Consider the following 139,104-nt stretch of genomic DNA (forward strand, 5'->3'; position numbering starts at 1 on the left):
AAGGTGTAAAGAAGTTACACTGGGTGTACCATTGAGGGTACCGTCCCATGACAAGCTGTTGTACTCCTAAAGGTATTTGCAAATGTATTCTGACAGTGTATTTGTTAACATTAGTAAATGCATTAGGTATCATACAATTTGGTTTTTTATGGCATTTGTTTATCTTGGTTAATGTTATTTTATGAAAATACAATTGTTTATTGTCAGTTCATAATACATTAGCTAATGTTAAAATATACAACTTTAAAATTGTATTAAGATTAGTCAATATCAATAAGTGTTGATTTTTTTTTTTTCATTGTTAGTTCATGTTAACTTATGTAGTTAACTAATGGTAATATATATAAATATAATACAAGTTTTAAACAAAGTTGTAAAACTTTTTTAAAAAAGAGCTTTATCTTTATCATTACAGGATATGTGACAGCACTGTCTGATTATCTTTCCATTAAAACATCCTACTTAAAAAAAAATCATAAAGTTAATGGTGCCCCAAATCTTTGAATAAAAGCCCATTAAAACACTGTATTTAACTGCAGTGTGCTTCCTGTGTTTGTCTGACCACTCCACACTGTAAAGACTAATAGTAATCTCAAATTATAAAACTTAATCTTACATTTTTAACTTTCCTTCCTAGTTTTAATTAAGTAGCTGTTACTCTCTAAAATCATAAAGTTGTCATTAATAAAAACATTTTGGTTTTCCTAATTAAACATTACTATAAATGACACATTTTGTGTGGCGCTCAGCAGTTAAGTGGTGGCTCAGCGGTTAAGGCTCTGGGTTACTGACCAAAAGGTTGGGGGTGCAAGCCCCAGCACTGCCAAGATACCACTGTTGGGCCCTTGAGCAAGGCCCTTGACCCTATCTGCTCCAGGGGTGCTGTTTCATGGCTGACCCTGCACTCTGACCCCAGCTTAGTTGGGATATGTGAAAACAACTGCATTTCATTGGCCCTGTACTCTGCACAATGACAATAAAGTTGAATCTTAATCTCAAAATTGCAGCCATGTGCAATACCCATAAACCCTTGTGCTTGAATCAATTATGTTTGTTTGGTCAAAACAAGGGAATTTATGTAGTAAAATAATCTTTATTTTTTTTATTTAAAAATGTATTTAGTTTAGACTAATGTTGTTGTTTTGTTGTAGCTGGTTGATAATTGAGATAGAGATGAAAGTCACTGGTGAACTTGTAACATGTTAAGTTTAACATTTACATTTATGCATTTGGCAGATGCTTTTATCCAAAGTGACTCACAGTGCAATTATTACAGGGACAATCCCCCCTGAGCAACCTGGAGTTAAGTGCCTTGCTCAAGGACACAATGGTGATGGTCGTGGGGATCGAACCAGCGACCTTCTGATTAACAGTTATGTGCTTCAGCCCACTACAGTCTTCTTTACTCAATTGCACTTTACAAAAGTGCATAATTATATGCACTAAGAAGTCCTGAGTAGAGTCCAGAGTGCCATATGGCTGACCTAGAGTCTAGTCATAATTTCCCTCATACTGTAAAATACATGTTCTAACATAATTTAAATAATTAAATCAAAATACTTCAATCATAGATGAGTTAAGATTAATTGTAACTAGTTAACGTTACTTAAACTGAAAATTACATTCAGTTTAATTGAGCCAAATAAGTGTTTACTTAAAAAAAGCATACAAATCGATTACCTTGAGTAAGGTCAACTAATTAAATTTTACAGTGCATTGAGCACTCTATTTTAACTGTCTTAATTTGTAGTAATATTTTTTCAGCATTTTCAATTTTGTTTATTTAGGTTGGTACAGCATATATGTAGAAATTAATCTAAACATATACAAGTAAAATGTTATTCAAATTTTTGCTATCAGTATCCAGTTCAATGCCAATGAAATGAGGGAACACAAAAATGTGTTTTTAAAGAAATGACTTACATTTCATATAGCTATCATACAGCTTCAAATGACTTGAAATATAGTGCAAGTTGAATGGACTATTACTGCAACAAATTCTCCTTTTATGAGAAAAAATAAGAGCACTAAATAAGATGTAATTTCATTTTTGGCAGAACTATTGCTTTAGCATTTATGACCCCAGAGCAAAAATAATTCCACTCACACTGCTCCTCCTTTATGCTACAACCATGGTTTATGACCCAAGATATAACGCCCAAAAATAAACAAGATAAATGAACGTATTATAGTGCTGTTGCTAACACCCACGCCCAACCCTCATCCAAACACATATAAAATGTTCTCCCACGCACTGCCATGATCTACTGTACTCAATGTTTGTGAGTATGCATGATCAGTTAAGTGAGGTTTAGATCATCAGGTAAGCCATCACAGATACCAATGTGAGAATTGAATGGTTTCGGGCTTTGTCACTTCCCTCCAGTACATGAAGCAGTCCCCTGCAGCCTTAATTATAAAGAAAGCTCACAACTTTAGTCTTTCACTGCCACACTGTTCACCGTCTCTCTCTCTCTATCTATCTCTCTTCCACCCTCTCGTCAGTTCAAACACCATCTTTGCTCCAATTACCCTGGCCACTTGCTGTAGTGGCACCGGCCTCAGAAATTGAGTTGTGGCTTCCATGCTGCGGTTTTGGAGCTGAATCTTGGCTAATTCTGTATGCATGGTCAAATTCATCTCTTCTCAGAAGAATATTATTAAGAAGTTAATGTATAAAAGTATAAAAGTGTTCAAGTATGTTTTTCTCCTCGTCCTGTACGGCCTATTAAATGAAAGTGCCTCATTCATTAAACATGACTTAAACTGACACATTCAATTCAATGCAACAATTTACATGAACGATTTTAATAACAAAACTGTTTTTGCTAGTTCTTCATTAATGAGGCCAAAAGTGTGTAATTGGATTTCTGCGCCATTAGCGACACCAAACGGACTTGCAAAAATAATTACTGTAATTACAGGTGTCCTCAACACTCGCCTTGCCTGTTGATAGGTCTATCAAACAGATTGTCCTGCCCTAAACTCATGCCATTGGTTGAGCCAATGTTGCTGTGTCATTTACTCAATCAAACGCCACAGAGCACAGTGTTCAAATATTTGGGGGAATCATCCTCAAATGTAAAAAATTACACTCATCACCATTAATAATCGGCAATTCTTAAAAAGTAAATGCATAATAATTTAATGAATAAATCATTATGTACAGTAACATGTATTATCTTACAATTAACACCATGTATTTATTTGATTGATTACAAGCTGAAAATAATCAAGAAAATGGACAGTCAGATGGTCATTATAAAAAAAAAGATTTTCAGGGAGATTTTATTTTGAGATAATAACCGGGTGACTGTACATTATTCCTTTCAGCATGCTTGACTATGAGCTGTTATTGTCATGCAGACAAAATTTCGAGGACAAAAAGCAGGCCCAGCTTTTCAAGACTCAGTTGGAGATTGATAAAATGATAACAAAGAGCAACAGATTTTTTCGATTAAGGACATATTTCAGGGAAATACGAGAGGAAAAGAATGGAAGCAATATCTCTAAGCTGCTGGATTAAAATCAGCAATGCCACTTTTATTAAAGACTGAAATATTCGGTTGTTCTGCTAATGTTTTTTGATTCCCACAGCAGGGGAGATAAAGCAAATGAATCACATTAGCAGATGTAGAAACCAGAGCAGAACCTGGATATTCCGAAGCAAATTACTCACACTGCTTTTCTCTAATAGATGGATAGAATTTTTGACATTTGTGACTCCATGTGTTCTTTCAAAGATTCATTGACCTGCCACAGGAAATGTTAAAGCATGAAAAAACACAATACTGTGTGTAAGATCAGATACGATTAGTTTGCTTTCTTACAATGCATCATTTGGAATGGCCTTATAAGTGTTGAATAGAAGAATCTGCCTTTGACTGTCAAGATGGCAGATGGACAGATAGACAGACAGACAATGATGGATGGAGAGATGGCTGAATGGTCAGACAGACAGCCAGACAGACAGACAGACAGAAAATGATGGATTGACAGATGGATGAATGGGCAGACCAACAGACAGACAGACAGACAGACAGACCGACAGACAGACAGACCGACAGACAGACAGACGATGGATGGACGGATGGATGAATGGGCAGACAGACAGACAGACGATGGATGGATGGATGTTTTGATGGACTGAGGGGCAGACAGATGGTAGCTAGACAGACAGCCAGACAGACAGACAGACAGAAAATGATGGATTGACAGATGGATGAATGGGCAGACCAACAGACAGACAGACCGACAGACAGACAGACGATGGATGGACGGATGGATGAATGGGCAGACAGACAGACAGACGATGGATGGATGGATGTTTTGATGGACTGAGGGGCAGACAGATGGTAGATAGACAGACAGACAGACAGACAGACAGACAGATAGATAGATAGATAGATAGATAGATAGATAGATAGATAGACAGACAGACAGACAGACAGACAGACAGACAGACAGACAGATAGATAGATAGATAGATAGATAGATAGATAGATAGATAGATAGATAGATAGATAGATCGCATATAAAATGTATCAAACTCTTTATGCATCTACAACAACAGATCTACAAATCCTTTGAGGTTAATCGAATATTGAATTCAGGGAATGATTCACACATTATTTATAATAAATTAAATGAATTAAATATATTAAGCGGCATAATGTTTTATTTTAACACATGTACCTCATTTAACATAATAACAGTTTAATTCTGTTAAGTGTAAAGACTGGTTGGAACATTTGTGACAGCACACACACACACTAATCATTAAATGAATAAACACACGTTAATGTTACATTGTAAAAATCAATGGTGTTTTACCTATAATTCATACTTGTTGCTTAAATTATACATGTAGCAATACAGAGATGCAAATTTTTTTTTTTTTATGTAAATTCTATTGTATTAATTTGTAATACTAAAAAAATTCATTGTAAAAAACATTTACAAAATTGTCCATTATTTATTTTTAACCTGCCATGGGATTTTGAATGTTGATCTGGGTCTTGATTTGCTACCCTCACAAAGGTTCTGGCAATATCTGTTCCGACCACCCTGTGTCTTAAGTTCTTGGTTTGAAATCACTAAAACATTTCTGTTCTTGAAAGAAATTGATGCTTCTGTTCAACAAGGATGCAATAAGTTGATCAAAAATGCTGCCAAAAATATTAGCAATGTTGAAAATGATTATTACTGAATAAAATAGCTGTTAACATTTTACAGAAAGAAAAGGAAACTGGATCTGACCAGGACAGAAAAACAAGTGCCACCCAGAAGCAATGACAACAAGAGGACATCATATTCTCTAGTTTGAGAAACAGACTCCTCACAGATCTTAAACTGACAGCTTCACTGACTAGTACATAACAAACACCAGTTTCATCTGCAAGAGTAAAAAGAAAACTCAGATATAATGGCCTATTTAGAAAGAGCTTTAGAAAAGCCACATCTGACACTGGGAAATAAGAAGAAAGAGGTAGAACAGGCAACATTTGATCTGCTGAGAGGAGTGTCTGATCAGAAGATCTGTGAAACATGTCCAACAAATCAATTACATCTTTTGGAAGTGCTACTGAAAGCGTTGGATAAAACTTAATCTTAATATCTTAATAAACTGACAGCTAGAATGCCTAAGGCGTCATTGCTGCAAGTGGAGGATTCATGGATGAACAAAGTTTGAAGAATGCAGCATTAATTTAAATAGAAAAAGTCATTTGTAACATTAAAAATGTCTTAACTGTATAATTCTTATTCAATTCAAAGCATTCTTGGTAAATACAATGATAATTTGAATGGTGATTTCACAGTTTGTGCGTGAACCTGCAACAACCAAGAACATTTGCCATTACAAATTGAAAGAGAGAGTTTGCCGCAAACCTCCACAGGTGGCAAGCACATGAGAGTGCGTGAGAAGCAATTCATTGCTAAGTGAGATAGACCGCATTCATTTGGAGTGTCACATAATGCACTATAATAACACTGGTAAATGCAACAAAAAAATGCAGTTTTCATGGGTGTATCTAGATTCGCTTAAGATTCTGCCCCATGCATGGTGCAAATGTTAAGGCAATGGAGGGAGGGGGCCTCCATGAAGCTGGTGCCCCAGGGCCTAGCAAGACCATAATCCATTCCTGGGATGGGTACAGTAAACGCAACATCATCTCTAAACATCATCTTCAACACACAAATCTGGATCTTCGCAAACCATTGCAAGAGATTATGATGATGTATACTTTCATAGCCGTGAGCCTTTTCTGTAAAGTGCTGTGAAGTGCTAAAGGCACTATAGCAATCAAAGAACAGTCCTGTGGTTCCAGACATCACCGCCTTGTAGCAGAGCCTGGGTTTTTAGAGGACCAACCTCTCATAGGTCTTCTTGAGGCCTGATGTCAGACAAACATATCTGAAGTCCTTAGAGGTGCAGGGGAGTTTAGCGCAGGAAGCAGATTCTTTTAAAGACTGGCCACCTTCATGAGACACAACAAGAGAGAGAAAATGTGCATCTGTTGAAGATATGATTCATCTCATTAAATCCTCCAAACAAGTTTGGATTGATGTCATGGTAGCAGACATCAGAATGATTCTCGCCTGATGAGAGTGAAAGACAGGTGCTAATTGCTTTGAGCTCTGCTTTGCTCTTCATCTCATTGGTCACATTTGATTTCATCTCAATTAGGAAAGGCATTCTGGAATCTTTTGAATGAAAGAAAGACTCTTTCTTTCTTTCTTTCTTTCTTTCTTTCTTTCTTTCTTTCTTTCTTTCTTTCTTTCTTTCTTTCCTTCCTTCCTTCCTTCCTTCCTTCCTTCCTTCCTTCCTTCCTTCCTTCCTTCCTTCCTTCCTTCCTTCCTTCCTTCCTTCCTTCCTTCCTTCCATCTATCTTCAGTGAACACAAATGGCGAAATGTTTGAAAAATATTTACACAGCTCTTTCCAACATGATTACATAGGAACACAACAAAGTAGTTTCCATAAGTTCATGTACCCTGTAAATCAATTCCATTAATATGAATATCTGTCAATCACCATCCTCCATCAGACATTTTTGCATCAATTCAATCATGATCACATTTCTCTCTATCGATAGCTCATTGTGCAATCAAACGCAGTGACATGGGTTCTGGTCCCATGGGAACCAGGAAGTAATTAATTTAACTTAAGCGTTCATATAAGCAATGTTGAGCGTGATTCGGAGGTTGCATTTTCACTCTAAAATGACATCTTTACTCCACTGACACTTAGGTTTAGGGTTGGAGTTTGGATTATGGTATTTGCATAAAATATGCATTCCTGTAGACTGTGCTTCAAACTAATTGCATGCTGGTTGATACTGTAGAAATTATTTTTTAAGAACATATTATACTGTGAATCACCCAAAATAACACAGATAAATGTGAATATAATAATATAAGTTATGTTTATACATTATTAACAAAAAATATCATATATTTTAATTTCATAAAATGGCTACAACAACAAATGGCTTTCCACACCATGAAGTCCTTTGCATCTATGGCTGAAAAACACAAAATGAATTGTTTGTAGATTACATAACATTTCTGCTTATTAACTTCCTCAAGAGGTATAATGAAGGGAGTAAGGGTAGAGTTTGTTTGTGCACATATGGCTCTGCTGCTTGGCTCTTTTGCAACTTTAGAGAGAGAGAGGGGGAAAGGTGAACACATTCGAGAAAGAGAGAGGGACAGAGCAGAAATAGAGAGAGAGACAGAGAGAGAGAGAGAGAGAGAGAGAGAGAGAGAGAGAGAGAGGAGAGAGCCATCTGGACATGGCCTGCCTCTGGGGACAGGGGGCACCATATTGGGTCTGGCTCTCTCTTCAAGGCACATTTCACAACATTTGCCAAGAGACCCGGATAACAGCAGCGTTGCGACCGAGATCACTGCTTATAATTCATGCAAGCTGTTGGGTTGCATCTCCCAACATCTCAGTGTTAAAGCTGTCAATATGAGCCCTCTTTGAACCCGACGGACATTGATTAGTCATTGGCACATGTGAATTGTATGGGGATTAATGAGAAGATGGGATAATGCCCAAATAGGATCCATGCTTCCTACATGCATGCATGATTAGGTGATCTTGGAATCCAAGTGCCATCTTTGTATGTTGTTGGGGGCTCTTCCCTCTCAGGGATTATATTGGTTTAAAATGATATACACGAAAAGAGCTCAGCTGTTTAGCCACAATATCTGCAAACAATTTACTCTCTGGAGACATTTTGTAAATGGCATTCTTGATTATCCAAGAGACTTAGCATATAAAATAGACTATACAACGTCATAGACTGCACAATGTTTACTTCATATTTCATTATCAGAAAATTAATCTCTTGATAATAACACAACTTTAAAGATGATGCGTGTCATTTTTTCAAAGTTAAAATACTTTCTCTTTTCCCTGTAGGAAATATAAAGCAGAGAGTTGCCTCCATAATTGAGCTATTTATAAGTTAAAACTACCTCAAATTATGCTATTGTGCTATTGCTTTTCTGTGCAATCAGAAAAATCCCATAGACTTGATCTGAGCCAAGAAATATCTTAGAGATGGCAAAAAAATGGTCATGAAAAAATGTAATTTTGAAAAATTAAAAAAAGTGAAAAATGATTGAAAATAATGTTATAATGTATAATGGTGGTATTGACACATGGTACCCTAGGCAAGATCAGACCACTCCCAACCCCAAAAATATATAAATATACAGATGACATAAAATTACATATGTATTTTATGCCAATGATTACAGTTGTGTTAAATATATTATCAACACAGATCACATTTATGCTGTGATTTGACTTACTGTACTAGCTCCTTGCAGACCTAAAGACTACATTAATTGGACTACTATTAAAGGAAGATAATGTTTGTAATAATATAACTCAAATCAAATTATAATTTTTTTTGGTCTATTATAAATGTACTATAAATTCTACACAATTTATTGTCACAAATGACGATTTCAGTTACTGTGACATTAAACAGACAGAATGACAACATTAAATATGAAAATTAATTAATAGGCTATTAAATAAAAACATATACCAAACTGAACACTGAACATGAATCAATTCAGACTAATAAAGCTCATGTGGCAGGGCGGAGGGTTGGGCCGGGTCGTGATTCCGCACACCCGGCTCCTAATCAGGCTAATTAGCCCTAGAGAGGGATAAAGGCTGACCGAAGGCAGCAGTGCGAGAGAGAGAGACATTTACGGACAGCTGTCCGACACCTGTGCGTCTGTGTTTGTCTGTTTGGTTAAGTTTTATAATTAAAATATTATTTATATTGTCAAGCCGGTTCTCGCCACCTCCTTTCCAATAATCCCTTTACAGCACACTAGTATATTGCTGAGTTGTAAGTAAAAAAGAAGACACAATAAACATTAACCAAAGTCTCTATGCAAAGTAAGTGAATCATGAATTATTTATTTGAACTGGTTCATTACAACCGTCCGAACAAACTGATTCACTAAAATGATTTGGACTTCCCAATGCTACATATAAGTGAATTGGTGAATCGTTTGTTTTAACCGGTTTATTTACATGAACCATTCGAACAACTAAGGTCGGTACTAAGATGCATTCTTTCGGTTGGCATTTTGATCTTTAGGGTGTGCAAGTGGTTGTCTCTTCACTGAACCAGGATGGGTGTCAGATGTTTCTGGGGGGGCACAAGGAAAAACTAGGGAGGCTAAGCAACACCCCCACCCCGCTTCCCTTAGACCTGGCAACCATGCAACAACACAGGTCACATTTTATGTTGTGACATAAACATTTACAACATTTAAACAATTATTTCACTACGCAAAGAGTTACAAAATATGTCATGTGCACAACCGTGCAAAGTGGAGCATCGTGAAGGCTAGTCGTCAGCCAAGATGATGCAACTTTCTGCGCTAACCCTCACGAACAAGTGGACCCGTCAAGTATAAACCAGGCTTGATGCGGGGATCCCCCACTGATAATGCATCTAGTGATCAGAGGTCTCTTTGTCTTTGTCATATGAGATCTTTTCCCTTTCCTACACAATGACCTGTTTCTAAATGCTCTGTGACATTTGGTTGCTCTTGCTGTGTGAATAAGTCACAAACAAAAGTGCAGCACACAAAACATGAAGGGTAAATAACAGCACAAACATAGACGATTTCCTATGGAAACCCTGTGCCTGCAGCAAGCCATCTCAAAAATGCTCTTTTCTCCTGAGTAATAAAGGCATGTCTATTTGCAGCTAATTAAATGCAGGCTAGTGGCTGCTTCTCTTGGATGAGTGTGCTGCATGCAGAGGGTTTGTTTGAGGGAAGCGAGTTGGAATTTGCGCATTTATCTTCTCATTGCAGTTAGCTGTGAAGGCCTCGATTCACTCAAGCAGATATTACACATTGTGGATATAGAAGTCGAGGAATCCAAAGCCCTAAAGTGCTGGTACCTGTTAGCGTGTGGAAAAAGAGAATGTATGTTTGTGTGCGTAAGAGTGAACTAGTGGATGGCTCATAGGTTTGAATACAAGAAGCCTAATGTTTGTTTGTGGAAAAAAGACTTCTGAACTCTCTTTTGATGCATCTAGATGTTCCTTAAGGTTTCGTTCGACTACAGATAGGGCTCAACAATTAGATACGTAGGCTACTTGCTCTGCCAAGTATAGCCTTTTTTATGTCAACGTTCCCCCAAAAATATGAATTCTAGCATAATTTACTGAAGCTCATCATGTTTCGAACATTTCTTTCTTCCACAGACAACAAAATTGCTACACTACTTTTTTATGGTGGTTTATTGCCATTTTCGGAGCTTGACAGCTCCTGGTCACTATTCACTTTCACTGCATGGAAAAAAGCAGTGTGGACATTCTGCTAAACTTCTCTTTTTTTGTGCTCATGTAAGAAAGAATATTAATTAGCCTTGGAACGACATAAAAAATCTAGTTGTGGTTAATTTATTAAAGGTACTGTCAGCGATTTTTTTCTTGGAAAAGTATGCAAAACATATTCCTACTCTTTAAAGTTATTAATGAAATAAGTGTCCTGAGATATCTCACTGGTCTCTGTGACAGCTATAGACTAAACAAAATTGTGTCCACGGATTGATGCTGTTCATCTATCAATCATTTTGCTTGTTCTCGTTTGAAGCATATCATTGAGGATATGATTCATAATGTTTGTCAGTTGAGGGTGCTATTGTGCCACTGTTGAATTTGACAGCCACAGGAACAAACAATGCTGCTCTTTTGTGCGGTTTTGGTCTCAAAAGTATATTTGGAATGAGGGGGCGTGGCGACTCAGTCATGTGACAGCTTCAGAACTCTAAAATTGCTTATAGCACCTTTAAGTAGGCAATAATAGCTAGAAACCAGGGTTGGACTGGTAATCTGGCAAACCGGGCATTTTCCCTGTGGGCCGACACACTTTGGGGCCAATGCGAAAGAATGTTTTGCAGAACGGACCACAAAACGGCGCTGCGATATGCAGAAAAGGACAGCGAACAAGCACTGTATACATGTGAAACAGCTCTCTAAAACTGATCATATGTTATCTTATCTAAACTTTCCTCCTGGAGCGGTCCGTCACGCAAGCTGCCTCCTCGAACGGGCGCCATTCTGGCTTCATGCCATTCGAGTTCCATTACAGTTCATCAGTTTACGGTATTCATTCGGGCAATCAGTTTCAAGTGCCTTCTAATTTCATGACAAACCAACTTTAAATGACGTCGTTCATATGCACACGCAAGCATGTTTCCTGACATTGTTTCACATATGTTCCCAACATTTAACCTAGCAAACTATTATGTTTAGGGGCCATACGACAAATTCCCACTACACGGCAAACAGTGCAAACAAGCCTTCCATGAGCCGTAACTGTTAATGTGCCACAACCGTGGCATGTCTTTCAGACCATGCATCTCAGTCTCCATGGCTCTTAAACTGACAACAATCGGGTTGTTTCAGGTCTTCCCTAAACAGTTCACCATAAGCCTGCATTTCAGCATCAATCAAATTAATTCAAACATAGCCTACCATACGTCCTCACATCGAATGCCGTGCTAAACCCATTAGTACCGCAGAGTGAGTTCTTGCTTATTTGCAGCATAAACTTTTCACATGAAATGGGGCCTTCCTGTTAAATGCCATGTGAGTCCATGCTTGAAGATTCGTCCCATTCATTCTACCACAGAATGCCTTGCAGGCCCATGCCTGTGGATCCAGCTGCTCGCAACTACGAGCGAGCTCATTCAAATTCAGCATAAATATTCTCACACGAATCCTACGCTCTTCCATTGAACGCTCTGCGGTCCCACGCTCGAGGATTCAGCCCGTTCATATGCACAAATGCACATGCAAGCACATATCCTGGCATTATCTCACATATGTTCCAGACACCTTAGTGTTTCAACGCAGCCTATCTGGCAGTATCCTTCCCTCTACTCTTTCCCATTCATGGGCCACTACAGCGGATTCCCACGTGAGATGCCTCTGCTGGAGAATCCTGCTCCAGACCCATTCCCCTGTTCACTTTATCCCCCTCCCTTCTAGCATTTTAATCTTTCCTAACCCAGAACCGTGCAAAGACTGCCTCTGCAAGCGAACTTAATCCTACTAACTCGTTGCCTAAACACGTCAACAAAAACCTCAAAAGAAATTTCCACCGTTTACATGGGCCGTTTCCCTCGTTCTACATCGACACCCATTCCAAATGCCTCTGTTTTTTCCAACATAATTCATTCCTTATGCTGACCACCAGAACCAACACTAGGCTATCCCTCAAAATCGACCTGTTCGTCCGATGTCTAAATACCCTCTGCCAGGGCTACATATCTCCAAACACCTCAAAAAACACTAAATGCAATGTTCATCCTTGCCTTCTTTGGATTCCTCTAATGTTCAGGACTTACTACCTCAGCAAATTGGCCCAAGAATCCATCCCACCATTTTGGACAATCAGATATCTTATCAATCAGAGTAAACAGATCAGACCAAAAGAGGGCATCCAGTTTTAATTTTCAACCTGCCCACTCCCATAAAGCCCTTTCAATCAAAGTAAGTGATTCCCTGTCCGAACGCAGAGTTAGCCATTCACGTTCATTTGTATTGTGGGCTTCCTTTGTTCGCGGCTCGGGATGACCCCCCTGTCGAACCCAGTGAGGACCCTTCCCATTAGGCCATGGCTGGGCTTTCCTGCTCGAGCGGCTGCCGAGTCTTTTCCTTAGGGGCTCGCACCTTTTGCCGCATGAGCCCACCCATCGAACAACATGGAGGGAGACTTAAGATCAACCTGGGTGGTTAAGATTCACGCGTCCGTCCGGGGTGACCCTGCCATACAGCAGGGGACACGATCCCTCCAGCACATTTTTCTGCATCAACCTGAATTCACTCTCCAATCTCCTCCTATCCTATACCTCACAATTTCCTATCTCCCAGCACTGACCCTAGCACGAGGCTGCCTCATCTAGTGGCCCCGCTCCATTCTATCTTCTTTGGCACATCTGTCCACCTCACACAAGATAAGCAAGCGAGCCCAGGCCAAGCCTCGAGACCTTTGGCCAGGACAGCAAGCCACAAACATTTACACTATACTCTAAGCAGGATTACATTAATGTGTGAACTACTAAAACATAATTTTAGAAATATGTGTAACCCAAGAAATATACTTAAAAATAATTACCTTAACTGAGAGTCAGTAGCTGTAATCTGATTACAAGAATACAAAATGTGACATGTCACACTACAAGTAATTAGATTGCAGTAACTTTTTAATCAGATAACTCCCAACACTGTCCAAGACTATCAAATAATTGATTCAGCTTCGTCAAAACATCATCATTTGGCCAGCTAGATGACATTACCAAAGATACATATGTATAGCGGAATTCACAACAACAATTTTCAATACATAGAAAATCACAGAAAATTAGATGTTTAAGTTTGTGTGCCATAGAAACACATGAGCATGATCAACAAACGTAAGGTGTCATGACAACGAAACAAAATTGGCACGAAAGGTCTAGTGACATTTCCATCAACTGGCCCGAAATCCTCTCAAACTGGCCTCTAGACATTGGGCCATTCTCATAGTTGAATCCTGCTTATAATAAAATAAAATCTGAGCATATGCATGAGTTTGATCTGAACCATTAAACAAATAAAAGAAATGAGCTGGAAAAAGCTAATTCAAAGATAAACAAAAGTGTTATATGACGATCTTGATGGAACAGGCAGAGCACAGCTGCTTGGTGGTAGATCTCTGAAGTGCTGTTGCCATGGAGGTGCTGTTTCTGCAGCACTAGAGGCATGAGTCATGCTTGTCTCTGGTATATTTTTAAAGAGTTTAAAGGGATCATATCATGAGAAATCGAATTTATTTTGATCTTTTGAAATAAAAGCATTTGATGTACTATGAAAACATACTCAAAACATCCTCCCCAGTCCAAAAAGATCAAACACAACTTATTTTGAGCTTCCAAAATATTCAGACATAAGATTAATTAATCAACACATGACCATTAATGAATGTCAACAATGAATATTCAGTGTTCAAAACCATTAAAACGTTAACAGTAAGGTATTAAATAAGTAGGATAGATCGATTATTCCTAAACACAGTAAGAACTAATGATAACATTAAAATGTTCGCCAAACATTGAGTTATTCCTGGCTGTGTGTGGCATCTACAGCTCTGCATATGCTTCTTAAGAATAACAACGTTAGCAAATAACACTGAAGTTTATTTTTAACAAGTTCCCTTATCATTTCAGTCTGATCTTAAATGTTAGTTGGACACATTTCAGTGTGGATTGTTATGTGAATCTGTCCTAATGTAAAGGGGTGGTAAATGTTCCTTCTTATGGTGAAATTCCTAGGGCAAAATACAGTAATCTCAATGGGAATCTGCACGAGCTGGCATTTTGCATGATGGAATGATGGATGCGGATTTCGCATAGAGTTCAAGTTTCCTGAAATTTGATGTGTGAATTTGCCGCGTTAACCAATAGGAAGTTGTTTGGCAGTGACTTTTGTGTGGGCGGTCGTTCGTGCACTGCTACACTGAATATTCCCAATGGCCAAGGACATCAATTTAGCGACATGTTTTTTCTTTGTTTGTTTCTAAAGTATCAAATGCAGCATTAAAAAGAGGCAGCTTGGCAATGAGCTGATTTGTGCTTCACATCTGCCCACGCCTTCTTCGCTTGTGGATTTTCGTGTGACCACACCTTAATGCTGACTTTGCAAAGAAGCTGTTGTAGGAAGGGGCAGTTAAAAACTATACTTGACCCAATAGCAAACCCACAACCTGTATGTACTAATACTCATTTCACATGCAACAAGGGAGTTCAGTCATCCAAAAGTCACGTTAAATTCTAAGGGTCAAATATAGAGTGAAAAATTTAGTCATGAAAAACTTTTTTCTTTTTGTTGGAACAAAAATGCTTTGACTAATATTGTAATTAGACATCAGTGGGGAAAAACAAACAAAAATTTTTATGATTTGACTCCTTTAAGAGTTACACAGGTGCTCCATCAACTCAGAACTCAGGAATTACCCAGAACTTTTCCATCTTTATCACTGTCCTCAAACATAAGGATTTCTCCATTATCTTTACATAATTAAAATGAGATTTTTCTCTGTAGCAACACCACTTTCTAAATTAGTTTCTGACATTTTGCTGCCTCAACTGGTCCAAACTCAAAATCCCCACCCTGCAAAACACAACTGTGGCAATTCCCCTCTCTGTGGCAGTGCAACGGCGAGATATCAACTAGATAGACACAGTCAATTATACAATATTGATCTCTAAGGCTAAGAGGTTTAAACAATATAGACTAGCCTCAAACTGCTAATAGCCTGTATTACTGTCAGCAAACACGACAGTCTATCCAAACACAAACTCTTTTGCACTTTTACATTAACAGCTTGCTGCTAAAAAGAGGGTTAGGCTGTTTTTTCACAGACAATTGCCTTCGAAAAGGAATATAAATGTATCAAATTTTTGCCAGTTGCAGGTTTTTAAGGCAATTATATCTACTAATGTGTGCCCACCTGTGCCTGTCTTGAGTAAATAAGCACAGTACTGGGAGCAGCATTGTGGTTGAGGGAGGAATTTGCTGTGCACCATTGAACCGCATCTGCTGTTTCAGTTTGATTAACATCTAGTGATCCAGAACGCCTTCTGTCTGACTCTGAGAATTTCAATTCTTTTTTTGTTTACTCCATGGTAAAAGCTAACGAACCAAGGAGGTTAAAATTTGGGAAGAATACAGCAATTATAATTGCAAGTGGCTGATTTTAAGATTTCAGGCTTAGCTGTTTGGCTATTTGATTAAAATGAAACTAAAATGAAGTTTTGTGGTTTTAGTCTATGTGTGTTAGCTTTAAGGTTATCTATATCCTTGTGTACTTCTGAAAGTTGACTGAAGTAATCTTAAGCAATATATATGCATTTAAAATTATGGTTTCTATCTCGACGTTGTGTCGATGAAGTGACACTAGAGTTCGATCTTGAGAGCCCGAAACACCTTCAGATCTTTGAGAAAAGGCCAATGAGAATTGGTGAGTTGAATTTGCATGCCACTCCCAATATGGGAGTATGGGTTTAAAAGGGAGGCCAGCAGGCAAGTTTTTGCACAGAGGAGCCGAGACAAGGTCCCGGCCGTTACAGCTGTCAAGTTCTGTCTGTGGCAGGAGGGACACAACGTCTCGTTCCCTCCATCAGGTAACTGAAACGTTCCTCTTCTGTTACTCACTCAACGTTGTGTTGATGAAGTGACACTAGGGGTCCCATATACGAAACGCCACAATGACTGAACTGGTCACTTGAACTGCCAATGCAGCTGTAGGCAAGCTACTATGGGCATAGAAACAGATGCACTAGGGCTGCATGGAGCCTCCCCAGACACCCAGAGACATAGTGTGCTTCCTCATAACCCTGAGGGGGGGAAGGAGACATACCAAATATGGGAGCAGGCCGTGCCAGCCACAGCCTTTTCTCTCTAATTTGTCTCTCCGTAGAAACATTTATTCAGCTGGGGCCTGAAAAATGCTCATAAAACGCGCCGGGGAAGGTGCTCTTTTCCTTTCCTATTCTTTCAGGGGGAAAAGTCCCCGTGGAGGCCACAACCTGACCTGGAGAAGAGGGGAGGGTAAAGAGTGTCAAATACACCATACAGGCCTAATGGCCGGACATGGGAGAGGCCTGCCCTTCGTAGGGGGAGATTCTATAACACAGCGACTGGGAAGAGAGGGCTCTGCCAAGGGAGAAGCGGGTCTACCACAAGGAAGGTGGAGACCGTGCTGTGGAAGATACATCACAGGAGGTCAACAAGGAAACCAAAAACCTGTGGAGAACTTACCCCAGTGCAGGGCATGTAGCACACTTACTGGGTCTGGCCAAGAATTCCTCCACAGAATTTGTGAGTCAGAGGGCTAGGAGGAAGAACATCCAGGGTTCACAAGTCGTGAACATGCATGGGAGAGAAGAGCGAATGGCTTCACCTTCTTGGAGGGGAAAGGTGCTATGCACAAGCGGTACACCTGGCCAGCTGTCTGTGTAACAAAAAGTACTTACCTGCTCGCATCCCGGAGATTGAAAACCTCGCAAAGGTATTGGGTGACATCTCATCCAGGTCTCGGGCTCCGGGAGAGACATTAGGCTGGCACTGAGGTGAGCTGCCTGTCTCTTCCCAGAGGTAGACAGAGGCCAGCGAGCGTGCTGCGGGGTGGATGGCCCACAGGGAATTACCTGGCGGGATCGTACCAAGTGAAGCCCGCGAAACCTCTCCATCATCAGCCACATTGGCGCCGTACCCGCAGGGACGGCTGAAGAGACGCTCCCTCGGAAGAAGAGAGCAGCACTCGTAGAGTGGCCATGGTCATGTTCTCACAGTGAGGACATGAACCATCCATGAACGCTTCATCAACGTGACACTGGCCCAGACACGTGAGGCAGAGAGGTAACAACCACATCCAGGAACTGCACAGAGACGGAATGGCATCTTTAAAAATATGCATCTTTAAAAAAATTATCAACGTCACTGTGCACACTCTTTTAGAGAAATATATACTCTTTGCACTGTCGAAGCACCCAGGGGTGTAGTCTGAAGTGGAGTGCAGAAGGAGAGAGAGACCACTGGAAAGCACCGTAAATCCAACAGCAATCGCCCTTAGAGAGAGAAGGTGGTGATGAGCAGACGACTTCAGCTAACAGTAGTGTCATCATCATTCGTGTCGCTGAATGATGATGACTAAATGCAGCCGGTGCCAGCCAAACATCACTTCAGTCTATTATGATGGACTTCAGAGGATGAACTGATGCCAACTCCAACCATAAAACATGGGATACTGAATATGTTATTGTCTGAACCTTGGATTTAGGATGGACCACACCGAACCTCACCGGAATTACCGGCCAGGTTGAACTGCGTTTCACATCCCTGATCTCTGCCTGCATCACCTCGGTCTAATGATGGACTACGATCTTGAAATGGAATCCATAGACTAACAATTGCCAACAAAATTCTTCATCAGCCAATTAACAAGGACAATTGCATCTTCTGCAGTTAATACAGGATGGACTTCAAAGACATTGGTCATTAATCTTACAGTTCAAACAAAATTGATGTTTAAACACTGACTCTTAACACTTACTTAGTTTAATAATTTCAAACCATGACTTTAACTGTACATAAGTAATATTTACATTATATTCATGATGTTAGCCAGAGGGGAACTGACCGCCACAGTGAGTGTGGTTTCTCCCAAGGTTATTTTTCTCCTTTAACCAACATCTTATGGAGTTTTGTGTTCCTTGCCACAGTTGCCTTCAGCTTGCTCACTGGGGTTATTAATACAATTATTATTTAATTACTTATTTTTAAACACGATTAACAATAGTTTTTTTATCTAATTACACAATGAGGATTCATCGACATTATAGACATTACAGTTTTATCATCTGTTAATGCCTGATCTTTTGTAAAGCTGCTTTGAAACGATGTGTGTTGTGAAAGGCAAAATACAAATAAAATTGACTTGACTTGACTAGTGTGACCGCTCTGCTCTGAAGAAAAAATCTTAATGAACTTGCCTGCTGGCCTCTAAACTCACTCCCCCCAACCCCTGGTTGGGGGGAGTGGCATGCAGATTCAACTCGCTAATTCTTATTGGCCTTTTCTAAAAGATCTGAAGATGTTTCGGGCTATCAAGATCGACCCCTAGTATCACTTCATCGACACAATGTCGAGTGAGTGACAGAAGGGGAACTAAAAGCTTTTGGCTATTTAAAGTACTATTTTAGGTTCAATACAAGTTATGCTCAATCAACAGCATTTGTGGCATAATATTGATTACCATGAAATTTCTTTTTTTTAAATAAACAAGAAATTTACAGTGAGGTACATACAATAGAAGTGAATGAGGCCAGTTTTATTTATGGTTTAAAGGCAGAAATGTGAAGCTTATTATTTTAAGCAATTGCATTAATTTGTCTGTTAAAACCATTATTTGAGCTGTAAAGTTGTATTTAGGGAGATGAGACGTCATGCAGCGATGATAAGTGATATTTATTATACTAAAATCATGTTAGCATGCATTTGTTTAAGCCTTGTGGCTATACTCTATTTATATATTTAAAAATTGTGCCTGTAAATCAATGTCATGAGGTCTTAGAACTGAAGGCTATATGGAAAATTGTGCCATGCAAATTGTATTCAGAACAGATGTTTTGCCAGTGTTTGCACCATTACCTGATTTATGAAAACATACATTTTATAATGACTGGTAAGGTTGAAAAAATTACCTCAGCTTGCTGCAGTCAATTAGCCTCTTTAGTTTTCAGTTAACTTGGAAAGAGATATAATCACAGATTTTTAAGGGGCCTGGGATTAACGACAGGGCCAAGAACCACCTATGCTATGAAGTATGGAGCAAACATGTTGTTCTGAGTTGCTGTTGTTGTTCTGAGTTGCTGTTGTTGTTTATTCTCGTAAATTCTGTGCATTCTCTTGGCTGTGAGTATTTTTTTATTACCTGCTTTGTTTTCATGGCAAAAATGTCCACATGGGCCCTGGAGCAGAAATATATTTCAGTTTACTTATACAATCTAATCAGGTGACCTTAACCTTATGAACTGCATAAGCGCAGTTACGCAGAGGCGGCCTGCATAAAATGCACAAGTACATAAACTATTACTTATTTGGTCCATAACTTACTTGATGTCCGTTTCTTTGGCTCTGAGTGTTGCAGTGGGAGGTGAAGTGTTAGATTTGCATTTGATGATGGATGTAAATTATGTATGCGTGTATATGCGTGTGCGTGCATGTGCCCTCCAGCCAGCTGCCGGAACCACAGCATACAAACGCACAGATATTTCACACAGCGCGCCAAAATTAATCGATGCAACTCGCCGGCTTTTCTGCAAGGGCTGATTTTTTTCCTTTGCTGTCTTGTTTATCCCTCCCTGATTTTAATCAAACGTCTTGTTCCATATCCACTATCATTGGAAGCTCTTTTGCGTTGCATTTTTTATACTTTGATCATATCCAAACTGATGTTCCTTCTGGAATACCAATGAAGACGTTTGTATTTATGAATTAAAGATTTCTTTTTGGGGATGTTTGTGGGGTATATATATATACAGGGTTGGGAGGGTTACTTTTGAAATGTATTCCACTAAAGATTACAGAATACATGCTGTAAAATGTAATTTTAAACATATTCTGTTAGATTACTCAAGGTCAGTAATGTAATCTAAATACTTTGGATTACTTCTTCAGCACTGGTAGATTTTTTCACTTGTTTTGACTATAAAAACTCTTGCAGTACAGTGAGACAAAATACACATGTTAAATATACATTCTCTGAAAAACCTAAATCTATTATGCAGTTTTGTTTCTAAAACTAGATAAATCAAATTGATCTTGTTTTAAGGATTTTTAGATATTTTTACAAGAAAAAAATACAAAAATTATTATCAAGAATACGATTTTTTCCCTAATATCAAAGGTCTTACTAGAAAAAAAGAAATTATGATCTAACATTAATTTTCTTGATAAAAACAAATATGATCATACCTGGTAACGTGCTAGTAAAATAGCTAGAAAAAGCATTTTAACTAAGCATAAAGCTGACAATTTACACAAGGTTTATTTATATTTCTTCTGCTCCAAACTTACTTCAAACTTACTCTGTCTGCTCGTATGAATGTAACACATCATAAGAAAATGTTTCACTGCTGTTCAAATGCACTCTGGATCACATCATTTATATGTATAAATGTTTTCCATCTGAAAGGACTAAATATGAAATTAAACAAATTACAATAAAATGCAAAGTAATCACTTAAGTAATCAAATTACATTTTGAATGTTACTGTATTCAAATTATCAATAATTTAAATTGTAACTGTAGTGGAATACAGGTACTTATATTTTGTATTTTAAATACGTAATCCCATTACATTTATTCCATTAATCCCTGACCCTGTATATATATATATATGGAATCTTGTTGGCAGAGGCTATTTTGGGTTTATTTGTGTCAACAGCTGATCAAATGAAGGCGGGCATATTTGAATTTTTTGCGATGGGTTAGAGACATTAAACTAGTTAACGGATTAGATATTTAGTAGATTAAGAGTTTAGATAACTAAGCGACTATTTGCGTTCCAATAATCTGGTTGAAACACAGGATTTTACATCAAACTGCGCTTCCATGTGCAGCTGTAGTAGCTCTGGGTGCAACGATGGTATGTGTACGTGTTGTCATGCTGGTGATCTGGATTTGACGCACCTTGACATACTTTATCCCATGTCTCTACTCTTAATATGTCCTATAATACTACTTATAGTAATAAATAAAACTGATTCCTTGCAGTGATTTGGACACAGTGAAGGTCAGGGAATTTTATCTGGATAAAATTAACTATGGTTTTACTGTAGTAATATTGTAGTAACCATGAGTTTTGGTCAAAACTATATAGTTCTGATGCACTAACCATGCGTTACTACAGTAACATGTTGTTAAGAGGAGTTAATATTAACCAAAGAGTTCAAATAGCATCTATCGCTATTTGCATTTAGTGCAAATAACATCTGCCATATATATATATATATATATATATACTGTAAATATACTGTAAAAAACCCTTTAAAATCCCATTGCCAGCTTAATATTTTACACTTACTTAAGCTACCGCATTTGTACCGCTACTGACAAAGGCAAAAACTGTGTTCAAAACACCTTTTTTTCTTTTGTGACCAGAAGAGAAGTTCTGTTTCATCTCTGTCTCTGTGGCTGCTTTAGCACTGACATCAAAACAGTGTTAAAAAAAAGAAAAATAGTCAAGCCACAGCGTACAATCCAATTTGGCATACCAGCACAAAGATGGCAAAGTGCCCCGGAGAAGACAAATAATATTAAACACAGCGTCAATATTTCCAGGAAAATGCATTTTGAGAAATGTTCTGAGGCTATGCAACCCTGTTATTGCACTAAAGTGAAGTTAGGATGCCAAGAGGTGTGTTGACTGTTTTGCAAGGGTAAAATAAGGCTGGAAAAGAACCCCTCTCATTCGCTTATTTTGATATCACTGCTTCTATTTGATGAGGTTGGCGAGAGGGGTGTTTAACGTCAACATGAATTCAAAATTGAACCTATCTGAAATAAACATTACTGGTCTTATTGGGCAAGATTCATAAGTGCGTGTTATTCCAAATAATTTGCTCCGTCTCTGAAATGACTTTCCCTGCTGACCTCACTTAGGCCATGAATCTGGGGAACTTAGCCTAAGATTAAAGGAATTAAAAGTTCATTACAAGTTAAGCACAGTCGACAGCATTTGGGGCATAATGTTGATTGCCACAAAACAAATTTTGACTTGACTTTTTGAAAAAAGAAAAGAAAAATACATGCATAAATAAATAAAAACAAATCTGGGTTGCAGTGCAACACTTGCAATGGAAGTGAATGGGGACAATCCATACACATTTAATTACTCGCTGTTTAAAAAGCATACACAGAAGACATATAAATATGCATGTTAGCATGAATTTAGTGTGATAAAATCACTTACTAACTTTTTCTGTGTAAAGTTATTTTAAATTTTACAACTTTTTTGCCATGACGCCGTAACGCCACAAACCCTGAAACGACTGCAAAAACAACAATTTAAACAACTTTTCAGCTCAAACAACAAGTTTTAATAGAAAAATTAATGTAAGTGCTTTTTATAAAATTATAAGCTTCAAATTTCCTTTAAACCCTCCAAAAATTGGCCCCATTCACTTCCATTGTAAGTGCCTCACTTTAACTTCGATTTTTGCTTCTTTTTTTATTAACTTTTGTGGTAATCAACATTATGCCACAAATGCTGTTGATTGAGCTTACCTTGCATTGAACCTGGAATATTCCTTTTACCAATCGATTGAGCTTACCTTGCATTGAACCCGGAATATTCCTTTTACCAATCGATTGAGCTTATCTTGCATTGAACCCGGAATATTCCTTTTACCAATCGCCAAACAGCACTTTTTTTTAGGCTTCTGTTGTAGATAATGTAGCCCTCCTAAAAACTTGCTAATGGTGAACTTATTAACTTAATGGCTTAGCATTAATGTAATAAAAGTTATGACAATAACAGAAATATAGATAGATATGAAAAAAAGTGTTACTATTGTGATATTCTTAAAGATGAGCCTGACATTCAGACTCCATGTCCCAGTCATAAAGCCTCCTCAACAGTGTTTCAGGAGGGGAGTCGCCTTCCACAATCGACTTCAAACTCCCATTCAATTCTGATGCTATTCTGGAATGCATTGACCACTTTTTACCATCCAATTAATTGCTAAAAGATAAAAAGTCCTGCACGGTTGCCCCACATTATTGTCTCGTTGAAAATCGTGCTGCACTCAAAAATACATCATATTCTGAAAGTAAAATGGGTGGAAAATGCCCAACACAACACTACTCCAGCCTATCAGCAACAAGGGGTGGTACTTGCGTGTGCACGGGATGGGGGGTGAGGGCAGAGCGAGAGGGAAATTCATTGGAAGAGCGATGGCAAATCTGACTGATGCTAACTTTCTAAACTCCAAGGAGGACAAGTGGCTGAGAAACAGACCAAGAGAAAAAGGTCAGACAAATAAAAAGACTAAAAAAGAAGGATTGTGATAAGTCGAGGGCAGAGGTTCCAAAGGAGCACTGAAGGGAGGGGTGTGTTTGTTTTGTCAGTTGAGTTCGAATATCAACAGTGTTTCTCAGGAATCACTGAGTGCACCTTTAAGGGAGAGTGAAGCATGGGAAAATTACTTTTGTAGTATGTGTACCGAGAGCCTGTAGCTGCAGGCAGATGTCGGGTTTCATTCTCTGCACCAGCATGGCTGCATATATGAGCGCATCTGTGAGAGCATGTTTTCCAAGTGAACGCTCAGGGTGAGGTGTGTGAGCAACAGATTTCTGACACTCACGCTACCAGTGGGCCTGCAAGTTCTTTCAGCGGTCAAATATTTCCTTTAGGTTAAACATTTTAAGGGTTTTCCTTAATCTCTGTCTATCCAAAAATGAGCACTCCCATCACCAGAGGCCCGGTCAAGAGGTGCAGCCCTCTCTAAGGGTTGAAAACATTTGTTCTGCAAAACTTTGTAATATTTGACTAACGGCATTAAGCCTGGTGAGCATTACAGCTTATTTACACAGTGCTCTGGAATTGTCAAAAACTGGAATAGTTCTGATTAATCAATGGTGCCATCTAGCGGTCTGATATGTCTGAGTAACAACGCACATTGGGAGATTAAGACGTATCGTACCAGTCATCCTGGTATTGGGTGACATCTTTCCTGCTTCTCTGATCTTTTTTCGATCTCTACAAGTAAGCTAATAAAATACTTCTTACCTCAAATCAATGTTTCTTGTTCATTTATTATTTACTTCGCAAGTAGTCTGAAGTTGCATAATGAGCAGTCTTCAATTGATTACTTCTCACATAATTACATATATTCAACGCAAATCAATATTTATGTCTATTTTATTTATGCCTGTGGTTAGCAGCCATGTAATAAGCAGAATAATGTACAGTCAGCCAGTTGTTGTCACATATAAACCCCATTAGATCACCCTGTCTAGGTTTATTTTGCAATAACAAATGGCTGACTGCACATTTTTCCTTCCTTATTCTAGCCTAAAACCAGCCACTTAGACAGGAAGGGACTGTGTGACACACACACACACACACACACAAAAAAACATGTTTGTTTTGTTTTTATGTGTTGTTTAGGGGCAGGGTTTATCTTAAAGTATATATACCAAATATACCATAATCATAGATTGCAGTCTGGACGGGATGATAAATAACCATGTGTACCCTTAAAGTCAGCCAATCAGATTAGAGCTTGCCAGATCGAGGCTGAGACTAATATGATTCTGGTGGTCATTCTTGCAGATCCTATCAACAAATGCATTCAGGAGTCATGTACATATATCATTTTCCACATTATGATATAACCCAGGTCAGTTTTGTTTAAAAGCACCACATTCTGCAGTCAGTCAGATTCTATCCAACATCTCAAGCTACCATTATGTCCTCTCAGTCAAGAGCAATGCGAAGCAGAAGACCACGTGCAAATACATGCAGCACAGTCAATGGTCAGTAATGGAATTCACAGTCAAGGGCATCTTTGCAATGATATTAATGCATTACTATTAGGGCTGTCAATCGATAACATTTTTTAATCAAATTAATTACATGGTGTCCCGATTAATTAATCGCGATTAATCGCATATACAAATATTTGCTGAGAAAGCCCCTCATATAACAATAACTCAATATATAATGATGAAATAATTATACATAGTTCTCTTTAAATATAAAAATATATATATATATATATATATATATATATATATATATATATATATATATATATATATATATATATATATATATATATAAAATAAACAAATATTCAGATAATTATAATGCATTACATTCTTGTGGCAGAAGAGTTAATAATTGATAAGACAATACAAAAAGTGGCTTTAGAATACAATGTATTGTTTACTACCATATTATTGATCAGAAGTCAATCATTGGCACACAGTTCACAGCAATCCATTTCACAAGTGAATTTGTCAATCAGTTTGAGATTTATTGTGAGGGTTTGTTTAGGGACCTGTCAATTTACACCTGCGTTAGTCATTTTTCTTTCTAGAAACAAGCCATGGGTACACATAGTACACAATACTACAGATATATTTTACAATAATGCCAAGTCATTATATTCATTACATAGTGAAATGGTTTTCAATGCTTTGGAGTTGTTGGAGGTACAAAGAGTATTTAAATAATATTTCAAGTCTTTACAAAAAAGTGCAAATAGGGGCTTTATCTACATAAATTTACACTTATGTATTAAAAACTTGGCAAGAAAAATAAACAGATTAATCAGAAAATATTAACTTAAGTTATCAAATCTGTGAAAACCAAATAAAACGTCTTTATAAAGCAAAGAAAAACTAGTTAAAATAGAGGTACGTACAAACAAAAAAACGTTTCATCTACAGCATTACAGAAGGAGCAAAGTGCATCTATTTCAGGGAGCATGTTTCTTAAATAAAGATTGACTGGGTAAAAACAGTGTAACCAGGGGCGAAAATTTCATCAAAATGTTGGGGGGGACAATAAACATAACAATTCTCAAGAGCAATTTTTGAAGGGGACACCAAGGTTTTTTTTGTTGTTGCCCCATTTACATTTTTATTATTTTATTTCTTAAACAATTATTTTAAGAATATATCATTATATTATTTACAATACACATATTTTAATGATATTTTCCCTCCCGACCCCCCAGCGATTTCCGCCTATGAGTGTAACAGTTTAAAGGACACATCCTTAACCTCGTTGGTAATTACATATTTGTGAGGTAAAGACGACCTGTGTCAGACATGCTTGTGTCGAGTCTCGGGTGTGTTGCGTCATAAAAATAAAATGTTTAGTTCACTGTGTCGAGTTAAATATAGTTTAATACTCAATCTTTAAACACATCTTAAGATCCCTTAAAGATCGCATTTGCGCTCCATCAAGTGTTTTGAACGCAACAAAATGTTTACTTCACTGTATAAACTGTGTGTTGCTCACACAGCTGAAATATCAATTACTGCCCTCTGGAGAAAACAGGTGGTACTACAAGCTTGAATTTTTCAGTTAAGCATTGTGATTAAAGTGCGTTAATTTTTTTAATGCGTTAATAACATGTGATTAATTTGACAAAAATTAACGCGTTAAAATTTTTTTATTAAATCGACAGCCCTAATTACTATTAAAACACAAAGTTATGAAGTCTAAATGGGATGTTTTCGGATCCCAGAGTAAAGTGCAAATTGTTGGTGGTGATTCAGTATTGTAAATATAGTAGTATCGGAACTACCGTAATAGTACCATTGTACAAAGTGTCTCTAGATTTTGAAAGAGGAGTGTATGGAAAAAAAAAACAAAAAAACGGAACTACACACAGAAACAAACAAAAGGTCTTTTGTCAGTTTTTTTTTGGCTAAAATGGTTTTTGCAACTGAAGATATTTCAACAAATTGTACAATCATTTGTTAAACAATAATAATACATTTTACTTCACTTTCACTCATTTATAATTATTATTTTTATTATAAGCATTGTATTGACTATGAAATAATCCAATTTTTAATATGTTAGCAACGAATATATATAGTCTGTAACAGATTCCTATCTGGGGGTACTCCAAAGTTTTGGGGGGGGGGGGGGGAACATTTGTGACCATCCTTATGCACTCAACCAAAACAAAATTCTGAACTTCCGGTATTTTTAAAGAGACAGTACTGTTTTAGCACTCTGTCTACATGACATTGTTAATTCTTGTAAAAAAGTACAAAACGGTGCATGTATTCAATAAACATGCAGGTCTAACAATATAATATACAGTCTATGTATAATGGATGTAAATTAATATTTTGAAATATACCAATTTAGAAGGCCCCCTGTATAATTAACAGCATTAGTTGAGAGTAATACGGCTCATATGGCAACTTCAGCTTTTCATTTTGTACATAAGGGATATTACAACATTAATGATATAGTTAAATGCTTATTAGGCTTTACACTTCTTGTGACTTTGTGACAATGAAGGGGTACTTGAGCCTTACTGATTGTGCTGTACTGGGTACTCACTGCAAAAAAAGTTGGGAAACACTGGCCTATAGTGTAGAATACAATTTTATTGTGTGATTTTTTGCTGGTATCATTACTTAATATGTAATTAAGGTATCAGAACAACTGCAGTAGCACTCACAGCATAGCAACGAAAGTTGGTTGCTTGGTTTCTATTTTCTGAATATTAAACATCTTATACAGGTGAAACTCGAAAAATTAGAATATCGTGCAAAAGTTCATTAATTTCAGTAATTCAACTTAAAAGGTGAAACTAATATATTATATAGACTCATTACAAGCAAAGTAAGATATTTCAAGACTTTATTTGATATAATTTTTATGATTATGGCTTACAGCTTATGAAAACCCCAAATTCAGAATCTCAGAAAATTAGAATATTACATGAAATCAATAAAAAAAGGATTTTAAATACAGAAATGTCGGCCCTCTGAAAAGTATAATCATGCATATGTACTCAGTACTTGGTTTGGGCCCCTTTTGCATTAATTACTGCCTCAATGCGGCGTGGCATGGATGCTATCAGCCTGTGGCACTGCTGAGGTGTTATGGAAGACCTAGATGCTTCAATAGCGGCCTTCAGCTCTTCTGCATTGTTTGGTCTCATGTCTCTCATCTTTCTCTTGGCAATGCCCCATAGATTCTCTATGGGGTTCAGGTCAGGCGAGTTTGCTGGCCAATCAAGCACAGTAATACCATGGTCATTGAACCAGGTTTTGGTACTTTTGGCAGTGTGGGCAGGTGCCAAGTCCTGCTGGAAAATGAAGTCAGCATCTCCATAAAGCTTGTCTGCTGAAGGAAGCATGAAGTGCTCTAAAATGTCCCGGTAGACGGCTGCGTTGACTCTGGACTTAATAAAGCACAGTGGACCAACACCAGCCGATGACATGGCTCCCCAAACCAACACAGACTGTGGAAACTTCACACTGGACTTCAAGCATCTTGGATTGTGTGCCTTTCCATTCTTCCTCCAGACTCTGGGACCTTGGTTTCCAAATGAGATGCAAAATTTGCTCTCATCAGAAAAGAGGACTTTGGACCACTGAGCAACAGACCAGTTCTTTTTTTCTTTAGCCCAGGTAAGACGTTTGACATTTGAAGCCCATGTCCAGGACCCGTCTGTGTGTGGTGGCTCTTGATGCAGTAACTCCAGCCTCAGTCCACTCCTTGTGAAGCTCCCCACACATTTGAATGGCCTTTTCCTGACAATCCTCTCCAGGCTACGGTCATCCCTGCTGCTTGTGCACCTTTTTCTTCCACACTTTTCCTTTCCACTTAACTTTCTATTAATGTGCTTTGATACAGCACTTTGAGAACATCCAACTTCTTTTGCAATTACCTTTTGAGGCTTTCCCTCCTTGTGGATGGTGTCTATGATGGTTTTCTGCACAACTGTCAGGTCAGCAGTCTTCCCCATGATTGTGAATTCAACTGAACCAGACTGAGAGACCATTTAAAGGCTCAGGAACCCTTTTCAGGTGTTTAGCTGATTAGAGTGTGACACTTTGAGCCTACAATACTGAACCTTTTCACAATATTCTAATTTTCTGAGATTCTGAATTTGGGGTTTTCACAAGCTGTAAGCCATAATCATCAAAATTATATCAAATAAAGGCTTGAAATATCTTACTTTGCTTGTAATGAGTCTATATAATATATTAGTTTCACCTTTTAAGTTGAATTACTGAAATTAATGAACTTTTGCACGATATTCTAATTTTTCGAGTTTCATCTGTATGTTCTGATGCTGTGATTGTTTTATGTTGCACAGACACATTGTTGTGGCTGTAAATTTCAAACCTGGCTATGAAATGGTGCAAGATTGCAACACATTTGAATGATCAGAAAATTGATGTTTGCATCTACAAAAGCAATTCCATGTAATTTTGGTATCTGGATTTTAAAGATGATAAAACACATGATAATCACACCCCTGCATGCTTCACTCAGCCTAAAATGATCAGCTGTTTTATATCCACTGGCCCAGACATCTTAAAGCACCATGATATGTTGTGATTAAGTGTAACGATCTCTTAATCCAGGCATAAACCCCAATTAAGCTTGTATTATATAGTCTTAATGACACATGCCTTTGGGTGGATAACGAACAGGGGGGCCCAAGAATTGCGTGACTAAGCAACTCCACGACTCAGCTCCCTCTAACTAGCATTTGAAAATGAGAGGAGCTTTTGGGGGTGTCCCGGACCCATATAAGATTGAAAGGACCCCCCGAATAAAAACAAAAACATACAATTATTCTGTTTCATTAAATTAAAAAAAGAAAAATTAAATAGTAAAAAAAACTCTTATTAGCTAACATTCAAAAATATTTGATGTTGAAATACTTTCTCATATGCCAGATTAATATACAAAGACAACTATAAAGCCATTTTTACCTATGTTGATTTCCTCCCAAATATGTGGTGCTATCAAAACATTGCCTCAGCCAATGGGGTGAATTTGGGGCGGTACTATCTGTTAGTTCAACCAATGGAAGATGGAGCGAGTATTGGGAAAAATAATCATTATTTTTGTAATTCTGTTTGGTGGGACAGAAATTACACACTTCAGCTTTAATTTCTGATTGTTCATACAGTTACATTTCTATGATTATCTCTGTTTACTGCCAAGCATTCACATTAATAACATACTGGCAGACACAATTTGACACCGATGCAATGAAATTCCCAACATCAGCATCTTGCAGAAAAGCATGAGTCCTTGTAAAATATACATGAGAATTATATGCACTCTATTTTTTGCAGGATGAAGCATTAACATGTTTCCTCCATGGTTAGCACTGACAGATAGATCACACGGGTGTACTGGAGCTTGATATAGTGGGGGCCAAAGTAAGAGATATTGCTGTAATAACGCAACCTCATAGGACCGTTCTGCACTCATGATTTCATGTGATAGTGTTATTGATCTCATAACTGCAAGCGCTGCTTATGACGAATAAATATGAACATAAACTTCACCTAGGAATCACAGGAATAGATGCTGATGTCAAAGTAAAATAAAGATTACAGTCTTTCAGGCCATTAATGTGGTTGTTTCGATTGATAAATAATAAATCATAGATACAGTAAAGGCTGTGAGCAGAATCTGTTGGGTCTTGTAGTATCACATTGTGATGTTATCTGAAATTTAAAGAATAATGCTGTCAAAACGACATCAGCCTTTAACAAGAGCACATTACGGATAAAAGCATAGAAAGCAAGGTAGAACGAGAGAGAGATGGTCCTGTTATTTCTGAGTAATTGTATGCCATAATGAATGAACACTGAATCTCCTTGAGTTTCGCAGTAATTGGAAGCGAGTGATGTCGTGCTCTGCATATTTGCCAGAAGCATAACAGACTTTATTAGGAACCATAAAAACACCATTAAAATTCACAACTCAGGGAGCGGGTACAGACCTTGAGACTGATGAATTACTAATGTTCACTGAAAGTGACCATATTCTACCACTCTTTCATCTTCCTGTTCTGTGGTTATCTTTATTTCTGCTCCATGAAGTTATGGCCATAATTTAACTCTTTATGGTTTGATCTTCACTGGATACTGTCAGCGAATGCGGAGGCAAGACCCAAATGTAGAGTTGAAAATAAAAGGGAATTTATTTAATAACATCAAGGGCAAAAACAAAAACCAAAACACCCACAAGGGGGAAAAACAAACATAAACTACCCCGAAGGGGAAAAAGGGGAAAACAGGCTGGGGCAGAGGGTAACAGGATGGACTGGACCAAAATAGGAACCAGGTGGGGGGAAACAGGACCAACATGGAAGACAACACACAAAACTAGAAACAAGAAGAACTTTTACTGGACAGCAAACACTAGGAGACTAAAAAAGGGAGAGAAATCAACAGGTTAATAAGACAGGGCAGGTGTGACTAATAAACTAATAATGGGCAATCAAGGAGGCGGGGTGGGGGGTGGTGACGTAACACAGAGAGACACGCTGTGATACAGAAATAAAACAAAGCCACGAGCTCTCACAAGACAACAAAACACCCGAAAGGCATGATCACATATCTCCAAGACAATAAGGCAATGCCAACTAACAAACAAGATGAGAGAATGCATAGCAATGCAAAAGCAAAACAGGACACCTGTGCGAAAGTTCGGCCACATACCCGACACCTTAGCAAGTGACTGAACCTCAGCACAACATGAAGACATCTCGCAACCCAGGCGCGCAACACATCGCAAGTGCGAAGCGCACCTGTGTTCGTGAGAGACAGTCAAACTATTGGCGCCAGTACATGCTGCCAAGATGATATAAGCACGATGCACCCATATCAATAACAGACTGATATGGAGCACGAATGTCCGGATTCCGATCCCGACTGAAATCGATCCAGAGAGGAAGTTAGAATCCAGACACCGTGCTCCCGACATAAAACAAGACAGACTGAAGAGCGCACAGTAGGTAATACAACCAAAACCGTGCGCTCACACATAGACAGACAAGGAAACCCAAGACAGACATAGTACGATGATGCCACGGTCCTGTCAGACAAAAACTCAGACTGACAGAGTGACGGAACCGTGTTAGCTTCAAGGAGAGCTGTATTAAAGGTGAAGGGTGTCATTTTTTTATTTTTGCTGTTAATAGACGTACAGTATAATATCCAATCTTATATGCAGGGTCAGCTATACATAAGCCATTCATAGGTTGATCTTACTTACAGTTTTCCCATAGGCCTACATTGACGACTGCTCATATGGGCCAAAATTGAAACACCAACTGTCAATAGACTGCAACAATGTACGCACTCTTTTTCAGCTGTCTTGTTCTAGAAATGTAAGTGTAGTTCTAGCAGAAGACTCACAGCTGTACATCATCAAGTCATTATCTAGTTAGCTCCTAGCCAATCATACATCAGCCATTGCTTTAAAAGCCTGCTTTCAATCTACTTTTTTGCGTTTCAGTGTGTCAACACGGCATCCTCCACCTCCCCTCCGCCACCAGTGAAGACCCATCGTGCAAGGGCGTAGGCTCTCTGCCCCTGCCTCCTATCTCCGGCAGGATCTGACGATTTGAGTAGTAATCTCATCGGACCGCCAGACAGGGCTTATGCCAAAAGAGAAAATATATTCTGTGGTTTAATATCATTTCAATAAATTTAATGTCAACTTTACCAAGCCTGCGAGTCATTCTGATTGAAGCATTTTTCCCATTAATTTCTTCCATAAACTTATCATAAAAATCCTTCAGAAAAGAGTTCTAAACCATGAACCAAACCAACTGGCTCCAAGATGAACCTAAACATTACAAATATTGTTTTGAAAGAAAACGTATTTGAAAATCAGACAAAAATAAATAGGTACAGGACTGCGTACTTACCGTCTTTCACAAGGGCATGAACTACAATCCTACGAAGCATTGCAAAGGACGTAATCGAATATAAACCAATGGAAAAATATATTTATTTTAGAATGTTGATTATGAGTATAGAAACGATGTAGTTTACATTTATTATGTTTACATTAAATCTTATTAATATTCCAATATATAAAAATACATAAGTAGTTTGAGGTTGAAGGGAGTCCATCTCGTTTGTCATGGGAGTGGGTGGCGCTTCTGGGCTTGTTTGGTGAGCTTTCTTGGCCGCAGCTCTCTGAATGGTGGATCTTTCTCTGCTGGACCACGGGTAGTAAAGTAGTTCACCAGATACTTTGCTATTAAACATGATTTTGAAACAGTGAAGTTGAAATATCGATGTAGGGATCCCTATAGAAAAATGCCACAACAGCTGAACCTTGCTATGTGAACTTCAGGTGCAAGCAAGCTGTATCATGTAATTCCCCACACCCCTGAGGGGGGGAAGCGATGTAACTAGCATGGGAGCCACGGCCTTTACTCTCTATGTTTTCTCTCCACAGAGCATCACATTTGGCTTGGGCCATCTAATGCTATTATACGCATTGGGGAAGGTGTTCTTTTCCTTTCCTATTCATTCAGGGGGAAAAGAATAGACCCCACGGACACCACATCATGCCCGAAGGGGAGGTAACATGTGGCAATACGACACGTGGGCTCATCTGCTGCAAATGGAAGAGGCATGGTGTTAGGTCCTGCCTCGAAGGGGAGGACCTCTACAAACACAGCAAACAGGGCAGAGAAAGCTCTGCCCACGGGAGATGTGGGCCTGGTGACAGGGAGACTGTACCATGGAAAATACATCACAGGGGGTTACTGGAGTAGTCGGAACCTGTGGAGAACAGAACAGGGCATATTTGTACCCATAGTAGGTTGGGCTGTGAGCTTGATCCACAGGGCTAGGGGGGAAGGCATTCAGGGTTCACAAGCTTGTGAACTCGCATGGGAAAAGAGCGCACGTCTTCGCCTCACAGAGGGGAAAGGCGCTGTACGCAAGCGGTATACCCGACCAGCTGTCCTGTAACCTTACCTGTTCGTACCTGAAAATGCACGGGACGATACTGGCTCAACCCGGATATTGTAAAATCTTTCGAAGGTATTGGGTGTTGCCCAGCCTGCTGCTCTACAGATATCTGCTAGACAGGTCCCATTGGACAGTTCCCACGAGGATACAACACTCCTTGTGGAGTGTGCTCGAACCCGCAAGGGGCGGGGACACGTACTGGGTCTGGTAGGCCAAAATGATGGCATCCACGATCCAGTGGGAAAGCCTCTGTTTGGAGACAGCATTCCTTTTCCGCTGTCCACCAAAGCAGACAAAGAGCTGCTCAGAGCGTCTAAAGCTCTGCATGTGATCCAAGTAGTTGTGCAAAGCATGCACCAGACACAGCAACAATAAGGCTGGGTCTGCCTCCTCTGGGGCAGCTTTGTTTACAGGCTCCCCACCTGAACCCTAAAGGGGTTGTGGGAACCTTGGGCATATAGCCTGGTCAGGGTCTCAGGATCACATATGAAACTACTGGACCGAACTCCAGGCAAGTGTCGCTGAGAGAAAACGCTTGCAGGTCCCCAACCCTCTTGATGGAGGTGAGCACAATCAGGAGGGCCATCTTTAAGGAGAGGGCTTTCAGCTCATCTGACTCTAGCGGCTCAAACAGGGCTCTCAGAATTCCCAGGAGGACCACGGAAAGATCCCATGATGAGAAGAGGCATGGCCAAGGAGCCTCCGGATGTGCTTCCTCAATGACTTACCGTCCACCACATAATGGTGCACCGCTGTAGCGGCCACATACACCTCAGGGTGGACGGGAAACAGCTGCCCCTCCAGCCTCTCCCGCAGGAGGGAAAGCACTGATCATCTGCGCATCTCCCTTGGGAAGAACACCAATTTGTGAACAAAGGCCACTTAAGGTCATTGGCCGCAACCCACTGCCTTTCTTTGGCACGATGGAGTAAGGGCTGTAGAACCCTTTCCTCATCTCGGCTGGAGGGACAGGCTGAATTGCGCCCTTGTGCAGAAGGGTTGAGATCTTGGCACGCAGGATGGCAACGTTCTCATCCTGCACCGAGGTGAAGCGGATGCGCCGAACCGAGGCGGGAGCCTGGCAAACTGAATTGCCTAGCCGAATTGGATGGTCCTGGCCAGCCACCACAATGGGTTGGAGGCGTTAGCCACGCGTCCAAGCTCCAGGTGAGGGGCACTAAGTGGACAATCGTGTCTGACATACCTGGGGGTGGGGCCTTGTGGCGCGGGGAGCAGGAAGCGCCACGTCGAGGAGACTCACTTCGTCCTGAGGTATTTGCAATGAGGGAACCGTCGAAGCGCTTACCTTGCTCCATATACCATCATGCATCTATAAAAAGAAGTTCACGTCAATATGTTTTGCTAATAGAGAAAATATACTCTTTTGTCAGGAATATATACTCTCTTAGCGCTGTTGAGGTGCCCAGGGGCATGTTCTGCACTGATCTTGCAGAAGGAGGGAAAGCCGCTGGAATGCACTATATATCCAACAGCATACGCTTCTTCGTTTAGAGGTGAATGGACTGGCAGTGGGATTCATCTCACTGACACAAAACCTCTTGGCTCCAAAAAATAAAATCTGAACGAGTGGCCACATTCCAGCTCCTTATGTCTGGGGGAGTGGCATGCAAATTCCACTTGCCAATTCTCAATGGCCTTTTCTCAAAGATTGGAGGTGCTTGCGGCTCCCAAGACCGACACCTAGTGTCACTACATCAACACAACGTAGACAAAGAACATATAAAATATCAGCAGTAAAATCTGACTGCACTTGTATCATAAATTGTGTTTCTTTACCTCAGATTACCCTTAAAAATAAAAATGTTCCTTGCTTGTTTAGCTAATGCGCATTTGTTATCTTAACAGATTGGCTCTTTTACCTGAAGGCGGGACTTCCTTTTTACATCCATTGACCGTTGGTGACCGTTGGGTGTTCCAGTTTCTCCCATTCAGTTTAATAGAAGTGACCCATCTCTGCTAAATAGTCTCTGGTTACAATCAATTATTCAATGGAAAAAATTATTGGCTTTTTTACTTCCAGAACTGTTGTGCTCTATTCTGTCAAGTGTCAACTGTCAAAAAATATTCACAAGGCCTTTCTTTCTTTCTTTCTTTCTTTCTTTCTTTCTTTCTTTCTTTCTAGCTAGCCATCTATCTGGCTGGATGTCTGGTGTACTTTGAAAGTTAAAGACCTTAAAGTTCAAAACTTTTTTTAAACTTTCAAGCCAGGCTTTGTCAAGCCAACATCAAAGTTTGTCTTGACTACCTAATTACTTTTGTAATTCAGTTTGGAGATGGCTAGTGGAACAGAAATAACACATCTTTAAAAATGTAATCTATGTACTTTTTGAGGGGAAGTTGTCTTTAATACTAGAGGAAAGAAAGAGCAAAATAAAAGAACAGCTTTCTTTTTAAGTAACTTATCACATGTTTAAAGTGCATTCACAATTTAAGCATTTAAGTTCCGTAATATGACGTATTTCTGAATTGAACAAAAAATTCAGAGAGAAATAATGTAGGGTGGGGCTTGATTTTATCCATCAGGAATTGATTGGATCATGAAGTAGGCGACCAGCTTACCAAGTAACATTTTTATTTCTTGTAATAACGTGCTCTGATGACTTGTGCACAATTAGTCTAGGAACATTTGGTATGAAAGTAAATTAAGGTAAATTTCAATGTCATGTTCCTTTTAAAGACAACATGAAGCATCATTCACAACACATTAATCTTCCGTAATGTAACTTATTTCCAAGTAAAACCAAATATTCTGTGGGAAATAATGTAAGGTTGGATCATGAAAAGTTATGCAATGATATTATTGGTATTAGTCCCCCTTCGGTCTTGATTACATTTGCAAAAAAGCAAGTCATTTTAGAGGTGGAGAAAGTTATTCCATCTTGAATAAAAATTCTACCAAAAAAAATTATTTACAATAACGTGAACTGACTTCATGCATATCAGCATGACCCATGGAGAAACATCCCAAAGCGTTATGTATGATTTACATGGACACACCCTTTATTTCCTATCTAGGTCAATACTGCATTGCAAGTGTCAGTTTACAGTCAAAATAAGGTATTGATAGAAATATATATATATATATATATATATATATATATATATATATCCATTTGAGACAGACATTTAAAGCAGAGTGTAAGACAAAGGCCCCAGAAACAAAGGAACAGATGACATCCAAACATTTTTCACCTTTAAAGCACCCATGATAAGAGTTGACACTATCAATGCATTGCCATTCTCAGACAGAGCTCACAGCACAGAATTCATATGGCCAAAGCACATGAAAAAAGAAGTCATATCTACAGTAAATATTAGTCATCTGCTGCTTTGTCCAATTTTCTCAATGCATCGGATGAATTTGTCCGCAATTCAAGTATCTATACAGAGAGACCCAAAAGTTCATCTTTTCTGTACATTTAATATCCTTGGCCTGTCACTGACACGTCTTTGCTCTGAAGAGACAGGTGGCGGTTGTGAATTGCACCCGTACGGGTCCATCTAGATCATTTTGAACTGACTGCTCTTTGAAGATGTTGTAGAATCTTTGTTTAAAAGTTGCATGAGCAGTCTTCTCCATTGGCTTAAATGGAAAGCAAGCAAATTTTTTCTCCTGGCTACGGTAAGCTTTATAAAGATCTGAAAACCTAAACAGCGGAGTTGAACGATGTCAAGGTTTTGCAAAGAAATGTTCACAAGACGTCTCCCGCTGTGTTAACGAGAACTGATGGCTGCTACTGGGACTCAATGACCTGTATGTAACTGTACGGATGCTTGAGTGACTGTAACCATAGCACATGGTTTCCATTTCCTGTTTTGAGGGCGATGAGTGGGGAGGCTGATATCTTTAGCTCCGAGATGAGTGGATGGACACAAATGTGTGGGACTGATGTATAATTCCTGTTTGGCATCGTTGTTCCTGTGAATGTCAGCAAACCTGCAAACACACACACAAAGAAAAGACATTATCGAAATACATTTCTGACATGATCAAAGGAGAAAACACAATGCATTACCCTTTCCTGCCTCGTCTCTTCATGTTTGTTGATCTTTTGTTTGTGTTTATTTAGTGAATGATGATTTTTATATGACAGCACTCTGAAGAGCTAGTGCTTTGAAAGGCATGCTTTTGAAAAAGGTAAATGGCAGAGGATGAACAGTTTTTTTATCTTAGTGAAATGATTATTTTGTTGGCTTTTGGAAGGTTGGCCACTTCTGAGATGGTTCACTACTGTGCATATTTTCCTCCATTTGGAGATAATGGCTCTCACTGTGGTTCTTTGGAGTCTCAGAGCCTTTGAAATAGCTTTGTAATCCTTCTAAGACTGATGTATTTCAATCACCTTTTGTCATAATTTCTGGGATTTCTTTCAACCTTGGCATAGTGTGCTACTGGGTGAGACCTTTTAGCCAACTTCATGCTGCTGAAAAAGTTCTATTTAGTTGTTGATTTGATCAAACATGGCTGGCAGTAATCAGGCCTTGTATGTCTAGTCCAGCTGAACCCCATTACGAATGAAGTTTCATAGATTTGAGGATTTAATAACAAAGGGGCAAATACTTTTTCACACAGGCTCAGTTGGTATTGGATAATGTTATTTATTGAAACAAAACATTCATCATTTAAAAACGTTACAAACGTTAAAAATGTTACGCCCATATTTTAATACGACGTATTTTAAATGTATTTTGATTTGGGATAATTTGTTTGTTTAATTACGTCTGAGGTTGTATGGCTTTGGCCTCATTGCAACTGAGATTTTGCCTCCTTGGTGCTGTTTTTCTTTTGTTGTCTCCCCTCTCTTTCTCTCTCTCCCTTTCAGGTTGCTCAACATCCAGGTATCCGCAATAATGATTGCCAATCACTCCTCTGTCAGGATTAGTTGATGGGAAAAGGGAAGCAGGATAAAGCTCAGGCAGACTTCTACTGCAAGGAGCTTCCCTTCCCTCGTTCCAAACGGTTGTTGGTGTGCACGTGTTGCTGCAATTTGTTGTAGCAGTTAATAGTAGTAGTTGCAAGTTACTGTGTTGTTGGTAACTTGTTTCTCTTGATAAATGAGGGGGATCTCATTTCATTTAAACTCAATTTGTGACTTTATGTATATATTGTACATAGTAAAACTATATGGAAGGGATGTGGGTGCCATTTTGATTAGTCTTGTATTTTCGTGTGTTTAACTGGGAGCTAGGGTAAATTTATGTTGTTTATCTGCAGTTTCTTTGTTAGGCAGGTTAGTTCTGACTTCCCACTAGTAATTGTATTTTGTTTGTTGTTTTGGCCTTGCCCCACCTGAAGCCTTTGATACCACATTATTGGTGAATAATATACACAATGCAGAATTTGAGATGTGCTGGAAATTAAAAAAAATTTTTAAACGATTGATTGACATAATGTTAACGTACAGTACTTAAATGCTCTACAAAGGAAATATCTCCTGTGATGCATGAACATACACTGTTGTAAGTAAATTCAATAAATTAGCGAGAGTCTGAAAAAGGTTTTGATGACATTACACACTCTAAAAGTTCACAGTGCTTAAAGAACCCAAAGTTGAAGAAACCTATACAGTCTATTTCCTTTGTTGAGCAATTAAGTATTGTACTTTCACAGACTCTTGGTTGAAAACCCTGGAGTTAGAGCATAAAAAATAATCATATCTGTTCAAAGCAAAACTCATAAATAACTTGTAATTGGGATTTGTAAATCCTACTTCCCTATGCATCCCAAATCAATCTTTAATGGATGTCAATGTAATTACCAAAATCAGAACACAATTTCATGATTAAATATTTATGGTGTTCCCACTTTCCTGTTTTGGCATCTATCTGTAATTGTCTGTGATTCATGAGTCTTTCTCTTGAGAGTGGTTGATGTAACATGCTAGAAATGTTATCTCTTGCAGGACCACATCAACCTCCCTTCTAAAATGTTCCTTAAGTGCACACTCTGGCCCTTTTTTATAATGCTGCCTTTCTAAAAAAAATTATTCCCTTATGACTAGCTTTTCAATAAAGTGCTTTTCCCTGGGCGAAAATAAAATTGTGTTTAACTCAAATTTAGCTTTGACTGTTTGAATAACACTTTAGAGGCACAGAAAGTAATTGTTTCCCAATAGACACTTTTTAATAAAGGAAAACAGAAAATTCTGTCATAATAACAATACTCAGCATTTTACTCTGACATTCAATGAAAAGACTCTAAAGCTATTGCTCTAAAAACCCATAACTGACAGGTGCTAATTGCCTAAAGGATTAACATAAATTTAAGCTAATTACTGTCCTCGCATTATCCCTCCTGCACTGTGAAACTACAGTCTTTTCCAAGCCGCGTACACTCATCAGAAACCGCTCGAAGCAAGACGAGAAGACAAACAACAGCTGGCATGTCAATATATCTTGTTAAATATAACCGTATCTCATTCTATGCAACCATCACACAATCTGCAACGAACCAAGCGGCTACAGAGCGCAACAGTGATCGCCACTTTTTCAGCAGCCGTAGTTCCGGAAGTATTTCTCCCATACATTTTCCACTAAGGGATTCAAAAAAAATTCTTCAATATAGAATTTTATGCCATAATCCAAACCAACCAGTACTAAGATGAACCACAACAATACAAACTTTGTTTGAACCAAAATATCTTGTTTTAAGTGTTCTAACATCAACGTTTTCCAATGAATGTGGTACTATAGAGCACTTTTGAAAGTCTTTGTTTATGGTGGAGGAAAATGCAATTCCAGTGTGGATGAGAGGCATAAACTAGCCAAATCAATGCATATACAAACAAAAAAGTACTAGTGTGTAGCTGTGTCTCCTTTCGAAGGCTGGTGCTAGCCAGGACGTGTCCTTTGTAGGCGGCGATGTACAGAGCGTCCTTAACTTCGAATTATCTTAATTTAAGAGAGACGGCCTTCATACGACAAATGGAAAATATAATCTTCATAGATAATGAAAATGATACATTGCGATTAGCATATATCGATATTCTCAACTCTCTTAGAATCAGACAAAATGTAACAGGACCTTCTACCACGCTATATTCCATCACGTTCATTACGATCTGGCCTGTTAATAGTTCCTAGAATATCAAAATCCACAAAAGGAGGTAGATCCTTTTCATATTTGGCTCCTAAACTATGGAACAATCTCCCTAACACTGTTCGAGATGCAGACACACTCCCTCAGTTTAAGTCTAGACTAAAGACTTATCTATTTAGCCAGGTAATTCATCCTTCAACCCACAATTAGGCTGCTTTAGTTGAGTCTGCTGGAATCAGAAACATTGATCATGATCTATAACTCTGCAATAAATTGAATGGCATCTATGCTTATATTATTTTATTTGTTTCCCTGTCTCAACCTCGGGACTCCTATCCTGAGGTCACCAGAACCAGCACCATCGTATTGGACTCCACTGCTACGTGTCGCTGTGTGATGATGACTAAATGCAGCCGGTGCCAGCCAAACATCACTTCAGTCTATTATGATGGACTTCAGAGGATGAACTGATGCCAACTTCAACCATAAAACATGGGATACTTAATATGTTATTGTCTGAACCTTGGATTTAGGATGGACCACACCGAACCTCACCGAAATTACCAGCCAGGTTGAACTGCGATGCACCTCACTGATATCTGCTAGCATCCGTCTATTGATAGACTACACTCTTATAATGGAATGCATAGACTAACAATTGCCAACAAAAGCCTTCATCAGCCAATTAACAAGCACAATTGCATCTATGTGAAATTCTGCAGGATGGACTTCAAAGACATTGGTCATTAATTTTACAGTTCATACTAAATCTATGTTTAAACACTGAACCTTAACACTTACTTAGTTTAATAATTTTAAACCATGACTTTAACTATACGTATAAGTAATAAGTCATAATTACATTATATTCATAATGTTAGCCAGAGGGGAACTGACCGCCACAGTGAGTGTGGTTTCTCCAAAGGTTATTTTTCTCCATTAATCAACATCTTATGGAGTTTTGTGTTCCTTGCCACAGTTGCCTTCAGCTTGCTCACTGGGGTTATTAATACAATTATTATTTAATTACTTATTTTTAAACATGATTAGCAATCGTATTTTATCTAATTACACAATGAGGATTCATCGACATTATAGACATTACAGTTTTATCGTCTGTTAATGCCTGATCTTCTGTAAAGCTGCTTTAAAACGGTGTGTTGTGAAAGGCGCTATACAAATAAAATTGACTTGACTTGATGGAAACAGAAGGTATCATGGTTGCTGTGGCAGCAAACATCACTTTCAACCTGCGCAAGGGCTCTGAGTGAGAAGAGTATTTCTGAGGTAAACTTTCTATTGATGTAGATAGAAACGAAAATGGATTTTGCTGCTGAACTTTTATGTTTACTTTGTAATACTTTATTTTACATAACATGTTATTATTAACTTGAGAATTAACATTACTTGCATTTAAACATCAGATTTTCAGGTAAATCTGTTTTTCAGATAAATGTACATTTCCGTTGAAGCAAAGAACTGTGGGTTGTGAATTCCAACAAAGCCTACACCTCTTGCCTCCTCCAAATTCCTGTGAAAGAAGGTTGCGTTCAAAGGCTGCATTTGGAGTGTCCTACTTGCTTTTCTGAAACTAGAGAGCTTCTTTGACGTATGTGTCTGACAAATGTGACCTCTGTAGCACACAGAGAGACAGCTTGTATGTGGCGGTCGCTGTTGAGTGCTTTTGCCACGTATTCCGTTTCCATGCTTAACAGTATCTTCTCTGATTGGTGGGACTTTGTACAGGATTATGTGTTGTGTAGTTCTTCACTGGAGATTTAAAAAAAAAAAAAAGTTTTCAAGTGTTTTTAAGGTATAGTGTTTGTGTGTTTCCTGGGTATCAAACCCATGATCTTGCCATTGATAGCGTCATGCTCTACCAGCCGAGATAAGTAGAAATCACACTGACTTTTGGCTTCTACTGAAGCATACACCATCACTTAACAATCCCAAAACTTATGTTAGGTTTGTCTTGAAAGGTTTATAATTTATTAATAGAATGCAGATTTTTATTCCCAGAACCCTACTGTTGCTCTCAATTGAGGCAGAGCTGACTTGCAGCGTGCACTGGCTTTGGGGATTCTGCTCACGTCCCAAACCATCATCATCTCCCTTCATCTACTGATCCCCTGCAAACCTGCTGCCCCCGGCTGCCCTATAATCCTGATTAGCCCTTCTGCTGATCATGTGCGTCACTTTTAACACATCTTCATCAACGCCGCCGGGGCACAATTGGCTGGATAAATGATAAGATTTCCTCTGGATTTCTGCTCTCTCTTATTCCACCTCTGTTGCTGCTATCTGTCAGGTTGCCTTAAAGCATACGCTGTGATAGCAGAGCGGTCATGTCGCTGCTCTTCTGTGGATATGCTAGCCGGCTAGTCGATGTCATTGCAAATTTGATTTAGAGAAGCTATGATGATGATTTAATAAAGAAAAAAAAAAAAACAGAACAAGATAGAGATAATTCTATTGGAGCACCACTTACCTCCTCACGGCAGTCTGAAGTCCTTTAAGATGGCTCTTTGGGCAGAGGCTACAACAAAGAGAAAGGAAATATTTCATTTTATTAGATACTGTACAGTATATGATGCATCAATGTCAAAAATTGTACAACACCCCTTTATGTTATCCATATTGTATTTAAGAATTCAAGGAATACATTCGGACAGTAATGTGTACCCTGGAATTCAAACTTGTGACCTTGGTGTTGCTAGCTCATAGAGCACCATACGTCACTGCCGTGTTGGAGAAGCTCCTTAATCACAAGCTAGTAATAATTTCAAGTAGTTAAGTCATAATTTATGACAGTCCAGTGTAGTCAAGGTACATTTTAATAAAAGTAGCTGGCTAAACATCTAGTTAAGTGTAGAGAAAGCACATAGAAGCTATGTAAGGTGTACATTCATACAATTGTCAGAATATATATATATATATATATATATATATATATAACTATGGTTTATTGGTTAACTGTTAACATAAATTATAAAAAAAAAATTATATATTTAACAAGAAAAATTTATTTTATATTTTTGTTTGTAAAAAGTATTATTTTACCTTATAGTTAACTGTAAAAATGTATGTTTAACAACAGAATACATGTGCTTTTAAGGTCAAATATTGTTTAAAATGCAGTGAAAAACAATAACTGGGCATTCCCAATAGACCCAGCTTGACTCATCGTTTGTATTATATTTCATTTCATAGTTATTTCATTTTTATTCAGGGTTGTTTTTTCATTTCATAGTTATTTTAATTTAACTGATTATATCAGTTATGTACATTGGGATGGGTTGTGTTACATTGTATTTTGTTTAGTTAATGTTTATTGCATTATTTTACTGTCACGTGTGTTACCGTGATACAAGACTGTTTTGGTCACACGGATTGGGAGCTGTTCCGGTCCACCTCTGATGATGACATCAAGCTCTACACTGATAACGTAACGTGTTTCATCAGGATTGAGAAATGCTCAATCTCTACTTCCAGTCTCTGAGTTTGGTTAATATTCCTGTTGGTTAACTGTGTTTTCGCATCACCCTACAAAAATAATAATAACATTGTTACTTTACCACCTGTGACTGCTTACTGGAATAAAGCAGCAGGTAATATCTGTTGGAAAAAGTGTGGATGCTTCCACATCTCTTTTTTTAACCAATAACGTAAAAGAGATTTATTTTAGAATAATTCATATGTGCTACCACTACTAAAAAATTTCCTCCAGTTGCTCTTACAGTGGCAACTCTGACTAAACTGTACTTTTTTTATGGTATTTGGTTTTTCTTTACTAAAACGTTCTGGCAAGATGTTTAAGGATTTTTTAGGAATTCAATTTATAATGAATGTGTGTTGTATTGGAAGGATGTGGTACTAGTCTTTGTTGATTTTGTCCCACCCCCAGCTTTTAGTTTTTTTTTATGTATGTATTTGGTTGTTGACTGGTATTACTTACGTACTGTTTTGAGCATCAATAAAAAAAAAATTACAAAAAAATAAATAACTTGTGACAGGGTGGAGGGCGGGGCCGGGTCGTGTTTATACACACCCGGTCCCTTATCAGGCTAATTAAGCCTCCGAGAGGGATAAAGGCCGACTGCGGAAGGTGGAGCGACGAGAGAGAGATTGTTTACGGTCAGCTGACCATCATGTGTGTGTTTGTGTCTTTTCGTTCAGTTTTATATAAAAATTATTATTTATATTGTCAAGCCAGTTCTCGCCTCCTCCTTTCCATTAATTCCTTTACACTTGTTTCATCAGAAAGTGCATAGATGACGTAGTACAGACCAAAACTATACGGATCTACCTGAACCAAAAACTGTGTATTAATAGCGATGTTCATGCAGCACTTATTGCACAGGCCTTTGCTTTTAATTCTGGGAATGTGGAGGAGCATAAACAAGCCAGTTACGCCCTCTGCAAAACTACCAGAGCAGCCAAATGCCAGTACAGGGACAAGATTGAAGGACAGTTCAACACCACCGACTCTAGAAGCATGTGGCAGGGAATTAATATCATCACGGACTTCAAAGGGAATTAAAAACTCCACGTGAACACCGCCTCTCTCCCCGATGAGCTTAATACATTTTTATGCTCATTTCGAGGGAAATAACACCACCCTCATGGAGAGAGCTCTCGTGGCCAAAGCTACAGAGGTTAGGTGACTCTCCGTCTCTGTAGCAGATGTAACCCTATCCTTCCGACGGGTGACTAGCCATAAAGCCGTGGGTCCAGATGGCTTTCCACAGTGCATCATCAGTGCGCGTGCGAACCAACTGGCTGGTGTTTTCACTGACATTTTCAACCTTTCCCTCTACTTCTACTTGCTTTAAAATGTCCACCATTGTGCCTATACCATTTTGCAATCCAAAATCACTTTCTTAAATGACTGGCGTCCTGTTGCTCTGAACCCATCATAAGCAAATGCTTTGAGAGGCTAATCAGAGATTTCCTCTCCTCTGTGCTGCCCATCTCACTGGACTCACTGCAGCTTGAATACCACAACAACTGCTCCACTAATTGCATCACTGCTCTCTCCCACCTGGAAAAAAGGAACACATATGTGAGAATGCTGCTTGTAGACTACAGCTCAGCATTCAACACCATAGTGCTCTCCAAACTTGATGTGAAACTCCAGGCTCTGGGCTTAAACTGCTTGCTGTGCAGCTGGATCCTGGACTTCCTGTCAAGTAGACGCCAGGTGGTTAGAATGGGCAGCGCATCTCCTCATCACTGACCCTCTACACTGGAGTCCTGCAGGGCTGTGTTCTCAGCCCACTCCTGTATTCCCTGTACACACATGACTGTGTGGCAACACACAGCTTCAATGCCATCATTAAGTTTGCTGATGATACGACAGTGGTAGGTCTGATCACTGACAATGATGAAACATTGCCATCCTACAGAGAGGAGGTGCACACTCTGACATTCTGGAGTCAGGAGCACAACCTCTCCCTCAACAAGTAAGACCAATGGACTTGTGGTGGTCTTCAGGAGAAAAGACAGTGAACATAGCCCCATCACCATCAATGAAGCACTGGTGGAGAGAGTCAGCAGTTTCAAGTTCCTCTGTGTCCACATCACTGAGGAACTAACATGGTCCATCCACACTGAAGCCATTGTGAAGAAGGCTTACGAGTGCCTCTCCTTACTGAGACGGCTGAGGAAGCTTGGAATGAACCACCACATTCTCACATGGTTCAACACCAGCACTGTAGAGAGCATCCTGACTGGCTGCATCACTGCCTGGTATGATAACAGCACTGCCCTCAGCCACAAAGCCCTGCAAAGGGTGGTGTGAACTGCCAGACACATCTTCGTAGGTGAGCTTCCCTCCCTCCAGGACATATATACCAGGCAGTGTGTGAAAAAAGCTCAGATGATCATCAGAGACTCCAGCCACCCGAGCTATGGGCTGCTCTCACTGCTACCATCAGGCAGGTGGTACCGCAGCATCAGGACCCACACCAGCCGACTACATGACAGCTTCTTCCCCCAAGCAATCAGACTTTTGAACTCTTGATCAATCACGATACATATATCAGCACCACACTTTATTAATCTTATTATCTCACACTGAACTGCCATAAATTATATTCTCTCTTAACAACACACTGGCAACTGACCATCAAACAACAGCCTGATTGTCAATACAGCACAATACAACCTACAGTAAATTTGATACATACAATTTTTATTGTGTACTGTGTATTCTATATTGTGTGTATATGCATTCTATATTGCATTGCAGTGTGTATGTGTATTGCATACTGTACATTGTATATAATTTTTTGTATATTGTGTTGTGTGTAATTAAGGGTATATTTAATATGTAAATTGTGTTGTATAAATCTGATGTTTATTGTAAATTGGTATGTCTCATCACTGTCATGACTGCTATGTTGCTCGGAACTGCACCCAAGACTTTCACCTACTGTTGCATTTGTGTATATGGTTGAGTGACAATAAAGTGATTTGATTTGATAGTATGTGTTTGCCTGTTTGAATCTGTGCAATGACTTTTGGCCACAGTGAATTGGCCATTGCTTCTAAAAGGGTGTCTTGAAAAACTTGAAAAACATCATATGGCCTTCTATTGTTACTTCAGTGATTAATAATACATTAACATGGTCATTTACATTTAGTCATTTAGCAGATGCTTTTATCCAAAGCGACTTACAAATGAGGAACATAACAAGCAATATGTCCTACAAAAGTCAACAATATCTGCAGTATCATCATGCTAATTTCCCAGAATGGCTAAAGTAGTATAGAAGCTAGTGCAGAGGAACGAGACAGACAAGGACATTTTCTTCTACTCAATTCTGACAAAACAGAGCCAATTATTGGACCAAAAACCTCTACAATATAATTTGACTCTCAATGGATGTACTGTTACATCGTCTTCTACAGCTAAGCACCTAGGTGTTATTTTTTATAGCAATCTGTCCTTTGAAAATCAAATTTCCATTGTTTGTAGAACAGCATTTGTCCACCTCAGAAATATTGGCAAGTTATGAAACATGCTCTCTGTTGCTGATTCCGAAAAACAAATTCATGCTTTCATGACCTCAAGACTAGATTATTGTAATGCATTACTGGGAGGATGTACAACAAGGTCAATAAATAAACTTCAATTGGTTTTCAGGCTGGTTCAGCTAATGCGCATTCACATGCTTGAGTTGACTGACAGGCAATGTCTGTATCTAAAATATGATTGGCTCTTTTACCTGTTGGGTGGGACTTCCTTTTCTACATCTGTTGGGTGTTCCAATTTCTTGCATTCTTTTTATACCAGTGGTCTGTCTTGGGCTAAATAGTCTTGGATAAATTAGAACCATTGCTACTTTTAGTTAGCACCTTCTTAAAGTAGTGATGTATGTCTCAAGACCGGTCTTGGTCTCGAGACCGGTCTCGAGACCACTTTTACGTGGTCTCGGTCTTGTCGGTCTTTGGTCTTGGTCTTGTCTTGGTCTCGGGCCTCTCGGTCTTGTCTAGGTCTCGCTGTCCCAGACCGACATAGTGGTCGGGGGATTTAGCAATACAATACTACAATATCCACGACGACACAACATTCGATAATGCAACAGTATTATTATTTCGCGCCCTTCAAATGCAACCAATCACATGTATTTTTTTGTGACACAGCCGTTGGCGCTCATCCATCCATATAACATTATACCTCAGTGAGTGAGTGTAGCGTAGAGCGTAAAGAGCACAGTCAGTCAGTAGCATGTCAGCAAATTCCTTGGTCATAAAATTTGCTTTCGTAGAACACAATGAGTTCTTCTGGACATCGTCAAATAAAAAGAAGCATTCGGCGAAATGTAGATTCTGCAAAGTCTGCTTGACAGAGACAGCCGGGACCACCTCAACGTTCACCAGACACCTGGAGCGTAAACACAGGGAAAGGTAAGCTATCTACCCATTTTCAAACTCTTTGAGGTAAAACCTTTCCAACCTCCCATGACCAAACAGATCATGTATCTGCTGAATTATTGTTGTTTATCATGTGTTCTTCTCACACGTACGGTATAAGTTATTTAGGGACATATTTTTTGCAAGCCTCTCTAAGGACGTAACTAACGTTAACCTGATGAAGAGTGTAACTAACGTTACATGCTAAGTAACGAGACTTTGGGTAACTGCACAAATGACAGATGACTTTGAGTCTGTTTTTTTTCCCTCCGGTCTCGACTTGGTCTGTCTTGGTCTCGACTTGGTCTATCTTGGTCTTGGTCTAGGTCTTGTCTTGGTCTCGATACCCTCTGGTCTTGGTAGTGTCTTGGTCTCGGTTTAGGCGGTCTTGACTACAAGTCTATCCTAAAGCTGCCACAATAAATGTGCTAAAACAAGCTCTTTCCTGTCTGGTTTATGCTCTCAAATTGTGACAAAGGGACCGGCCTAGCATTCAGCACTTCACAGGGCTTTTCTGAAGTCTTCTCTCTCAGATTAAGTTGAAGAAACTTCCAACTTTCCACTTGCTCATTCAATGTTTATAAAAACCTCTTAACCCCTCCAGTCTTTGAGTCCATTGTTGGCAAGCTTGTGGTACTTGGATTCGCTTTAGTCATTGGCATGCAGAAGGCACTCTAAGCTACTCGTTGGCACCCATGCTGATTGGCTCATCACAGTGTCATTCACAATGCTTTTGACAGTGCCCAAAGATTCTATGGGTAGCGCTGGTATTCCAACACCCATCAGACCGTATGCCACTCTGCACTGGAAGCCTGCCGTTATCTGTGAAAAATTTCACTCAGCACATCTGATCTGTCGCACCTCCCCTCAAACATGCCATCTAAATGCTAAGCACCAATGCTGCATTGTTAAACAAAACTACAACAACGACAAAAAAACAACAAAAAAGCCAACGCAAACAATTGAATCCTGCAGCCGAGTGAAGGCTTTTTGATTAGATTTTTTTATGTTTCTTCTTCAAGCTCTGAGGAAAATTCTTCTTTCTCTTTGAGATGTGAGGAGAATATTGACAGTGTTATCTCTTAAGTCGAGTGCACATTTTGTGATTTTTGCCTCCATTTTGTGACTTATCCAAGACAAATTTGGGGAATCGTTAAAAATATCAGCAACACTATACAAAAAGGTTTTATTTGTCAACATTAGTAAATGCATGAGTTATCACAAACTAACAATGAACATTAATTTACAGCAATTTTTAATCTTTGCTCATATTAACTTATATAATAAAAATACATTATTTATTAGATCATGTTAGTTCATAAACCATTAACTAATGTGCTTATCTGGGTTTAGTGAAATTGTTTTCCAACCAAGAAATACACATTTAAATGATCTGATATCATGAGAAAAAAGGCATCACTGAAAGCAGAAAATAAATGACATTGTAAATAATTATGTGATAACTCAGTTAACTTGTTCTTCTGTGCAGAGCTTTAAAAATTAGCATGGGTGCAGTATATTTCACAGAGTTTAATAGCATAAGTTGTATTTAAATGCATAAATATTTTCATGATTAGCACCAAAATAAATGTATAGTGCAAATGATGGTGACTCCAACAAGCTGGCGCATCAGCATATCATTGTAGTGATAGAATAGATGCTAGAAATGTCCCGCCCCTTACTGAAACAGAATATATGATTGGTTAAAAAATATCCAATCGCATCTGACATGAACGCTCTTATTAGTTACTCAGCTGAGTCAGACTGTCTGTCTTACCCATGGGTTCAGGTCAGCGCTCCCGCCTTGTGCTGCTCCATGTGCATTTAGAGAATCTCATTTTTAAAATTTCATTTCACTTTTTAAATAAAAAAAGAAAAACACAATTTACTCAACGGTGCAGCGGCATCACGTCAGTAGACTGCAAAATTACAGGTCAAAAGCCTTCTCCTCATTGTTCTGACAGCCATACGTGTTATAACTCATTTTAGGTGAGCATATGCAAAATCCTTAGAAAGATTGGTGGGCATAAAGCGCTTGCATATGCACTAGACTAGACTACACTTCTGCTTACAATGGAATTGAATGGGGCCAAAAAATGTTTTTTATAATTTAGGCTGAAAGTTGTTTAAATCATAGTTTTTTTTTGGCCGTTTTAGGGTTTGTTGTGTTATGTTGTCTTTGCAACAAAGTTGTAAAATTGGACTTAATTTTACACACAAAAGATCAGTTTACTAATTTAAACCATGACTTGTACCATATATAGATAACTAATATTTGCATTATTTATACTGTTTAGTCAGAGGGGAACACTAGCCCCCACCCCCCCACTGGGGGCCAATGGTGGCTTAGCGGTTAAGGCTCATGGTTACTGTCTGAAAGGTCGGGGGTTCAAGCCCCAGCACCGCCAAGATACTACTGTTGGGCCCTTGACCCTATCTGCTCCAGGGGCTCTGATTCATAGCTGACCCTGTGCTCTGACCCCAGCTTGCCTCAGATTAATTGGGATATGCAAAAACAACTGCATTTCATTGGCTCTGTACCTGTACTCTGCACAATGACAATAAAGTTGAATCTTAAAGCAAAAGCAAAGCAAATGGAAAATAGTCCAAATATTGGTTCAGCAACGACTATGGAAGAAAAATCTTTTCGTGAGAGAGGCAGCCTGCAGAGACGGCCATCTTCTTACCACAAAATTTCTCAAGTGCTTTATGTCCAAATTGATATTGATTTGGTGACACCAACTCTGAGGACAATCTGCTGAGGCAGCGTTTGCATAAAGCACTATTAACTGTTCATGCTAATTAATGGGCTAAAATGGAGAATGTACTCTCCAGTGTAAGGGAAGGAGGGAAAGGGTTGCAGAAGACTGAAAAATGAAATGAGATAGAGTGAGAGAGCGAGAGAGATGTGTCGAAAGAAAAATCCATTGCTTGGATCTGCAAACAATCAGCTAAAACAGCTCCTCTCTTCATCTGTTACCACAGGAGTCTGTGCTCTGTGACTGTAGTGTGAGTAGGGCATAGGCTGCGAGAGGAAGAGATATCCAGATTACAAATGTGTGCTTTGCTAATTGAACGGATTAGCGACCATTAGCGCAAATGATGCTACTGCTCCAGGTGTTAGCGTCGCAGGAGGTAAAAAGTGCTTGATGGAGACAATATTATTTACAACAAAAATATTTACACTCTGAAAGAGTAAATGTAGCTCTGTTATATCTTTTACAAACTGCCCCAGCCCACCTCACAATTCCCTCAAAATACTTGCAAAACAAGTCAACATCAAATACAAATAAACTTTGATATGTCAAAGTTTATTTGTATTTGATGTTGATTTGATTTTGTTGGTAACAACAATAATTGTTCAGATTGAGAATTTATTTTAATTAAATTCAATGGAAGTATTTGACGCGAATGAATGAAATGCTTTTTTTTATGGTTAATGGATGTCTTTTTATATGATTTTATTAAGAAAATAAGCCCTCATTAAGGTAAAAAATGCCTTTAAAAATCAGTTACAGGGGGCAAACATTTCCCCATAAATAAAAAAATGAAAGCTGAAATATGTAATTTTGTTGATGCAAAAGATATCAGGACACAATAAATGTAAAACATTCTAATAATTGTCTTTGCAAATTCTATTCTCCCTGTGCTATATTGAAAGCACTACAATAACACATTCTTTCATGTTTTACCTTGTGAATTATTATTAATATTTTTTCAAATATACCCTTGCTAATGCAAGTTAAGACTATTTAAGTAAATAAACTCAAAAATGGATTTTCAGCATAACATGACACAACACTTTTCAGTCTGTCAGTCTGGTAACTCTCTCCCCCTTCTGTCGCTGGCTTGGTTCCTTTTATAGTGCTCGCCTCAAGCTTACTGCAATTGGAAACAGGTGTTAGTTGTTATCTGGCTCAGGTGTATGCACCCTTACTGCTTTTTCTCTCTCCGGACAGACACTCAACCACGCCCCCACTGCCACATATCCCAACCGCCTGACCCACCCCCCCAATTTCTGGAGAAGAAGTTGGTCACCGCCATCTGTAGTCTGTGGACCACCTTGAATTTGAAGGCCTGTAGAGCCAGACACAAATGGGTGATCCGAGCATGGTATCTTTTATGCAGTGGAGCCATTGGAGTGGGGCGTGATCTGAGTGGAGAGTGAAGGCCCGCCCCAACAGGTAGTACTGGAGAGTGAAGACCGGCCACTTGATGGCACTTGATGGCGAGACACTCCTTCTAAACAGAGCTGTACTTTGTCTCCCCCAGCCCCCTGTCTTAAGCGTCCGTCTTTAACATAAAAGGGAGAGAGAAATCGGGTGAGTGTAAAGTGGCCCCACACAAACTGTGGCTTTAACTTGCATAAATGCCTGCTGACACTGCTCCGTCCACTGGGCCAGGTCTGGAGCTCCCTTTTTAGTGAGATCAGTCAGTGGGCTGGTGACGTCCGAATAATTAGGCCTATAATAGCCAGCCAGCCCCAGGACCTGTCTCACACCCTTTTTGGTCTTGAGTCTCGGGCAGGTCGCGATCGCAACAGTTTTATCAATTTGGGGATGCACCTGCCCATGGCTCAAGTGGATCCCCAGATACCATACCTCCACCCATCCAGATTCGTACTTCTTGGGGTTTGCCATGTGTTCTGCCTGTTGCAGTGAACTCAGAACCACCCTCAGATGTTTCGTGTAACCGCTCCACTGATGATGCCATGGCATCTACACTACACACTGCTCCCTCCCACCTGGAAAAAAGGAACACATATGTGGGAATGCTGTTTGTAGACTACAGCTCAGCATTCAACACCATAGTGCCCTCCCAAGCTTTATGAGAAACGCTGGGCTTGCTGTGCAGCTGGAGCAGCTGGACTACCTGTCAAGCAGATGCTAGGTGGTTAGAATGGGCTGCAACATCTCCTCATCTCTGACCCTCAACACTGGAGCCCTGCAGGGCTGTGTTCTCAGCCCACTCCTGTATTCCCTGTACACACATGACTGTGTGGCAACACATAGCTCCAATGCCATCATTAAGTTTGCTGATGATACGACGTTGATAGATCTGATCACTGACAATGAAGAAACAGCCTACAGAGAGGAGGTGCACACTATGACACCCTGGTTTCAGGAGCACAACCTCAGCAAGACCATGGAGCATGTGGTGGACTTCAGGAGAAAAGACAGAGAACACAGCCCCATCACCATCAATGAAGCACTGGTGGAGAGAGTCAGCGGTGTCCACATCACTGAGGAACTCACATGGTCCTTCCACACTGAGGCCATTCAGAACAAGGCTCACCAGTGCCTCTTCTTCATGAGATGGCTGAGGAAGTTTGGAATGTACCACCACATCCTCACATGGTTTGGAACACCAGCAATGTAGAGAGCATCCTGACTGGCTGCATCACTGCCTGGTATAGCTAAACAGCCAGACAAATCATCAGAGGTGAGCTTGCCTCCCTCCAGGACATCTGTATCAGGCAGTGTGTGAAAAATCTCAGAGGATCATCAGAGATGCCAGCCACCCAAGCCATAGACTGCTCTCACTGCTACCATCACGCAGGTGGTATCGCAGCATCAAGACCCACACCAGCCAACATCATGACAGCTTCTTCCCCCAAGCAATCAGACTTTTGAACTCTTGATCGATACATATATCAGCACCGCACTTTATTAGCCTCAGAATGGACTGACATTTTATACTTCTCTTAAAACACACTGGCGACTGACTATAAACCAACAGCTGAATGTCAACTCAACACTTCATATTTATTTCCACTGGTTGCATAAGATCCCAGATCTCAGCGGTATGCTCAAAGAGTTCCACAAAGGCTTCTGGATCATCTTCCGGCCCCATCTTCATGAGTGTGATTGGGGGCATGGAGGCTGCTGTGTCCGGGGTCGCGGCTGGGGCTTTCTCCTGGCTGAGGAGGCTCTGGATCGCATGCCGGTCCTCTGCTTGAGCTCGAATGATCTCATGGAAGCGACAAGCTTGATCTTGGTGAAGCTCAAGCAGGGCCTGATGGTGGTTGTGGTGTAGGACGGCAAGGAACTTGAGGACATATTTCCTCCAATTTTCCCGGGTTTTGGCACTAGTGTGAAGCAGGTGTTGATAGGGAACAGGAGGAAATGGGAAACGTGGGGTTGTAACTCAAGGTAAGACTTTTTAATTCAATAAACTCAAAAATGGCTTTTCAACATAACACTTATGACACAACACTTTTCAGTCTGTCTGTCTGGTAACACTCTCCCCCTTCTGTCGCTGGCATGGTTCCTTTTATAGTGCTCTCCCCAAGCTTACTGCAATTGGAAACAGGTGTTCGTATTTTTCTGGCTAATGTGTATGCACCCTTACTGCTTTCTCTCTCTACGGACGGACGCTCGACCACGCCTCTGCTACTACAACAATGCAACATGTTCCAAATAAGTTGGGACAGTCAAGTGTTTACCCCTGTGTAACATCACCATTTCTTCTAATAACACTTCTTAGATGTTTGGGCATTGAAGTCTCAAGTTTATAAAATGTAGCAAGTGTAGTTCGTAGCTTCATAATACACCACACATTCTTAATTGGAGACAGGTCAGGACTGCAGGCAGGCCAATAAATATCAAGCCATAGACCTATTCAATATTACAATGATATTTACTTGCTGATTTGATATGTATAGTGATTTAAAAGTATATTGATTCTGTAAGTATTACGATTTGATGTTTTGATGTATTAAGCTGTGTTAACTCCTTTTTCTTAGAAAGATTTTTCTATTAAAGAACAGTTGTGTCCAAAATGACAATCGTTTCACTCTGTAACAGAGTTTGCAGGTAAAAGTTAGGGATGTGCAAAACTACCAATCCTCCTGTGGGTACATTGTCTGAGCTATTAGTTGACTAGTCAGTGTTAAGGAAGCCATGTATAATTAGGCTGCATTATGTCCATGTTACCCAATCACAGTGGTTTCATTGGGATATATGGACACTAAGCACAGGTATTTAATAAGGTGTCTAATGGATATTCAATAAAAAAGTATGATAAATAACTATAACCTCTTATCCCACAAAACTACTAAAATAATAGAAGTTAAAAACAAAAAGCTTGAATACAGAGTGGCACAAAAACACTTATGCACATACCAGACACAAGATGATGCGCTTCAATGTAACCGGAGCTCATGACACTGGATGATCCTTGCTGTGCATTCAGAAGTACAACAGCTGTCAGATTATAAACATTGTGGGGGCACAACATGTAGTTCACGACATCCAACTGTTTGATGAGCCTTTTTTTACTGCTAAACTATTTATTAAAGTAGTGTCAGACAGAATCGGCAGAATGACTCCTGACAAATTCTCTCCACAACACATCACAAATAAGACTGTGGATTATGCATAGTAAAAGATTTAGTAAAAATTTTACACCAGAGGATTTGATATCCGACAGTGAACCAGCGGCACTTTGATGGCTGTAGCAGTGATTCCTTCAAGGACTAAACGTAAATAATTAAAGAGATGAAACTTCTCAGAGAGAAGTTCCTGTTTGTGTGGAGCTCTGCACAAATATAGCTTCCAATATTTATCAATCAATCATTGTATAAGTATTAAATGCGTTAAATGCTAAATATGTTATTTCTTTAATGGTGCATTCACAGATGTGCAAGTTACCCATGCTATGGGCACTGACTTGCACTTTACTTACAAAGATTTGATTGGATTTCTTAAATCTCTTCACTATTTTGTGCACTAGATGGTGAAATGCCCCGAATTCTTCCAATTTGTCATTGGAGAACATTGTTTTCAAAGCGCCTCAACCAATTCTTGCTTATGAAGGACTAGGCTTTTTTTGGAGGCTCCTTATATACTATAATACTATTTCTTCACCTGTTTAACATCTCCACTTTCACATCACCTTGTTTTTTCAACCATTGTTCTTTGTTATTACTAAATTGCACCTGTCTAAATACTGTTGATTAGGCAAAACATGAAGTACCTTTTCTTTATTTTGTTTTGTTTGAATACAAGTTAAAGTACATTTTCAAATCACTCCTTTTTATTTTTACTGTCATTTTTCATACTCTCCCAAATTTTTGGGAATCGGGGTACAACTAGGGACACTTCACGTTCCAATGCCTGCCCTCGAAATTAGGATAGACTTCGGAAATTAACTACCACAAGTTTCCAGCCGGACTATGAGGCAAACCACAATGACCTCTGCCAGCATCATCTTGGTCATAGGATGGAGTACACTCTCTTAAAATGGAATACATGGACAATAAATTAATGCCAACTAAAGCTTTCATCAAAGGACTCTTAATCTACGTGCACTTCTGCAGTCAAATCGCGATGGACTTCAAGACACTCAATCATTAATCTACAGTTCATACAAAATCTATTAGTTTTAAACATTGCCCACCAATATATGCTCAGTTTAATCACATAAAACAAGACTTTTACCACATATACCTGTAGGTAACTAATATTAGCATTATATTCATGCTATATAGCTAGAGGGGAACTGGCTATATCTCACTTTCAACTGCTTTTATTTTCAGCAAACTTAACGTGTAAATATTTGTATGAACATAAAATGATTCAACAAATAAGACATAAACTTAACAAATTTCACAGATTTGTGACTAACAGAAATGGAATAATGTGTCCCTGAACAAACGGGGGGTCAAAATCAAAAGTAACTGTCAGTATCTGTGTGGCCACCAGCTGCATTAAGTACTGCAGTGCATATCCTCTTCATGGACTGCACCAGATTTGCCAGTTCTTGCTGTGAGATGTTACCCCAATCTTCCACCTTGGCACTTGCAAGTTCCCGGACATTTCTAGGGGGAATGGCCCTAGTCCTCACCCTCCAATCCAACAGGTCCCAGAAATGCTCAGTTGTGTGTTCCTGGTGTAACTCGTGCAGTTGTTGTTGCCATCCTGTACTTGTCTCGCAGGTGTGATATTCGGATGTACTGATCCTGTGCAGGTGTTGTTACATGTGGTCTGCCACTGCGAGGATGATCAGCCGTCCTTCATGTCTCCAAGTAGCACTGTCTTAGGCATCTCACTGTATGGACATTGCAATTTATTGCCCTGGCCAAATCTGCAGTCCTCATGCCTCCATGCAGAATGCATAAGCCACGTTCACACAGATGAGCAGGGACCCTGGGCATCTTTCTTTTGGTGTTTTTCAGAGTCAGTAGAAAGAAAGTTTTTATAACTGTGACCTTAATCGTCTGTAATCTGTAAGTGTCTTAAAGACCGTTCCACAGGTGCATGTTCATTAATTGTTTATGGTTCACTGAACAAGCATTAAAAACATGGGACATTTTTGTCACTTTTATTGTTACTGTTTAATTCCTGAGATTACTATACACACTAGCCAGAAAATAACTCTAAAGAAACATTGATGAAGGCATGAGGAATAGTACGGCTGGATTTTAAATTTAAGGATTGATTAATCACCACCAGTGGCTCTGAGAGGAGCAATTAAGAAAATTATAAATCACTGGCAAACTGCAGGGATGAATCTGATGGGCAATTTAGCACTTATTGATAGAGTAGCCTTTGAAAATGATGGCTAAACTCGAACAGTCTGTGACTAGTTCAGTCAGTCAGCAAACATCCAATTTTGATGGGGTATTTTGGTGGAATAGGTAACCTTAAAATGTCTCACACTAATATTTTTTTTTTAAAATAATCACATGTTTGTCATGTACTGAAATGAATGCTGACACCAAGCTCCATAAAGGACCAGAAAAAAAAAACATAAAACCACAGTAAATTTAGTCTTCTGAAACCATATGTTCACCGAAAGTCATTATTCACACTTAAATCAAAGATCATATTTTGGTCTGATCATCACAAAAAATTCTCTCTCTACGGACAAAGTTTTTTAAAATTTTGTCGTCCATGTAAGAACGAAGGTCATACGGCTTTAGAACGACATGAGTGTGAATAAAAATGACAGAATATTTATTTTTGGGCAAACTATTTCTTTAAATCCGTTTAATTGCTCATAGTCTGAAAAAGCATATGAAAAAACATATGAAATCCAATGTTGACAAACCCGATCCAAACCACACCCTTATGTGGTTTAAAATTAGATTAAAATGCACTCCTTTCTCATATAGTAAACTATGTGATGTTCACTCTTAATGAATGCTAATGAATGCTAAATGAATGAGTCAACAGTTTTGGACACATGCTTGAATAAGCAAAATGCCTCTGTTGCTTTTGTTCTATCCTGCGTCTGCAGCGACATGCTTGATAAAAATGAGCACATAAGCAAACTTTCCAGTTTTCTGTCCTCTCTTTTCACACTGAGTTGTAAGAGAAATGCATCATTACTACAGCAACCAGCTTAGATATATTTTCTATTGACTACACCATCTGAACAAACGGACCCCGTTTTAATCACTTGCAAAATGGCTTTTCAGGTATTTAGTCCTAAAGATCTGATTTGAAAAACAAATCTGGATTTGTGTGCAGTGTGAACAAAGCCTCAAAGATATTTTTCCTACTCTATGAACTCATCTCAATAAAATGAATTTCAAAAAGAGGCTAGATTTCCAACTGCGATTTGCTCTTTTCAAGGTAGCACAGGGAGACAGGTCACAATGGAGAAAGTCAGTATTTCTCATGCCTTTCATGTATTTTTTTTATTCAGTGCTATTGTTCTCTGCTCTATGCATGAAGCAGGGCTCCCTTTACAAAGAGACTTTAATAAAGTGAAGGTGAATAAATTAATTACGTAATTATATATGCACTGCTATTATGGGCCATTTAGTTATTTTATCTTTATCCCAGCAGCATATGCTCTTCTCTTGGCATTAGAATGTCTTTGAAATATCGGTTTCAATCCCTACAAATCCATTATTGACAGTACCTTTTGACAGATCTTCTTTGGCAGATATTTCAAATTAATTTTTAATTCCATTGGTTATCCTGTAGAAGTGTGTACACGCTATAGTCTCGGTATGCTAAAAAGTCTTCAAAAAGTTCCAAAATGGAAGCAGCGGGCCTCAAAGAAGAGGAACAATATAAGACATCCTCTGATCATGGTCTGATAGACCCGCAGCAAACATCTCAGAAATTTTCCTCTGGGACGTGCAAAGCCCTGTATGTGGGATGCAAAAAATGGTAGTTCAAAGATACGCAATTCCAATCCTTCTGATGGAAAATGGGCTAAACGTGGTCTGAGTGATGGGGCGGCTCACTGATGCAGGCTTCTAACGGGAAAGAAAGGGGGCCAAAAACATAAAGGAAACGTTGTAATGGGGAAATCTGGGAGAGGAGGAGAATGTTAAAATAAGAAGTGGGAAAAAAGTGGAAGGTCACATTTAAACTTTTTCATTATGGCTCATGAATATTAATGAGATGACTTATCAAACAAAATCCCTTTATTGTATTGTATGCAACAGTGGGTGAAAATCTTGGGTGTGGTTCCAAGCAACATAGCTGTCATGACAATCAACAATAATTATCGAATTTTCACATAACACAATTTACACATCTTGTTTACACAACACAATATACAACTAATAACATACTGTATACAATATAAACAAACTATGATACATTGTATTCAATGAAAATACACAGTAACCGAATATGTTGACATTCGGGCTGTGACAAATCTCAGAGTCCAGTCTGAGACTAATAAAGTGCAGAGCTGATATATATATCGTGAGCGACCAAGAGTTCAAAAGTCTGATCGCTTGGGGGAAGAAGCTTTCATGAAATCGGCTGATGCGGGTCCTGATGCTGCGATACTGCCTGCCTGATGGTAGCAGTGAGAGCAGCCCATGGCTCGGGTGGCTTGAGTCTCTGATGATTCTCCGAGCTTTTCTGACACACCGCCTGGTGTAGGTGTCCTGGAGGGAGGGAAGTTCACCTCTGATGATGAGTCTGGCTGTTCGCTCCACCCTTTGCAGGGCTTTGTGGTTGAGGGCAGTGCTGTTACCGTACCAGGTAGTGATGCAGCCAGTTAGGATGCTCTCTACAGCACTGGTGTAGAACAGTGTGAGGATGCAGGGGTTAATTTCAAACTTCCTCTACCATCTCATGAAGAAGAGGCACTGGTGAGCCTTCTTCACAACTTCCTCTACATGGATGGACTATGTGAGTTCCTCAGTGATACGGACACTGAGGAACTTGAAGCTGCTGACTTCCTGTTCACCCAGTTGTTCTAACTTATTTGCGGAAGACAAGTAAACAGGTGCTAGCCATATGAAGGCTATTTTAAATGGTACAGGAAAATTCAAAGAGGAAAACAGTGAGTTTATTTCGCTCATACTTTAACAAGGCAATCTGTAGCCAACGACCTGCTAAACTAACAGAAATAGCACATTTAGATGTAATTGCTAGTATTGTGCTGAGCTCATTCTCTGGGCTCGGAAATAAAGGAAACAATTTGATATTGATTATAGCCAGCTTTGGTAAGGTAATTACTCGTAATGATCTCTTGAGCACCAAATACATAATGAAACTTGCATGGATGTGCTCTGGGCTTTTCAATCAAAATCGTGTTTCACATCGATGGTGTAAGGCTGTTGTCCTAAAATACTGATTTAAGTAATTTAACAAGAACGTAAATCTTCATTTAAAGCAACAATTGAAAGTTTTAGGGTGACACATAAACTATAACTCAGGCTTTAAACCTTACAATGCAAGATACAGTACGTGAGAGTTAATGAAACAAAAGCAAAAATGACATTGTAACAATACCTACCTACATATAAGTATATAATGAAGCATTACAAGCTAGAAACAAATACAAATGGTGACTCCAGATAATGACATCTGCTTACATTTACATTTACATTTATGCATTTGGCAGATGCTTTTATCCAAAGCGACTTACAGTGCACTTATTACAGGGACAATCCCCCCGGAGCAACCTGGAGTTAAGTGCCTTGCTCAAGGACACAATGGTGGTGGCTGTGGGGATCGAACCAGCGACCTTCTGATTACCAGATTACCAGTTATGTGCTTTAGACCACTACACCACCACCACCACTATGTTTAGATGCTTCATAGAAAAAGATCCACTAGTCTCTCTGCAATTTGGTTTGTAAAATTCTTTGTTGGTGTACAGTTTTCAGATATAGTCATTTTTAGATTTGTTAGTTTATAAAGCATTATGCATAAAGCATTATGCATGTTAATCGTTTAGTGATTATGCACACCTGAGTAGGCACAAAAAAACAACAAAAATAGCCATTTGTTGCAAGGGCAGAAAGCATTCAAATAATGCTAACAATATCCACTAATGCAATAACTAGATTTTATGAATATAATTAAACTAACAAGCAAACTTAGTTTTCTTTGCTTGATAAATTCTTGCCTAAAAGTTTTGAATACTGATGATGGATGGATAGATCCCTGGCTTTACCACAGATAACAGATCAGATAGATTTCTTTCCATCACTCCACTGAGAATAACAGTGTTTTCTTTTTTACTAACACCTTGCCACTTCAATTACAAAAAACAACTCATGCTGACACTCGACTGATGCTTTTTCTCTCAATTATGAATAAAGACATGCACTGCGGTGTCACACAGGCCTCTTTGACAACCCAGGGAGCTGAATTTGGATACCCTCCCCTCCCCACGGACAAAGCAAAGCAGAATCAAATCAGGCGACCCGCTGTGACACACGCTCGGCTCCATAAATGTATTCAATAAAAAGAAGAGGAGAGAGGTTGAGAAGGATACAGACTCTCAAAGGATTACCAATTCTCCAGTGTGTCAGATATTTAGTGGCCTCTAACAATGTAGGTGTGAGCAAATGGAGGCAGACGTGAGCAGAATGCGAGCGACGAGAGGATAAGTTGCTGTGTTTGCTCTGACCCTGTCTGATCGGGGGCTCTGTCGCAGGAGTGCTCGCTAGGCCTTCCCTTTATATGAGGGATGGATGGATGGACAGATAGATAGATTTATGTCTACAAAATATTTTTTTACCAAAATTGCCAAAAAAAGAAACGTCCCGTATTTTAAAGATGATGATTTTGTAAAAATCCAAATAACTTTACAGATCTTTATTGTTAAGGGTTTAAACAATGGTTTCCATGCTTGTTCAACGAAACTTAAACAATTAATGAATATGCACCTGTGGAACGGTCTTTAAGACACTAACAGCTTACAGACAGTAGGCAATTAAGGTCACAGTTATAAAAACTTAGGACACTAAAGAGACCTTTTTACTGACTCTGAAATACACCAAAAGAAAGATGCCCAGGGTCCCTGCTCATCTGTGTGAATGTGCCTTAGGCATGCTGCATGGAGGCATGAGGACTGCAGATGTGGCCAGGGCAATAAATTGCAATGTCCGTACTGTGAGACAGCACTACTGGTAGACAGGATGGACAGCTGATCATCCTTGCAGTGGCAGACAATGTGTAACAACACCTGCACAGGATCGGTACATCTGAATATCACACCTGCGGGACAGGTACAGGATGCAACAACAACTGCCCGAGTCACACCAGGAATGCACAATCAGTGTTTGGATTGTCCGCAATAGGCTGAGAGAGGCTGGACTGAGGACTTGTAGGCCTGTTGTAAGACAGGTCCTTACCAGGCATCACCGGCAACTACGTCGCCTATGGGTACAAACCCACCTTCGCTGGACCAGACAGGACAGGCAAAAAATGATCTTCACTGATGAGCCGCAGTTTTGTCTCACCAGGGGTAATGGTCGGACTCGCATTTATCGTCGAAGGAATGAGCATTACACTGAAGCATGTACTCTGAAGTGGGATGGATTTGGAGGTGGAGGGTCCATCATGGTCTGGGGCGGAGTGTCACAGCATCATTGGACTGAGCATGTTGTCATTGCAGGCAACCTCAATTCTGTGCATTACAGGGAAGACATCCTCCTCCCTCATGTGGTACCCTTCCTGCAGGCTCATCCTGACATGACCCTCCAGCATGACAATGCCACCAGCCATACTGCTCATTCTGTATGTGATTTCCTGCAAGACAGAAATATCAGTATTCTGCCATTGCCAGCGAAGAGCCCGGATCTCAATCCCATGGAACACGTCTGGGACCTGTTGGATCGGAGGGTGAGGGCTAGGGCCACTCCCCACAGAAATGTCCGGGAACTTGCTAGTGCCTTGGTGGAAGATTGGGTTAACATTTCACACCAAGAACTGGCAAATCTGGTGCAGTCCATGAGGAGGAGATGCACTGCAGTACTTAATGCAGCTGGTGGCCACACCAGATACTGACTGTTACTTTTGATTCAGGGACACACATTACTCCATTTCTGTTAGTCACATGTTTGTGAAACTTGTTAAGTTTATGTCTTAGTTGCTGAATCTTTTTTATGTTAATACTCATATTTACACATGTTAAGTTTGTTGAAAATAAAAGCAGTTGAAAGTGAGAGGACATTTCTTTTTTTGCTAAAAAAAATGATTTTCTTCTTGAAATCTATCCATCCATCTGATATTAATTTAATTAGGTTAACATTCCTTTATGAAAATAAACTATGCTTTTACTTCAGTAACCCTAGTTTAACCATGGTATTTGTAGTATAACCATAGTAACCACAAAATTAACCATTGTTACTACAGTCATGGCGACAACTTTGGTTGCATCTGAAAACAGGAAAATGCTGCCTTCGGAAGCTGTCTACAGAGGTCGGAAGGGATGAAGGAATGTCCGAAACCAGTGTTCACGTCACATCCTCTCTACTGAGATACCGTCATCTGATCGATTTTTTAAGGCAGCATAGTAGATGTATACTTCCCTGCCTATGGAATCCCACAATCCTGTGCATGCAGAACCACAGCGGTTGAACTGAAGAAAGAAAATGATGCCAAAGAAACAGTTGATAGCCAGATTTTTCCACTTTTTCCCACTTTTGATTCCATTTGTAGCGTGAAAGTACTATTGTAGTTATTAAATAAACAATTGGTTATTACCAAAACTCTCTTGATTTTGTTGTACTGTAGATTAATAGACTATTGTGGTTTGGTTGGACTGAATGAATGCTGGTATCTAAGCAACTATGTGACGTAGTGTTGCCTGGGAAGCCTGTCTGAAACCGGTTTCAGGAGATACCTTCATACACAGATGCTTTCTATTCAGTCATTGACGTACAGGTCAGTGAGACAACAAGGCAGCTATTTTGGAATTCAGATGCAGGCAATATTATTATTGTAAATCCATGGTTACTAAATGGATACTTCAATAATCCCATAGTAAAATGACTGTTAATTGTATCAAAACTATGGTAAAACATGGTTACTACTCTCATGGTTACTAAAATGCAACCTTGTTTCTAAGGCATCAAAAACTGCTTCTTGTGCATAAGCCCAGCATACAGGTTAAACTCTAAACTGGCAGACCCACCTGAGGGTTGGTGCCAGATGGCACAACAGTATCTAGAATTCACTCTGAATGGTGCCAAAAACAAAAAGCATCCAGTTAGTGGCAGTTCTGTGGTCGGAAATGGATTGTTGATGAGAGAGGTCAACAGAGAATGGCCAGACTGGTCGAACTGACAAAGTCTATGGTAACTCAGATAACCGCTCTGTACAATTGGGGTGAGAACAATATCATTTCCGAATGCTATTCTGAGATGCGGGTAAGCTCTGTTTTAGCGGCATGTGGGGGACCTACACAATATTAGGCAGGTGGTTTAATGGTGTGGCAGAAATGTTTTAATTGTAACTGGTTCATTTACAGTACATGAACTGTCCGAAAGAATGGATTTACGTAAATTATTTGGTTTTCCAATCACAATATGAAAGAAAGTGGATGGTTTAGGTGAGCTCATTTAATAACTTCCTCGGATCTATTGCTTTTTTGCAATAAAATGTAGCTGGTTACTGAAAAGGCTACACTATTTTTAAAGGACTTCTGGTTAACTGTTCCCCAACACAGTAAATCATTTAGAAAAGGTATAGATAAAAGGAGTATAGTCAGGACATTACTGGTGTATAAAACAGCACAATCACTATTTGAAAAAAGACATTTTTGATCAAAACTAGACAGGCCCCATTTCCAGCAGCCATCACTACAACACCTTATCATTGGTACTAGAAAATCACTTACCATTACATCAAAAATCGTTGAAAGATATTTGGTTCATTAAATTAATGTTAACATTGTCTTTGTGTTTTTGAGTTGCCACAGTATGGAATAGACTGGCATGTCCTAGGGTCAATATTAGATCAAAAAAGGCAAAAGGACACTTTCTCTAGAAACTCGTCAGTTAATCATTGTTTTGAGGAATGAAGGCTATACAATGCTTGAAATTGCCAAAAACTGAAGATTTCATACAAAGGTGTACACTACAGTCTTCAAAGATGAAGGACAACTCGGTCTAACAAGGACAGAAAGAGATGTGGAAGGCCAGATGTACAACTAAACAAGAGGATAAGTACATCAGAGTCTCTAGTTTGAGAAATAGATGCCTCACATGTCCTCAGCTGACAGCTTCATTGAATTCTACCTGCTCAACACCAGTTTCATGTACAACAGTAAAGAGAAGGCTCAGGGGTGCAGCCTTATGGGAAGAATTCCAAAGAAAAAGCCACTTATGAAACAAAAACAAAAAGAAATGTTAGAGTGGGCAAAGAAACACAGACATTGGGCAACTGATAATTGGAAAATAATGTTATGGACAGGGGTGTAAAATAACAAATTACAAATACTCATGTTACTGTAATTAACTTCTTTTTTACAAGAATTGTACTTTTTTAAGTAGTTTAAAAATGGTATACTTTTACTTTTACTTGAATATATTTTAAGTGCTGTAACTGTAATTTGACTGCACTATTTCCCCCCCTGTCCTGATTTTATTTGTATCTATCTAGATATTTATCTACACGATTGGCTAGGGAGACTTCCTAGTACGATGACTTCAGAATTGAAATGACAGGTGTGTGTGAGAAACAGATCAATATTTAAGTCAATTTTTGCTAGAAATTCTTCTCTCTGCCTAGTAGGTGGTGATATGCATGAAGAATGTGAATCACCAAAAATACAGGAAAAAAATGAAAGTTAAAGTAGAGATTGACTGAGCAGGGAGGAGAATTAGTAAAAAAAGGAATTAAATATTGATCTGTTTCTCACCACATCTATCATATTGCTTCTGAAGACATGGATTAAACCACTGGAGGCACAAGGATTAGACTACTTTTATGCTGATTTATGTGATTTGTTGAGCTTCAATATTTTAGCACCGATTCACTTTCATTGTATGGACAAAATGAGCTGAGATACTCTTCTAAAAATCTTAATTTGTGTTCTGCAGAAGAAAGAAAGTCATACACATCCAGGATGACATAAGGGTTAGTAAATAATGAGAGAATTTATATTTTTGGGTGAATTATTCCTTTTTAAGAATGATGTAGCCCCTGTTCCAAACAACTTTTCCTATGCATGCTCTACCTCCTCTATTGTGCAGGACAAGATGTGCTAAGTGATCCTGCTTATTTATAATTTTTTTGCATTCCTTGCATTGTTTGAACAGGTTTTATGAACAATAATATGCTCTGTTGGCATTAAGGGAAATTTAGACCTTACACATAAACTGATTTTAATGTAATTGTTTTGCAACTTGGTACTTAATACTCACTACTCATGAGTACTTTTAAATGAGCTACTCTTTTACTCTTACTTGAGTAGTTTTTAGGACAGCTACTTTTACTCTACTCACTGTACATTTTTCTGGGGTAACAGTACTTCTACTTGAGTATGATTTTCCACCCCTGGTTATGGATCTTAAACCCGTTAAGCTTTTGTGGGATCAGCTAGACTGTAAGGTGCGTGAGAAGTGCCTGACAAGATTGCTACACGAAGCGTGTATCTGGAGTATCTGGACAAACTGACAACTAGAATGGTAAGGATCTGCAAAGCTCTCATTGCTGCACGTGGAGGATTTTTTTTTAATGAAAACTCTTTGAATTAGTTTAACTGTAATAGTAATTTTTCGCATTATGAAAGTCCTGACTATATTTTGATCAGTTGGATACCACTTAGGTGAATTAAAGTACCAATTTCTTTCCATAAGACCAAAATCTGTACATTATTCCAAACTTTTGGCCACCAGTGTGTGTGTGTATATATATATATATAAACCTAACCCACATTCATTATGGTCAAGCCAAAATCATTATGAGATGCTGTGCTTGCTCTGACCCTGTCTGATCAGGACTGATCCTGCTTCTTCCTTAAATAAAATGGCTGGCTGAAAACAATCAGCTCATTCCTCCACACTGCTCGATTGCTCTTTCACCTCTCCATACATATCCTTTCTTTATCCTTTCCTACTTACTCTTGTTACTGATGACTGTGCACTGACAGAGCAATGCCATTACCGAGAAACAGTTGGGAGGAAGTGATCAAGAAAGACACTGTCAAAAAATAGAGAATAAAGAATAGAGGGGGCGAGCACAGGCAAAATGATGAGAAGCAAAATGAAATAGAACATAAAGGAAACAGTGCAGAAAGAGAATGTGAGTAATAGAGAAATGGTATCAGTACATAGGGTAAATTGAAAGAGAGATTTAAAAAAGGAAAATTTGATTTGAGTCATTAAAAGTATTTGTTAAGAACATCTTGTGAGTGTTCCATAGGCACAGCATGATGTTTACAATAGGGTTGGGAATTGAAAAACAGTTCTTATTCCATGAGCACATGGGAAATCGACATGTTGCTTCCGAAAGTCCATGTACCCTGAAATCAACCTCATTCAGCCGAATTACTGACAAACTGCTACCACCATCAGACATTGTTGCATCAATTCATGCATGAACATCTAGTGCTACTGACAGCATGTTGCATGATTAACCTCTAAGAAATGGGTTCTGGTCCTGTGGGAACCAGAAAGTAATTCACATCAATAATCAACAATGGTGAGCTTGATGCAGATGTTCTTGAAAATCTTTCCTGCAGCACTGTCTGTCTGTATAAAGTACTAAACGAACAGTTAATGTAATTCTTAAGCGTCATCCAAATCAGAACCAGAATCATGAAATTCCTCATGATTTTTCTTACAGGGACCGTAAATGACACGACAGCAAGACTCAATGGTTTGCAGCTGGACCGTACACTTAGCCATTGTCTCTGAGGGAGTTCACGTGCCTCTCACCCACTCTCAACCCCCTCCCCCCGATTTAAAAAACAGAAAAACAGGCGCAGTCTGCACAATTGTCACCTTTGTTTGCCAGTCATATCAGTCTCTGTGAATATCTCTACAGCACCTGAAGTGCAAAAGCAGCGGGCTCTCGAGACAATGGCAAATTTTAACCTTTCAGCAGTTCACTAGTGAAGACAAATGGCCGGCGTGTTTGGGGGCCCTCGTGAGTGATCTGTATTAATGCCTGGCAGGGATTCAGCATGCTGCATATGCTAACTCCATTAACGGGTCAGAACCTGGCTCTGCCTGAATCCCTTTGCACCCTGGGGGGGCTGGATATAGAAAAGTTGCTGGTGCGGAGGCATGCGAATGTGTGAGTGTACATGCAACAGCAGAAAGACTGCACACATGTAAAGTAAAAAACACTGTTCACTTGCACACACTTTCTGGATTCAAGCCTACAACACACTGCTGTCTGTGCTTTCTTGCCGTCTGTTGCCGTGGTTTTGCTACCCTACGATGCATCTGCTATTCAGCCATATTTACTTCATTGAAATCCAACACGCATGCAGTGCAATATTGCTGCGAACTGCAACACTTGCACTAATGCTCTGTAATATACTGTATGACATAAACACAAACTCTAAAAAAGTATGATTTAAACAAATGTTTTAAATTACATTTATTTTAATATGCTTAACTAGCATAAAACTCAAATGCAGTTGCTTTATCATTTACGAAACTGTTCTGTATAAAAATTAAACATTTTGTTCATTGAGCGATTTAAAAAAAAAAAATTGCTAATTGTCAAATGCAAATTAAAATAAATTTGAAAAATTGAAAATCCGCCAAGCCCTAATTCTGCAAATAGCAAAAATCACTCAATCTATGCCGCACTATCGATCGGTAGAACTATTTTTTCAACTACTAAAGATAGTTTCACAAATAACCTTCCAGATTTGTCTCAAATACCCTGTAAGACAAAAAGTTCAGAGGAACTTCTTGTAGTCACAGAAAATATAAATATGTTCTTCTCTAGCACTCTTGGTAGTGTCAGGAAGAGCTAACAACTAATCGAAATATCAAAGCTACTCTGTGGCTCAGGTGTAGCGTGGGTTGGCCAATAATTGCAGGGTTGGCGGTTCCCACATGACTCCACATGCCGAAGTGACCTTGGGCAAGAAACTGAACCCAAAGTTGCTCCCAATGGCAGGTTAGCACCTTGCATGGCAGCTCTGCCATCATTGGTGTGTGAGTGTGTGGGTGAATGAGTCACAGTGTAAAGCGCTTTGAAAACCACTAAGGTTAAAAAAGCGCTATATAAGTGCAGACCATTTACCATGTGTTTCCTGTAATCTCAGAATTTCTTCTAAATATTATTAACTCCTCATTTTCCGCAGGGCATGTCCCAAGAAGGTTTAAACTGGCAGTTATCAAACCGCTTATCAAGAAACCACAGCTTGATCCTGGAGAGTTGGCTATATATAAACCGATCTCAAATCACCCGTTTATGTGAAAAATACTAGAAAAGGTAGTGTCCTCCCAACTATGTTAATTTTGTCTGTGTAAACGAGAAATTGTCAGATCAAACTAACGTTAAGTATGGAGTGCCATAGAGATCAGTTATAGGGCTTCCATTTTTCTCCTTATATATTCCCCTTCCCCTGAGAGACATTATCAGGAATCGTGCAATTCGTTTTTATTATGTTATTCTGATGATACCCAACTTTATATTTATTCGAAACTGGATGAAACTTCACAATTCTCCAATTGCAATTCCAGAGTGTATCAATGAAATCAAACATTGGATGACTAGATATTTCCTTCTAACTCAATGCCGAAATAACAGAGGTACTAATTATTAGACCACAGGCCTCTACAAATAAGCAGTTAAAACATAAGTTGGCTCTAGATGTACTTCTACAATAAAGAACTCAGGAGTTATGTTTGACAGCAATCTGTCCTTTGAAAATCACATTTCCAATGCTTGTAGAACAGTATACTTCCACTTAAGAAATATTGCTAAGTTACAACACATGCTCTCTGTTTCTGATGCCGAAAAACTAATTAATGTGTTCTTGACCTCAAGACTAGATTCTTGTAATGCATTACTGGGAGCATGTCCGGCAAGTTCAATAAATAACTTCAATTGGTTCAAAAAGCAGCAGCTAGAGTGCTGATCAGAACCAAGAAATATGATCATATCAGCCCCATTTTATCGTCGTTCCATTGGCTACCAGTTAAGTTTAGAATTAATTAATAAATTATTTACAAAGCTTTGAATGGTCTAGCTCCGCAGTACTTAAAGAACATTCTATTGTGCTATATTCCATCATGTTCACTACGATCGCAAAATTATTGCTTGTTAATAATACCTAGAATATCAAAATTTTCAAGATTATTTTCCTATTTGGCTCCTAAACTATGGAAAAGTCTTCCGAACACTGTTAGGGTCTCAGACACAGTTTCTTAGTTTAAATTTAAACAAAAGATTAATCTATTCTATCTATCTATGGGATAAGAAAATAAACTTGAGATATATTCTCTGAAACAATTCATTAATATCTTGCACAAATTTGCTTAAATGATTGTTAGATATTTTAACTGGAAAATAACAAAATACTGATAAAAACAATTTTTTTGCTGCACGCACAGAGTAAACAAAAATATGTGCACATAATCAAAAACAAAAACAAATCTGCACATTCAAATGTACAATGTACATCTCTCTCTCTCTCTCTCTCTCTCTCTCTCTCTCACTTTCTCTCTCTCTCAAAGCTAATACACACTCATACAAGTAAACATCTAACACACAACCTCCTCTCTACTGTCAGACTGTATAATATGGTGCTGGAAACAGGGCATGAAATCTGCAGCAGCTGCCCCAGGCTGCGAGACACACGGCTGCAGGCTCACAGACACAGATTAGACACAAAAACCAATGCACAAGCTCTAGCAAGCAGACAGAAACACAAGAGTGATGGTGAGGAAGAGAAAGAGAGAGAAAGAAAGAGAGAGACTTCATAGTTGTCATAAACGCCAAACTCCAAAAAGAAAAAAGAAAAGAAAACAAAACAAAACATAAAAGTAGTCCATAAATTACTTGTGCTCTATATTTGATGGTTTATTAGGCCTTTTTGGAGCTTGATAGATATGGTCACTTTACACTGTCATTTTATGGCAAAACATTGTGTAAAGATTCTTTAAAAATTCTACTTTTGTGTTCCAAAAAATAACAGCATATGGATTGGGATGACGTGAGGGTTAGTAAATGATGAGAAATTCTTTCATTTTTGGGTGAACAATCCCTTGAAAGGGTCATCCACAAACACATACTGTGACATGCATGTAAACCTCACAAATACATTCTTAAATAACCACACAGCTATGAACACTTCCACACCCTCAGAAACACATGAATGAATTCAGCTACTGTACGGCACAATCCACTCGAAGCAGGACTGCACTCGTTTAATATGCAGCTCCGCTATGTGCCTTTTTGTCCCAAAGACACCCTCTAATTCAGCATAATTGCTCGTTGTCATTTTGTGCAAAGCAACTAAAAAAAACAGAATGACTCAAGGCATTATGAGCCGGAAGCCTGCAGGATCAGCACTGCCCAAACGCAGCCTGAGCTCAGCACTTATGCCTGATGAACGCAACATATTGCAGACGACGAATCACATCACAGAGCCGAATCCAACTCCTGTACGGCTATTCACACAAGAACGGGACAATCTGGTTGTAACGTAGTTCAATGGGAAGGAGGAGGTGAGAACCGGCTTGATAATATAAATAATAGTTTAATTTAAAACTGAAACAAAAGACAAACACACACAAGATGGACATGTCCGTAAACGATCTCTCTCTCGTCGCACCACCGTCTGCCATCGGCCTTTATCCCTCTCGGAGGCTTAATTAGCCTGATAAGGGACTGGGTGTGTGTAATCACAACCTGGCCCCACCCTCCACCCTGCCACATTCCTCCCTCCTTCTCTCAGGCACTACATTAGTGCAGACCATGCAGACCATACCTAGATTTATGCTAAATTAATTTCAGAAGCTTAACTGATGGAGCATTGCACTTGCAAAGGACCAGGGTCAAGTCATGAAAAGAACACGAGTCGACACACGAGCCAAAAGTGTCATAAAATCAACCAAACATTACGTGGTTACTTAAAGGTATAGTTCACCCAAAAATGAAAATTCTCTCATCATTTACTCACCCTCATGGCATCCCAGTTGTGTATGACTTTCTTTCTTCTGCAGATCACAAATTATGATTTTTAGAATAATTTTTCAACTCTGTTGGTCCATACAATGCAAGTGAATGGGTGCCAAAATGTTGACACTCCGAAAAGCACATAAAGGCAGCATGCAAGTAATCCATACCATTTTAATCCACATATTCAGAAGTGATATGATAGGTGTGGGTGAGAAACAGATCAATATTTAAGTCCTTTATTGCTACATTCTTCTCCCTGCAAAAAGGACTTAAAAATCGATCTGTTTCTCACCAACACCTATCATATCACTTCTGAAGACATTGATTTAACCACTGGAGTCGTATAGATTACTTTTATGCTGATTTGTGTGATTTTTGGAGCTTAAAAATTTTAGTACCCATTCCCTTGCATTCTATAGACCAAAAGAGCTGAGATATTCTTCTAAAAATCATAATTATTGTTTTGAGGGTGAGTAAATAATGAGAGAATATAAATTTTTGGGTGAAATATACCTTTAAGCAATTGCGTTTTTCATCTCACATTTGCTATTTATGACACTATCGGTTAGCTTTAGGTTTAACGTTTAGTTTCCCTACTGTGGTCAGTTCTGTTGATTTAAAACTCGATAGAGCATTAACCTTAAAAATCTAATTGGTTTGGGAAATATTTCACTTGCTTTAATGCAACACAGTGGACATTTCACCTCAAACATTTTTATTTTACTTCATTCTGATTGGTCAAATACATTATTCAGTGGTCAAATATTTGTGTATAATGCTAAAATGCTTAATTAATTTTTGTCCCAAATTGCAACCAATTTCCTACATAAATTAGTGAGTCTCATGTCTCTTTAATCACTCTGCAATCTCTTTCATTTCACATAAAAAAATTGTTCAATTTAAATCAATATTTCAGGTTTAATTATTTAGTAAGTAGCCATGTAATAAGGAGGCTAATAGTACAGTCAGCTTGTCATTATCGCAAAGTAAGCTCCTTCAGGGTTATACAAGACACCCCATTTTGTATTGTGATCCTGATCACACTGTCAGGGTTTATATCTCGATAATGATCAGCCAACTGTACATAATCCCTAAAATTATATGTTTCATTAAAAATTATGAACAAATATAAATAATATAATATAACAGATCCATAGCTGATGCACATTCAAATTTGACTGTGATGAGGAGGAGGGCGTGGCCGGGCCTGAACCAGCTGATCAGTGGGAGAGCGAGATAAGGGGCAGCCGGAGATGCCGGTTCGAGAGAAAGAGAGATGCACACGGAGTGTCCTCATGTTTAATGTTGGTTAAGTTATGTTGATCAGTAAACTTCAGCCGGTTCCTGCCTCCTCCTTGCCCAACCTTTACTCTGTTACAGTGGTGCCAAAACCCGGGAGGGAGGAGGGAGTCCTCGCCGCTGCCATATGCCAGGGGAGCAGCCACGGCCAGCTGCCAAGAAGGGGAGGTATGGTTCCGTCCGCCAGGAGCCGGGGGACTCGCCGCCACCTGCCGGGGGGGTTGGTGGCCAGCAACAACGCGTCCAGGAGCCGGCGAGCAAGTTCTTCTCTATCTCTCTCTCTCTCTCTCTCTCTCTCTCTGTGTCTCTGCTCGCCCTTACCCTCTCCCCACGCCTCCCCCGTCTCTCCCCCATGTTCGCATGAGGCGCGTGGAACACCGGCTGACAGAATGGCCGGAAGGGCAGTCTCCCCTCCAGAGATGGGGTGGGGGAGTTAGTCAGACTGGTGGCGCCCGGCCTGAATCAAGCAGGGGAGGAGTGTGACGAGGAGGAGGGTGTGGCCGGGCCATGATGGAGCATGGCTGACGCTGAATCGGCTGATCACCGGGAGAGCGAGATAAGGGGCAGCTGGATATGCTGGTTCAAGAAAGAGAGAGAGAGAGAGAGAGAGAGAGAGACGTACACAGCCACATTGTGTGTGTGTGTGTCCTAATGTTTTATGTTGGTTAATTTTATGTTGACCATTAAACTTTATGTTGACTGTTCAGCTGGTTCCCGCCTCCTCCTTGCCCAACCTTTACACTGTTACAGTGACTATATACAGTTTATGAAAATTTAAGAATGGTGTTTCTAGAAATTTGAATGCACATTAACTAATGATCTGTTAAGCATTACATAAAGACACAATGTATTCAATGTATGGAAAGTCATTATTAAGTGTTACCAAATTACGTAAAGAGCTGAGACACGTGTGGGGTGAACCATTTAAGGTTATGTGGCAGGAACAACCTGGTGAATGAATGAAATGTTACAGATATTTACAACATAGTCTTACCGTGACAGTTTTAATGCGCCCGCCGCCTTTGGTGCAGGTCCATCCAGAGCGATTAAAGAGCAGGCCGCAAATCTCGCCCTCTGTACATGGAGTCATCTCACACCACTGCTTGCTTTTCACTATACGGGCTGCGAACAAACACACACAGTTTTTTTTATGCATTGACTTAAATTTAGTAAAAGGACAACACATGTATGAAGTCGGCTAAATCAGTGGTTCTCAACCCAACCCAGCACAAAATTAAACAAATACATCCTTATTCCGGATTCAATACAAGTTAAGCTCAATTGACAGCATTTGTGGCAGAATGTTTACCACAAAATTGAATTTTGACTTGTCTTTAATTTTCTTTAAAAAAAAAAAGCAGTAGGTTATGGTGAGGCATACAATGGAAGCGATGGAATGATTTATATGGTTAGTTGCAAAATATTATTTACATATAGCAATGTTTTCCTCTGCTGTTCACAACCCACCAGTTGAGAACCACTGTGCTAAAAATCCCTATATTGAACTCTTTCGCTGGATTTTCATCTTAGATTTTGATTTATACAAACTTTTGAAATCCAACAAGCATAAAATGAAGCAAACCAACCTTTAAATTCAAAAGAAAATATGGATGTGTATAAGACTGCATTCGAGATTATGGTACAATCATACATGTTTCAGTAAGCCGCCTGCAGGCCTTGATTCAGTGCACACTTTCATTATCTTCATGTCTTGGAACTGAAACCATCAAACAACTCAAAGAGAGCTACATCAGACATGTGTATGCACTACGGCTCTGGCTTTCAGTTCTCTTGTTTGCTCTGTAGATCCATGCTAAGTTCCATAAACCCCTACTGATCAGGAGCTTCAGATGTTGATAAACCAGCATTCAGAAGGTGGTGAGAACAAAACAGGTTAGAGGACACACAGCATCAAACAATCAGAAGAGTTGCACAAGATCTTTGTGTCTTCCTATCGTTGGTAAGAACGACTAACAAATGAGATCTCTTAAAAAGAATAGTTCCCCCAAAAATGAAAATTCTGTCATTATTTGCTCACCTTCATGTTGTTCCAAACCCCTATAACTTTGAAGGAAAGATTTGTAGAATCTTCACATGGCTTTTTGCCATATACGGAAAGTGAATAGTGACTCTGGGCTGTTAAATTTTAAAAAAGAAAAAAGAAAAGAAAAAACGTAATCAATATGACTCATGCACTACCTGTATATTCCAAGTATTCTGAAGCCATTCGATAATTCTGTGTGAAAAACAGGCAGAAATTTGATATTCCTGCTAAATTCCAGTTTGCTGTGGCCAAATAAATTATTATTGTTAAGTCGGGTAAATAATGGCAGATAATGTTTTGTTTGTTTGTTTTTTTGGGGTAGCTATCCCTTTAATCTCAATTGACTGTCTAGACAGCATTGATTAAATGGAGAGACTGTTGCTAAGGTCTCCTTTTTCTCAGACTTTCCTCCTGATAAAGAGAACCAAGCAAACTCATGAGTTCCAGAAGAGATCTCAATTACATTGTGCTCAGATTAGCCAAGACAGCAAAGACTGCCAACATAAGTCAGAGATTTCAATGAACAAACCCATCAGGTTTCCCAAAACCAAATTATCCGAGCTCTTCTATTCATATTAAAGGGATAGTTCACCCACAAATGAAAATTCTCTCATCATTTACTCACCCTCATGCCATCCCAGATGTGTGTGACTTTCTTTCTTATGCAGAACACAAATTAGTTCAGTACAATGAGAAAAAAGCACATAAAGGCAGTATAAAAGTAATCCATATGACTTCAGTGTGTTAACCCATATTTTCAGAATTGATATGATTGGTGTGGGTAAGAAACAGATCAATATTTAAGTAATTTTTAGCTTGAAATTCTTTTCCCTACCCAGAAGTGTGCTGTATGCATGAAGAATGTGAATCACCAAAAACACAAGAAGAATGTGAATATGATCTGTTTCTCACCTACATCTATCATATCGATTTATGATACACCTATCCATTACTTTTATGCTGACTTACATGATTTTTGGAACTTCAAATGCATTGTATGGACCAAAAGAGCTGAGAAATTCTTCAAAAAAAATCTTCATCTGTGTTCAATAGAAGAAAGAAAGTCATACACATCTGGGATGGCATGAGGGTGAATAAATGATGAGAATTTTCATTTTTGGGTGAACAATTCCTTTAAAGTATAGACCTATGTTATCTAGACTCCTACAGTTTTCAATTATTTACTTGATGACTTGCAAGACAACACAATTTTCTATGCACAAAAAAGTATTTTTTGAATTTTCCATCATAAGACATTTAAGATATGTTTACAACAATTTTCTTGATCAGTAACACAGCAGGTCTTTTTATCATTGCAGTTCTTTTGAATATCGAGTGTGATCACATTATCAAAGCTCCATCCCCTGAATACACCAAAGTTGCGCTGCTCAAATGAAGGATTTGAGCACTACAGATCTCCTCCAAGTTGTCCGGTCCCCAGGGGGCGAAAACAATCAAATGCAGCCCACATCACATAAACAAGCCTCCCTCCGAGGGACAGTATTCAAAAGCACAAATACAACTGGGGCATGAAGAAAGAAAACAAAGAGAGCTAAAGAAAATCAATGGGCTTAAATGAAGCTAGAATGCTTCAGGAGGGGTATTTAGCACACAGTCGATCAGGGTGCCTTAGCATGATACCTCATGCTGAACTAGAGTTTTATTAAGGTAATGGTTGTGATTAAACACTTAAGTTGGAGTTTAAGGTTCTGTGTGGTATAAGGTGTGTGCGGCCCAGCATTATGTACTCAGAGCTCATGAGTTCTGTGAGATTCAATGGCTACATTTTAAACTGCATTTCCATTCAATGAAAGTGAATGTGACTGAGGCTGTCATTCCAACATGATCACACGCCATGGGCAGTCGTAATGTTGTTTCCGAGAGATCCAGTACCCTGAGATCTGACAAATTATGCCAACTAACTGACAAGTGGCATCTCCTATCAGACATTTTTGCATCGGCTCTGGTGTGTATACCTTCCCTTGTGGCCTCATATGTCGTGTGCTGTGTTAGCAGTGCAGGAAACCTGGGTTCAATCCCAGGTTGAAACCAATAAGTAATCATGTCTACCTAATCAGTGACGAGCGCAATTCAGAGGTTTCATTTTCCCCTCTAACATTACATTTTTACTCCACTGATGGTAAAATTTAGGTTTGGAGGTTCAGTTTATAAAATAAGCATTCCTCTTCACTGTATTATATCCTAAACTGCTGAAAACAACTTGCTTCATAACTCGCTTTTAGCGCCCCTCTGTGGAAATTTTACCCAGAAAATGGAGCTACACATGCCCACACACCCACCAGCACTTAGCGCTTTGGCCACTGGGGGAAGTGTTTCACATTTCAGAAAGTAAAGACCGATTTTAGCTAAAGAAAGTCATCCAAATGTTTTCAGTCTTTTAATTATGTCTATTGTGTTTCATAGAACCATGTACCATGCACGTGACGAATAAAACTTTGAACTAGTACTCATACTAGTATAAGTGATTACTTGAAGTAAATCTTCAAACCAATACTCATACTAAAAATTTTACAGGATTGAATCTGTACTCATTCTAAGACTGACTTAGAACTGACTGACTTGAAACTAGTTGTCACACCAGAAATAACTGGCTTGAACTAGAACTCATTCTAATATTGGTACTGACTTTGGTACTCATACTAGCCCTAGCTTTTGTTTTCAACTGTAACTCAATGTAGCACTACAGAATGAACTACAACTCACACTAACTCATACTACTGCTGCCTTGGAAGTAGTACTCACAATATCATTAGAACTGACTTTGAACTTCTCATATTTGTTTTAGTACTGTCTTTTACTCTAGCACTGACTTTGAATAAGTACACATACCGGTACTGTACTATAATAGACTTTTAACTAGTACTACTACTAATATTGATACTGACTTTAGTACTCATTCTAGCACTATCATTGGCTTTGAATTAGTACACCAACTGGTACTAATACAGACTTAGAACTAGTACTCATACTAATGCTGACAATAACCTAATACGCATACTAGCACTAAAGCTAACAACACTCTTTTCGAATTAGTACACATATTGGTACTAATACTGACTTTTAACTAATACTCTTAATAGAGGCTAATTTAAATGAGTACTTATTCTAGCACTAAATCTGACTTTGAACTTACTCATATTTGAACTGACTGAACTAGTACTCAAATGACTTCTCAAACTAGCACTAGTACTAACTTTGAACTAGTGCTGATAACTCACGTACAGAATCTCTGGCATTTGAACCAGATTTTCTCGATGATTTCCAGAAAGACTGCTTCCCTTTCATCTTGTCCCAAAATGGAAATAGTGAGTATAAACAAAACTGAAAAGGTACTGATCCTTAACTTACATTTCAAGCAAGCCTTTAATGCAAAAATGAATATACACTTAATTATCATTAATGTGTGTGAGATGCAAATATACACACTGTTCGTTCAGCATGATGAAGTGCTCTCTAGGCCACACAGGAAGCAAAGCATGGCAGATTACAGCACATGCAGAGTTTAGCAGATATTTTTGTACCCTATTTGTTTCATGTGAAGCCTGATGAGGCTCCTGCGCTCAGTTCTCTGCTGTAGAGGCAGCCAGAGAACACGTGGCCTCCTGGGGTGCCGTGTGCCTCCACTCCAATCTCACTGATCATTAACTGCTTGCAAATAGAGAGAACAAGAATACTTTCTCTTTCAGGGTCACTGCATATGGGGCAAGTGTATGCTAAATAAAACATGTATACGTGAAACACTTGATTGTTAGAGCAGAAAAAAACATCAATATAAACACAATGCATCACACAAACTCAAGATAATTTTCTATTTACGATGGATATGAAGATTACCACCCACTCACCAGTACAGAACTGCAGAGAAAACGAGTCCAGTTTCAAACCGGATGAATCAGATCTGACTTTACCTAAAACAGAACTAGTATCCATATTAGAAAAAACAAATCACTGACTTTGAACTAGTACAGACTTGAACTACAGTAGTACTCACAATAACAATAGAAGTGACTCACTAGCACTAATACAGACTTTGAACTAGTACTTATTAGTAGTGGCTCTGATCCAGTACTACTCACACTAACACTAGTATGGATTTTGAACAAGTCAGTAGAACAGACTTTGAACTAGTACTCAAAATAGCAATAGGGAGCAACAATGCAAGCCCAATTTTCAGTCATCTGGGTTCCGGAATTATTTTCCCTTTCAATTTTTGCATAGAATAAAATCCTCTATTAAAGAGTTATAAGCCATGAACCATACCAACCAGCTCCAAGGTGAATCACAACCTGACAAACTTTATTTTGAGACAAAAATGTAGGTGAAAATCTGACAAAATTACTATGGTAAAAGACTGTGTTCTTTACAATCTTTCACAAGGGCACAAAAAACAATCCCATGAAGCATTGCGAGATAATGTAACTGAATAAAAATCAATGGAAATAATGTATATGAAACTATTGACTTTAAGTTGTTGAATATAAGTGTAGAAACAGTATATTTTATGTTATATTATTATGTTAAACGTTAATAATGTTACGCTCTATTATTGCTAAATATTACGATTTGTAAAAATATATAAGTAGTTTTTACAAATCGTAATATTTAGCAATAATAGAGCGTAACATTATTAACAAACTACAAGGAAGACCAAATTGATTGCATCCTTCACAGGTTGTCATGGGAGGGGGCGGTTGCTTCAAGGGAATTTTTGCAGGCTTTGTTGGTCGCCGTTCTCTGATTGGTGAAGCTTTCTCTGCTGGACCATAGGTAATGTTTTTGTTTACACAGAATTTTGAAGTTGAAATAATGCAGATAGATGAGTACAGCAGAAGCATATAACCTCGATAAACAACTGTGGCAGGGTGGAGGGCGGGGCCGGGTTGTCAGCTGCCTGTAAACTATATCTCTCGTCGCACCACCTTCCGCAGTCTGCCTTTATGCCTCTCGGAGGCCACCTGATAAGATACAAATTTTGTCTTTTTGGTGGCATCCCCTTCACACAGTGCCCTTTAAGGGAGCAAAATGCTGTTTAGGATTAGGGATACGCAGTAGTGGAGTTCCCGCTGCTTCCATCCACCCCAATGGAGCAGCCGCGGCCATCTTCCGGGGGACTCGGCCTCCTGGAAGCGGAGGAATTGGCTGCCGACCGCGAGGGGAGAAGGGGCTCCTAGCTGACCGCCTGGATCGGTCAGGGCCGCTGCCAGGGGCGGAGGAGACCCGTACCAGACACTGAAAGGCGGGGTCTGACCGCGAGCGGGGAGGGGTTCACTCTCGACAGCCTGGAGAGGGAGAACTGCTGACAGGGGCGGGGGAGACCCCTTCTGTTGCCCGAGAACGTGGCGGGGTGTTCCGTCCACCAGGGGCTGGAGGACTGCCTCTGATCCGCCTGGGGAGGCATGGCTGTCGTCCACTAGAGGGTGGAGGAGTGGCCGAGGACCAAACTACGGCATATCCGAAAACCGGCGAGCAAGAGTTTTTTTTTTCTTTCTCTCTCTCTCCTCCCTCTCTCCCACTGCCGCTCCATGTTGGCCTTGTTTGTGTCTTTTGGTTTACGTTTTATATAAAAAATATTATTTATATTGTCAAGCCGGTCCTCGCCTCCTCCTTGCCCTTGTTCCCTTTACATGTACCTTATATGGTACTGTTTATTTTTAATGTGTGGTTTTCCCAGTTATTGTTCTGAATCCCAGCATGTTCATTTGCCGGTCATGTCTCCTAATGGATAATATGGATTTAAATACAACTTTGGAGAGTGAGAAGCTTTTTAAATAACACAATTCACGTAGCGACATTCGGATATTATTGGGTTTTGCCTGATGAGACGGGGAAAACCATCTGCCGTGAATCTCTACAGAGATTTCAAGCCAAAGGGAGAAACACCAGCAACCTTATTAAACAGCTTCAGACACATCCCACTGCTTCTGCAGAATACACATGGGTTAGTGCCACTTCATTTAACCTAAATGCTTTATCTCAACATTTACAGATTTACAGTTTCTCTGAAAAATCAAACATTGCACTCGTTTAATTTTTTTCCAATTACAAATGCATGGTGGTGGTAAATTCACACTTATGATCAGATCGGCATGCGTGTGTGTAATCTGCATTTGCCCTGTTGTTTACCAGGAGAGAGGGGCTGAAGTGGTTGAAATAATGAAACAGCTGCTCAAAACAGTATTTTCAGTGTCACAATATCTTTATTTTTATTTTACCAACATTCAAATAATCACAGAAATAATGGAACAAAAGCTTAAAGGCCATTACCATTTGAACTGGCTGTTTTGATGCAGCAAATTATTATTATAATGGTTTTTTTTTTACATCAAACTAAGAATGTATTTGGTAACAAGTTAGTTAATTTGAGCCTTCTCCCAGTTAATCATTCAGTTATTTTCACCACTTCCGGAGCAACAATAGAACCACCTTTGCTATGACAATCTGTGTTAAGAATGAACACACAATCGTTTGGCATTGGGATACTACATGGTCTCGTGATACTTTAGCTGCCTGGTATAGTCTTGTAAGATATTATTATGGTATCGTGACAACCCTACTTTAACGTAGTCCTGCAGTTCAATTAGTACTCATACTAGCACTTATAATGAATTTGTACTCATTGTAGTTCTAGTACTGACATAGAACTTGTTCTCATACATGAATATAACATAAAAATAAACACGAAGCAGCTCACAAACAGCATCATTTCCTATTTCTTGTTTCCCATGGATTTGAAAATAATAGTTACCACCCACTGACCAGTACATTTCTGCAGAGAAAACGAGTCCAGCTTCAAAAAGGATTAATCACACTCCCCACACACTGTCTCCCATGGTACCTCTGTTCTGCATCATGACTCAATTTGTCTCTGTGTGTGCATGCAACACCTGAGCCAGCTCTGTCCATCACAGCACACCTACATCATAAACCCCTCCAGGGACCCGTCCCCCACCTGCCATCACTCTCCTCTCAAGGCCCTCCACGATCTGCCCCCTGGAGCCTTCTGCATCAAAGACTCACCTACAGTCTTAGGGCATTTAATGGAACAGAGCTCAACAGTGGCATTCCAGAAAATTCTTCAATAAAGATTTTTAAGCCTTGAGCCACACCAACCAGCTACGGAATGAATAAAAACACTACAATGTGATTTGAAGCAAAAAAGTATTTTGAAAAACAGAAAAAGCTGTGAGATTTTTGTAATGACAACGGAAATACATGAAGCATTGTCTCTAATGATACATCATCCCATTTTATCTATTTCTGTGGCAAAATTACAATTAAGTTGTGGCAATGTTTGCCAGAAGTTTGCTGAAACACAATATTTTCAAGGGTCAAGCCACAGGGTTCCCAGGCTTATTGACCAATGAATTTCCATTACTTTTCCATGACCTTTCCAGTTGTTTGTAATTACTGGGAAAGGATTTCTAAAAATCATCCAAATTCACACCGATCTGCAAATAAATCATTCAGACTGATTTGTTAAATGGTTCATCTGTTTCCTTAAAATAAACTGACCCAAAAGAAAAATATTCTGTTTTTGTAGCTTGTAAGATTTTACAAATTTCCACCAGTTTTCCAGGCCTGGAAAGCACTGTTAAAAATTCCCTGATATTTCCAGGTCTTCTGAAGCCAACTTCTCTGACTGGTGGATCTTACTTCGACTCATAATAATATTGCGAAGTACTACACTATTATGGTGTAAAGGGATTACTGGAGAGGAGGAGGCGAGAACCGGATTGACTATATAAATAATATTTTAATTATAAACTTAACCAAAAAGACAAACACACACAAACAGGTGTTGAACAGCTGTCCGTAAATGTCTCTCTCTGTCGCACTGCCGTCTTCGGTCGGCCTTTATCCCTCTCGATGACTAATTATCCTGATTAAAGGGCCAGGGGTGCGGAATCATGATGTATGACGAACCTCCCCTTCCCCCCTTTCCTCTGGAAAGAATTTCTCTGCGAACATGTTGAATGACATTTTTACTTCCAAGAAACCCTATTGTTGAGCTATAGATTAGACAAAGATGGACAATTGGATCTTTAAAATTATTTCTACATTCTTTGAAACTGTAATTGTCTCTGGTCATTGGGTAGGCTGTAAATCTACAGTAAATGTGAATGAGTGCATGTAAGTGTAGTAAAGTGTGTGTGCTGGCAACAAGTCCTTCTTTAATGGATCCACAACTAATGGAGCATGAAGACAGCCAAGAGAGCCAATAAAAATCTATTTCCCACAGCTGTAATTATGGTACTCTCTTGGTTAATTACTCTGGTCTTGCCATTACAAAGTGCTGCTAATGTGTTGTTGAAGATCCTAATATCTAGCATAATCCCCAAAAACCCCATCACACTAAAGAAACTAACACCCTGACCCCAGCTATCAGGAGAACTGTGTTTTTCCCAGCAAAACAACCACTACAATCATATTCAGGTTTATATCTGAAAAAAGGACTGAAATCTACGAACCTTGTGAAATACTCCATTATATCCAGAGCTCGGCAAAATAGACAGGCAGAAATATTCCTTTTAAAGCACAGTGGCAGTCACAATATAGAATTATGTTTCTTTCTTTCGCTTTTTCACAAGGCCTCAGCTGTCCTTGTCTTGACACACCACACACTGCAGACAGGAACATTTCTTTACATGTAGGAAGTCTGACTATTTTGTTAGAGTGTGTTATACAAGATTTTGACAGTAGAAAAAATAAATAATGCGATGCAAATTCAGCAATGAAGTCAAGCTACATGATGTGACTTTGTTTTCGCTGTGAAAGAAACAGGGAAACCGGGGGTAGTTGTCACACGTTTTACTTTAGTGAATCTTTCTCAGTGTAGGTATATTTTATGCCTAGACCCTTCATGGCAGGCTATGTCACATTTCTGCTTATTTTTAAAAGAAAAGGAGGGACAAGTCCAAATGAATTTGTGTGGTAATTAATTATACTGATTAATATTATGTTAATATTAAAGGGGTCATGACATGGGTTTTTTTATTGTATTATTATGTTCACTTAGGTGCAATTATAGTATTAATATATTTTTTTTTAAGAAAAACTTTTAAAATCTAGTGATTTATGACCTTTTCCCACCCTGTTTCTCATCCTCTGATTCAAACAGTCTGTTTTGGGGGCGTTTTCCATTTAAGACTTCAGTGTTAACGCCCACTGTTATGATTGGCTAACGCCAGTGCCTATGTATCAATTATTGACGCCCCCAGCCAGAACAATATGCAAGTAAACTAAGTAAAAACACTGTGATTATTCATAATGAATGAAATTGCGCTTTAAAAAGTAGTTTAAAGTTTAAAATAGATTACTTACAGTTTGCGTCGTCTTTGTTCCCAGAATAGTCGGCACGGACTTATCTTTGAGCAACAGTTTTCTGGCAAAGCCAGCATCATATTGAGATTTGTTCTCAAAACAGTCATCCTTAAAATGTACAGAACAAACGCTTAAGTTAACACTGCCGTGACTGGGACGTCCGCAAAAAATAAACTGCATCCATTTTTCCCTGACGTCTGGATCTTTCGGCAGCTTATTCAGAGGTTTTGTTTGACCACAGCCAGGAACAGCACATCTGTGTGGCATCGTAATTTTCCTGTGCACAAGTAGTCTCTGTCAGAGCTCGCTGTCCATCGACTGAACACTTGTGAGGCGACGGCGATACTGAAATGAGCGTAGTTGTCTTGGCGCTTAAAGCGTAGTTATCTTGTGCTGGAGGCGGTCATATGCAAACGCTGGTACGTCACTTCTAACCGTCACGTCACTTCTAACCATGAATCCAGAACGAGCTGTATTTTGAGCTTGATTAAATAAATGATTCATTTAGAATGGGGAGGACGTCTTAAAATATTAAACTTGCAGGATGTTTTAATGATACAAAGACCTCTTATATACCAAAAGATCAAGGCAAATTTGGTTTCTCATGTCATGACCCCTTTAAGGTCGATTGACTTTAACTTGTATTGAACCTCGAATATTCCTTTAATTAATCTAAAAATAATGAAAATATTTAAACATTTAAAACATCTAGCTCCAGTCTGTCCTGTGTATGTGTGTGCATGTACACAATGTGAGTGTGTATTTGTGTGGGCTGTATCTCTCACCGTCCACGCACGCTGGTCGGGCCCGCATGGTACCAGCGATCTGTCCTCTCCGGCAGGCACAGCGGGCTGTCTGCCTGGCGATAGTGCGCTTGGGTTGACTGCTGTCTCTATTCAACATCACAATCTCACATGTGCCGACTGCCAACTGACCTGTGGAGGACACACACACACACACACACACACACGTTAGAGGCATGTCCTGATTTAAAAAAATTATATGAGTAGTCAAATCTTGTTATTAAAGCTTATAACATTTTAATAATGAGTCTTTCTTTGAGTGCATTGTCAAGTATCAGATCAAGAGTCATAGAAAATACAATATTGGAGCAAAACACAAACATATGGAACAGTTCACTGGCATTATTTCAAACCTGTGTGGTGTTTTTGTTTTTTCATGGAACACACAAAAGGAGAATTTTTTAATAATCTTTTCATAGCTCTTTTCCATACAACCACAATTCATAGTGGCAATGTCTGTCAAGCTCCAAAAAGGACAAAAAAAAGCACCATAAAAGTAGTCCACGACACAGTACTTAAAATTTTCCAAGCTGCCATAGTATCAAAATCAAGTTTGATGGCAGTGACAACAAAACCTGTAAAGTCTCATGACCAAATGTCATAATGATGTCAAGTCTAATGCAACATGTTTGACGCCGCCATATTTCATTTAAAAACTTTGGTGGAGGGCAAGATTTGAACTATTTAAATTTAAGTGGCTTCTGATAATAACTTGGAATATGAATGAGTCGTAGGGACTACTTTAATTTATAGTGCATTATTGGTGTTTTATATATATATGCTAGCCTTCATTAGTAATTCAAAAATGTGACTTCAGACATAGGATCACGGCTCGTGCTGTTTCTAACAAGTCATTGGATAAACAAGGATAGACGGATGGAGAGCGTGTGTGATCACCCAAGCAGATATGCTGTCAGCTTTCTGAAGGTCAGCTTTCTCAGTGGAGAATAGACATCCAAGTAGGGGTATTCCTCCCTATTTCGTGGCGCAAGAGTCATTCACTATAGAAACAGCGATGTCCTCTGCCATTTTAAACAGTACGTATCCAATGTGGAAACTCCGATAAAAGGTAAGCACCTTGAGTTCTGTAATAAATCAGTTGTGTCTCTCAGCTGTGATGAGCCTTAATCCTGAAGTTGTGCATTTAAAGCTGTTTAAAGCTATTTCCTAGCTTTGGTAATGTATTAGTAATACCAGCAATCACTGAGTGCTGTTCTATGTAAACAATGACTAACGGATTCACTTTACATCACCACCACCTGCTGGCTAATATATGTAATTTCATTATTTCATATATACTGTATATATATATATATATATATACTTTGTAGAGGTTGGTAGATTTGGTAACTGAATTATTGTTGTACAGAAAAGAGCTGTATAAAGGTTCTTTGAAAATTATCCTTTTGTGTTCTACAGAAATTATATACTAGTTTAGAAGGTATGATGGTAAGGGGTCATTCTCACCGAATGTGTCATGGCGCTAAAAATAAAAGTGAGACAAATGTTTTAAAGTTAAAGTTCTTTTGGTAACACTTTACAATAAGGTTCCATTCATTAATATTAGTTAATGCTTTATGGTATCATGAACAAACAATGAAAATTATTTTTATAAAAATGTATCAATCTTTTTAATGTTACATAATAAAAATACAGTTGTTCAATGTTACAACTTTTGATTTTAAAAATGTATTAGTATATGTTGAAATTAACACATACCAAGATTAATAAATGTAAAATATTGTTCATTGTAAGTTCATGTTAACTAATGCTGTTTTACTGTTAACAAATGGAACCTTATTGTGAAATGTTATCGTTCTTTCTAACTTGATGGGTGTCTAAAAAAAAATGCTGCGGCCCCAAACAGTGGAAAAGCAGTGAGATGCAACGGTCAAAGACGTCCGTATAGCACATGTCCAAATAGGAAAACTATTGAAAACTGTTCCTTTAAGAAGAACATCTAGTCCAATAGCTCTCGATTTTAGCACAAAATCACATCGTCTCACTCTCTACTCTGAAAATTGTGCAAAATTAATACTGGATCTCCTGAAACATGTCCAAATAACCAATCTTACATTGGATCATCTGAAATGAACCAGAAAAGGCAGTGCATCCATGTTTAGTGAGCTTCCATCAGCCTGAGGTAAAGCTAATTTTCTCATTTTGGGGGAGATGCCATCAAAATAAAAAATAAAAATAGATGGATGAAAGCAGAAATTTCACCTTTTTAAGGTGTCACTTTTTATAAATGGTAGCTTTTTGCCTTTCTCCGGAGGTGTTTTTTTTTGTTCTAGCCTTCCATAAAAGCACAATCTCTCTCTTTCTTCCACTGAGACCACTTCCCTTCAAAGACTGCTTTCACTGACAGGCATAAATGCTTGGCATTTAGTGACACTTTTAGTGTGCTGGCAAAGCCTTCAACTTCTGTTCAAGTGACCACAATGACCAACAAGCTATATAGAAAAAGAATGGAATGCGAATCCAGAGAAAGTGAGCGGGCTAGAAATAAGCTGACTCATACATTATCATAATTCAAGTCAAATAGGAAAGTCTTCATCTTTTCTCAACTTTCTGTCTTTGCGCCTTCATTGTGTTTGATCAAAAATTTGATTGGGTACAACTCAATGAAGCCGGCTGTTTAAAATGGCAATAAAAGCAGATTTACAATATTAATTAATCTTGTGTTATACCGTTGAAGGGCCAACAGAAATGTGATGAAAGAGGATTTTTATATCTGTAATAGAACTCTGGAACAATGATGAATCACCACGACTCCTGCGTTAAGATTTCCTTTCAGAGGAAGCTCATCTCAAGGACGCCATTATTCACTCTGATCAGAATGAAAGGAGAGCCAATCAGATCTCACTGACACAAAAATGGGGGCGGACGACAAAACTACTAACTATTATCTCCAAAATGTGATGACACTGCATTGGAACAACTTTAATCAATGCAAGATGAAAAACGGGCTAGAGTAGACCCCAAGGGGTCAAGGTTTGGGGCCAGCCTCAGAGAGCACACCCACAGTCCACAGAAATTTCCACTATTTTCTGAATGTTACTTAAAGAGATAGTTCATCCAAAAATGATCATATACTCAAACTCACGTCGTCTCAAACTCGCATTACTTTTTTTTTCTTCTTTTGTTCTTGTGCGGAACGCACATAAAATTTTTTTGAAGAATGTATTATGTGTTTTTGTCCCTAAAAGTAAATGGGCTCCAAAACTTTGAAGCTCCAAAAAGGACATAAAGGCAGCATAAAAGTAATAAATATGATCTGAGTGGTTAAATCCATGTCTTCTGTAGGGATACGAGCGGTTTTGGGTGAAAAACAGACTAAAATTGAAGTCCTTATTCACTATAAATCTTGACATCCGCAGTGTCCTTGGTGCATGCTGCTAGGGCTGGATGTTGGAAAAAATTTCCCGATTTGATTTGATTCCAATTCACAAGCTCATGATTTTATTAGTTTCTGATTCAAGTGGGTGAACTTCCGTTTTAATGTCCAATTTGCTTACTTGAGAAAGAAATTATCTCTCATCTAATGCTGTAAATTATACAGGGAACCCTCTAACTTGGTCAATTAAAAAAAACAAATAACACAAAAAATTAACAGCTGGGCCCATCTTTCTCCATTGAGGGCCATTTAAAAGTAGTTGGGTATATTGACGAAGAAAATCAACCGATCTCTAAGCCTGAATATCTGAAAAGCACCACAAACCCCTCTAAAACCAATCTACAGACCTGCCTGAGAGACCAGCTAACACTACCAAACCAACAGAGGCTTATTTAAGCCTCAATTCAGCATTGTCCTTGACTGTGATCAGAAAGAACAAAGAGCCAATCAGCTCTTATTGTCAAAGAAAAAAATATGCAAAAAAAAAAAGCAAAACTACAACTGTCTCCAAAATGCAGTTAAGTACAAATCACTCTCTATTCTTGCACAATATTATCTGCCAAATGATTCTAGCTTTAAGCAGTTGCTGATTGCAATGCTTAATAGCATATTCAATAGCATTCATCATATTTTACCCCAAAACACACACACAACAGAGCAACCCACCTCCCATTGCATTATCACTTGACCCATTGAAATGCAAAGACAGCAGTGTGGAGATGATGACCAGAGCTGCTTGGTCAACAGTCAGCACTGAACAGGCTTATTAAGACAGACGTGCCATCTAACATAGCTCTCACGTGCACAGCCTCCCTACAGGACACACAAACAGTTTCACAATACAGCAGCCTGAACAATTACTGTATCAAAACAATAGGGTTAGGTCAGGCGAGCTGTGGCACAGTCAGACCTGCCTTTCAGGAAGAAAACAAAATAATTGTATACAACATCAAATAGACTGGCAGCCAGTTCAATTTCGACAATGAAAATGCTTGATATTTTAAAAGACTGGAAATTGTTCATTTCAATAGATTCTCAAAAGAAAATATATGTGGTGCTTGCCTGAGCAAGGATGCTGAACGGGGTTGCCATGGTATTACCAAGCATTTTCTAAATGGTCATGTAGGCCTACTCTGAAATCAAACCCATTCTGCCAAATTACTGACAAGTGCCATCAGACAGTTTAGCATCAGTTGTAATGCGTGATTACCTTGTTATGTATGGGTACTGATTAGGGATGTGCACGTTACGGTTTTATTTATTGATTTATTTTTATCTCCCTTTCTCCCAATTTGGAATGCCCAATTCCCACTACTTAGAAAGTTGCCTCCGCTTCTGAGACCGCCAATCCGCACATCTTATCACGTGGTTCCTTGTGCATGACACCACGGAGACTCCGCATTTGAAGGCCCATGCTACTCTCCGTGATCCACGCACAGCTCACCACGCGCCCCATTGAGAGCGAGAACCACTAATCGTGACCACTAGGAGGTTACCCCATGTGACCTCACCCTCCCTAGCAACCGGGCCAATTTGGTTGCTTAGGAGACCTGGCTGGAGTCACTCAGGACACCCTGGATTCGAACTCATGACTCCATGGGTGGTAGTCAGTGTCAACACTCGCTGAGATACCCAGGCCCCACGGTTACTGTTTTTAGCATTCGGTTAACCGCAAGGTTTCATGGAACGGTAATTGTTTTTTTTGTCGGGAGTCAGACTCGGGAACAAAGAATGTTTATTGCGAAGGAATTTCCTCAAACACACGAAATAGCAGCAATAAAAGTGAACAGTGAGCTATGAGCCTTAACAGTAAAATATGTAGATATTCAAATGATAACCTCTCACATTAATCTTAAACAAAAATAATCAAATTGTCACTGCATGTAGGCTAGTAGGCTAGTACATTTTTCCCATACACTACTGGTTGTTGGAAGTGTATTGTGCTGTAGAAAATATGTAAATACATTTTTTTATAAAGTTTTTATTATGTGAAAAAAATGGTTAAAGTGTATTATTTTTACTCATTTTGATTTTCAATACTTTGCACATTAAAGAAGGATTAACTTTCAAATGATGTCATCCATAACTGCTGTACAATATTAAATATACACAATTCTGTCTACTTTATTTCTCAATACACTGCATAAAATAAAATAGAAAAAAAAACTTTATTCTATAAACCTGTGTGATCCATTAATAGCTTGTAATACAAACCTTTTAAATGATATGCTTTGGCTTTTCATTTCTGTAAGACGAACAAAGACTGCTTTACAAAACGTATGTGTATGTGGTTTCATACAACAAATAAAAAGCATTAAAACTTATATTTTAAATACATAAAGATGAGAAAGAACCTGTGGTAGTAGTTCATACATTTTAAATTATAAAACAACATTTATTAGACCGCATATCGTACGCCACACTGGCTGATAAATGACCAAAATGACCAGCGGTATTTGGCAAGAACAAACAAAATAAGGTGATTACTGGCCGAGAAGGATAACAAAGAGGTATACAAATATACATACAAATAATATTTTGTAATTATGATGCTGATATTAAATAATTTCAAAAATGTTATACAATGTTGAATACTTTCATTTATACTAAAATAAATATATACTTCACTTACGTTTCACTATCTGGTTATAAAAAATAACTTATGTCAACATGGCGAAAATACACCGATCGCACGGGTAGGTGGGGTGTGGCTCCTGATTGTGATGAACTCTGGGATACACTTTGCCTGAAAGACCGCTCTGAAGTGGTATTCGTGCTAGTGTGTATTTAGTGTGGGTTCAGTGCAATGAGCTTTGGCGTGTTTTAGACATGGGACAGTCTTGAACACTTCCTATTGTGTGCATGCGCACTCCAAAACCGCAAGCGTGGGTATTGGGACAGGGCCATTGTCATGTGCATGCTGTGGTTAAATAGCCTCTTCGGGGTGCTTTGATTTTTAAATGGTTTAAAATCAAATGGCATTGAACTTGTCTAACTACTGTACATTAATAAGCACATTAAAGCAAAAGGAAAACACTGTCATACTGTTTATAAAACGCTGAAACTTTCCTTGGTGAAAAACAACCTGGAATCGTGTTTAATGGTGTAACGGAAGTACACTTTGCAACCTGAACTTCTTCAGAAAGCAGCACAGCACAATGAATGAAACAAAGAAGGTGTTTTGTGCTATGTTTATAAAAAAAAATACAGTTATTTTAAATACAAATGTTGAAATCCTGTGCAAAATGCTGAAAGAGAAAACAGTACATAGAAAAACAGCGCAGATGTACAGAAAAGCATGTTTGAACAGCCCCTTACTCGCCCTATACTCAAAAAACTGACCCAGAACCAACGGTTTGTCAGAACTTGTCGAGTTCGGGTCGGGTTGAAAATGTCTATTGCACGTGTAGAGTAACTAAATAGTGATTTTGGTAGTCGAATTGTGGCACGTTGAGCGATTAAACGAATGTCAACTATCCGTGCACATCCCTAGTGCTGACAGCACATTTGAGACACAGATTCTGGACCCATAGAAACTACACAAGTAATTGTGTTCACATAAATAATGGTAAGCGTAATTTGAAGGATGCATTTTTGCCCTAAGATTACAGTATTAAAGCGGAATTGTGTCGTTTCTGATTCACTAGCAGAATCAAATGGAATTGCAGAAATAAATACTGTTGTCAAACAGGTTTCCCAAAAACTCCAGTCTGATCGCACTGTGAATTCAGTGACATTAGGTCGAAAGATTTACTGCTGAAATCAGTCTGTGCTTACCGATATTCGAATCACTGCCCCCAGTGGCCACATTTGGAAGTGTTATTGAAAGTATGGGCACAGTTTTCAGGTGGAATGTCCACAGAACTAGTTTTTTGTTGTTGTAAATTATGTTATAGAGTCTACAGGAATGCATATTTGATTTACCCCCTATAACAAACCCCAACCTTAAACCATTAGCGGAGTAAGTGTTTGAGTTAGGATTTTGTTCATTTAGGTTTGCTAAATGAAAACTGCATTATCAACTAATGTTCAGCGCATTACCACTTGACAAAAAGTTTCCTCATTCAACTTAGTCGAATAAATATATTATGAAACGCATGCCAAGAGCTAAACTTAGAGGCAATTTCAGGACACACGTGTAAGATGCAAAGTCTATTGAAATTGTTTTAACCTTAACAGCGATGGGGGCATCTTGTTGAGTGGAGATGAGAAATCCCAGCAGACATCATTATTGTAAAGACTATGGAGAATGCTGAAGGTCACCTCTCACTGTCTCACTTGCTCTCTGTCTCTCTGATCAGTCTTTCTCCAAAATAGAGGCAACAACCTCTTTCCATAACGGCCCATATTAATCCTCTACAGCTCAGAATTTAGATAAGAGAATTAACCCATCCTTCAGGCTCCTCTGATGCCTCTATGTTTACACTGTTTTATACTTTTTCATGCAAAGGACACACACACTCACTGAACCATTCAAATGGCAGCAGACAGGGACATCGGTAGCATCAAGCAGAAGAAACTGGGGGCAGTTGGAGCACACAAAATTTCTTCAATCCCAAATAAGTCAGAGTGACAACAATTATTTTAAATATGCTCTCTCTGTCTTAGAATACTAAATACAATCGTTAAACTTTGTGCGAAATCAAAAAAACTTATTCTAAAATATTACAAATATTTCTTCTGCTGTCTAAAGTTAAAGGTGCACTCAGTAACTTTTTGTTTGTGTCATCTTGGACTTACAGTGACACCTAGTGGTGTGAAGGCGGCATCTTTCAAAATCAATAGTTTTCAGTTACAGATGCCATAAATATTCACTATTCACAATCAGTCATGATTAATTTAATCCAAGTGTGAACGTGTCCAATAACAAGACGGTTACTGAGATTAAGCAAGTAGAATTCAGTTGGTCATACAGCCCCCATTAGAGCACTCCTGCCCCATGCAGAATAAAAGAGGTTGAATATGGCTGGAGTCCTCATCTCATGTGAGTGCTCATGATTTGACACACGTTTCAAAATTACAATTCATTTATTTAGGTGTAAAAAATGTTAATGTGGAAAAAATTACTGAGTGCAACTTTAAATGCTTTTGAATTCAAAAATAATATCTATTTATTTACTAGCTTTGTTGTTTAAAATGTAATATGAATAACATTCTTATACTGTCACTGGTAGAACTATACAAGATTTTGGGTTGGAGGCATAGGCGGAAATCGCGGGGGTTGTCCCCCCTAAAATATCATTAAAATATGTGTATTGTAAATAATATAATGATATATTCTTAAAATAATTGTTTAAGAAATAAAATAATACAAATGCAAATGGAGCAACAACAAAAAAACCTTGGTGTCCCCTTCAAAAATTGCTCTTGAGAATTGTTACGTTTATTGTCCCCCCCAACATTTTGATGAAATATTCGCCCCTGGTTGGAGGTTATAGAGTGCAACAGCCCGCCCACTTTTTGAGCCATCTTGTTCCAGAAGTTTTTTTTTTCATTGATTTGTCATAAAATACTTCATTAAAAAGTTCTAAGACATGAACCAAACCAACCAGCTCCAAGATGAATCTCAACATTACAAAATTTGATTTGAAGCCAAAACATTATTTGACAATCGGACAACAAACATGGCACAGGTCTATGTACTTAACATATTCAATGAGATAATGAAATATAATCTAATCAAATAAAAAAATATGGAAAAATGGAAAACTATTAGTTTAATTATTAGTTGGTTATAAGCATAGAATCAATATATTTAAGGTATATTGTAAAATATTCAGATATATTTAAATATTTAAGTGGTTTTGAGATTGTAAAGGGAGTCTGATTCGATTGTGTTAGTCAGTTTGTCACAGGAGTGGAGGTCACTGCTGGGCTCTTTTGCTGCAATTCTCATGGTGGCTGCCATGTTGGGATCCCATGACCAGCCAAATATTACTTGCTTAATCTCAGTAACCGCCCTGTTATTGGACACTTTCACTGATGCATTTAATTAATCATGGCTTACTGTGAATAGTTAATTTTTGCAATGGCCTTGGTAACTACAAAATGATTGTGTTTGAATGATGCTGCATTCAGGCCAATAAGTGCCAGTGTAAGTCCAAGACAACATTAACAAAAACTTACTGACCTTTAATAATCTGTTTCCCTTTGGAAAAAATAATGTGATTTTTACCTCTGGAACCAGACTTCTGCGCTCTATTGTAGCACAAATTAATTAGGACATAAATATTGTTAATCTGAATTGAAAATTGAATCTTTGCAAAGTCTCTAGTTGAAGACTAGACTTTATACAATTACTTTTGCTTTAAAGTAGGATATAGGTGAAAACTATTCAGTAATATATCGATTTTTTGGAAAGGAGTGTTGTAACAATTTTCATAAAAGGAGAAACAGGAGCCGGGTGATCAGTCCACGTATTGTGATTGTTTACACTCTCAAACAAAAAAACAGCCTTCCAGCGGCAACTTAAAATGGGCTTTCTGTCACAAACACCCATGCACCGATACCGGCACGCGACACGCGCACGCGCATATGACAGGCGTGTCAGTCTCTCCCTTCTCCGGAGTCTGGCTTCCTTTTAAACTCTCCACAAGAACACGAAACAGGTGTTAGACTTATTATAAACAGGTGACAATCCTTTCCATTCTCATCTCCCGATCTCGCTCTCCATTCACACACTAACGCTCGACCACATCCCCCGCCAACACAAGTGTATTATTATCATTTATTTGAAAGTGTTGCAACATATGCGCATAGACTTTACATATCTATTAATAGTATTAATAGAGTTTTTTTTTTTTTTTCTTTGGCATATATTAATGTTTAGACCAAAAAATTACAGGTACTGTGTATTTCTGTTTGTCAGTAAGGAAAAAAATTATAATAATAATAAAATAAAATATATATATATATATTTTATATTTGATATATTTTTTTATTTTATATATATATATATATATATATATATACATATATATATATATATATATATATATATATATATATATATATATATGTATATTATTATTATTTTAATTTTTTTACAATTTATCCTGGTATCCCCTATCTGTTTTTTCACTTGTTTCAACAGCCAGGTGATGATGTGGCCTGAGATAAGCCTCGGAAAACGAGATAGCGATAGATGGTTTGACATGCCAACAGCTCCACAGCCATTCCATAATGACAGGAGATTTTTCTGCCTGTTTAGTCCAGACAGGTAGACAAAATCAAATGATAGGGATCTACATATACCTGGGCAAAGAGCAGCACCCAGCATGCTCATGCTGCTAGATCACACCCAGAAAGGGTTAAGGCAATACACATTTAATTCACTTGGCGACTATCTTGGTAAATCCCCCTGGCAGCTGTTTTTCAGACAGTGATGATGCATTTCCACCTTAATGTAACATCGTAAATCTAAAAACTTTTTATTATTAAATGTCAATTTATAACACCATACTTAATACAAAACGGTTTTCAAATGCATCAGCTGAGGAAGCAACAGTGTCATAATCCATCTCTTTATTTTTTTCCCACTTTTGGAAAGTTGTGGAATGTAATAGGATTTTATTGCTGTTGAAGCAAATGGGACTGCAAAAATGATTTTTGTTTTGGTATTCACAACTAAAGAGGTTTACCCCACTATAGTTTGTGAAAAGGGTCCATATGCATACAAGTACAGCTCCTATCTACAGTATATTAATGTGGTTAGGTTTAGGGTTCTGTTGAAAAATCTTGTGAGCTCCCTTGCTGTCTACTGCCTACATAGGCAATGGCTGTCCAAGGCAGCATCATGACCAACTGTAAAAGTAACCTCTACACTCTATATTGGTGGCAACTTGGTGCACCACACAGAAGCAGACCAATACAAAACAGTTGTTGTTGGCATAGTAGCGACAGTGCATGGAATGGGACATCCATTTACAGTAGCCCCCCCCCCAAACACACACAAGTTTTCAGATTGTTCCTACACTCCTGGTAATATGACCCAGACAGGTTGAAGACAGGTTTTGTGAGATTCACCCAATTATATACATTTGGTCCATAGACAGTACAGCTAATACTTCAGATCATGCTGCATCCTTTTGCATTGTAAAAAATAAGTCTGAAAGAGTGTAGGCTTGTAGTGCACAGATGAGGAACTGGCTTGCTCTGTCTTTGCTTTTAACAGTTATGTTCAGCAATAGAGACAGTTGTAACTTTTTGCATTGTGTACTGAAGAGCTAATTAACTCACGCTAACCCTCTAAGAACTCTTTTTAAACATTTCTCTCATTTAGTGCCAACCTCAAATGGAATGACGACAACTGTAACAAAAACCGAAAAGAGTTAGCTATAAGTCTGCGAACAAAGTGTGCACTCTTCACATGCAATCTGACAATAGTTAACTGAGAGAGCATTTCTTGCTGGAGAGAAAACGCTGGAGCTAATATAATACGGAATACCACACCATTCATCTTCTTATATCAGGCACTCCAGAATTTCTCTCAGTTAAGAGAGAGAGAGTTAACAGAGGAATGCAACGAACAGAACAACGCAATCTGAGCTAAAGCAGGCTGCAGTTTGACATGAATTAAATTCATATTTGCCAAGCTGCGAAGAAAAAAAAAGAAAGAAAAATGGGTTTTTGGTGCGGCACAATTGATTTCGCCTTAAAAAGCTGTTCAGTTTTCCATAAACATTTGTTCACTTCTGCGACTTCATTACCTACAGAGGCACAAGTGGTTTCTCGCCACTAAATTTATGACACGGGCAATCATTAACATTTGCCATGCTTAAAGCTAGTGCTCTTTGTTGAGGAAGAAATTGCATTTTGCAAATTGTGCTGCTGGAAATGACATATCTGTCCTACCCACCTACACAACATTATGACAATGGCATTTAAGGAGAATGCAAAAATAACCATGGATTCATACATTGTGCTTTATTCAAGTAATCCCAGTGGATACATTTATTGCTTAGAGGTTGATCTTCATAGCTCTGTGGATTTAATGGAGTTCTATGATATGTTTCATTTGAGTGTCAACTTTATCTCAAATAAGAGGAACAAAAATAAGATGATTGTTGACATTCAGTCATTTACTCTTACTGCATGTGTAATATATAGCAGTGGAGTATTTAATTTGCTGTATATGATTTCAAATTTGATGAGTTCTAATTGAAATATGACTTTTGTTTGTAGACTTTGGAGTCTTGCCAAATCTGACCACATTCTGAGACATTGTTGAGATCTCTTCTGAAACTCTAGTGGAGCCGCATATGAGATTATAGGGGTCTTGAGGAGGTGTGCTGTAAAGGGAGAGTCCAACCAAAAAAATGATAATTCTGTCATCATTTGCTCACCCTCATGTCAAACTTGTATGACTTTCCGTGGAACACTAAAAGAGACATTTCAAAGGATACTGGTTGCTCTTATCTATGCAATTCCCAAAATATGCAATAACGACTTCAACTGCCATCTGTTTCTTGCTCAAAATTATTGCATGACCTAGAATATCAGTCAATGACACGACGTGACTTTTTTTTAGTCCGGATCTATCAAAAATACATTAAAAATGGTAAGAGAAAAAAATAAGAATCAGACAATTACTTGAATACACCTTCACATCTACTTTGATGAATATGTTTTCAATTTCAAAGTCACTTTGATATTTTTGGGGCAGGTTTAAAGTAAAAAAAATGACTAAGTGGTGTAACAGTCCAGATATAAATTCAATCAATCAATAAAAAAATCTCATAAAACACTGAAATTGTTGAAAAAATAAAGGTTGGTACAAGCAGTTTGAAATGATAATTTTTCATTATATATTTGAAGAAAAAATTACTTTTGTACACCAAATTAAAGTGATGTGGTGTAAACAACATGCAGGTAGGCTTAAAAAAATTGTCTTTCATAGACAATTTATATGAAAATGCACATTTTGTTCAGGACAAATGGAGAAAAAAAAAAAGCTTCTTGATATTTGTCTTAAAATATATATATATTTTTAAAAAGGTTTCAAGTTGTAATGAAAATATTTGAAAACCCTGTCCTTTACACCACCACTTGACATTTTTTGTCATTTTTCTTTTAATTATACAAATGTTTTTCATAACTGTATGAAATCAACAAAGTTTATATGTTTTAAACTAGTTTTTCAAAATATTTCACTTCTTTTTTCATCTCAGTAAACCTTATTTGCCCATGACCCATATGCAGGGCTGGACTGGTAATCTGGCATACCGGGCATTTTCCATCAGGGGCGTACTGGCCATCGGGAGAACAGAGGGGGCTGGTAGGATGGGCCGCAATGAGCTAAAATGAGCCGATGCGTTTTGCAGAACGGACCACAAAACGGCACCGCGATATGCAGAAAAGATCAGCGAACCCAACTCTATAGATGGAACTCTGTCATTTCCAATTTTATTGTTAAATAAAGTGGCAGTGCTGATGGTGGTGACAGCTCTTCCATCTGTCTATTTTGTGGCCTGGAGTGCACACCCACAGCCAAGCGCACTTTGATTTCCTGTCGTTGCCACGACGAATGGCGGCGCTTTGTAGGGGGGAGCTGTCAGGGCAGAATTCACAGCCACTCAGTGTGACCCACACATTTCTTTGTTAACGAACCCCCAAAAGGCCCTGCCAGACCAAAGCATGTGTTGTAGGTAATGGGCCTACTTAAAACACACACACACACACACACACACACACACACACACAGTAGCTGTTTTATTACACTACTCTCTTAGACACACACACATCAATCCACCCCTGGGCCAAACATGCTCCATCTGTCTCTTCAACATAGACACATTTACTGATATGAATTATTGCTTCCCATAGAGGGCATTTTGGATAATATTCAGAGAACAGTAGTTTATAGTATGTGTAGATCTACTACAAATCAAACCGTCTTAAATCCACACAATGAAGCCTTTTCAGTAAATCATAGATAAACTATTCCAAATGATTTTGTAGCTGTTTTCTGTGTTTTCTTATACCAGCCAATATCAATAGTTTTAAAATGCAATTTATTTTAACTTTTCATGAATTTACCTTTACTGCTTGTAATAAAATATTTTCATATATTTTTGTGATTTCAAATGTGTGCAAATTGAGAACTTTATTTTACAACATATATTTTTTTACCCAGTAGCTACTTAAAATCACTTTAAATGAGGGTTGTTGTGGCAGCTCTTGGGTCTCTGAGGAATATAAATAGATACAAAATGTACAGTCTTTCTATTCTGGGAAAACAAACCAAAAATACTGATGACTCATCTTGCCTGAGAGGTGTATAAAAAAACATGTGTCCAATGAAATGCTCTCTAGAATGAGAATGATCAGCCCCCAATACCACCTGCCACTGACTAGCAATAGCAAGTGGGAAAACATTGTTCATGTTTGTGAAACTAAAGGCTATTATTTATTTTTTTAAAGAGTCCTTTGATACTGTATGTTCTGAATGTAGGTGGGTTTGTAAAACAAGCGTTAAAGTGTGGCATTATTTAAATGAAATATTATAGTAAAAGTGTTTTGATATAAATAAGAGCTGTGTGTGAATTACAGTGCTAAAAATGATTGCTTGTAAAGACAAAATCAGCCGTTGTACCCGTGATTTGTGTGCAAGTGAATAAAACGGACAGTTGTTGTAGCACCTCTACAGTTAATTCAACAAGGAAACTGTGGCGAAATGTAGAACGTGGCACGTAAAAGTCAGTTTGCAAAATGTTTGTTATAGTAACATGCATTCTGTGAGAGTAGAGTGCCTTTAACCAAACAAAGCAGAATCTTTGATGTACAGTGCAGCATTTGGCAGTCGTTTGCACCACTTGATAAATAAAGACAAACACTGGTCAATGAAACGGCCTGTTGATCTAACAGGCTGCAGATTTGCACATGCAAAGAAGCTTGTTTGCATCTCATATCGTGAAGCGGCTGAATCAAATTTGCTCAGGAAGCCAACATGTGAGTGTGAGGCAGCAAAATGGAAATCTTTTTACAATATTTAACAAATGACTAATCTTTGCTCTAAGCTTTTCGGGAAATTCAACAATGGAAGGAAAGGGATTTGTTTTTTAATTGGACTCTAGACAATTGGTTTTAATATTGTAAATCTCTCATCTTGTAGCTGTTCCTCTCGTTACGCCGGACATCAGTGATGAAAACATTCCATTGATTATTGCTGATGACATCACAATAGCTCTGTTGTGATTCTGGATGACAGCCCTGGCCTGGGAGGATAGCATAATTGAATCACAACTAAAACACACACTGTTGGCTTACGAAGACACCCACACACACACACACACACACACACACACACACACACACACACACACACACACACAAACACACTTCCATATCACTTACATCTTCCCTCAATGAATGAAGTATCTCGATGAGCATTTGTACAAGATGTGTACACTGGATCTTTTAAAAGGCTATTAAAAAAGAAAAGAGTGATGAGTGTTTTTCATCACATGCAAGTGGTGCTTCAAGAGTCAAGGCCTTGTTTGAATCCACATGCTTTCATCTGTAAATTACTCTGAGCTGGATAAAGAATGAAGGTCACACACATTGATCAATCAATTGCTCACCCAGTGGTAGTGTCATGGATATCATTATCAAAATGAAAGGTCACCATGCTATAACATCACAGCAATCAGAGGCTGCCACTTAATCCGACTAAAGACTGAAATCAAGTTTCTATCATACAGAGGAAGACCAAGCAAGTTCCACAAACCTGTTCTGCAAAGCACATTTTAGTAAACAATTATCTCAAACAGAAGCATATACCAACAACTAAAGATTCCCAAACAACATGGCAAAGACATGAAGGTAATAATCCAAGCTTGCCAAGAAAAGACAACATTAACTGGTAGCTGAAATCAAATACTTTTGGGAATCAGTGTGAAAAGCTATACTCAATCTTAAACTATTGTAAACAGCATTTTGCAAATATTTTAATAATTATTATGCATGCAGCTTTTCATGACCTCATAATAATTGAGAAACTACAAGGAATATTTGTACTAAAACTGCATTTGTCACTGCAGGATCATTAAATGGTGCACTAAGGATTTCCTGAGAAATACTGTATTCGAACTCAACTGCCAAAACGAACACAACCCTCCCTTCAGTGCTCCTTTGGAAGCTCCGCCCCCAAATTCATGCATGCAAATTCACTCCTTTTACCACTCAGAGGTCTCTCCACCACTGAAATGCCTCGCCGATGTTGACGCGGCTCCTAGCCCTCGACTTATCATAATCCTTCTTTCTTTAGTTTATACTCGTCTGACCTTTTTCTCTTCGCATCGTTCGCATCGGCCAGATTTGCCGTCCCTCTTCTAATTAATTTTCCTCTCGCTCTGCCCCCACCCCCCATTCTGTGCACTTGCAAGAACCACCACCTGTTGCTGATTGGCTGGAGTAGTGTTGTGTGGATCAATCTGAGCCAGGGCTGTGTACAAATACTAGATTTTTTTAAGCCCACCCACAGAACGGACAGCTAACAAACTGTCAGGAGATATTTGCAGAAGTTGACAAAAAAGTGTATTGGATTAGAATTACTGAGTGCACTTTTAATTTAAACCAGTATGTAACTTTTAGTATAAACCAGAAAAAATCATGAAAAACGTAAAAAATATTAATAAGAAATTGATAAAAATTGTTACTGTAAATATCAACTAACCATACTTTCGATAATTCTGTGATATTTGGCCACTGATTTATCAGCGTTTGCGGCTGAATTTTGCATTGCATTTTTCATATACTACATTCTGACACTTTTCTATTATTGTGATTTGAAGAAATAGTGTATCTTAGTAGGTTTCCCTTCTTTATCTGAGCTCTAGGCCACAAACTCTAAAAATTGACAACGTATAGCTATGCTATAGCTCCGAGATGGTCTAGAAAGGCTCTTTGATCCCTATTACTACAAGACATCAGTTCACGCCTACTAACATTTAGTGTGCTGAATGTCTCCATTATCATGGGGGATTTGAGCAGCAGGATGCCCATAAATCTGCAATATTACCATGTGAAGAAGCCACAGCGAGATTAAGTGTTAATATGCAAAATATCTCTAATTGTCCTCTCTTTTATCTGGCTTCCCCTCCCAAAACCCCATCCTACCCCTCACCCCCCACTGACAGCCATCTGCAAAACTTCCACATCAGCACACATATGCTGTGCCATGGCTGACATGCCTCCCAGTGCCTTTTTAGGGCAGTTAGCTGATCAACTATGAGTCAGATTTCAACCCCTCCCAACTCAAAGAATGACCATTCTCTTCATTACCTCTAGAACACACAGAAATTTCAAATACATGCACATACTGCTAGATAACTCATTTTATTCTACTCACTACATGGTGATTTCACTATCCAGTTTCACCATACCACACTTGTACAGGTATATTGTACAACAATTGTTACACTGTGTGGATTCTATATATGAAAATGTATTGTAGTGTACTGTAGGTAAATCGTGTATTTACATTGCATATTTATTATAGAGCGTATGAATACTGAATATTTTATATGGCATGTTTCTGTGTCCTTTGGAGAAAACAACCAAGTCCAATTTTTCATGCAAATTAGCTAATAAACATGAATTATGATATTAATACACATGTGCACACTTGCACAAATGACAAACCCTAGTGTGTAATACATTTTAGTAGGCATTGATATACAAATACACACATGCATATAAGCATTTAAGGTCCCTAAACCCATTATTCACAAAATTAGGATTACCAAAAGCCAAAAACTTTGGGGACTGCCGTGTTACACACTACAACCAAACCGACATGGCACAATGGACTCCTTAAAGCTATTAAGCCTGCCCTCCTTTTTATGATCTGAATTTTTTTATAATATATCACAAGCTCCCCATGCAGGGTCTCTCAAAGGAGTTCTATCAATTCTACACACTATAGGTTTTGTCCCCTGGCAGTCAAGAAATTCTAGGCAAATCTGAAAGCTGTATTTTGAAAAACTTTAAAATAAGAACAAAATCTGAGGTAAGCATAACGCGGATGGTGTTCATTTGTACTCTGTTACAATAGTGAAATTCATGAAGTGCTGCTGAACACTTGCCTTCTTTAAGGAGGTGGGTGTAGATCATCCACAGCATCAGCAGGCAGCAGAGAGACGCGCCTCCGCCGGCACAGAGCGCCCGCATCCCCGACTGCATCCTCACTCCGTCCCTCAGATAATAATCCAGGCACCCTCCTCAACGCAAGTTCAAAGCAAGCTGCATTACTCCATAGATGTTTACGGGAATGTGACCGAAACTCGAGGATCCTATGTGAATTTTAGGACGCGCAGTGTTTTTCCTTTTTACGCATCTCATAAACACATACAAAAATTAAGAATTTTAAGGACGGATTGATAATAAATAGTCATTATTTAACAGTTTTTTGCTGAATTTAAGTGCAAATGAATCTGCGTTAGGATTACAAATCAAAGAAAAAGAAATTAGATCGAAAACTCATCCAAGTAAATTAAAACGATGTGGGTCGTTTGGAAATCACGCAAATCCACTGCGGTCAGTACAAGTATCCACACCGGGGTGAAATGGTCAGTGGTGCCAGTCCAATGGTAACAGGTCCACAATGTACGGATGTTGACTGTAAATGAGCTAGTACTGGCTGGAGAGGAAGGTTCGTTTAGGGATCTCCAGACATGCGTGTTCTTCAATGTCACTCCGACGTTTCCAAAGTCACCGGCATCATTTCGTATAGAAACTGTCCTATTGAGTTACACAGAACAGTGAGAGAAGCATTTCACGAACATTCACCGTGATGCGTGGCTGCATTCAGCGCGCGCTCTCTCCTCCAGAATACACAAACACACACACACACACACACACACACACACACACACACACACACACACACACACACACACACACACACACACACACACACAGGTGCAGCTATGAGGACTCTCCATAGACATAATGATAATTTTTATACTGTACGAACTATAGATAGAACTTTCTGCATTTAGTATGTTTTTAAGCAATTTTAATCATTAAATATCATCATAAACCACATTTATAGCATAATACCCTTGTAATTACCAGTTATAACCTAAAAAAAAATGTCCTCGTAAAACACTCACACACACACACACACACACACACACACACACACACACACACACACGCGCGCGCGAGGAAAATAGGGATGCAACGAAACAGGAAACAAGAGAGCAATTACCATTTTATTAAGAGAGATGATTAAGATCACATTTTTATTTTATTATAATGCGTAAATGTGGTAAGTATTGCATAGTTTGAAATGCAACATAAATTTGGTTTGTGACTGTTATTGCAGTTAAACGAGTCTAACATGAATAGGCTACATGATTGACAGCTGTCAAAATATCATCAATCACGCTCATAACTTAGTGACTTAAGTGTCAAAAGGCTGATATTTGAGAGTCATAAATATGAGTAGACCTAAGAAAAATGAGATTTTTTGATTATTACTAATTCTTTGATTATAAGTGACTAAGAATCCAATATTAGCCAAAAGCATCACCCACTGCGATATGCATGGCAGTGTGCATTAAAAGGACAACATAATGCACTGGAGAGACAGACTACATGTTCCACATTGTGTGTGTGGGCTTTAAATCCAGAGCACCTGCCAAGTTGCCTGCTGCAAGATCCAAAATCGATTATACAAAATGTTACAGTGTCTAGCCTGCGTCGTAATTCTTTTATTTAGTTCACGTTGACCAAAAATGCACATTTAACCCAGGGAAATCCACTTTACAGAGACAAGATTAAACAAGGACACGATCTTTCAAACTTAACAGAACGCATCAAGAACATTGTATCCGAATAACGAGTGCACAATACGGGCTGAAAGTAGACGCTACATTCCATTAGATGTCATAATTAATTGTTACAAGGAGAAGCGCACGTCATAAAGGGACATAAATGGACACATACGTCAGGTGATGCGCGGCGAGTTCTGCATGTTGAAGTGCTTGACATGAGTCAGCTTCATAAAAAATGTCAAATACAGTCAAGTTCTTTTCATAACATTAACCTTCGCACATTCTTAGGGTAGTCGCCTCCCTCTCCCCCCAAAATGTACACGTCATTCTCTGGAGGATAACACCAGGTAGGCTACAGTTCTCCCTCTCCATATTTTGATATTCTGCGCTGCACTGCGCTGATGATCAATCCATTAGCATCTTTCAACATTCATGGCACACCACCACCATAAGATATACATTGTATATCTGTCCTTTCTGCTAATGGTAACAAAATGTTCCCAAAATGTACCCTTAGTCAGCAATGTCCGAATGAAAATATCTGTTGAACCAAATAACACTTTTTTTCCACCGTACAAAATAAAAGGAATAGATCATTCCTATAATTCTGGTATCTTTTACTGACCATCACCATTGTTTCAAAATACAAAAGGAGATACCTTGAAGAATGTCCACACTGCTCGTTTCTATTGAGAGAATAAATGTAGATACGACAAGGGACTGTGAAGTTCCAAAAAGGCAACAGAAAAGTTTTATAAAAGTAGTCCATACAACTTGTATACTGTATTCCAAGTCTTCTGAAGAGTCTACAATAGCTTTGTGTGAGGAACAGCTGATATTTAAGTTGTTCTCTGCCATAGTTTTCAAATCTCATTCAAACTGATCTTCGAAATTTGTTGGAATGATACATCTTCATACGGCAAGTTTAAAAACACATGCATGAATGGGATTTGAGGGTACCTTTCATTCACATTCACTTAAAAAAAATATATATATAAAAAAATAATAATAAACAGCTTATATGTTTACTCTAAGGACATGTTGAATACATTTATAGGTACATTTATATGTTTTATTTGTCTGGGAACAACAGCAGCAACAACATCAACAAAAAAAAAAACTTTATTTTTAGTCTCCTTAAAGGAATATTTGGGGTTCAGAACAAGTGAAGCTTAATCAGCAGCATTTGTGGCATTATGTTTATTTCAACCAAAAATTATTTCAACTCATCCATCCATCAATCCATCCTTTTTTCTTTTTTTTTTTTAAGAAGCAGCAAATATCGAGGTTACAGTAAGGCACAAGTCAATGTTGCCAAGACGACTTAAAACCCTAAAATGACTGTAAATACAATGATTTAAACAACGTTGCAGCACAAATAATACAAATTTTTTTACAGAAGAATTAATGTATTGCTTTTATACAAGTAAAAATAGCTTCACATTTCTGCTTTTAAGCCCTCCAAAAATTTTAAAATTGGATATAACTTCACACAGAAAAGTTAAGTAAGCAATTTAATCACACTAAAATCATGTTAAAGTGAATAGTGTTAATGTCTTGTGGCTATACTTTTGAAAGAGTGAGTATTTTTATGTTTTCTGATTGGCCCCATTCGCTTCCATTGTAAGTACCTCACTTTTTACCCAAAACAAAGGTACCACCCCAGTGTGGGCCATTTCACTGTATTTTTTATTTTTTTTCATGCAAAAGTGCAGCTGAGACATTCTGCTAAACTTTTACATTTGTGTTCCATGGAAAAAGAAAGTCATACAGGTTTAGAATGACGATGAAAGAATTTAAATTGTTGTGTGATCTATTAATCCAAAAGAGTTACTCATCAGGCATTTTCGATGTTCTAGCATGGAATACAGAACATTGAGACCTGTGCGGGGCAATCTGACCTTATTCTAGAGACCCTCAAAAACATTAAGCCTTTTTTAAATGTCATGTCCAGAACAGTAAACAACAGATGACATGCAAGCTATACTTCAGACAGCATCTGAATCTTGGAACATGAGTTGCAGCCTTTAGAATGCAATCATCTCAGAAACAAACAGCTTTGTCTCAGAGAAGGAAACTCAGACCAACAACTCTGTGATGGTATTTTCAAAACTTTGCAGAAGTCATACCTTGCAAATAAATCCTAATTAAATCTAGCCTACATCTTCATATACTGTATTGCTTCAAAGCCTGGTGGTCTGATCCACTGATCTCAAACCTGTGTGTGTATGTGTGATGAACTGGAACTCTTAAGTCAGTACACATGGGCCATTTGTGCAACCAATAAAGTCACTGTTTGTGGAGCATGCTGTCAGATTTAGCACTCTGCTGATGCCTCTCCATCTTCTAAATGACCATCGATAAAAACTTCCCACTCATACAGAACCATATCAATAATTCAGAGCCAGACCCTAGAACCATCCACCTTAATTTGCAGTAGGAGGGATGCTCTCTGCAGTCTCAGGCCATCAGGGTCCCACGGAAAGGGATGCTGGTGAGCATAAACTTAATTATCTGATGCTGATGATCACTAAACAAGTTTTACCAGTGATTTGAGAAAGGTGACACAGGTTATACTTCAGGGTGAGAGAACATGACAGTAGTGGAAGACCTTTGCCTCCAAAGTCTATTAAAAAAAGCCAGTCATTGCCCTCTGGGCTGTTCATCCTTCATTTTAATGGTTTGAGAGCTGAAGTGCATTCTTTAGCTCTGTCACTGGCTTGTCGCTTGGAGAGAGTTGAACGGATTCAGTGTCTCTTCAGCAGATGTCTGGAGACCCATCCTGCTTTGAATCACAGGATTTCAACCATGCAGAGGAAGCATATGGTTGGCGTTCGTGTGGTTTACTTTGCTTCTCCTTATTAGCCTCCTCTGCCTTGCGTCTTGAGAGAAATATCAGAATACGGTCGTGTACGGAACATCATTATTCTTGCAATTGTGCTATAACAACAGACCTCGCTGTAGAGCAATCAATATTTACATCTTTGGTCATGACTTTGCATCTATTTTGTCACTCTTCATCCGTATTGTTCCACTTAAGAGTTATGGCATTGTTTTTCTTCGTCTTGGACCTGTGCTGCTGCAACACACAATCTGTAGGCTGACATTTTCTGCCAATTTGTACCAACTGGAAATAAATACTACCCAATTATTATATAAACAATTATGCAGAAACACATAATGGAAGCCATTAGTCTTTATGAATATAGAACATGTTGCTATCACTTACAGGATTATTAAAGTGTTTTTGTCATTTTTGTCAAAGTGAAAATTCTGTCATTATTTGCTCACCTAATGTCGTTCCAAAATGACCAAAAGAGACAAAATTGATTTGCCCCTTAAAAATAGAACATTTCTAAAAAATGGTTTACACATTCTTTGTTTACGTTAAACGTATATCCCGTTTAGATATGAGACACAAACTAGGGTCAAATATGCATGAAACTCGCATCATCAACATAGCACACAATAAAGCATTAGATGTAATTTTGTTGTGATTAAGAGGGTTCTGCATTGGCCATCTGTGTTAGCAATTATAAGAATGAACATTTCGACTTTATAATGCATTTATATTGCTTTATATGAAAGGTCTGTGACTTGAAGAGAATTATGACTTTCATTAGGGGATAATAACGTGGCAACAGCATCCCATCTGTAATTAGAAAGCATCCTGACTGTCAGCGCTGACAAACCACAGAATAAAGCTTCCAAGGTCAAATCAATATGGTAAAATATAGCTCAAATGATGGGATGCTATGATAAAGTCATCAATGATATCTTTTATTAAGTAACATCAACCTATTTGTCAACACACAGGTTTACCAATAGTTATTTTCTCATTTATTACACTGTAAAGGATATTGATGGTTTTCACAGTATTTTCTATGGTTGTTGCTGCCAATTGTGTTCCTTGTCTAGCCAAGTGGAGAAATTTTATGTAATTTACTCTAGTCATATATTTAAGTTTTGCGACACCTGCTTTGCGGCACTCTCTCGTGTTAGAAACGTGAGAGGATACGTTGTGCAAGAGAGCTCCCGGTTTTGTCCATCGTCTGAGAATTTCTTGGGTAAATGTAAAATTTCTCACAAAATGTTTATAAATTGCATTATATATTGTATGTTAAAACTAAGTGTTTTTTATGGATCATTTTTGAAGGATGCATATGGAATGCATGTGTGTAAATTAAGGATTAATCATATCTTATATAATGATTTATAGCCCAGAGGGTTTTCCAATTAAGTGAACATGTGTAATGATAATGTCCTTAAAGACGGTTTAAAAATAAGAAAAATACTGTGAGTGATTTAAGCATGTGTTAAATGCATAAAATGCTGTGAGTGATTTAAGCATGTGTTAAATGCATAAAATGCTGTGAGTGATTTAAACATGTGTTAAATGCATAAAATGCTGTGAGTGATTTAAGCATGTGTTAAATGCATAAAATGCTGTGAGTGATTTAAACATGTGTTAAATGCATAAAATGCTGTGAGTGATATAAACATGTGTTAAATGCATAAAATGCTGTGAGTGATTTAAACATGTGTTAAATGCATAAAATGCTGTGAGTGATTTAAACATGTGTTAAATGCATAAAATGCTGTGAGTGATTTAAGCATGTGTTAAATGCATAAAATGCTGTGAGTGATTTAAGCATGTGTTAAATGCATAAAATGCTGTGAGTGATATAAACATGTGTTAAATGCATAAAATGCTGTGAGTGATTTAAACATGTGTTAAATGCATAAAATGCTGTGAGTGATTTAAACATGTGTTAAATGCATAAAATGCTGTGAGTGATTTAAGCATGTGTTAAATGCATAACATTCTGTGAGTGATTTAAGCATGTGTTAAATGCATAAAATTCTGTGAGTGATTTAAGCATGTGTTAAATGCATAAAATGCTGTGAGTGATTTAAACGTGTTAAATGCATAAAATGCTGTGAGTGATTTAAACATGTGTTAAATGCATAAAATGCTGTGAGTGATTTAAGCATGTGTTAAATGCATAACTTCTGTGAGTGATTTAAGCATGTGTTAAATGCATAAAATTCTGTGAGTGATTTAAGCATGTGTTAAATGCATAAAATGCTGTTAGTGATTTAAGCATGTGTTAAATGCATAACTTCTGTGAGTGATTTAAACATGTGTTAAATGCATAACTTCTGTGAGTGATTTAAGCATGTGTTAAATGCATAAAATGCTGTTAGTGATTTAAACATGTGATAAATGCATAAAATGCTGTGAGTGATTTAAACATTTGTTAAATGCATAAAATGCTGTGAATGATTTAAACGTGTTAAATGCATAAAATGCTGTGAATGATTTAAACGTGTTAAATGCATAAAATGCTGTGAGTGCTATATGCATGTATGTGTTGAGGCATGTGGGTAGGCTAATGCCCTGTTTGTTTTTTCAATTAACATTAGCCTCTAACATATTTCATTTCCATATTTCAGTTTCAGAATTTTCTTTTTAAATACAATACGGACTGCTGTTTCTTATTTTTATTTTTAAATAAACAGCCGTCAGAATAAAATCCCCAAAACATATTTTTGTATCCTGTGTTGTTTCTTTTCAACTCTCCGGCTACACTTGAAAAATATTATAGAGTAAACAAAATTACAGTAATCAGTATTTTACGATTTTAGTAAATGCAGTAATATTGAATGAATTCCAACAGATAAAAGCCTCAATATAAAATGTTTAACCTGTGTTAAATTGTACAGTTTTTAGTTATACTATAAAAATGTTTACTGGGATTAGTTCTACAGTACTGTAAACATACTGTAATGTAATACACAAGATCAAAACAACTACTATTTACAGTACAGTATAAATATACAGTAAGTCATTATGCAGTTTTCTGCAAACTACTGTAATTAGACAATTTACTGTGATATAACAGTTACTAGCAGTATTATTGATTACTTAACTCAAACTTTTTACATACTGTACTACAGTAAGTTTGCACACATAGCTTTTCAGAATGCTCCCTGTCTTCACCATAAATACTGCTATGAGAATACAAATACAAACAGAAATCTATCTTTTAGTGAAACGTACAAAAAATGGAGAAATAAAGCGACATAAATTCAGAATAAACAAATAAAAAATAAAAAAGATTGCAAGCATCCATTCTAAGAACCAAATGTAATGTATCATAGCAAGAGCATAACAAATTATTAGTTAATGACAGAGTGTAACAGCACATGTTTTGGGGACAGCATTATGGGTAATCACTTCTGCTTCTTATCTCAAGCCTGTTAACGACAGTGTTCGTTAAAACAGCTAAATTGCCTCTGTCAAGTGCTTCTTTCATTGGAAATGAGCTCTTTATCGGAACCTGCAGCCAGAGGAAGCATCATACATCAGCCTCTCTGCTTTATCGTATTTTCAATTCTTCCCCCTAATGTAGTTATCTGCAATTTCTCTATCAGCCTCAACAGTGGAACCGAGCTGGTTTGAGGAATGTGGTTTGATTTGCATTGTTTAATAGCTTTTTTCCTTCTTCTCACACGTTCAATGATTAGTGTACATACTTTGTGGACAATGGCCGTCCATCATCAATCTTCCCATGCTTGTTATTGTGGAAATGTATTGGAAGTGAATAATCTAGGTGTGAATAATTACAACTGAATTAATAGTTGTAAATAGTTCTTCGCAGACGAAAAGAAACACTCAACAATATACTCATCAGACGTTCCTGGATATGCTCTGAACTGAGAAATTTGACCATTAAATGTAACGATTCAGTCTTCGGTTATAACTAATACATGGACAAATCTTAGAAAATCGTTTTTCAAAATCACAGGTCATAAAAGAACAGCACAGTCTGCTTTCAAGGTCGCACTGGTGCTTTCGGAGTCAAAATGCAGTTTAATCTTGTCTATGGGTGACCACTGAAAAAAATCTTGTTTCTGTGTTGGTATTGAAATGATCAGAGGGCCATTATTTGTGTCACACCTCAGCGATCAGGGCTCATATTTATTTCACGATATCATCAAGTTCCAAAGAGCAGCTATTGTAGAATAGTGTGTCCATAAATGGAGAAATGGCGTATACAGTCTAATGTGGCTTTTCCACTGCAAGGTACAACTCGACTCAATTCGACTCACTATTTTGGGGTTTTCCACTGTTGATAGTACCTGGTACCTCATACTTTTTAGTACCACCTCAGTCGAGGTTCCAAGCGAGCCGAGCCGATACTAAATGTGATGTCAAAATCCTGCAGATCACTGATTGGTCAGAGAGAATCGTCACTACCAGCATCACTGGATTTCCGACACGCGACATCAACCCGCTAGTTTTAAAGTTAGCAACAGCGATAGCAGTATCATTTGTTCACGCGACTTTCGAATTGTGAAAAAAGAAATGGCTGTGTGCAAAACCACGCTGTGGTCAATAAACGAGGTGCAGACGGTCCACTCGTTAGCGATCAGCGAAACGAAAATGTCTCTCAGGAGGTGTATCAGCTGTTGGCTGCACACAGCTACCACCAGATCTACCAACAGTGAGGGGAAAAGGACATTTTTTTTTTAAAGTGACTACAGAACCATCAACGAAAAGTGGAAGTGGTTCGACCAAATGGACGGCATCTAAACTTGGGAGCAATGGTAGGGAGAGTGCCCTGGAATGGCGTTGATCCACGATGGAGGATGCTATGTTTTGTTATGCTAACTCTATACTCTGCTTGAAATCTTCACTTTATTTCATTCACCAGCTACTGGAAGCTTGCTTCTAAAACAACCAGGCCAATTTAACTGTCACACTTGTGTAAAATCACCATGCAACAACTGCTTTATGCAGCACAATGAGCTAGTAGCTAACAGCTAGCGGTCGTGTTATTGTGTTAGTCAGTTTGTGTCATGTTTAAGATGATGTCACGGCAGTAGATCGGCGCAACAATGACGATCAGCCTATAATCCCACCCACGCTGAGATAACACTAAACTGCAGTGGAAATGCAAGCTCAGAAAAGTAAAGCGAGTAGAGTTGATGCGAGTCGAACCATAATGTGCAGTGGAAAAGTGCCATAATACAATAGGAGAGCTCAGGGCTGTGTAAAATTTTTTAATTTAGACTGAAAACTAGGGGTCAGTGTAGAGACTCAGAGACTATCCAATATGTTTGTAATCCAATTTGTTCATAACATTTACACATACCTTTTTATATGTTTGGACAGATGCTGAAACATATCGACAGCATCTAAGATGTAAATGTTGATACGCATTTACAGCTTTAGAAACGTAAAAATATTTACAAAAGCTTTACATTATTCAGCCGGATCTCATTAATGTTCATAGCCATTCATATGTAAGTAAATGTACGTGCACTAGAACCACACTTTACGTAATACTATCTACAAATACTCTTGAGGTCATGTTGACTAAAAAAGAAAAGAAAGTGTGAGAAATGTCTATGATTGATATAGTTCTAAATAAAATGTATTTTGATAAGATATTTAACATACAAATCAATAAAAGCTATGAATGAATATAATTCCATAAATATATAAAGAATTATGAATACATATGCAGAAATTGTAAAACATAAAAAATAAACTATATACTATAAAATATTTCGGTAGTGAACACATGGCAGAAACCATATTATACATTTTAAAATAACTCCAATTTGGTTTAGTTCTCATTTTGTTTGTCAGTTTTTTGTTAGTTTTAGTTTGTTTGTTATTTTTTTATTTATTTAGTTTCAGTACATTTAAGGTTTTAGTTCAATATTTATGGATTCAATAAGGATTTGCAAACAGTATCTAAAGTTGTTCATATGTGAAATTAACATTTTAGATGCTACAATAAGCTATTATTGTAAGTAAATGTACAGTACATGTGCTAGAACCACACTTTTTGAATAGCTATAAATACTCATAGGATCACATTATGCGTTGCTTAAGTATCAAGTGGTGAGCAACACAACCAAAATCATCAAGCATACAAAAATAGAATAATTTCAAATCAAATCAAACTATAATATGTATAAATATTTCCATGAACCGCATATCCCAAGCCATTTGCTAAATTAATAACTTGATATAGCTAAATAGAAAAAAATATTTCATGCTCTCAGCAGCCAATAATTCACAGTGTGTGTCTGATAAATACATCTGCCGATTTTACAGCCACCTCGAGAACTAAACCAGGTTTTAAATTGAAACATTGTTATGGCACTGGGTGTTTGGTGTAATGGTTTTAAAGCCTGCATATATATATATATATATATATATATATATATATATATATATATATATATATATATATATATATTATATATAGCATTTGAACATGGCAGTCATTTATCACCATGGAGACAACAATTCTATTTTAAATTAAATAGTGATTTAACCCCTGGCCCCCTTACATGCTAAACAAACACTGCACCACATCTAATGACATAAACTAACATCTCTTACTCTTTAATAATGAAATACTAAGCTGTTAAAGATCATTTTGTTTCTTTTGCCATGTCTTAACTCACCAAGGGAAAGAACTGAACCAGGATTGTGACTGGTGCCCCCTTAATAAAAACAATAAAAATTCTTCTGTAAAAGAATTTCCCCTATTTCCTTACATTTATATTATATTTGTATACATATATTCTTGGCATAACTTCATACTCCTACGCAACATGGGACATGCGACATCAGACCTTCTCAAATGTTTTGTGAGATACCATGTTTCTATGTGGTATTTATATTCCGATATGTCCAATAAATATCATACAGGGTCTTTGTAGTGGAACCAGATTGAAAGAAGAATGTATACAGCTGAAAATATGCAATGTAGACCTGAAATGCTAATGCTGCTAACAATCGGTTACTTTATGTTAGTATTTAAATAGGGATGTAAATAGTATCTGTCACTATTTGAGCATCCAACATTATATGCACTTAGTGCAAAGAAGATGCTATTGGTTTTTATTTACACTTAGACAAATGTACGTGCCTTAAAATGTTTTTATTTTTTTATTTATTATTTTTTTGGTAGTAATTCCATGACCATGTGTATTCATGTTGATCCTTAAGAAGTGGAACTTATTGAATGAAATAATTTAACACGTAGTGCCTTGTCCGTAACCTGACCAAGCGCAACCCTGCTGCAACGTCTTTAGTGTTTCTAACACAAGCAATGCTCACTGATTCAGATGTTGATATACATGGTTAGCTAAATGTCTTTCATAATTTATGAGGCTTTGTGATTTGTGTCTCTTATTACATTGTTACATGAGAATTTGAAATGTAAGAAAAACCTCAGTGTAATAAAAGCACACAAAGCCAAACATGAGGTGATTCCTCTTCAGAGCTTCTCTGTTCCTCACTGTCAGCATCATGCATCCTGATCTGCAGGTGAACTGAGGACAGTATATGTGCATGCTAGAACTGCTTCTATGAGCAGCACTAAACAATTTTAAGGCTGTCTGTGCGAGTTAGTGACTGAAACCAAACCGTTTACTTTGGGGGCGGGGGGAGGGGATCCACAGAGACCAGGTTGTGTGGAACAAGTGCGTATGTGTGTGTGCACGCATGTTTAAGAGAGAGAAAAATAGACTGCTTGTGTCTTGTGGGATCAGTGCTGAAACCACACATGAGATGTTACGATGCTCAAAGTAACTCAAATTGCATTTTCTCTATTCCTGTTTCAGCTGCTCATCTCATATTTAAAACCAGTTTGATCTGTTTATCATATTTTAATTGAACAGCATTTTCGTTTCTTTTTCTATAGGAGTTCTGACACAGCAAACCTTGATTTAACATGGTTTACCTTTTACCACGACACAATCTCCCCTCCCCACGATCAGTACAGATTAAAAGACGGCCATGATGATAATTTAAACAGTACGCTTGCAAAGACGAGTACCCTTTCGTTTTTGGAAATATGTAAAGATGTAATAAGATGAAGGTAGTTAACTAGGCTGTAAGTGAGCTTGGTTGTCAGTTTGTGCTGCTGTATTTAGTTTAAAAAGTTATTAATAATTAATGATGAGTATCTTTGAGCAGGAATTGCCTTGGAGTGTCTTTAGAGCAGTTTAGCTTTTTAGCTTCCCTGTATTTTTCATTCTGTCTTTCATTTGCCAGCATCCACCATCTGTTAAGACAGGTTCACAGAAAGTTGAAAATTAAAACCCATTTTAATCTGTCCAAAAGTGATGGCCAAGTTTATTCAGTAACTTAGTTAAGAGTTTGACTGTTGTGTTGGATTAATCGCAAAAGCACTAGTCTTAAGAGTTAATTATAAATGAATGAAAATGCTGTACTCTTGAATAATAATGGGTTCACTGAGTTTAAATATATAACATGGGTGTTGATGGATGTCAGCATTCAGCCACTTCTGTTGGTTGTGTTTTTATCATCATCATGACTGAACTCTGACGTGAGTGCCTTGCTCTAATGTCATCTTGGCGGCATGCACTCATGTCAATTGCCTGTGTCTGTCTCTCGCGACCTCGGGCGCGCTTGTCCGGGTCGCGATCTGTCTTCATGTTGTGCTGGGGTTCCGCCGCTTCTGTCTCAGGTGCTTGTTTATTTGAGGCCTAACTCTCGCACAGGTGTACCGTCTCGTTTTGTCGCCTGTTGCGTGCATCGCGTGGTATTTGCTGTTGCTTTGTTTTGTTTGTTTTGACACATGTCTCTCAGTCTTGCGTCATACCCCGCCTCCTTGTCTGCCCATTATTAGTTCATTTGTTTCACCTGCCCTGTTTGTTAACCTGTTGATTTCTCTCCCTATTTAGTCTCCTCGTGTCCTCTGTCTTGTGCGAGTTCATCTTGTATTATCTCTAGTCTGCTCCAGTCGGTTTCCAGTTTGGATTCCAGATTCTCTTTAATAAACCCATTCATCTTAAAACTGGTTCTGAATACATTTTACTCGCTTTTGGTGCCCCCAGCTAGACATTTCACTGGAAATCTGCAGCCAAACGTGTTACAAAGAATGTCAATTTGGGATTGCACAAATTTTGTCATATTCACATAAATTTCATGAGACCAGGCTGATAGAAAAAGCATCTTGCATCTTGCATAACGCAGTCCAATAATCCCATGCATTAATATTTGTCTTTGTTTACGTGAAACACTCCATCAAAATAGAATTTGAATGGCTCAAGATTTATCAGTGCATGATATAAATGAATCTACAAATGTCCATCTTTCCTACATGGATTGTCGCTCAAGCTGTGCCACTAGAACTGAAGTATCTTCCCTCTCAAAGTGTGGCCTGTCTTGTCTGTGCATCTGTACCATCGCAAAACAACAACAACAACAAACACACACACACACATACACACAAAACAAGGTTGTACTGAAGAGCAGGCTATATAAAAATTGCAGTGAATAGCTTGTGTAGAATTGTCAGATTGTCATCCGTTGGGGCGAACGAGAGAAGATCCGCTCAGCTGTCTCTGCCATTTCCACTAATGCAGCTTCACCCTGACAGCGGCAGGAACATTCCCCGGCTTTCAGCCAACCCGAAGCGCAGGTTGCATGGAGCAAACATTTTTCATTGGGTTTTCACTGTGATCCCGATATACTGTCTTTAAAAACATGCTCCTACCAACGTTGCCTTTGGGAAATCGTGCATTCTGCGAGTGGCTTGGGAAAACAGAATGCTATTTGAGTGCAAATTGATTCTTTTTATCTTTTTTTTATTGAGGGTAGATAAAAGCATGATAAAAGTCCAGAGGCTCAAAGTCCCGTCTCAAAGCAATTTTCAAACAATGTATTTGCACACAAAAGCACTTTCACAGTCTAGGATTCAAATGCAACACATGTCATATTTAAAACAAGTTGCTACAAGCTGTTTGCCTGGGACCTGTACACTGTGACACACTTATGGTGAATGTTAGAGATGTCGCGAGCTCAACACTCACGAACAACCACTCCTGGGAGGCTCCTGTAGTGTGATACATTGCTCCTTTTCAACAGTCGTCATTTAGATATTTTAAGAAAAGCTTTGGCTCTGTTAGAACGACTGCGATAAGAGATGGCTATCATGCAGCTCTCTGTAACTGATGAATCCTACACAGACACACACGCACGCACATGAGCACTGTTGTGTGTGGTGATCTTCAATACTGGACTTTTTTTTGTCAAATGTACTTTTAAATATGTATAGAGCTGTTAATTCATGACATCATTTGTCAAATGATGGTCACATGACTGTTCCGTGAAAAAAACTGGTTATAACCCAATTACCAACATCTAAAACTAACGTTTTCACTCCAGAACAATTGAAAGAGACTTCCTGTTTTTGGTTACGTTCTGCAAAAATGTGGTTTTTAACCATTTGGTAAATTTTGGTTTGAATTTTCATTCTTTGGAACGTTTTCAGTCCCTGCTTGTTTATACTTTGTTTTTCACGTACCATTAAGTCTCATGCACAGTCAAGTATTCTAGCTTTTCAGACTACCAGTATACTCTTTGACTGTGAGCCTGTATGGTGAAAGACCAAAGTATCTAAACTTTTGAGACTTACTTTTCGGCCATGGGTGAAAAATGTATCCAACTGATTTTAATACAAGTGGTCTGTTTGTGGCTAAGTAGTCTTTGGTGATATGTTGATTCAACAACCTCACGTCTATTTTCTTTTTCTCCAAATGTGGATGATGACGTTGAACGAGTTCATGAGAATATAAGAGCGCATAAGTACACATAAGCATTGAGAAACAGTATAGGTCTTTAGGTTTAATTGAAAATTATAGGCTGGTGTGTTTTATTAGGGTTGGACCTAAACTCTACATTATATTTCTCGTTTTATTTTTGTGCCATCAATTATTTTCTCATCTGAATTGCTTTGAAGAGGCCCTCCCTGCATCCAATATGCATACTTCCCTACTACGTACATAGTCTGCCAAAAGCATAGTTTGCCAAAAGATTAAGATTCAACTTTATTGTCATTGTGCAGAGTACAGGTACACGGCCAATGAAATGCAGTTGTTTTCGCATATCCCAACTATGCTGGGGTCAGAGCGCAGGGTCAGTAATGAAACAGCGCCCCTGGAGCAGATAGGATCAAGGGCCTTGCTCAAGAGCCCAACAGTGGTATCTTGGCGGTGCTGGGGCTTGAACCCAGCCTTAACCGCTGAGCCACCACTGGCCCATGTCAATGGACTAGTATGTCTGAATTCTCAGTATTCATAAAACAATGTAAGAAACAATCGGATAACCTACTGCCTCTGCTAAGATTCTGAAGGGCGCATCCACTGGACACTTTTATATTCCATGAATTTATTGGAGCAGAGGAGACATATTCAAAACCCACACGAATTTTGGAGAACCGCGAGTCAGGCGGCTCTTTTTAATGGTATGTACTATACCAAGATAGTACAATTTTGGCTAAATTGTACTTGTTTAACCAAACCAGAGTAAATTATTTCTGTGGTCATTTTTACTACTAGGGATGTGCACAGACTATTAATCAGTTGAACGTTTGACGTGCCTGTATTTGAATAGAGAAATTAATGTTCGGTCATTCTACATGAGCAGAATAGAGGTCTACAGGACCTGACAAACTACAGGGTTAGCGCAGGTGTTACAATGACGTTCCAAGGAAGTTCTGGTTGCAAAGAGAACTTCATTTGACTGTTACACATAATTCCAGATTCCATGATTCCTGTTTTTCCCCTGGCAAAGATTCAGTGCTTCATTAACAGTAAGCCAAATCCCCCCCCCCATTTTTGCTCTGGTGTGCAGACAATCATTTCCAAGTTAAATGCTAAGCCATTAAAAATCAAAGCATCACAAAGAGGTTAATAAACCGCAGCAGTATTACTGCATGCTCATGACAACACTAGTGTTCGCTGCCTCACGCAAATGTGAACCTGCCCAGGCAGAGCACAAATCAGATTTGAGACTTAAATTAAGTATTATCCGTTGGTTAAGCTGCTGCAGATAATTTAATCATTTACATTTGACTTTAATGTGAGTGATTTTACCATTTGATGATTTATGTATTGTGATATTTAGGCTCATAGCTAACTGTACACTTTATTCCCCTGCTATTTTGATTAGTGGTTGATACATATCCATTGCAATAAACTTTATTCTAGAGTATCAATGAATAATCTAATAACCGTTCATGAACCCTTGCGGTTATCCAAATATGGTTACAGCGCATATCCCTAGTTAATACATCATATTATATTATATGTTCCTGTATGAAGTGTATCTGGGAATGCATTCATATTACTCACCTGCATATCTAAAGAATGTACTTGTGGCAGTGCGGAGGTCGGGGCCGGGTCGTGATCATACACACCCGGTCCTTTATTAACTATTGAGAAGTAGGTTCTCTATCAAATGCTGTACATACTCTGTCAGTACACCAATTGGACGCAGCTACTGCCTTTCTTGATTCATTTGAGGAAACACCCCCTAACACATGCCATCAGATTCAGCACTATCCTGATCTGTGCACACACATGCACTAAACCTTCTGCACACATGGTCCTCCAAACTCACAATCCAAGTGCGCACAACCCAAAGCCCAAACCACACACATCAAAACCCCCATCAAATATTGTACATCCCAGCCTGGTATAAAAAAGATGATCTCCCTGGTGGCCATGCTATAGCTTTGGAGAACTATTTCTCTTTCACCTTCCAGTCTGTGGGTTTTCCAAGATTTTTTCCCCCCGCTCACTCATTTAACTTGCATTCTGCTCATTTGTGCATCCCTGAGGACCACAGCCTAATCAGTGGGAGGCAGAGTGTGTCTTCTGTTTTTGAGCAGTGTAACCTGCAAAGATTTCATCTTATAATAGTGTTTGAGACACTCTTGCCTTTACAATGTGCCTGCGTTCAAGACACTCTTCTCTTTTGTTTCTGCTCTGGGCTTGTGCTTCCTTTGTTCTGGAAAGTTGTTCCATTCATATTGGGTTGTGCAACACAAGTGTGAGTGATGGCATTGTGGCGTTCTTGATTGTAACAGACCCAAGCATTGAGTGATTAGTGACTGTCATTCTATGTTTCACTTAGTAAAAGGCTTTCCCTGTTGAAAGCAATGGCTTAAACCAGCCTAAACTTGTTGCTAATTTCACAGTGTGGTCATGCTGGTATTTTTGTTGGTTTTAGAGGGGTTTTGGACACTTGTAAGATGGTCAAGTTTTCACTGCTGAAATGTATTTTGGCTTAAATCAGCCTAAGCTGGTTTGCTTGTCTTAGCTAATCTTTCTGTCTCAAGCTGTCTTGTTTGTTTGTCTTGGGCCCTGTTCAGCATTTTCCTGCAAAAAAAAACATCTGGTTTTTGCTGGTTTCCGAGTCTGGTCAGACTGGTCTGTGTGCTGCTTTTAAAGGGGTTTGTTGAGTTGTCAGGTGCAAACCTTTGCTGGTCTCCTAGACTGCTCAAGTAACTTTTGGCTGGTTTTCAGGTATTAGCTGATCTCCTAGCCTGCTCAAGTAACATTTGGCTAGTTTGCTGGTCTTAGTCTGTCTTCTAGTCTGGTCTACGTGGTCTGTTTGCTGGTTTTAAAGACGTTTTTGACACATGTCAGCTGCTCAGTTTTTCCCTGCTGAAAAAACTATACAAAAAAACAATGATGACGTGTTAAACCATCCTGGTTTGCTGGTCTTAGCTGATCTTCCAGCCTGGTCAGATTGGTCTGTTTGCTGCTTTTAGAGGAGTTTCTGCACATGTCAGGTTTCGGTAACCTTTGGTTGGTTTTCTGGTCTTAGTTGGTCTTCCAGCCTAGTCCTAGTCATCCCAGTCCTGTAACCTGGTCTGTTTGCTGGTTTTATGTGGATTTTGGGCACTTGTCAGCTGTTCAGTGTTTCCTTGTCAAAAAACAAACAATAATAGATTTAAAACCAGCCTAGTTGCTGGTCTTAGTTGGTCTCTCAGGCTGGTCTGACTCCTGCTTTTAGATGGGTTTGTGCAAGTATCTGGAGATCAGGCCTCCACTGCTTTTTTCTGGTTTGGCTAGGTTGGGAGAACAGCCAGACCAGCTTGGTAACACCCGTACACTAGATTGACCAGCTTAGGTTGGTTTAAACTTTTTTACATACTCCCTGCAACCTAAAGTGTTATGCTAGTCTTAGCCTGTCTCTGTTTTATGGTTTTAGAGGGGATTTTGAACTTGTTAGCTGCCCAGGCTGGAAGACAAGCCAGACCTGGCTGGAAACTCAACTTAGCCCAGCTAAAACCAGATAAGGCTGGTTTAAGCTGCTTTTATTTTCAGCAAGGCTCATTCAACCTGTAATAGCAGGCTGTAGGATACAAGGAAATGAAGTTTTATTTGTATTTTCCCATATTCAAAGCTTGACACTCTTACTATCAGAGAGCACAAGTTGTGGGAAAATGAAAGTGCAGTCTGCAGAAGGAGTGGATGATCAAATCTCACTATTATCCTCCTCTGACAGGGCAAATACCAACACACAAAATGAATAGTGTGGGGTTGCCTAGCAACGTGCAGATTCTGACGATAACTACATACTGTAACCTGAAGAGAGAATCTAGGTCTGATCACATGACTCTGACCGAACACAAACACATAAAGTACTGTTATTTACTACTAAATTATTTCAACATTAGCTATTTAATGGATTATGGGATTGTAACCAGTTATACACCTCTGTTTATAGCAAGGTATTGCTCACTAGATGCTATACCGGTTGGCCACTCAAAACAGTTGGAAATTGCAGGTTGACCAGAAAGCACAAAAGAACTTTGTGTGGGAGAATTCAATTCATGCCACTTGTCAGAGCTGTTTTGCAACTGAGCTAATCTTACATGAAAATGGGAAGTCAAAAACAGAATAGGAAATTATTGGGGAAAAAGAGGGGTAATGGGATTGGGAAACCTTGCAAACCGGACACTCAATGTGTCATGTGTGTCTGACCATAATTTTGCCAAGTACACTCAAGAAATAAAAATGTTCAAATGAACTGAAAGGGATAGTTCTCCCAAACTGAAAATTCTCTAATCAATTAGTCACCTTCCTGTCATCCTAGATTCTGCTAAACACAAACGAAGATTTAAGAAGAATATCTCAGCTCTGTTGGTCGATGCAAGTGAATGAGTACCAAAAATTTGAAGCTCCAAACTGCACACAAAGGCAGCATAAAATTAATCAATATGACTCAATTTGACAGTGGTTAAATCCATGTCTTCTGAAGCGATATGACAGGTGTGAGTGAGAACTGATCAATATTTCATTTTACCATGAATTCTCCTCCCTGCCTAGTAGGTTGTAATATGAATTTAAGAATGTGAAATACTAAAAACAGAATAAGAAGAATGTGAAAGTGAAGATTGATTGTAAAAAATTCTGTATGGATAATGCTAAACAATAAGTAGATCATTTAATGAGTACCTTGTTCTGTCTTTTCGATATAATAGCAGTGAAAAAAGGACCCAAATTAGACCATGTGACTTCTTGCATCATATTGCAAGGCATACGATAGGTATAAGAAACAACCCGGAATTTTTTATTTTTTGCCAAAATTCTTGAGGTTGTTAATACAAGAAATTCATTGCTTTTATTGTCAAATAACGCAAGTTCTCTCGTGAACATGCATGCCACTGTTAACACCCTTCTTTCATGCACTCGTGAATGTGCAACTTACATCAAGATTTTCACTGTAAAATAATGACATTTTGGGTTGTTTCTCATTAATGCTTGTTGCCTTCAGAAGAACCAAGTCACATGGACTACTTTCCTGACACTTTTGAATCTCTATCAACTGCAATTGTATTGGAAATACGGACCATTTCTGTTTTTGTGTTTCACATAAGAATAAAAGTCAAGCAGTTTTGGAACAAGAAAAGGGTGAGTAAATTATGACAGAATGCTAATTTTTGGGTTAACTATCCTTTTAAAAAAATACAAAATAAAAATACTAAATTAATAAAAATCTGTCTGTTTAGTCCACATACAATCAATACAGTCTTAGACGCAAATCATCCTTTTTGATCATTAGATGACTTCTAAAATGTGTGCTAAACCAAAAGTAAAGGAAAGAGAAGACAAGGCTATGAGAGAAAGAATAAGTTGATAAAACACATTCTAATGATCTAGGCGACAGTTTTTGTTTAAAATGTAAATAATTTCCCCATCAGGATTCCATTACATGTGTTCGTGACAAAAAATAATGTAATATAAATGTGCAATAAAATTTCACAGAAGAGAATGTCCCATGATCCTCCCTGATGTGCATGTGTGCTAGACGTCAAGCCCTGCCACCTGACCCCTACACGCATCACTGTTTTCCACGACATAATGGAACCTTTGCTTTCTTTTCATTTACATTTGTTTGAACAGGGCACCTGGCAAGAAGCAGAAATCATTGCACAGTGGGAGAACTATTTGCATTGTAGCTCAATTTGCTCCGATGAATTTTTCATAAAGATGTGACAACCTCATGCATACTGATATGATGCCTCTGTTTTGCATATGAGCTCCACGAAACAGGACTTAGGTGTCAAATTCACTGAACAGGTACACCACTTTATTGCACAGTATTTTAGTGTAAAAACATGCTTCTTGTTCACAAACCACTCAAAGTCTAGTTGAACTGGGCATTATCTGCCATGGTATATTGCAAAACTACCAATATTTGTATATTTCTTTGCGCAAACATGCCATCTTTCTATGTAAATTAGGCTAATTTTAGATTGCGCCTTATTCACAAAAGTCAGCGCAATTTACGTGCCTCATTTAACTTTATATATAATGAATTGCACTTAAAAGAGATGTCTGTGCACATATACAGATCATGGCAGCAGTTATTCATCATATATTCAGATGCAAAGTGTAGACAAGCTCACCTTTGGCATTGTGTCAATTGTGATGAGATTTTCTGGTGTTACGGAAGTCCCCTTCGTTGATATTTACCTTGTCACTGTTTCTATGTTTACCGGTGCTTTTTAGGGACTTGACATCAGTTATTCATTCAAACAGACAGTATTTGCGCTGCTTCTGTATACTGTTGCTGAATGAACAAGAAAGTTCGAGAGTTACACCTGTCAGTAAATGGGTAAATGATGCGATGCTCATGTTTTTGTTCAGATTTATACTGTTATTAAAAAAATATATTAAGCAAATTCTATTTAAACAGAACAATAACTTGAATACATCTCTTCTGATGAACATATTGTCAATTACGGAGTTCAAAGTCATTTTTATATATTTTTTTCTTGGCTTTAAACTGTCTAGAGACTGTAAAAAAAAAAACATTAATTAAATTAAATAATTAAAAAGTCTCATTAAAAGCTGAAATTCTTAAAAATGCTGGAATACTTGAAGTAGTGCAGAATAATCCTTTAGGATATTATTATTTCTTAAAAAATGAGATAAGAAGTTGTTTTATAATATTATTAATATTTGAAAAATATTTGTCCTCCAAATCGAAGTCAGGTAGTGTAACCATGTCGATTGCCATTTTCTTGTCTTGTGAAATAAAAACAAACAAACAAACAAACAAAACCTAACAGAGAGGACCCATTTAGACCCATAAAACTGTGTGAAGTTTTAATATATATATTTAATATATATATTTATTTATTTATTTTTATAAAAATGTTCATTTTTACCCAAGAAAACTTCTTGATATTTGTACAAAATGTGTTTTACCTTGAAAAATATGTTTGAAAACTTATGTTTGAAATTAATACATTGTGTTCACTCTAATGTATTTAAGGTGCAAGGAAAGTATTTTAATACCTTTTCCTTAATGGTTTCAACACGTGATGTTTCAATCAATTTCTTTGTAGACAACGCTATAAATGTTAGACATGGACAAAAAAGGACATTTCTACAAACATGAAGAGCATGTTTTAAACTAGAGTTTTAAAAGACTTCCAAACACCACGGAGAACCTTCTTTTTCAATGACCCAAATACAGTTGTCATACATGTACAAGTAACTCATAATAACAAAATCTGCCTAGCGAGTTCCACCTCTCATTCTTTTTATGCTAGAGCTAAAGCGTTCAAATGGACAGTTTGAACGGTCCAAGTGGGCTGAGAAAGACGTAAGACGAGGGCCGACTTAAATAAGTGTCCCTTACATCTCTCAAGGTTACGGCAACTCAGACACTCACTAAAAAAATGAGACGAGACAAGAACAGTAGAACAAATCTAACTACTTTAAAGAGTGCAGAGGAACTAGATGAGTGAGAGAAGAGGGAGAGGTTAGACGAGGCGGAGAGAAAGAGAACGAGCAGATAAGACATAATCAGCCGCGAATACAATCTATGAAACGTACAGATATAATTTGGTATTCAAGCAAGGCCTTCTGCCTCAGTAGTGAGGTGAAGCAATCATCATTTGCAGAAGAATGTGCAGAGAGTTCTTTGAGATCACTGCTGTGAATGTGGACTCGAATGCATCATTCAAGATCTCAGATGAAACCCCAGATCATTGAGATGGTTCTGAATTTAAGGTATTGAGGAATTCAGACAGTGCATCGCGTGACCCTGCACAAAGCAGTTAGAGGTTTTTTGCAATCCGACATGGGCGGGAGGGTTGTTGTTCTGAATATCAGCATGGCTGTGATTCTTACCTGGCCTCACAGGAACACGTTAATATATTTGCAAAAGTTTTATTACATGGCTCTATTTACATCTCACAGCAGTTTCCTGGTGAAATGAACACTAGAACAAAAATGACTTTTATTCCCTTTCACACAAATCATGAGTAAAATGGGATATTATCGGTTCATAAACCATGTTCATCACACAAAGCATGACATCAAAACCCTTCTATTATCATACATGACTTGTAAGGTGATGCATTTAAATGTTTTTTAAAACATAACTAACTACATTTTCTACTCACAAATTGTGTGGCAGCTCAACTGATAGACCATTGCACTTGCAATGCAAAAGACCAGAGTATGAGTCCTGAAGAGCACATGAGTCGACAAGCAAGTACAAAATGTAATACTGTAGAAGCACCACATAATGACGTGGTTGCTTAAAGGAATAGTTCACCCAAACATTACAATTCTCTCATCATGTACTCACATTCATGCCACCCCAGATGTGCATGACTTTCTTTCATCAGATTTTTAGAAGATTATCTCAGCTCTTTTTGTCCATACAATGTATGTTAATGGGTGCCAACATTTTGAAGCTCCAAAAATCACATAAGGCAGTATAAAAGTAATCCATAAGACTCAAGTGGTTAAATCAATGTCTTCAGAAGTGATATGAGAGGTGTGGGTGAGAACAGATCAATATTTAAGGCTTTTTATTTTTGTGATTAGCTTTTTTTTATGCATGCCTTCAGGGGTGTAATTCAATTAAGTAAAAATACTTAAGTACAGTATTATTCTTAAGTATAATTTTTTTTATATTTGTACTTTACTTGAGTACAAATTAAACAGAATACTTGTACTTTTACTTAATTACATTTTGAAAGAACTTGCAATTTTATTGAAACTTGAAAAGTAAATGGTCTGCACTTATATAGCCCTTTTTAACCTTAACGGTATTCAAAGCGCTTTACACTGTGACTCATTCACCCATTCACACACACATTCATACCAATGGCAACAGAGCTGCTATGTAAGGTGCTAGCCTGCCATTGGGAGCAACTTGGGGTTCAGTGTCTTGCCCAAGGACACTTCGGCATGTGGAGTCATGTGGGCCGGGACTCAAACCACCAACCCTGCGATTAGTGGCCGACCCGCTCTACCAACTGCCCACAGCCAGTTGGTAAGCCCAGCCAGCCTAATGGACTGAAGATGCCGTTTCAATGCATCCGACAAATCTGACAAATGGCAGAGAGTCACAGCGGCTGTGTGGAGTTCCAAACATCTGCAGAAACAGAATTTCGGATCTGATTTGAGCTTCTGATACATTGAATTATATTTGCGACTAGACCGTATTTGACCGCCTGACTGAATGTGATTTATTCATTCAAAACTATGAGCACGAAGTGAGAAATATTGACGATTTTGTCCTAAACTATATTCTAAATGCCTGCTACTAAGAAAAAATTATCATTCACATTGCAAATATACACTCACCTAAAGGATTATTAGGAACACCATAGTAATACTGTGTTTGACCCCCTTTCGCCTTCAGAACTGCCTTAATTCTATGTGGCATTGATTCAACAAGGTGCTGAAAGCATTCTTTAGAAATGTTGGCCCATATTGATAGGATAGCATCTTGCAGTTGATGGAGATTTGTGGGATGCACATCCAGGGCACGAAGCTCCCGTTCCACCACATCCCAAAGATGCTCTATTGGGTTGAGATCTGGTGACTGTGGGGGCCATTTTAGTACAGTGAACTCATTGTCATGTTCAAGAAACCAATTTGAAATGATTCGAGCTTTGTGACATGGTGCATTATCCTGCTGGAAGTAGCCATCAGAGGATGGATCCATGTTCTCATTCTGTTTCACGCCAAATTCTGACTCTACCATCTGAATGTCTCAACAGAAATCGAGACTCATCAGACCAGGCAACATTTTTCCAGTCTTCAACTGTCCAATTTTGGTGAGCTCTTGCAAATTGTAGCCACTTTTTCCTATTTGTAGTGGAGATGAGTGGTACCGGTGGGGTCTTCTGCTGTTGTAGCCCATCCGCCTCAAGGTTGTGCATGTTGTGGCTTCACAAATGCTTTGCTGCATACCTCGGTTGTAGCAGTGGTTATTTCAGGCAAAGTTGCTCTTCTATCAGCTTGAATCAGTCGGCCCATTCTCCTCTGACCTCTAGCATCAACAAGGCATTTTAAGCCCACAGGACTGCCGCATACTGGATGTTTTCCCTTTTCACACCATTCTTTGTAAACCCTAGAAATGGTTGTTGCGTGAAAATCCCAGTAACTGAGCAGATTGTGAATACTCAGACCGCCGTCTGGCACCAACAACCATGCCACGCTCAAAATTGCTTAAATCACCTTTCTTTCCCATTCTGACATTCAGTTTGGAGTTCAGGAGATTGTCTTGACCAGGACCACACCCCTAAATGCATTGAAGCAACTGCCATGTGATTGGTTGATTAGATAATTGCATTAATGAGAAATTGAACAGGTGTTCCTAATAATCCTTTAGGTGAGTGTATATATATATATATATATAAACAAAAGGCTTTAAATGTTTACATGTCATTTATTTCTACACTTGCCTTCATATTTAAATCATATCTATGAATTTTTACTTCCTTTTTTCTGAATTATTATTGTTGTTGTTATGCAATGACTAATTATAATATTAACTATAAAACCAGCAATGATAATGATGATAATAATGATAATAAATATTATGGAATTTGAGTAAATATTAATTATAAATTTGATTGAATTCATCCATCTGCTCAACAGCAAGGTTTGGTAGCAAACCTCAGAAAACAATTCACAAAACCAACAACATTACTAACTTTCTCCAAAGTTTATTTCAAATTTTTTAATCTTTTTCTATGTCTCAAGGGTCTGGGTGCTCTGACATCGCAATTCGTGAGTGCGTTCTCCCATGCAACGAACAATGCGTGTCTGTGGCAATTTTTTGCCAAAAAAAAACAAAACTATTATCTGGTTCATTACAAATCTCAGTGCAGATCTGAAGTGAAATGTCTACTGTGTGGCGCAAAAAGTGATGATGTTTTTAATGTTAATGTTCTATCAAGATTTAAATCAACAAAACCTACTTCCCTATCCTAAACCTTAAACCTAAATCTAACCGATAGAGTCATAAAAAGCAAATGTGAGATGAAAAAACTAATTTCTGAAGCAACCACATTATTTTGTGGTGCTTCTATGACACTTTGGGTTCACGTGTTGACTCGTGTGCTCTTCAGGACTCGTACCCTGGTCCTTTGCATCGCATATGCAACACTATCAGTTGAACTACCACACAATTAGATCACACTTAAACAAGCTTGTAAATGTAGTAGGTTATGCAATGCAAACATTAAAATGAGTCATGCACTCTACAGTAAAAGTCTGTATATGTCATTAGATTGAATTATGAGTGGAACAGAGCGAAAAGTAAGCGTTTATGAACTGAGAATTTGCCGTTTTACTTATGAAATTTCCATGTTACATACAACAGGTTGCATAAAAATCATTTTGCAAAATGTAGTTATTGTAACATGATTTTATGACCAGATTGCGAATGCCACTGGGGGAGAACAGTCGTTGGAGACAGTAAAAGGCGACTTTCAAGCCATCTGAATTTAACAACATCCTCTCTCACACAATCTCCTCTCTTGATTTCATTCTAGCAAGGAAAAAAAGTTCCTTTTTCCTTTTTTATTATTTAAATACAGTTTAATGTGAATACTTTTTTTTACTTTCACTCAAGTATGTTTTTGGCTATATACTTGGACTGTGTCCAAACTTTCACTTAAGTATAATTTCTGAGTACATCAAAATTTGGCACCCGTTCACTTGCATTATATGGACCTACAGAGATGAAATATTCTTCTAAAAATCATAATTTGTGTTCTGCAGAAGAAAAAGTCATACATATCTGGAATGGCATGAGTTTGAGAAACTGATGAGAGAATTTCCATTTTTGGGTGAACTATCCTTTAAATCACTTGCGTTTTTCAGCTCACATTTGTTTTTTATGACACTACTGGATAGGTTTGGGTTCAACATTTAGGGAAGGGAGATCTTAAAAACCTCATCTGTTTAGAATAAAATGTGACTTGCTTTTAGAACTACTCAGTGGTCATTTCTTAATATTTTTGTCTTATTTCACAGTAAATAAAATATCTAAACACCTTCAAAATAACACATTGTGAATACATTTAATACATAATAGATTTACTTGAGAAGCAAAACTGTGATAAGACTGATCTGTTTTAGGTATACATCAAAACTGAAATAAAACATATTTGTGAGGTTTGTGTTTAAAAACTATATAAAAAATGGTCTAACACAACTTTAAGTAATATTTGTATTATTTTAAGGATATTTCTACATGGAAACAAGATAAATAAAAAAAAATATATATTTTTTTCAATATAAAAAATCAGTCCTAAAAACAAAAAGTTAATATAAAGAAACTTTACTGAGACTTACACACACTGGTTATAATAATAAATCAGCAGAACAATGCGAGGATTAATGTTTAACGGGTTCAGTTGTTCAACATAATTGACATAGTCGCATACAAACAACAGGTTCCACAAATCGGCCAAGCATTTCGTTGTCTATTACAAATCCAATTGTCTTTAAAGAGCTCAACGCCCCGTGGACTCAGACAAACACCCTGTCTTCTTGACACCCCCATTACACCTAGCAGGAGAATAATGACTGAGTGCAAATGGACCGAGTTCCTTGCGCAACATGAATTACATCATACCGGTAAATAGAGTGACCTGTCCTAATTAGAGGACAGAATAACAAGATTGTTACAGTAATCTCAGCCTGTTGCTCTGCGGCAATGTTGACATTGACTGAGAGGGAAAACAGGAGGGGGAACTACAGCAAAAACTATTCATTAGCCATAGTCTCCAATGCAATCAATAAAATGCCTTTCCAATTACACTGCTCAAGATTCGCAGGAAATTCCTGCTGTATTCAAAATGGTTCGCACTGAATGCTATGAGAATTCAAACCAACTAGATGCAGAAACTGCTCTCACCCCTTACTGGGGTCCTCTTTTATTTATTTATTTATTATGTGCATTTGGAAAATGTGTTTTCATCTTTTTAACTGACTTACTGGCTCAGCTGTGGTTCAAATACCATTTTTTCCTCCCCGGAGCTATAAAATTTGCTTTACACATTTTAATCAATGTTTTCATAGATACATCTGTGGGAAATCATTAGGATAATTAAATATGAAGCTGTCTGTTTACATCCACTTCAACATGCCAATCTTGCCACAGATATGAATGGAAGTACATGTTGCATTCCATTTACAAAACCATCAAATAAAGGGAAAGTGAACACTTTAGTGTGAATTTGAGATCTGGGCATTGGCACATTTGTTGTGAAGAATACAGGCATATACAATCACAAAAAATGGAGGCACATAAACAATTAATTTTGAATAGAATAAAAGCTTAAACCAGCCTAAGCATTATGTTTATTAATTATTTGCTGGTCTTAAGCTAGTCTTGAAAGCCTGGCCAAGATTCTCAGCTGGTCGGCAAGTTGATATCCCAAACTGACCACCTGAAAAGTGTCCAAAACTCTTATTAAAAACCAATAAGCAGGCCAGATTAAGAGGATGGGAGATCAGATAAGACCATCAAAACAGCTTAGGCTGGTTTAAGATGGGAATTCTTCAATGTAGTTCTTCAATGTAACTGCACAATGAACGAACCCCTCTAAAACCAAAAAATTAACCAGCCTGGAATGCTGGCAGACCAGTTTAGGCTGGTTTAAGAGTTTTTATTATTATTATTTTTTATAGTGAAATAATCAAACTACAGAAAGAACAAAACCAACGGCCTGATCAGGCTGTGAGACCGACTAAGATTAGTTTAAGCTGTTTATTCTCCCGTTTCATTTGCACTGAGCACTGCACTATGAACAAAACCCCCTCTAATACCAACTAACAGACCAGCCATACTGGGAGAACAGTTAAGGCCTGCTCAGGCTGATTCAAGGGATGCTACATCATTTACTCACCCTCATGCCATCCCAGATGTCTATGACTTTCTTTCTTCTGCAGAACATATACAAAGAATATCTCAGATCTGTTGGTCCACACAATGTAAGTCAGTGATGATCAGACCTTTGTAGCTCCAAAAATCCCATAAAGGAAACATAAAAGTAATCCATATGACTCCAGTGTTTAAATCCATATATTCAGAAGAGATATAATAGGTGTGGGTGATAAACAGAACAATATTTAAGCAATATTTTTACCCTAAATCTCCACTTTAACTTTGTTAAAGTGAAATTAAACAGGCATCACATGTGACTTTCAGATGTGAAAGTGAAAGTGGAGATTTAGAGTAATAAAAAGTACTTAAATTTAGTTCTGTTTCTCATCCACACCTATTTTAACGCTTTAACCACAGGAGTCTTATGGATTACTTCAGTGTTTCCTTTATTTGATTTTTGGAGCTACAAAAGGACTGATCACCGTTCACTTGCACCTGAGACTCGTAGTGACGGATTAATTGACAGCTGCTGTCAGACTCTATGTTATTATTATTCCTAACACGGTCGCAAGACGACATGTACATGAATTTGGCGTGGTGAGCTGGAACCTGCTTACGTCAGCTGTCACCGCTTACGTCACGAAGTACCGCAACAGCCAATAGGAAAATTCAACTGCAGTAGCCACCGTTCAACCTGAAGAGGGCAGCACTCAGACGTTTTTACACCATATATTGTAGAATTAAAACACTTTATACACAAATGTCAAAAAAATTACTTGAATCAATGACCAGTACTAATAAAGCCCCATGCTTACAGATCATTAACTAAAAAAAGTTGGTTTAGGGTTTAGTTACCCTTTAAATATGTTTTGTTTTCTTTCCCTCAGTGGAGTAATAAGACTATATATATATAAAACAAATAAACAGACCAGCCTGACCTGGCTGGGTAACTGGCTAATACCAGCTTTGGCTGGTTTCAGATGTTTTTATGTTGTTGTTTTTTTTTCAGTGGAGCAAACAAGCTATAAACAAAATCCTTCTAAAACCAACAATCAGACCAACCTGACAAGGTTGGAGACCAGCTAAGGCTGTTTCCCCCCAGTGGAGACTAGGGACAAAAACCTCTCTAAATCTATCGAACAGATCAATCGGACTAAACCCACAGGCCAGCAAAGATCAGCTGCTTTTATTTTTTAAGTGGAGTAATCAGACTATAAACAAAACCCACCTAAACCCAACAAACAGACCAGCCTGGAAGACTAGCTAAGACTAGTTTAGGCTGGTTTAACTTGTTGTTTTTTCAGCGCAGTCATCTGACTGTAAACAGTAGCCTACTCTGAATGTTATTTACAGTATGTCACCATGCCACCAAGAAAACTGACAACAATTCTCAGACGCATAAACTGCACGAAGTGTTGTTTTGTGTCACCTGCTTGTTCGCAATGTGATGAAGGCATGCGACAACAGTGCCCTGTTTGTCTTACTGATAAACACACACAGACGCACAAAAACGTAGACATTCTCTTCCGAAACAGTGGTGATAATACTGTTTACATCATCTTTCACCAAATGCACAGAGACAATCACAGTTATCTGGATTCATCTGATGCGCTTGTGAGTGTGTGTAGTGACAGCCCTGTGTTGCGTGTTATAAATAGCCCTGTTGTAGCTGGGAGGCAGGGAGAGTATGCGACTGAATGCATGCCATAACAATGCTATGATGTCTACCTACACAGACCTGCACCCCTGGCCCCGCCTCCCACCTGTTTTAGCTGGGTAATGAAATATGTCTGCTGTGATGTATGGCTGCTGGAGAGGCCCAAATCGAAAATTGAATCACACTAACTTAATTTGCGGTCGGGGCAATCAAATTACTTGTTTTTGCCAGAGTATTTCAACCCGTGCTGACGATGAATTCATCTTGGTGAGAGGCCTGTCAGGGAGAGGCATGTTTGCGGGTACCACCTCCAGCAAGAGCTGTGTGGTCCATGGGGCAAAAAAGATGCTTGCGGCCACCGTACTGAGGTTATCATTACACAAATAGCAGTGAGGAGCGGGAAGCATTTGGAGAAGGGTTGGTATGGTCCCTGGATTGATATGTGATCACTCTTACATTTGCTTCAATTCTATAAGATATACATTTTCATATTATGAGAAATCTAATTTTGACATGATCTAATGAGATTTAAGAACTTGTACTATGAAAACATACCGTGACTTACAGAGCTCAAAACTCTACTGGTCAAAATAGACCATTTATTGAAACTAAGCAAAACCAGCTCACTCTTTTATCAGATAAGCAACCTGATCTCATGAAAATTTGTACATATTTTACGAGTTGGCTATTTCGTATGATTTTGTACGATTTCATCACGTGCAAATGCCCAGATGTGTAAGTGCGAGTTCCGTGTGCAAGGTGTCAAGGACATGCTTATTGATATTATGCCTTTACCCAAACCCCTTTTCTAAACACAACCGTAGTGTGTGTAAACATGACAGTGTGGATGTCTTCAAAAATAATGGCATAAATAGTTTTAATTTATCAATTAACATCATATAAATCCAGTAAACATAAAAAAGCGAAGTTAATATTTGGTGTGTCCACCTTTGCCTTTAAAACGGCACCAATTCTCCTAGGTACACCTGGACAGTTTTTCTTGGTTGTTGACAGATAGGATGTTCCAAGCCTCTTGGAGAATTCACCACAGTTCTTCTATCTATTTAGGCTGTCTCAATTGCTTCGGTCTCTTCATGTAATCCCAGACTGACTCGATGTTCAGTGGGGGTCTCTGTGCAGGCAATGCCATCTCTTGCAGAGCACCCTGTTCTTCTATTCTAATCTTTTCTATTTGCAAAAGTAATGTTTTTGAATCTAAATTTTATTTTTTTCTATTGACACACTAAAGCTGAAGCTATAAATACACAATGGTTGTCTTAAGATGTTGTGAAACATCTTAAGTGCCTAAAACATTTGCACAGTATTGTATATATAACTACATTCTGACTATTTTTGAAGTGAAGTGGACACTATTTTCCAGGGCAAATTACAAAAAGTATGTGCTTCCTGTGATGGCCTACAAAGCCAAGATAACAGTCAAGTAATAACAACAACTACTGACATTTTTTAATTGTCCAGCCAAATGTGGATCATACAATATTCTCACTTTTCTCATAACTGAGCCAAACCTGTCTTTCTCACATGATAGATCGTAGTCTAACAGACCCGATCTATCATGATTTTTTTTTAATCAAATCTAGACAGGCCCCATTTCCAGCAGCCATCACTCCAACACCTTATCCTTGAGAGTTATCATGCTAAATTGCTAATTTGGTACTAGAAAATCAATTGCCATTATATCAAAAACAGTTGAAAGCTATTTGGGTTAGTTAAATAAAGCTCAGGTCACAAATGGCAAAAAAAAAGAAACAGTCTTCTCTAGAAACTCATCAGTTACTCATTGTTTTGAGAAATGAAGGCTATACAATCCTTGAAATTATACCATAAACTACACTAAATTACAAAGGTGTAAACTAATCTTCAAAGACAAAGGACAACTGGCTCTAACAAGGACAGAAAGAGACGTGGAAGGCCAGATGTACAACTAAACAAGAGGATAAGTACATCAGAGTCTTTAGTTTGAGAAATAGACGCCTCACATGTCCTCAGCTGACAGCTTCATTGAATTCTACCCGCTCAACACCAGTTTCATGTACAACAGTAAAGAGAAGACTCAGGGGTGCAGGACTCATGAGAAGAATTGCAAAGAAAAAAACACTTCTGAAACAGAAAAACAAAAAGAAAAGATTAGAGTGGGCAAAGAAACACAGACATTGGACAACAGATAATTGGGAAAGTGTGTTATGGATGTTAACCCCATTGAGCTTTTGTGGGATCAGTTAGACCGTAAGATGCGTGAGAAGTGCCCGACAAGACAGCCACATCTATGGCAAGTGCTACAGGAAGTGGGGGGTGAAAATGTCACCTGAGTATCTGGACAAACCGACAGCTAGAATGCCAAA

The 139,104-nt window shown here is 38.4% G+C and overlaps 1 protein-coding gene across 1 annotated transcript; it reads right to left on the reverse strand.

Annotated features, from left to right (window-relative positions):
- Positions 1 to 37,180: 37,180 nt before the first annotated feature.
- LOC127631117 (chemokine-like protein TAFA-5) lies at positions 37,181 to 106,589 on the reverse strand. Its single transcript, XM_052109110.1, has 5 exons — positions 105,876 to 106,589; positions 87,375 to 87,524; positions 76,198 to 76,325; positions 44,165 to 44,212; positions 37,181 to 38,574 (listed from the first exon to the last, which is right to left on the reverse strand). The coding sequence occupies exons 1-4, from the start codon at positions 105,970 to 105,972 to the stop codon at positions 44,189 to 44,191; spliced, it is 399 nt and encodes a 132-aa protein (XP_051965070.1). The 5' UTR covers positions 105,973 to 106,589; the 3' UTR covers positions 37,181 to 38,574; positions 44,165 to 44,188.
- Positions 106,590 to 139,104: the final 32,515 nt, after the last annotated feature.

This window comes from Xyrauchen texanus, chromosome 37, assembly GCF_025860055.1.
Source record: "Xyrauchen texanus isolate HMW12.3.18 chromosome 37, RBS_HiC_50CHRs, whole genome shotgun sequence".
Lineage (NCBI taxonomy): Eukaryota > Metazoa > Chordata > Actinopteri > Cypriniformes > Catostomidae > Xyrauchen > Xyrauchen texanus.

Coding starts and splice junctions, on each gene's coding strand:
- LOC127631117 (XM_052109110.1), bottom strand. CDS start 105,972: ATGCAGTCGGGGATGCGGGCGCTCTGTGCCGGCGGAGGCGCGTCTCTC. Junction 76,326..87,374: donor CCGACCAGCGTGCGTGGACG/GTGAGAGATACA, acceptor GTTTGTTCGCAG/CCCGTATAGTGAAAAGCAAG. Junction 44,213..76,197: donor GGCGCATTAAAACTGTCACG/GTAAGACTATGT, acceptor TCTTTGTTGTAG/CCTCTGCCCAAAGAGCCATC.